The following is a 144,179-nucleotide window of genomic DNA, read 5'->3' as shown; positions in this document are numbered from 1 at the left end:
ACCAGATCTTAGTAATTTTTCACTAGAGTTTGTGCAAATTAAGGTGCAATTTGATAGTGATCTACAAATCCGAACCCGAACCGAACCCGATGGGTTCGGGTTTTTCCAGGTTCGGGTTTGGCAAAAATAATCGGGTTCGGGTTTGGTTTTTGCTAAACTCGTTTTGACCAACCCGATTGTCATCCCTACTAAACATGATAATTAATTATACAAGTTGCATGGATAGCTTAGTCACACGTAACATGATTTGTGTACAATGCTAAATTCATGTTCATAATATGAATATGTGATCAAAATAGGTGGATCGTTGGTCTTCTCGTAATAATAATTTAGGAATATGTTGTAGTTTTGATGATAACTCACCAATACCTGAAGTAGATTTGTTAAGTGTCAATTAGTAGCCTTCAAAGGATAAGCTCAGTTAGTCTATCCGTTGAAGGAGTAGCTTATATTAATAAGTTAGTAACACATTGTGTACACTATGATAGCTAAGGGGTTTGGGAGTTGTAGTGATTTCTAAGTCATGTTGACTACTGGAAAGATATACAAAATAAGTGGGTTAAGTGTAAATATAAAATGTCTTATAATTTTGTATAAGTGAATGAGTATCAACTGCTAAGGAAATATCTACAAGTGCTAAACTACAACCTTCAACGGATGACTCTACAAGTTTCAACGGATAACTCAATATGCGTTAAACGGATAAGCTAGTCAAGAGGTCTTCAACTGATATCAAATAAAGTTTCAACATACGTTGAAAAGAAAACTTCAACGGATGACACTAGTATATTGTCAACGGGTAACTCAATAAAGTTTCAACGGATAACATCAATGAAGCTTAAACGGATGATCAACAAGATAGCAGTTGATAGTGACTTAACAGAAGTTGACAGAGTCACATGAGGTTATAGTGCACAAACGGAATGTGACAACTTGATTACAAGTTTTAGAAGAAAATGAAACATTTCCATTTTCATGCAAAACAAAGACGTTCAAAGATGTTGCATCTAACTTAGATTGCATTGGACAAAGAAATGAAGAAACATGTGCTTGTACCTAACTGATAGGAATATTATTTTTGTCTTACTGCACATGTAAACTTGGTGAATATATAAATCAAGTGTAGCACGTATTTTAGAATGACGTATTTTTATTTTAATTATATCTTATATTCTAAAATTCAAATTAATAAAATGTATGATTCAGACAAACAATACAAAATAATAACTATTTTCTTGATAATTTCATAATTTGTATTTAACTGAAATCAGAAAGAAATTTGAGAGAGAAAAAATGATGAAGAAATTTATAATAAGATTTTACTGTATAAAGAAAATCTCGAAATCACAAAAATATAAGATATTTCTATATTTTTAAGTATAACATGGGTAGATATTATATATTATTAGGGTTAATTATCAAATAAGTCACTTACTGCATCCAAATATCAAGTGAGTCACTGATTACAAAACTGACTAAAATGAATCACTTATTTAAAAATTTGTATAAAAAATATCACTCTATTATTAGTCGAAATTCTTAAAAAAATTATATACTGAGTTTCACAAATTTTAATGAATGATATTACATCCAAATGAAAGGTTCAGAGTTCTACTATTTTAGATAATATTATTAGGTTTTTAAAATGTTATCAACTATTTATTTTTAATTTTTTGATTATTTTGTTTGATTTAAATAAAAATAAATAATAGATAAATTTTTAAAAATCTAAAAATATTATGTAAAATACTAGAACTTAGAGTCTTTCATTTGGATGTCATATCATTCATAAAAAATGTGCAAACCTCAATATATAATATTTTTAAGAATTCCGACTAAGGATATACTGATATTTTTTATACAAATTTTCAAATTAATGACTCACTTGATATATTTAGACGCAGTAGTTAGAGATGTTTAAAAAATCTGAAGCCCCAAATCCGATATGGAAAGAGCCCGAAAATCCCGATCCAGAAAAAGCCCGGCCCGGTTTGGCCCGGCTCGCGGGCCTTAAATGGGCCTCCTTTTGTATCGAAAATCCGGCCGGATCCGAAAAGCCCGGATGTAAAAAAATCTGGATAAAAGAACAGTTCGGCCAAAATAAAAGCCCGGATTTTTTGAAAAGCCCGATTAAAAAACTGATTTTTTATATGAAATTTGAAAATATACAATGTTTTTTATAATTTTTAAAGTATTATATTTTAATATTAGAATCAGTCAAGATATATATGATTATTTATATATTATATTAATGTAATTATTTATTTCGGTGTTTAACTACTCTATCTGATATATCAAGATATTATTATCTCCGGTATTTAAACTACTTATAATTCGAGTTATAAAATATTAAAATATTTTTTAATATATAAATAAAAAGCTCAAATAAAGCCGGGTTTGGCCCGATCCCGCCCGATCCGGCCCGCCCGCGGGTCTAAAACGAGCCTTATATTTTTTAGAAAGTCCGACCCAATTTTTAGAAAAGCCCAGTAAAAAAATCGAGTTTTTTAAAATCTGGATAAAACTCGATCTTTGTGCATCTGTAATCGTATGTGACCTACTTGGTGAGCTGCAGGGCATGGATCCGGTGGGCCTGACAACTAAGAATATTTCGAAAAGTCTTCTTTATATATTATTATATAAGTTTAAGTGTTTAAATTATTTCCAGATAATTGGGGACGGAGATATGTACTTCTATTATAGGTGAATTGAAAAGTATGTAGTTTAAAGCTAGTAATGAATAAAGTGGGGAAGGTTGGAGTGGTGAGAGTTGCAAAACTCTAAAACAGAAAAAGAGGGTTGAGGATAATTCAAAGTTAGGTGATTTGTGTCAGTTGGGCTCGGGTTCCGCACTCTCATCATCGATTCACCAACCATATTGTTACTGTCAGTTGCACGTGTGGTGAGATTATCCCATGTGTTTATTGTTAATTTCGCACTGCTCCGGATAACTTTGTTACTAATTTATATACGAGATTAATCGATTGAATCGGGACTAATATAGAATTTTGTAGAAGAGTGCTTGGAATGAAAATTGTTGAATAAAACTAGCACAAGCATTTGTTTAATTAGCAGTCTGTATCTTATGTTCAAAAATTATATATTTTAAATTTAATTACAGTTTGATGGTGTTAATTATTCACTTTTCGGCACGTACTCGTGTAAATTATAATTCCCTAATATTATTTTTAATTTTTTTTGAATAAAAATTTTATGTTTAAAATTTTATTCAATTCTTTTTTGAAAAAAACATTATGAAACTATATTCAATAGAAGTGCAAACAGTGCACGTATAGACGAAGGGAGTATTATTTTGCACATGAAATAATTTTTTTTAATTATTACGATTTTAATAACTAAACTATTATGTTACAGACATATGACATATGATCGTCCGTCAAAAAAATTTAACAAACATTAGTGAATTCATTTTTAAATTTTTATTATTGCACGTTAATGATTTAAATATTATTTTTTCATAAAATTACTCTTTTATATATATTGATATTTTATCAACAAAATTATTACTTAAAAATAATTTAACTAAATTAAAATTTTAGAATATCAACCAATTTCTTGATTTTTTTTATGTAAAATCATTATACATGATTTTTAAGTACACCTACTAGAAAAATAAGAGAAACTAATTATAAGATATATTTTTTTTGGCTAAGTTCGACAAACATAACTTAAAAAGTTTAATGAACATGCTGTTATAAAATAAATTCATATTTTTGATGGAATACAATTATTTGTTAAAAAATAATAATTTAATTATAAAAAAATATTTTTTATATAAAATAATAATAATCGAGAACATCAAGTTTTATTTGTTGCTTTGTTGTAACTTTAGAGGATTTTTTCCTCTGTACAATTTGGGTGGTTCACGTGAATATGAACCTTATATCATACATTGGTATTTGGATTAGTTATTAGAGTGCGTGGAAACTTATTGGGCTAAATCATATCCTTTATATTTGTTTAGATTTTTATATGATTCATGTTTCCATTACCCTACCCTTTATTAACATTCCAGATAATTATCATTCTAAACATTTATTTAAATTATATATCCATTTTTTGGGTATTTTTAATGATAAATGAAAAGAGGATATATATCATTATTCTCACATGTGAATTACATAAATAATCTAGTTACTATTGTACTCACCTTTTTTTTTGGGAAAAAAATGTCACTCATGCAAAAAGGTGAATAGCAACAAGTAAACATTGGGGACACAAATCTAAATGAAAAGAATATTTACAGCTATTAATAATTTAAGAAATATCCAAGAATCTCATGTTAGTTTTGATGTGTGATCAAATTTGAGAAAATTATTGTCCTAATTAAACAAAGAGATCATCTCCTAAAATTATAGTCTAATAATAATATTATTGGCACATCATTTGGCGCTAGAAGGAACCTTGATTTAACAAATCCAGCCAGAAAATGATTGTAGAAGAGATTGATCCGGGAACAGCCGGACCAACACAAGTGAAAGAATTGATGGTAGAACCTGCCGCTGATGCCTCCTAACTGCATATTTGTAATGCGAGTTTGCAGCACTTGCTTCTAGAGGTGGCCAACAGTGCGGGCCGTGCGGTCCGGGCCGGGTCGGAAGCGGGTTGGACCCGAAAATAACGAACACTGAACCGGCACGTTAATTAAACGAATCGGGCCGGGCCGGGCTTGAATCGACAGAAGCAAACTCGTACCCGACACTGAGCTCGTGAGCGAGCTGTGCGGGCCGATTATTCATCAAACTAGCTATCAATTGATTTAAGTACAGTCACTATTCATGAGAACCAAGATGAGAGAAAGAAATATATTGAAGTTGTAGTTGTCCACACTTCATAAATTGTAAAATATAGATACAAGTGGACAGTCTGTATTGCTTGCCTGAACTCGTAGTATTACTCATTTGGTTTTCATTGCCAAGTAAACCATACATAATCAATAAAATGTTTAAAATATTAACATATTTAATTGGGAATTGAGATTCAAGCCCGCACACCCGCGAGCCTGTGCGGGCTGTGCGGGTCTGTAACCACGTGCAACTCGTCCGGGTTTCGTGTGGACGGGTTAGTGCGGGCCGGTCCCGGTCCCGGTTCTCCAGTTTAATATTCGTAACCGGCTCGATTGATTTAACGAATTGTGCGGGTTTGAACCGGCCCGGTTCGGGCCGAATAATTACGGGTTTCGGTACGAACCGGTCCCGAATGTGCGGTTCAAACCCGCACATTTGGCCGGCTCTACTTGCTTCTGACTTCTGCTGTTGCTTCCTTCTGTAGATATATTCGATTCCACTTGCTTGATTATCTTTTATCTATGCTTCGGGTCATGAAGAAGAAACCAGTTTAAATCATTCTCAGATCTAGATAAAGTAAAGACACATGTGATATCACACCAGTGCTTGTTCTTTGAGTGACCATCATAACCTTTTGCATCATATATTATCGTTACATCATTTGCATTTAGGTTTGGATCATAGTGATCAGTGTAGTTACCTGTAATTATGGCACTACTAGTCCTGTCAAATTCTGAAATGACAAAGGAAATTTCCCTTCAAATTTATTGTTGTGCAAGTTTAGATAAAAGAGATTTCTTAGAGAACCCAAAGAAACAGGTATGACACCAGAAAGACTGTTTTTTTTTACGAAAGAAGATCATATTGAGTTGATTCACCTCATCAAACTAAGACAGAAGCATCAATAATACATATGAACATGGAGATGTGAGAGAGAGAGAGAGAAAGAGATAGAGAGATTATATAAATTGTTATGTTAAAGAAGATGAACATATCAGTACATTTGTGTTTTTATTTATAGCCATAGGTTGGTCTATTCTAACTTGCAGATTCTGTTACAAACTGTAAGGGACTGTTTGGTATGCTAAACTTATTTTGCTGCTGATTGAAGGCTTGTGGAATCTGTTGCCATATTCTTCATTAGCCCCCCTTGAAACAGACATACTTGAAGACTTCCCAGCATGAGTTATGACTGCAGTATTTGTTAGAAAATGGAAAGTTTGAGACATATTTTATATATGTTCTTAATATGATTTCCGGAAACTAACACTTGGAGGTTGTTCATTGACATGAGAACTTAAACTTTCATATTTGGATCTAAGATATTTTCTTAGTGGAATCCATGAATATATTGAGACAAAGTTGCTTGTTTGAAATGAGTTAAGGGGATTTTGTCCCACATTGGTATTTTAAAAGAAAGATATTGAGTTTATATAGCATCTTGTGTTAGTTTTGTTTACAACTACTAGCATAAGTGGAATGCTTGTGTGGCCTAGTGCTAGTGAAAACTCTTATATTTTTCTTTTCTATTACAAGTTTAATTATTTATATTGATTATTTAATTATTAATATAAAATATATTGAGTAAGGATTATTTTAATCATACTCTGAATATATTTTGTAATATTAATATTAATTAATCAGGATATAATATAAATAATAAGGAAAACCCATTTTGTTTACTTTTTCTGTTTTGTTACTTGGTGTACCACATCGAGTAAAATAGAAGAAGAGCAACTTGAGATGCCTATATATTGAGAGGTATACTTGAGATTAAAATGACACAAGTCTCGGTGCCTACCTCGCAAACATATATGAGTTGCATAGGTTTTTTGGGCAAACTGAGGTGCGAGTCGCCGTTGATCATTGCTGGTTCTGTGGCTAGATTGATTTGTTGTTGTTTTATCCGGGAAGCGATATTGCTGCATTCCATCACAGTTTAAGTGGGGGCAATAATCTCTTCAAGAACAATCAAGTCCTCTGGAAGGGTTTGGCGACTCAGCTGTTGTGTTCTTCTTATCAGAATTTGGAAAGCGATAAAAGATAAGTTTTCTTTACTTTCCTTGTCAATTACAGTCTTTATAGTTTGTTATTCCCTTCGTGTTTTATTTTGTTAGTTGGTTATTTGCCATGTTCTTGTTATTATATATATAACTGCCCATTGTTGCTGTGTAGTTAGAATTATTCCCAACAATCTTGAAGAGATTACAGTTATATATAGTTAATTAGCAAGATGGTTAACGAAACTGCTGATGTTCCTAAAATTGTTGAGACTGGTTTTGGTTCTGGTGGTACTACTACCATTGACTGGACCACGTACCGTTTTCCCCAGCCAATTGATTTATCGAGTATGCCTGATAAATTCGGTGGTGGAGTTTCTTTTTTTTCGTCGGCAGAAAAAGATGAAGCTATGGTTAATGGTTAAGGGTCTATTGTTAATGGTACAATATGATCCTCCTGGGTTGGATCAAGAGAAAGCTAAATCTGTTAAGGTTTATGCTTTATGGGCTGAGAAGGATGGGGTGGCTAGGGCAGCCAATTTTGGCATCCTTGGAGAACACCTTGTTCGATGTTTATTCATCAGATGCCTATACTGCTAAAGTCTTATGGAATAAGCTGGACCAAACCCATAATACTGATTCTCAAGGATTTGAGAAGTATTATGTGGCTAGGTTTCTTGATTTTAAGCTGGTGGATGGAAAATCCATGACTGAACAGGTTCATGAGTTTGAGATGTTAGTTCATGATTTCGGTGAGTCCGGTATGGTCTTGCTTGAGAAGTTTCGAGTGATGTCTGTGATTGAAAAGCTCCCTAAGTCTTGGGAAGAGTTTGCTCTCTCCCTGAAAAGACAGAAAGGAGAGATCACATGGACTAACTTGATGTTGGACATCTCAGTACAGGAGCAGCACAAGTCCAAATAGGGACATGTGTTGCATGTGGAACATGGGAGCTCGAAGGTGAATGTAGTGACTGTAGGACAGAAAAGAAAGGTAGTCACTAAGAAGGCTAACACTAAACCTGACAAGAACAAGGCTAAGAAACCAAAGGTGAACAAACCATATTGGTCTTGTGGACAGGTTGGTCATTGGAGTAAGGACTGTCCAAGTAAGAAAGTTAAGAAAGCTGGAGTGGTAGCTCAAGCAAATACTGTGCTTGGACTTGGAACCACGAGTAGGCCAGTAGCTAACATGGTCATTGGTGAGGTTTTTGCCTCTAGAACCGATGACTGGTATGTTACTTACCACCCTGTACTACTTTCCACTTATCTGTCACGTGAGTGGTTAATTGATACTGGAGCTAATGTACATATTTGTGCTGATATTAGCTTGTTTGTATCTTATTAACAGTCATGGAATGACAGTGACGATGGGGAATGCTAGTGCTGCACAAGTGCTTGGAATAGAAAACGTGGACCTGAAGTTTGCTTCTGGGCGGATTCTATCTCTCACTAGAGTGCATCATGTTCCCTCTATTCGCAGAAATATTATAAGTGGAAGTTGTTTAGTTAAGAACGACTTTGAACTTTCTTTGAAGTGTAATAAAGTAGTTATTACTCATACTGGTACATTCTTTGGCAAGAGTTACTTGTCTGATGGTTTGTTTTAATAAATGTTGAACCCGTTTTGGGTGGTTTTATTAATGATAGTGTTGCACCTTTTGTTAATTGTGTAGAATCATCTGATTTGTGGCACTTACGACTTGGTCATTTAAATCTTGGTGCTCTAAAGAATATGATGAATTTAGAGTTGATTCCAAAGTACGTCATTGATAAGAAATCTAAGTGTCAAGTGTGTGTAACTGCTAAACAAACAAGGAAACCTTTTCATAATGTTGTTAGGGATTCAGACTTGTTAGATTTAGTGCACTCAGACATAGGTGAATTTGGTGGTGTGTTGACTAAGGATCACTGTAGATATTTCATTATCTTTATAGGTGATTGTAGTAGATATTGTTATGTTTATTTACTTAAACATAAGTATGAAGCACTAGATAAATTCATTATGTATGTTTATCTACATTCACTATGAGTCACACATATGGATCTTATAATTTGCAGAAAAAGCAACGAGCAAGAATGACGAAAAGATAAACTTCGTAAAACTTATGAAACACCATTGTACGTACAATTCAATCAGGTCGTAATCGATGACATGAAGCGGATCTATACTCTGATACCATATTGAGTTGATTCACCTCATCAAACTAAGACAGAAGCATCAATAATACAGATGAACATGGAGATGTGAGAGAGAGATTATATAAATTGTTATGTTAAAGAAGATGAACATATCAGTACATTTGTGTTTTTATTTATAGCCATAGACTGGTCTATTCTAACTAACTTGCAGATTTTGTTACAAACTATAAGGAACTGTTTGGTATGCTAAACTTATTTTGCTGCTGATTGAAGGCTCCTGGAATCTGTTGCCATATTCCTCATTATATCACATATCATTCATGTAATAAATCACTCATACGGAGGTACATCACTTCAGGAGGGGCATTGTCCTCTGTAAAACTACGATCAGAAAGAAATATGGATTGCCTCGCTAAGCAATAAGCTACCCTATTTGCTGACCGTTTAACAAAATAGAATGCAACATTAGCAATTTCTTGCATTAGCTGCTTACAATCAGCAATAACCAAACCAAATGGAGAAGCAAGTGACAGTGAACTGCGGAGAGATTGCACCACTTTCATGCAATCTGTTTCCCGAAGAACTTTGTGCCACTGTTTCCAGAAGACTGTTTTACATGAACAAAAGTAAAAATCCGTTTGATGGCTTTGTCCCAAGTAAATCTATCTCCTTCATATTACCTGTATACACCCCCTCAACATCTCACAAATGATATGAGTATTTCAATTATTTAGTTATCAATGCAAGCAAAAATCACATTCAACCACAACTTGTGTTGGCTGTGAAATGGTTCTCTTCAAAAGGAAAAAAAAACTTAAAATAACTTCGCATTGACAAAGAAATTTTTGGTATATGAAGGCACATTTTGATTCTAGTAACAGATCAAAACTTACAAATATAACGAGATATAAAGATAGGGACATACTAAGTTGCATACATTTGATTATTCTTTGTTACATTGAGCGCACATACTCAAACAGCTTATTTTTAACAGGGTACACAAAAAAAGAAGACAACTCGTTGGGGGGGGGGGATGGAGGAGGAGACCCGCAGTCATTTGTGTTACTGCAGACACTGCAGAAATTTGTCTCTTGCTATATGTAGCTTCTTAATAGCAACACTAATGTCGATGCGCTCTCTTGGCGTTTCAACAGAACATAAAACCCCGATTTCCAATATTGAAGCCAAGCAAACTTCCAGCCTATAAGGTACGCTATTCCTGCTAGCTGATATATCTCCTAAGGAGCCATATTCCTCTTGTTGTAATATGATCCCAGGATCAACAATCTCCATCACTTTATAGGGAAGTGATTTCCTCACATAATCATGAAGATTATTCGCATGGTCCATCAATATGCTGCTACCAGTAGGTCTTAACCCTGAGAATAGTTCTAGTAAAACAATTCCGTAGCTGTACACATCTCCCTCAGCTGAAATCTTCCCACCTATTCCATACTCTGCATAAAAATATAGTCATTCTGGCAGCCATTAATAACTTTATATTCTATAAATAAATGTTCATAGCTTATAAACACTCATGATTTATTTGCATTGTAGAAGTACCTGTAATCTTGTTTCTCAAAATGAAGAAAAAGCAGTATTACAAGTATTAAAAGTTACCTGGGGGAACATATCCGACAGTTCCTCGAACACCGGTTGAACTCGTTTGGGCATGATTTATGTCAAATGTATTAGATAAGAAAAATCTGGCTAAACCAAAATCACCAACATGAGCAACAAAATCCTCATCAAGAAGGATATTACTTGGTTTTAGGTCACAGTGGATAATTTTTGTGGGACAGTGATGATGCAGGTAATCTACTGCCATTGCAACATCGATGGCAATATTTAGCCTCTGGAATAATGTCAAGTTTCTTTCATTACCTTGCTCAGATGTACTCGGGTGTAACCAGTTGTCCAGGCTCCCATTTCTCATGAACTCAAAAACCAATGCCTTGAAGTCGTTGCCCTTAAAATCAGTGCTAGAGCAAGCTGTAATGATCTTGATGAGATTTCGGTGGCGACTATTCCTCAACGTTTCGCATTCTGCCAAGAAATTCTTGTAGGCTCCGTGTACTGCAACATTAAGTACTTTCACTGCGACAATGTGTTGCAAGGATTCGACAACTCCTTTGTATACTGAGCCATATCTTCCCTCGCCTAGCAAATTGTTCAGAGAAAAATCATTTGTTGCTATCAGAATATCTTGATATGAAAGCCTAAGGTAATGATCTTCTTGGACAGCTAAGGTTCGGGCGTTCTTCTGCTTGGACTTCTTGATTCGGCAGAAAACAAAGGTAAAACATGCTAACAAAGTAGCAAGAGGTACGAGAACTATGAGTGGTACTATTCTCGATGGAAATTTCTTTCTCTTTGAGATGTTTTCACGACAATCAGGCAACTGCAATGCTTGAATGCCTCCACAAAGCTGAAAATTTCCAATGACTGAAAAAGAACTAACATTTGAGAACAGACCTTTCTTAGGCATCTCACCTCCTAGTTTATTGTGTGACAGATTTATATATCGAATCTGACGCAACTCTCCAAGAAAATGAGGAATATTCCCTGACATATTGTTATTTGAAAGATCTAAAAACGTAAGACTTTCTAAAGCTTTAAAGGTAGATGGAATCCTACCTTCGAAAAGGTTGCCTTCCATGTGGAGTTCCTCCAACATTACACAGTCACCCAAACTATCGGGTATTGCTCTGGTGAGTTTGTTGTCTGAAATACGTAGGTCAACAAGATGCGTTAAGTTTCCAATGCTGGAAGGTAGTGACCCTGTCAATAGGTTTTGATGCAAGAAAAGCCCAAGGCTGAGTGAAGAAAGTCCCATAACATTCTCAGGTATCGCGCCACTGAGGTGATTCCGGAAAAGGCTCAACCCTTGTAAAGATGAGATATTAAACAACGCGGCAGGAATGCTTCCATTAAGCATGTTACTATCCAAACTAAGAGTAAGTAATCCAGTAATGTTGTTTAGGCAATCTGGAAGCACTCCTGAAATTCTATTATCACGTAGAAACAGAGCTCCCAACTTTGCAAACTTACAAATGGATTTTGGAATACTTCCTGTAATCAAATTATGGTCCAATATAAGCTGTGTCATGTTCAAGAGTTGCCCAATTTCTTGGGGTATGCTTCCATATATGTGGTTTCCACCGAAGTCCAGTACATCTAATGTGGTTGAGAGATTAACAATAGAATTCGGGAGCTCCTCACTTAACTCATTCTCGTATAAACCCAATACCTGTAGATGGGTACAATTGACCAAAGAACCAAGGAAGCTCAAGCCACCAGGTGGCTGATTATGTCCAAGTATATTGTGGCCTAGGTTTAGCACTTGAAGACTCAAAAGAGTTCCAAAGTTCATTGGTAGAGGACCACTAATATTGTTATATGCTATTTCGAACTGTTCAAGTTTTGAAGCATTAGTTATGGATGGTGGAAAAGGCCCTGAGAATCTGTTCTGCGCAGCAAAGAATGTTTGAAGATTAGGAAGGGTGAAGCCAAAATTTGCAGGAAGCGTTCCTTCTAACTCATTTCGAGTGAGGCTAAGAAAAATGATAGAAGAGATGTTGTAAAGTGGCAGGGGAACCGTACCAGAAAAATTGTTTATTGACAGTTGGAGAAACTCTAAGTTTAGATGGTGAGAAACTTCCAAAGGTATGCTCCCTGTTAGATAGTTTGTATTTAAATCAAGGAGAAGAAGAGATGATATATTCCCAATTGACGATGGAATAGATCCGATGAAATGATTTTTCTTCACATCAAACACAGCAAGTTTAGACCAAGACATAAAATCAGTTGGCAATTTTCCACTCAGATTGTTCTTTTCTATACTGATAACTCTAATATCCGAACAATGACTTAAATTCATCGGAAATTCACCTTGAAAAGAATTGCTATCTAGGTGAAGATATTGTAGGCGAAATAGCTGACCAATTTGACCAGGGATTATGCCTCGAAAGTTGTTTGTATCAAGGCGAATTGCTCTAAGAAAGGAGAGGTTTCCAATATGAGGAGATAGAGTACCATCCAGTTGTTGAGATGAGAGGTTTAATGCTGTTACTCTCTGATGTCTACGACCGCAGGTAATGCCTTCCCAGGAACACAAGTGGACAGAATGGTTCCATGAGCTTAGAACATGTGGATCTCCTGTTATGGAAGCCTTGATGTAGAGCAAAGCTTGTTGGTCTGTGACATTACCTAACAATGTTGGACTGTTTCTACAATCTGCTAATGTTAATAGGAAGAGGATGATAAAACGAAAAATCATTGTGGTAAGTCTGATAAAATGGATACGATACAAAAGGAAGTAAAAGCAATTGTAGAGAGTGCATGGACAAATTAATAAGCTCCATACGTGTAAATACTCGAAGTCTTGATCACGTACCACTACATGCAAGTGCCTTTCTTCTCAATTCTTTCTAATCAACTGTGTAGGAATTTCTTTCCAGTTTCCCATGAGGCCCGGAAGTCATTGAATATCTCTCCTTGCTTGACTTGGGTGCCTAGTCATTGAATGGTACTGATGCGTAGACCTGCAGCAAATCAACTGTAAGCGTAGACATGTACATAGACAGTTGCAAATTTTTCTATCTTACATGTCAATCAGTTGGGACACCTTTTCCAGATCCCATTGGACACGCTGGGCTGTATCTCTCTAAGGTTTGTGATCAGCAACTTCTGGATCATGAACTTTAGACCTTAAACAGGACAGAGACTCACGGAGTTCTTATGGAAAGGTATAGGAAATGGTTAAAATTATATTTTAAAAAAATTAGGGGCTAAGAGCGTGATGGATTGCCTAACGTTAAAAAGTTTATCCTCTGTCAGTCTCATGTCATGGGTTCAATTCTCAGATTGAGCTAGAATGCTCCTCCTAATCCCCAGCTGTATATTGTCACAGGATATCTATTTTTTACTCAGGATTCTGGAGGACCTTACTGTGCATTGGTCAGTAATCATCAACGTGTTGTTCTTGTGCAGCTGACTCCTTTTTGATTCTTTTACAACATGCTAGTAAAGATATTGTAATTTCTAAAGATAGCCCCCGTCTCTTGGATAAATAAATATTTTCAGTAAGCTGTAGCTTCATTTTCTGTTGTTTATTACTCCTGTGTGAGCAGATGCAAGAATTTTCAGATTACGAGTTTCCTGGAAATTGATCAGTCAAGTCTACATGAGCAGTAAGTAGATTAAAATGATTGAGACACAGAAAGTGGCAGACAGAAGAGGGCACATCAAGAACAAGGAGGGTCTAGTTTAGCAGTATACACTGCCTTCATATTTCTTCTGGGGAAATAGTAGAACTGATCAATAGCAAAATCAGGGAGGTGCTAGGCAAAATTCAGCCCTGCTGATTTGTATGAATCAGCGTAATCATTTTGAGTCCCGGCTAGTCTTGAAAAGTCGGTGAGAATTTTGTTAAGTAACCGGTTCATCTAAAATCTTAAAGAACCAAATGAAGGGCATAATTAGATCTTATATTAATATTCTAACAAATTTCGAACGAAATATTATAATTCTTGAAAGCCATGGGACTCGCCTCGGATGAACTTGGAAATGTGTTTTCACTTTTCATTAATAAATATCTTTTAAAATTCTCGGTCAGCCACTGAAATTTTGTATAGAACACTGAATGCTTCCACCGTTCCACGAGGTCTGCCCTTCTGCTACAACCATCACAGAGAACTTTCTCACAGGAAAGATGATGCTACTCTTGAGGAGCTCAGACCTGCTGAAAAACCTTCGTGACACTAGATTTTATAAAAGGGTCTGGGTCGCAGATGACTAGTGCTTCAAACTTACCTCGTTTTTGCCTTTATTAATACGAGTAAGGTATAAGGTTTGTTAGTATTAAGTTACAAAAATAAAAAATTAGAAGTAGCATATCCACAATATTCTATCACTTCCAACATCTTAGTTCGCTAATTTAAGCAATGCAGGTTCTTAAATGTCAGTCATGGCTGTCTAAGTAGTTCTAACATCATACATACGCTAGTGTAGATTATTCCCACTTTATATTCACAAGCTTTTTGCAACTTCCCAGCCATCTATCTAATGTTTCTAATTTGAAATCCATGTGGTTTGTTGCTGGTTCTGCACAGACATACAAGTAATAAAAGCTCAATACGACAAAAAATAACCACTATTGACAGGGAGTACAGATACAGAATGACTTGGCCAGTTTTGGGAAATAGTAAGATAACAATGGTTTTATCCGGGGATCGTTTGAGTCATACAAGAATCATATTTACCAAGAAAGGGTTGCATGATTGAAAAGGTTTTACATTCACAATAGCTGAAGAATAACAACCGTTTAACAGAAAAATGACACAAGAAGTCTAGAGACTTGATGCTAATACGTACCAGTCTAAGTTCCAAACTTAAGTCAGAGGGGGAGACTCTGGCTCAGAACCACATACAGATGATAAAGATATGATATCCTCTTTTCCCATGGCTAAAAAGTTCAACGGCCCAGTAGACAGTCTTCTCATCTCCTTAAACTGCCCATTATGTCGTGCTGAATGTGAACGTGGTGTTTGCAGCTCTGGAGTTGCACATCCAACTGAGTTCCTGCGAGGTGCGGGGGTCATATATCCATTTCTAAAACTAGAACTTCTTCTTGGACTAGGCTTTGATCCATACATGGATTCTTTTTCTTTGAGTAGCAAGTCCCGGAGCTTTTTCTGGTCCTACAGTAACGACGGATACAATAATTAAGTGTCGTAAGAAAAATGAGATATAGATTCTCCGTGCAAAGATTAGAAAGAATTATAGTTATCTATGACTTGGGAACTTGCATTATTCTGTATTTATAGTTCTAAGAGAAATGAGTGGCCAGTGGCCACTATGTAAAAGGGAAAAAAGACAAAAGCACGAATTTAGAACCTTTTTGGACAATCTACAGAATGTTTATAAATTTATCCTTGAGGTTGATTATGCTTATTGCCATTTACTATCCGTTAAAGTTTCTGGAACTATACATATCGATATGCATAAATAAATTTACCCTGTATTGCTTCTTTGCCTCCTCTTTTTGTTGTCTCGTAATCTTGTAATCATTCAGTATAGCTACCAATCGCGCCTTCACAAAAAAATGGTTGGAAAATGTTATAAAAGTGGCAACATGAGTAAACTATGAGCTGCAGTCTTATTACACAAAACATACCCCATCGTAAAGAAATTGTTTTCTTCTCTCACTTTCCCATGCCAGAGTCTTTGTTATTAGACTATCAACAATTGCTGAAATTTATGCTAGTATATTAATTCCAACAAATATGCTCTCTCTCGTAATATATGACCTGATAGATAGAGCAATAATATAGGGTACCTGGAATCTTAGTAACTGTTATTCTAGCACGTTCTGCACGCTTAAGATTTATATGTGCACCCCTTCCAGCATTGTACCGGCTATGGTCCTGAAAAGTGTACATTGTAAATCAATTCAGAATTAAAGACCATCAATCTAACGCTTAAGATTGCTGTTTTTTAAGTCGATATCTGATTGTCAAATGTACATACTCACTGGATGAACACCATAGTTTAGACCATATACACACCCATAGAGAAATTTACTGACAAACAGTTGGGAAATTCACAGTTAGAGTCTCTGTCTCACGACACATGCTAAAGCTACATTGATTAGTCATTCTTGCTTACTAGGTTATAATTTTCAAGCCAATTTTCCTCTTCACATGTTGACAGCCATCGCTCTATCCTATCGATAATTTCTTTTCGGCTTAGTGCTTCATCCTTAGCTCTTTCTATTTGTCCTTCAATATTTTTCAAGAGTTCACAGGGATCCACAAGACCTGAAAAGCAGAATAAATTTTTGATGAATCACGTAGGAAGCTAAGGCAAAGTGGAAAAGAAGAGTGGTTTATGCTTCAATAAAATGTTACATACCAGAATCGATCATCACGATGGATTTGTCTGCAGCTGTTTTTGAATCAGGTTCAATATGTGTCTTGCAACAAATATCTTCTAGTTCTGATCTCTTCTTGATAACCAGTTCTTTCATCCTGCTTGCTTTCAAATTAGTAAGTCTCTCAACTTCTGCTGATGCCTGTCGAGGAAATTTCAGTAATACATGATCTATCCTCAGGCAGCATGAACCAGAAGGTTAAAGAGGTGGTACAAACCTGTTGAATTATCTCCATAGAAAGAAAATCCGGTTCTACAATTTCTGCTTCGGATGAAATTGAGATAATTCTGGTAAAATTACATTTTTCTTCTCTTATAGTTGTTGAGTCCATCAAATTCCAAAGTTCACATACTGCTGCAACTATATCTTTCAGCTACAATTTTAAGAAGTTCGTATTTTATTCCTGTTATGCAGCGTAAGGTATATTTATAGGAAACAAATTTCAAACTGCATGAGTCTGAAACACATCTAACCTTCTTAAATCGAACTTTTCTTTCTGTTTTCAACTTAAGGATAGCCTGCTCTAGACCTTCCAATGTACTATCACTGATGTTTTTTGACTGCTCTAAACTTGTCATATGCAAGCTTGGATGTACATCCCTCACTGTTCTGCTAAAATCTAGGTTAAGAACGCCACACAAGATATGCACCTCATTCACATGCTCCATAATCTTTTGGAGGCGGTCAGACTGGAAAAAGAGGTAGTGCAAACACTCAATCAATGAACAATGTGACAAGGATAAGAAAGTAGAATTACAATGGTCATGCTAACTATTCCAAATTAATACCTTCTTCAGCCCATTGTAAAATGTATCATTTACAGAGAAACCATCATACAAAATACAGTAACAACTAACAAAGAGATGTAGTTTATAGATGAAACAAATGAAAGAGATGTAGTAACAACTTTTCCGCACCTTTTCCTTTTGAAGTTCCCGAAGACATGTCTGGTATTCGTTGAGCTTTCTGAGTGAAACATCTTGTTCCTCCATATCTAATGTTAATCCAGAATTGACAAGATAACTATATCCTGAAATTTCAACAGTAATCCTGTCGATTTGTGCCCTCATGTCCGAGAATTGCTTCATCCTCTCCTCCTTCTTTAGTTTTAAATCTTCGACCACGGGTGTAAGTAACATAAGCTGATCTTTTAATGTTGTTGCATTCTTCTTCTGTGAATTTGATAGCAAGGTTTATTAAAAGGCACAGCAATGATTTACAATACTCTGGTTTTTGAATGAAGATACTCATATATTGCTTGCGTCCTATTCAAGCACTACTTTTCGTGACTCGAAACTAACCAATTCAACAGAAGTTCATACATCAGAAAAACAATGATCTCAAATTATAAAACTAGTAGATCTACTCTGTCATAAACAAGAACTTTAAAAGCATTGGGCTAAATCTGCAACTAAAATTCAGTGTCACAGAAAGCTATGTTTTTTACCAGTCGGCACTTTTATAACACTAATCAGGCACTTAATTGAATGATACTCGAAATAGTAGCCAGTGAGATAAATTTAATACACATGGCATGATAGGGAAACCGAGAAAACATCGACTACCCACAAGCTTACTAGACATTGTTACAAAGAAGAAAGCATCTTCCTGTAAAGAGGAAGGCGACTTTAATATGATACATAAGTTCAGAAAAGATGTCCATTTCATCTGATGTCATTGAGATTTTTGCAACCATAATGTTAACGATAACAAATCAGAGTATAAACTATATAAGGGTGAAATTAATATATATATCTGGAACTAAACATGGAGGTTCCTATTTCAGATTCGAGTTCTTTTTTGTACCGTTGCTTGGATATTAAGTTCTCCAAGAGCAGCCATAAGTGTAGCAAGTTCAGCTTCCTTGGTAGCAACCGATTGATGAAGTCGAGCCTTAGTATTTGCAGCCTCATCGACCTTTCTCCTGTAAACTTCTAGGCACTCTCTCTCCAAGTCCAGCAACATGCGATCTTTATCAGCCTCACTCTCACCGATGTCACACCATATTTGCTGCTCATCAGAAGAACAAAGTTGACCAAAAAAAATACAGCTTAATTGCAATATACTCTCTTCTGATCACTTAAAATCATGAGCACAACTATAAACACATACCAGCTTTGCATATTTTCATTAAAAGAAACAAATTTGTACATCAAGTTTCCATTTTTCTCTAAATAATTTTTCTAGCCAAGCAGTACCTTTAAGCAATTGTCAAAGTTCAGCTCAACTACATACACACCGACACACACATGACTCATATATGCAAACAAAATTCCTCTAAAACCCACTATTTTATCAAACACAAACAAATAAACACAGAAATGAAAGTCAGATACAATCATTTCCTACAAAAGGCACAGTCTGCATTAAACTCCAAAAAATCATTACAATTACACAGCTTAACAAAATCAAACTCTTAGCATCAAGATAAAATAAAAAATCAAATAAACATGATCCTACATAAATATAGTAATAAATTGAAAAGAAACATGCAGAAACAAGAACCATGTTAATATAAATAGAAATATAGAAAATAAATGAAAGAATATAAACATGAGACAGAGAGAGACAGAGAGAGACAGAAAGAGAGAGAGAGAGAGAGAGAGAGAGAGAGAGAGAGAGACAGACAGAGAGAGAGAGAGAGAGAGAGATTTCGACCTGAAGTTCCCTTAACAAAGTACTGTAGCTGCTGCTTGTACATACACCATAAGTATGCAACATTTCAACTGAACTACAACCCTGTTTTTTTAGTAGCACAAAATAGAAGCTTTACACAAGAGAACAAAGAAATGGAGGATGAAAGAAGAAGAAGAAAGAGAAAGTGGGAGGGTGGGTGGGTTTAGTGGGGTTTTGTATTTTTCAAGTCAAATGAAATGACAACACATCATATGTCACCAATTTCACACAGCCTTCGCCTTCCTTCGACTTCACCATATCTCAATATCTGATTATTCCTTGCACAGTTACCGTGCAAAGGGGCTATGAAAAATATATTTTAACGTAAAAATATTTTATAACAAACCTAATTTAAAGTTATGAAAAATACATTTTAACGTGAGAGTAATTGAAACATTAGCTCCTGTATTTTTATGAAGTGCATGACCATCGTTCCACATTGTATTAAATTATTTTATACTTATAATATGATTTTTTTAAAATGCACAACAATCATTCTTCGTATATTGAGTTTACGGGCTAAAATAGTACTCCCTCCATCTCAAAAAATATCTCATATTTTAATTTTTTACATTAATAAAGCGATTAACTATTAATTTACGTTTAATTTATAAGATCAAATATAATTATGAGTAATGTTGAATTCATATTTATGAGTATTTTAATATAATAAAATTTTTAAATTTAATATTAATACGAAATTAAAAATATTAATAATAAAAAATCTGCGGTGACAAAGATATTTAATACAAAAAACATAACATGCTTGAGTAGCAGGTTTAATGAACAACAATGTACATAAATAGCATGAAGTGTTCAGAGAGTGCAGAATATTTGTGTTTACTTTTTGGACACGCGCTGATCCGCGCGTGAAAGTGTGGAGGGAGTCCAGCGATGAAGCAGCTGGTGAGATGTCATGCAAAAATAGCTAAGTAAATGTGTAGTAGTTGTAGAATTATTTGAATTTTATATGGATTATGGGCTTACTTTGAGCATTATTTAATAGTAAATATATAAAACTAGAATTTATTTTTTGGCCAATTTATTAATTTTATTGGTATGATCGAATATTAATGATATAAAATTGATGAATGGCAAAAAATTATTACTCTCTCCATTATGTGCTTTCTTTGTATTTGTGTCAGTCAAATTGATTTAAATTTGACTGAAATTTATTAATAATTGACTGGTCAATCATTGTCAAATGGTTTATTGTACCTTAATTAGGCCCAAAATTTTTAGTTAAACTAAATTTCATTTGACAAATAAAATTACTGAGGCTTTTACATTTTCTTTTTCTTTTTAGAAACCTTGCAATTTGGTTATAATTTTTTCTCAGAATTTATACTTACACAAAAATGTGGTATAAATAGGTGGGTACACCGTTATTTATATTGGGAGCTAGGTTCTAATCATATGAATAATATTCCCGAAGACTTTATCTAAATATATGCATGCAGTATATATACCGGGAGTTAGGTCCCAATCGAATTAGACCCGAAAATACTGATATACGATATATGAGCACATTATGAAATAACACGAATAATTAGTATTTGTATTCGAAAATTTGGTACATGAATACAAAAGTATACGAACAAGAAAAAACACGAACACGAACACGGAAAAACACGAATATAATTAATGCGAAGTTTGAGTTTTCGGTATAATTATACGACACGAAACGAAAGTACAGGAAATAAATAATTAATTAATTACTCTCACACACATATATATACTCTAAATACCAAATGTGAATTACCAATTGTAAATAACATATATAAAAAGAAACGAGTAAGACCAAGTCGTTATTTCATGTTTTTAATTTCATTTGATGTTTAGTAATTTGTAGTTTGTTGTACTTGTAAGAACATTTTCACTTATTTTATGTAATTATATTCAAAACTTTGTTATATACGATTCAAGACTATTTAATTATATATTACTTTTTTTAATAATTAATTTTCTATGATTTTCTACTAATTGAATGGATAGACTTGATTTTCTACGATTTGATCTAAAATATGTGTGATTTGTCCAACATGATCGATTTAAGTTTAATCTCATTAAAAACCCTTACACTATAAAACACTTCTGGTCGAATGTAAACTTTCAAGTAACACCGAATTCCAAATTACATGAAATAATTTAAAATTCAGAAAAATAATTTACAATGAATTTATGCCCCGTTTCGAAAACTGAATTTCATTTGAAATTCTGGATTTGATTAAATAAGTTGTTTCGTAATTTGAATTTGAATTTGATTTGAAACCCAGAACATTCAAATATTACTATAAACATAAAAATTTGAAATGACAACTCATATTATGTCATTTGAAATCACTTATTTTAAATGAAATGCAAGTTTACAGACACAATTTACAATGCGTCTTGTGAGCAGCAGCAAAATAATATTTTTGAAGTAATCATGTGCACTTTGAAATGAAAAATGGGACTGCTATCATACTACATAAATGGGCTGGATAGTAAATTTGTAATGGGCCTTGGTTTGGGATCAGCTAGCACTGAGCCCTATCAATGACAACGACACTCAACTTGCCCATTTTTATTAAACCGATCATCTATGACCACCCTAGATGATAAGAATATTATTATATTCTCTGGATTTAATCTTTATATAATATATCCTTGTCAAAAAAAAATCTACTGTAATATCTTCTATTTTTTTAAGCATTAATGATATACCAAAATGTTACTTAATTTAAATAATAAACAGGAGAAAAGAAAGAGAATGCTTTTGTTTATGTCAACTTGTTTTTAAGGAGAGATGCATATTTAATTCATCGAAAAACAAAAAAACTAAGAGGGTATGATTTTGTAGATCTGTTGACCAATTATGTCAATTAACTAATATTATCATTAAGATGTACTTAAATAAATTATGTGGCCAAAACCTAAAAGAAGTGGACTCCACAAGTTTTTTTAATTAAGACCCAATTTTTGTCTTTTGATGTCATTTCAACATATAGCAAACACAGATACAGTATATATCAGAGAAATTAAGACTTTGTCCACTGCAGCACCAACCAATCACCTGAGCCATTTTAACATACACGCATAGTGTATGGAGTATACTATTATTTTGTATATATGTGTCTTTTTGGACAATAGTTTTCTATCTAGTTATATGGAAATTAGGATCATATCTTAACCGACCACCATTTTCGAACAATTTTAACTTCCAAATTGATTAAACCACCATTTCAATGCAGTCATGTGGTCTCATGTTTCATTGTATCGGACAACAATAACGAATTTAATTTTAAGTGTAGTGTTTATTATCCGAAATTGATTTTCAAAACTTTTGTCCAATGAAACTGTGATCCACAATCGGAGATTAATACATAGAAAATACTGCGAATAACAAAAAATAATAAAAAGGATATTAACGAGAAGTTAATATCCATTAACTTCAATGTAAATCATGCTTAATCATGCTTATACAATGAACTTCAATGTAAATATTGACAGTCTCCGTTAACAATCTTTAACTTTACATACTTGTTACTGAAGATGAAGTTTACAATATTATGTATTTTTAAAAAGTAATACAAACTAACTCTCACTTTACTAACCCTAAGAAGAAAGTATATATTCTCATTTCTAGATCCAGAGACTTGTAACAAACTTTTAGGCGGGAAGAGTTATTGCCAACTCAGCTTTTGTTACCTCAACCAAGAGCACTAGACTTGTTATTTAACATCCCCCTCAAGTTAGGATAGACAGAGTACTGGCAACTCCTAACTTGGACAAAAGAACACGCAGATGAACTGAAGCTAAAGCTCTAGTGAACAAATGTGCTGGTTGATCATGAGAAGCAATGTGATGAGTAGAAATCAAACTAGTCTTGAGTTTGTGACGCACAACATGACAATCGATTTCAATGTGTTTAGTGTGTTCATGAAATACGGGATTAGAAGCAATATATAAGGCATATTGGTTGTCACAAAATAACGGAACTGGAGTAACATCAGAGAGCTGCAGTTCAGATAGTAAGGACACCAGCCATGTAATTTCACACACAGTATCAGCCATACTGCGGTAATCAGCTTCAGCTGAAGATCGAGAGACGACATGTGGCTTCTTGCACTTCCAGGCAATGACTGTCCCTACAAACATAATGCAGAAACCTGTCAATGATTGACGAGTCAAATGACAGCAACCCCAATCAGCATCGCAGAAGGCAGAAAGAACTGGGTTAATTGATGCAGCATAGAACATGCCTTGAGTGGAAGTGGATTGTAAATATCTGATGAGCTTGAGGGCAGCATGCCAATGGATTGATTGAGGTAAATGCATATATTGAGCGAGAATATGAACAGAATAGGATAAATCAGGACGAGAAATGGTTAAGTAGATAAGTTTACCACCAATCTTCTATAAGCAGAGACATCTTGAAGGAGAGGGCTTTCAGAGTCATGCAGCAGTTCATGATGCTGCTCAATAGGAACAAGGGAATGCTGAGACTTGAGATGTGCAAACTTAAGAAGTAAATCAGTAGTGTACTTCTGCCGATTCATAAAAATACCGGCCTTATTCCGAGTTATTTGAAGACCCAGAAAGTAATGTAATGCACCAAGAGCTTTGATTTTGAAATGAGAACTCAAGAAATCAGTTATCTGAGCCATAAGAACAACATCACTACCAGTCATAACCATATCATCTACATAAACGAGTAGATAGACAACAGAAGATTCCTTAGAGTAAACAAACAGACTGGGATCTCCTATAGTTTGAACAAAGCCAAAAGAAATCAATGCAGAAGATAGAGCAATAAACCATTGCCTAGGAGCTTGCTTAAGCCCATACAATGATTTAAGTAACCTACACACTAACTTCTGACCTGGATATTTAAGTAGAACTGATTCAGGAATCTTATAACCAGGAGGACAAGCCATATACACTTCTTCATCTAATAGATCATGCAAGAAGGTATTTGTCACATCAAGTTGAGAGGTATCCCGGTTATTCATAGCTGCCAAAGCTAGCAATAATCTAAAAGATGTCATCTTTGCCACAGGGGCAAAGGTTTCAGAGTAATCCATATTGGCAATTTGTGTGAACCCCTTTACTACTAACATGGCTTTATACCTGTCAATTTTACCATCTGACAAATATTTGACTTTATAGAGCCATTTACATCCCAAAACCTTCCTAGAAGAAGGTAAGAGAACCACCTCTCATGTCTCATTTGCTTCCAAAGCAGCTAACTCTAAGCTCATAGCTTGGCACCATACAGAAATATCAATAGCTTCCTTATAGTGTTGAGGGTCAGAGATTTTATCAGCAATAGAGATATTTGAGATCAAATGAGCTGGTAAGCCAGTATAATCATTAAACTTAGCTGGAATTTTCTTGTGTCAATGAGGTCTAACCACAGGGAGCTCACATGAAGGTGTAGAAGTTCTCACAGACTCATCGGAGCCAGAAGTATCAGCTGAACTAGAAAAGTCAGTGTCTTGCACTGGTGTATCAAGATTGAAATTGGAAAGTACTGAGTTATCTCCAAAATCAGAATGCAAGGGATCATTATCAACAAAGACATATGACTCGATAAATAACAAATGTGGAGACTGAGCCTCTATAGTTTTAAAAGGAAATACAGTTTCAACAAACTTGACATCCCTGCTAATAACTACCTGTTTGGTAGTAAGATCAAGGACTTTGTAACCCTTTTTTGCATACGGGTAACCAAGAAATACACTTTTAAATGACCTAGCAGCAAACTTATCACCTGATTGTGGAATCACAGTTGCATAACGCAATGACCCAAACACTTTTAGCTGATCATAATCTGGTAGAGAGTTAAAGAGTACCTAATAAGGACTTTGATTATTCAGGACTGCAGTTGGTAATCTGTTAATCAGATATGCTGCTGTAAGCAGACAATCTCCCCAGAAAACTATAGGCAATCCAGCATGAAACCTAAGGGCTCTAGCACAATTTAGCAGATGTCTGTGCTTTCTCTCAACCAGGCCATTATGTTGAGGAGTGTACACACAAGTAGACTGATGAATAATGCCAGTATCTTTCAAAAACTGATTCACCTCCCGATTCATAAATTATGTACCATTATTTGTTCTTAGTACTTTGACTGTCTTAGCAAATTGATTTTGAATCAGTACTATAAATTCTTTCAGAATAGAAGGAACGGTTGTTTTATTTGGTAGAAGATACACCCAAGTAGATCTAGATTTGTCTTCCACTAATGTAAGAAAGTAATTACAATTTCCATGAGTTTTAAACCTATAGGGACCCCATAAATCTGCATGAACAACATCAAACAACTTTTAACTTGTAGAGGTACTAATAGGGAAACTCAATTTAGATTGTTTAGCATAATGACAACTATCACAAACACCTAATAGTTTGTCTGAACATACAATGGGTAACTGAAAAACTATACCAGTGGGTACATGGCCCAATCTAGCATGCCAAATATCCAAACTTGACTTAGTAGCTGAAGTAGAAGCAACTACAGTCTTCACAACAATGTTACTCTCTGTCTGATGATTCTTTAAAATGTCACTTGTCAGCATATACAGGCCATTCTCCTCTTTACCAAGTTCTAATGGTATCTTTCATGTATGGTCCTGTACATAACAAATATCAGCTTCAAATACTACTTGATATGAGATATCATGCACCGATTTTGAGATAGAAAGAAGATTATATGTAAATGAATGGAAACACAACATATTTGTTAGTGTAAGGTTGAGCACTAAGCTTAACATTCCTAAAGTGAGTAATGTCAGCAGTTGCTCCATTTGGTAACTGTAAAGTAGCAGTGGAGGGTTGAATTTCTTGAAGATAAGACATAAATGGTGTGATATAATCTGTAGCACCGGTATCTATAATCCAATGACACTGGTTTGTAGCCTGAATCACACTATAAACTTGAGGAATAAAGTGTCAGTTACCTGTCATTTGAACAGTATTCACTGAGTGATTAGAAGTCCAGCTTGGACCATCATTTAAGAGAACAGATGCAGTAGTGGATTGGTTTCCAGATAGAGATTGTTGCCGCATCTTGATCAACTGATGACACTGAGTATCTGATAGATTGAGAGGAGGAGAAGAAGTAGAATATTGGACTGCTGCACTGATAGATGTACCAATAGTGGTGGTATTTGCAGTTCTGACATCATCAGGAGGATGAACAACATTAGCAACAATTGAGTTTCTAGGAGTCAGATTTTTAGGCTTTGGCTTTGGTTTTCCAAATAACCTATGCCAACTGGGATAGCCATGAATGCAGTAACACTTCTCCTTAAGATGTCCACTCATGTGACAAAACTCACAGATAACTACTGCATCAGAACCTTTCTTGTTGGCCTGAAATCTTGCTTGTGGTTTAAAAGAATTATACTAAGCTTTCACAGACATAGCTATATTGTCATTAGTAACACTCACAGAATTATGAATGTTACTCTGATTCTCCTCTTGAAGAAGAATAGCATAACACTGATTTAGAGTTGGAAGAGGCTTCATAAGTAAGATCTGGCCTCGAATTGTAGTATATGTATCATTCAGTCCCCTGAGAAAATGTGTAAGTTGAACATTTTGCTCAATTTCAATCAGCTTTGCATTCACCTGACAAGTGCACTGAGCACAAATACATCTAGGTTTATTCACAACACTATCAAGTTCATCATTAATAGTGCGAAACCTTGTGAAATATCCAGAAAGTGACAGAGAACCTTGCTCCAGGTGAGATAATTCTTTTCTCAAATTAAAGAGCTTAGGCACATTACTCTGAGCATATCTTACTTCGAGATCTAGCCAAATATCTCGAGCAGTTGTGATATACACTATACTATTTCGTATATCCACAGAGACAAAATTCAAGAGTCATGAGGTCACCATATCATTACATCGCATCCCGTGCATCAAGAGAGGTGCATTTTGTGCAGGTTTAGAACAAGTTCCATCAACAAATCTATATTTTAGTTTTGAGGATAAAGCAATAGACATAGATCTACGCCACTGATTGTAGTTAGATTCAGTTAATATAACAGCAACAAGTTGCATTCCTGGATTATTCTAGATGGATGAAGATAGTATGGATGATTACAATCAAAGGTTGAGGAGGTTGAGGTGGATCCTATGATAGCTGTTGAGTATGATGCAACTGTAGACATGTTATACTAGATGTATGTGGACTTTGATCAAATAGATTGATTGCAATTAATGATTGAGATAGCAAAACTTGATAATTGCATATCAGATTATAGAGTGAACTTACGCAACGTAGATGTGATTAGCTAGACGTAAGCAGGAAAAGATTTTCATAACGAACTTACACGAAAGTTATGATTGGAGATCAGCATCGAGAGATTGAATGAGAGAGAGAGAGAGAGATGATGTTCTTCGATTCAACTGACAATCTCCATTAACAATCTTTAACTCTACATACTTGTTAGTGAAGATGAAGTTTACAATATTGTGTGTTTTTGAGAAGAATTTCTAGATCTATGCCAGCTCAGCTTCTTTACGAACAACACCTTGCAAAACAGGCCAATTTTCCGCTACATCCACACATCACACGCGGGCCGCACATAGGTGTTGGAGTAATACATAAGTAACATATTTGAACACTACATAAGTGTTTTACTATATAAACCTATGCATTCTCCTTTGCAAATTCAATGTGGGACGTTCATTCTTTTACACAAATTTCCACTATTAAGATACTAACTTTAGATGATCATATCTCATACATCTCTTAACCATTTTGAGTGATTCAAAGTGCATCGGAAAGCTCTATCGGAGGAGAATACATTTCAAGTGTCACTCGTTGCGCGCGCGTAAAGTTCGTCCACTTAAACTATGACTCAAATTAACTTGAAAATGTTGGACTAGTACCCACATTTTCCAATAGACAATATACTTGACGTGTTTTAATTCGCATGTACATATATATGAACGTAGACTCATATATTATTATTAGTAAAGTTAGTAATTATACGTATGTTATCATAAGGGCCATAAATATTTGGGAACGGAGAAAAGTTGGCAAAATTAGTAACTATACATATTATTTATAGGGAACGGTTTTCGGCACCAATTTAGAATACCTAATATTTTCTTTTAACTTTATTTGATTTTAATATTAATGAATGACTTAAGTTGGGTCTTTTTTGTGGGACTGCTTCTAGCGTATAAAACCAACTAAACACTAGAATTCAGAACCATAGTCCTCTTGAATTATGATTGATAAAATCCCTGAGCTCCCACCAATCAGAACTCATGCAAACATGAAAAACAATGGTTGTGAGGGGAAGACTATATTGTGCTAAAACTCATTCTAACACAATCTATGGAGGATCAAAATATCGCGTTCCACGTCAGTTATAATGTTTCTTCAATTCCAACTTGCAAATGTCACTGTCCTTGGCATGGTCTCCCATCTCTTGATCACCTTTATTTTTATATAACTAGTTGCCCCCATTCTACAATATTTACCTTCTACCTTCCTTCTAAATCTAAAGTGTACTTGTCGATCCATTGTCTCCCTCTGGCCTCCTCGATCCATCCATCATGCCGAGAAAGCTGAATGATGTTCGTGTGCCTTACTAGATCCGTCTCTACTAGTTTCTATGTGTCGCATTTTGCTAACCATATGTGTGCATATATTTTAACCTTGAACACATCATATATGGTTTGATACATTGCTGATTGATCGTATATTTTTCATACTATAGGTTATGTGGCCTAGATTGGTAGCTAGTAAAATCTTGAGGAAAACATTGGGTAGCAATAACTTTGTAGCCGACTTCCCAACAAGCAACTTGGAGGTTCATTCACTAAGATTTCCTAGTTTGAATATGGAAGATTCTGTAAATAATTCTAACTCCGTGTTCACGGATCATGGGGAGACAAACTACAAGTAAGAACTTTGGTTCATGCTTCTAGCTTTCCATAGCTTCTCTCTTTGCCTGCCTTTTTCGTTTTGTTGCATCATTATGAAATCTGTAAATTGTAGCTCATATATATATATGCTTGGGCTTGTTGGTTAAAATTTGCTTTTTCTCCAAAGGGTATTTGTCAGTACATGGAATGTGGGCGGAGTATCACCAACTGATGATTACGACATGGAGGATTTTCAAGATACACAGAATAATACTCCCTGTGACATCTATGTTTTCGGGTACACACACGATTCAATTTGATTTGTAACTTTTATTTATATATGAGTAATGTGATATTTATGTTCATGAATCACTTTAGGTTCCAAGAAGTAGTTCCCCTTAAAGCTGCAAACATACTTGGATCAGAGAAGAGTAAAATTTGCATGAAATGGAATTCCTTGATCAGGAAAACTCTAAACAAATACACTCAACAAGACTTTCGGTGTCTCATTAGTAAGCAAATGGTTGGGATATTAATATCAGTGTGGGTTCGAACTGATCTTCACTCATCTGTAAGAAGCCCAAGTGTTTCATGTGTAGGCTGTGGCATCATGGGATGTCTAGGAAATAAGGTATACTATTAATCTCTCTGTATATTGCACCAAATCTCTCTCTCTCTCTCTCTCTCTCCCCCTCTATCTCTCTCATCAACAATCTCTCTCTCTCTCTCATCAACAAGACTTTATGTACTTGCAGGGTTCAGTGTCAGTAAGATTTCGATTACATGAAACGAGCTTCTGCTTTGTGTGCAGCCATCTTGCTTCAGGGGGTAGATTTGGAGATGAGAAAATCAGAAACTCTAACGTAGCCGATATATTTTCACGTACAAGCTTTCCTATATGCCCCACCCTTGATTTGCCAAGGAAGATCCTAGACCACGAGTACGTAGCTTCATCCCATGCATTTTGCTGCTTAATCTTTAATTAACACTTCTTTAACTCTTCCTAACATTCAACACATATAGTAAAAACTTCGTTTTGTTATCTTAATTAGTGCCAAATGTAAAACTAAACAAACCTTAAGTCAAGAAAATAAGACAAATTTTGACATAACTAAATCATTAGACCTACCTACCTACTACCTAGCTCCATTGTGATCTTTTGTTGCAGAATAAGACTAGTCTAATAGTATTTATTCTCACCAGAGCATGACCTTAAACTTTATTAAACTAATTAGAATATATATTACTTTATTAATTATTTATGTTTTGTAACGGTGAAAGAAATCAAAACATTCGGAGGTGTGAAACTTCATAAATGACTCGTCCTTGTGGTATTAATTATGATGTTTAATTGTTGCAGCCGAGTAATAATACTCGGAGACTTGAATTACCGAATCTCCCTGACGGAGCATAACATTCGAGAACTAGTAGATAAAGGAGAATGGGACATCTTACTCCAAAATGACCAGGTACCTACTAGCCAAAATGTACTGAATTCATCATCGTAATTATCATTTTTTGGTGATGTTAACTTTGGCATCATTGTTTTATTGAGAATCATGAAGCTAAAGCAAGAGACAAGGGATGGTCAAGCATTTGAAGGTTGGCATGAAGGAGTAATCAACTTTGCTCCTACTTACAAGTATCATCTCAATTCTGATTCATATTATGGGACTGCTGAACATGGAAGAGAAGGCCAAAAGAAACGCGCTCCTGCATGGTAAACACATTTACGTGACCGGATAAATTAATTAGATGACTGTTTGGATCATGAAATTTTAACTCAGTTAACGAAAACGATAATGAGATTCGTTTCAAATTTCATTTAGCAGGGTTAAAATTCATGATTCAAACGCCATCTAAATAATTAAGTACTTATTGACAATTTGACATCACTGTTGTTTGGTAGGTGTGATCGGATAATGTGGCTTGGGGAGGGCATAAAGCAACTTTCATATACAAGAAATGAATCGAAGTTGTCAGATCACAGGGCAGTGAAGGCTGTTTTCACCATCCAAGTTAAGGTTTTGCAAACCGGCAAGGAATTTCAGGGTTTCTTCTCATCAGACGAAAGATTCGAACATATGAATATCCAGAGCCAAATAAATGCCACTTAATCCTGAATTCTAGTATCTCTTGACTCTTGAGGATGCAGTCATTGTTCTTATATTCAAGCGTCCAGTTTGTATCATATTAGTCCACACTCTTTCTTTTTGAGTATAATGTTTTTGAAATGGTGTGAAATTTTGGTAGTTTTAGAGTAGGTGAAGAGATCATCAGAAGGTTGCATTTGCATGCATGTTGTATTAAACTAATATGATGATAATATTTAAAGTTAATTATTTCTTATCTGATCCTTGTTTTTATTTTTGAATAAACAAATCTGACCATATAATCCCCGGCTCTTAATATTATATATTTGTTGTGTGGTTCATTTTAGTCCAACGGCTGCCTCTATGTATTGCCCAATCCTGTATTAAAATGTAAACCTTAATATTATATTTACAATATCAAAAAATATCTACACAAGAGTGTTGTATGATACTATATATAATCTTCCATAGACCATAGAGACTACTTAATTCTAATTTTATGTTATGTGGTTCTTCATTGAGACCACATAATAATAATGTACAGTTATTTATAATAATTATGTGCAAATTGTAACAAACATCAGGAAGCATTACAACAAATGTACAATACAAACTACCCTCATAACCATATAGATTGATCACATTAAATATTTGAATGACAAGGTATTATACAAATTTTATGATCTTCTAAACAAGGAAGAATTACCTCAACTTAAAATATATTTTATTCCATCATTATTATTGTTTTCTACTTGCTCCTAATCAAGATATTTACCACAATTATATACCATAAATTAATTCCGGACAATATGTACTTAAGTGAGTATATTATGAGTGGTGATCCAAATTTTAATTTTTTTTAATCATTTTAACTAGATTTTTTGATTTTTTTTAATACTTAAGCGTTAAAAATTAATATTTCAACTATTTAATCTCCAACTAGCCTTATAGGTGCACTTCACATTCTTTTAGTTGGAGCACTTTATAGAATATACAAATTTATACCTCAAAATTTTAGTAAAAAACTGCAAAATTTTGTTTCTGCTGAGACACGTGTCCCCGTTAACCCCTATATGAATTTGCCATCGACAATGTATACACACTTAAATGAAGCAATGGTGACATTATATATAACATACAACCAAATTGAGGTATCGAATGTGACTTGCAAACTGGCTTCTGCTTAGTTAACTCAATGAAACTATGTCTTTGAGGAGCACAGATCCTCCCAAGCATCTACATTTTGTCATTTCAAATGTGTCAATTTCATGATCAACTTGCTTACAATTGTCAATACACTAGCTAGGGACACAAAGATCACATTCAGTATGATCAAAGTGTTGTCAAGTGGATGATAAAATTATGAAATGAATGACCAGGACATGTTATGTGGAGTTATGGGCTTGTTTTGATCTTGAGCTGTAAAACTAATTGTGGAGAGAATGTTGGTTCTTCAAGATAAAGTAGACCCCAGTTTATGTGTCAATTGTCAAGATACCTCTTGGCAAAGTTTAAAAGTTTTATACTTTTAAATCTTCTCAATTTGTGGATATAAATCTTCTCAAGCTCAACTACATTACTTTTGCATTCCATCTAGAGCTAGTAGCTGAAAAGCAATTTGTCAAGAATATATGTCATGGTATGATAATTCATTATTTTACAATAAAATTTGGAAAAAATATTGAAATCGAGATAGGTATCGATCGAGGATATAGTCATGAATTAACAACTACCATTTGGTATTCATTATAAGAAGAAAAGAATTAGTGATGCATCATACACAGTGAAGAAAAATGTGTAACAGGCAAGAATGGGACGAGTATCTGACTAAAATGTAGTAAGAAAATATTCAATGTAGGATTTAACCAATAAAAACACAAAGAATGAGCATCTATAGTGTGGTTCAGTCTGACAGTTCTGGGCCTAGCTCCACTTTTTGGAGAGTACTCCATCTCTCATTATACTCAGTCCTTTTCAACTGATATTGATGCATTAAGCTCGGAGGAATGTAGGGTCAATGGGCTTAATCGAGCCTGAGTCGAAGACTATCATGCATGCCCTTGAGTTTGGATGGGAGTTTTAGCTCAATCAAGCCACAACATTTAACCTCAAAACTCAGCTTGACAAAACTTCAACAAGTTTAGGCTCGCCCAGTAACTTAATATTTTGTCGAAAATTTTGTGCACTGAACTCGAATAGTATAAACCGTTCATGAGACATTTATCTCACACGTTTCCTAAATGATCAAAAACTAAAGAAGAACTCATCTTCTTTCTCTTTTGATGACCTCCCTCACATATGTATAAGACTGAATCCATTCGATTTCTAAAAAGATCACTGATCCTTAACTTTTCGCGATACTAATGCTTAATAGTCATGTCAATATGTTATATCAGTAATCCCAGTCTGATTGTATATCTGTCATGACTACCTTATCTATAAATATGAACCAGACTCTTCCTTGTATCCGGTACACATATCACGTAAATTAGTAACTATTAATATCGTAAACTAAACTGTGTCATGATTGTCGGATGATTCTGTTTCTGTATACAGAATCACATACTGCCATATGTAGTATCTCTACTGTTCTGAAGAAATCCCAGTACATAAAAAGTTTAATGTCCTAGAAGTTTGTAACTGTATGAAATGTTCTACTTAGAGGTTAAAACCGATGAAAGAGGCTATATGTCGTAGGTGTGTGACAGAAGTTACCATTTTAGCTGAGATTACCTGAGTCCAAATGAACCGAAACTGCAACATCTCCGAGTTATGTAGATTTCTGTGTCATGCAGTAATGAACTAAAGATGCACACTATCAGTTCTGTTAGTTCATTGACAAGATACTGTGGTCGCGATATGAGGATAATAATTAAGGCTTCTAATAATTTGAGGATAACACCTTATAAGTATCTTCTTGAAGCTGTTGGTTCATCCAAATAATTCACTAATAATAGACATGCTAAATTACAAAATTGTGGTACCTAATAATCTTTGTAGTTTTGCTGATTGTTGGCTACAATGATTCAGAGAATCCAGTACCCTCGTTAACTCTCATATATTCGATTTCATCTGCTTGATTAATTTCTTTGACAAAATATCGCACTTACAAGAAACTACATGCATGAAGGCCAGGGTCCAACATGGATTGTTTCGAAAGCAGGATTAGACATATGTTTCTCCCCCTGATGTTTGTTACAATCTGCATATATTTGGTTCCGAGTAATGCAGAGCTAAAGAGGATCAAACATCCAGTAAAAGACGACGGGTCGCTTAGCTTTTTGGCCATAGGTGATTGGGGAAGAAAAGGGTGGTACAACCAGTCCGTAGTTGCTATGGAGGTCTATTTATTCCTCTTCTTTGATTACCTCCACACTTGTCTGATAAAATAAATGCATATCTCAACTTTTTCTTCTAAATGCAGATGGGAGAGGCAGGAGAAAAACTGAATATCGATTTTGTAATCTCGACTGGAGATAATTTTTATGACGATGGAATACTTGACGTTCATGATTCATTATTTCTCGAATCATTTACAAAAGTATACTATGCAAACAGCCTTCAGAAGCCATGGTACACTGGTATGTCAACATATATGTGTTGTGATAATGTATAATACATAGAGAAGCTGCTTTCTTATATGTTATTCTATGATGTTGATGCAGTTTTAGGGAATCATGATTATAGAGGTAATGTGGAAGCACAATTAAGCCCAGCTCTTAGAGAGATTGATAGCAGATGGATTTGCCATAGATCTTTTGTTGTTGATACAGGTATTTTATTTATGTCAATTTTAGACACTTTTGTTTCTGACAGATCCAGAGGACCCCTCGAAACAGTTTCTTTTTGGAAAACAAAACAGGGTAATAGCAACAAATCAGGAATTCCCCATAGCACGTTGTTGTGGGAATCTTGTGCATTGAATACGACTTACACATAAACGGATTTAAAAAATAAAACACACTTACAATCACGGAACAAATTTACTGATGCACTATTGTGGTTTACTATGTTCTACTAGAGGTGGCTGATTTCTTCATGATTGATACTACTCCATTCGTAAGGCACTATGTTGAGGACCCAAAAGAACACGTATACGATTGGCGGGGAGTAACACCTATAAATGTATATCTTGTTCATCTTCTTAAGGTACTAACCTCGGTTTAGATTCTACTAATTTATTTTCTTTGATGGTATACATGATATATTTTAAGACTTTTTTATGAAAGACAATGATGGCTAGAATTTTTGTTATTAACAAGGATTTGGAGTCTGCGTTGAGCAAGTCGACAGCAAAGTGGAAGTTCGTTATAGGGCACCATAGTATTAGAAGCACCGGGCATCACGGTGACACTGAAGAACTCATCTCCGACCTCCTTCCATTGCTAGAGGTATGTTCTTCATTTGGAGTAAACAAGTAATGCCCTTAACTATAAGTACAAATCACATGATATATACTATATTGCAGTAAAGGGTGTAAATATAATGAGTGATCCGCTAACTATTTGCAGGCATACAAAGTCGATTTCTACTTGAACGGGCATGATCATTGCATGGAACACATTCAATGCGCCAACAGGTATACATTTCTATGATACAGAAAAGCTAATTGTCTCTACTCGAATCAAGTTTCTAATAAAAGGGAATATCGCAGTCCAATCCAATTTTTCACAACGGGAGCTGGCTCAAAGGCATGGACGACAGATTACCAAAAACAACATTATCAATGCGACGTAAATTTCTATCATCGGGGTCAAGGGTTCTTGGCAGTGGAGCTAACGAGTAGTAATGCTAAGTTTGTGTTTTATGATGTTTTTGGTGAAGTCCAGCATCAATGGTCTACCTCTAAAGAGCCTCATTCTTCTATGTAATTACGTAACATTTGTATTCTTTTCTATCGCTCCCTGTGCATTTAAGTTCATATGCTTGTACTTGTAATTTTAATATGTATATATATTAGCTTAATACATAGAGGCATTTAACTGCTTCCCCTTCTTAGTTACACTGTACTATGAATGAGTACCAACTTCATATTATAGTTTGAGATTATGGCTCCTAAGTATGTAATCACCTAACTAGTTACTTGAAATACAAAGAGATTTTAATTAAAAAAACATGGTGGACATTGTAACTAAAGAATTTTTTCATATATTACCAAAGTCGTTTTAAAGTAAACACTCGTACTACTAAAAGGATTGAAGTTTAATAATTAATATAGGACGAGTAATTGTATATTACATAACAAAAGAACTCTACATCGTAACTTTAATATTTAAAAGTTCATATTGACCAAAAATATGAATTCCAGTACCTAGATATGCGATGGTTGCTCTGCTGCTCATAACGTGTAAATTCTAATATATTGCCGCTTTTTAGACTTGCTTCGGAAACTCATTGCAGTCGCATTGCTACCATTCTCACAAAACTGTTTCAGCTGGCTCATTAGCCACATTTTTAACCACATTTTGCTGTTCTTCACCCACGGGTTGTATACCATTAGTTTCATCAGCAGTTCCATTGCAATCCTTCCCATCCATTTTCCCACTTCCATTAATATCTGTAGCAGCACTCTTGTCACCATTAAGTTTTGCTGTGCTAGTCTCATTTTCTGCCAGAGTAGACAAACTTTCATTTGTTGATGGATGGTTCACTGCATCTCCAGACCCAGGAGGTAGGAAAACTCCAGTACCAGGGACTGGTAAGCGAGGCGGAGGATGCCTTGGCCCGCCGACAGTCCACCCAGCAGAGGTAGGTGGCAAAGCAACTGGGGGAGGAAAAGGCAGGACTGGTGTGACTGCAGTTGGCATAAATAATGGCTGAACACCATTTGAAGGAGGTATTGGCATACATATAGGGGGAGCAGGTAATACCCCAGCTGTTGAGACTGGTGCTTGATGTTTGGGGGACAAAGAGTTGTGTATGTGGTTTGAAGATCTATTATGTGGGGGAGCCCAGTGGGATTGTGTCATAGCTGAAGAATAGTGACCGCCGCTTGGTTTCTTTGGTTGGGACTTGGTCAAAGTAACAAGAATACGCTGTTTCTGCAGGGCAGGAAGTGCATGCCTTGCAAAATCAGAAGATCGACCTTGCATTACAAGCATGGATCTGCATTTCAGCAGTGTCAAACTTTAATGATAAGATATGCAAATGCTTACTACATTATATAGGGAGAAAGATGAAAGACAAATCAAGCTTAATATATTTTAAACAAAAAAACATAAATTAAGTCATAGCAGTGTTGCAATAGCAATCTATTTAAGACTTGCAAATTATTTATTTACCAAAATTTTTTAGAAATTTCAATTCCAGAACAAAATCAGCAGTCTGAAACTGTAATAATAAGATATGCGGAGACTCTTACCCCATTACATATAAAGAGAGTGTGGAAGGCCAAGTTTAATATATCTTAAATTTCCAAATTTATAGTCACAGCAGTGTTGCAATGACAATCTTTTTAAGACTTCAAAAAATTTACTTACCAAAAACTCGTAAGAAATTTAAAAAACAGAACAAAGTCACCACTGAGAGAGGGAGGGAGGCTGATCGTTGAATAGGAAAAAGAGGGAGGGAGGGGGAGGGAGGGAGGGAGAGGGAGGGAGGGAGGGAGGGAGGGAGGGAGGGAGGGAGGGAGGGAGAGAGAGAGAGAGTGGGAGGGAGGGAGGGAGAGAGAGAGAGAAGGGGGGGGGGAGATTACCCAGGTGTAAGAGAAAGATTAATGGAGCCCTTATAATTTCCAAGATGATCGGGCACAATTACTTTTCCAAAAGTCATGTCACATTCTGTCAAGAAAAGAACACAAACTGGCCTTCCAAAACGATGTGACCACAAATAAGGCTGCGAGAAATCACCCTAAGAAAATATGACAACCTAATTAGCATTGCTTATTACTCTATTTAATTAATTTTGCTAAAATCAAACTCTAACCTCATTGAAAAAATCAATTATGCAACAATCTGGTTGCACAGTAATGACTTGCAAGGCACTCAAACGTTCAATAACATCTTGCATCAAGCCAGGAATTGGTTCAATCCTCCTATCTGAAATTCCAAGTCTCAGTCAATATAATATATATACACACACACACACAGATATATATATGTAGTGCTAGATGTAACAAATTGGGTACCAAAATTTGGTCCTATATGACGTGGCATCGGTGACATGGCGATTTGGGATGATATTATTGGTGGGATTTGTGTAAATGCAGGGGGTCCACTATTATTAATTGATCTGTAGCCAATTAGTGCATGACATGTGGCATTTGGGATTCATTTTGGGTGCCAATTTGGTACCACTAGCATTATTCTAAATATATAATCTAGAAATCTATGAACAGTATATATAAAATTGCATGGTCATAAAACTAGTATAATTCATTGTCAATTTAACATAAATGATTTAGGATGAAGAACATACCTTTAAAGGTTCCTCCTGTGGCTCCATCTTCAAAAGTGGAATCTACAATGGGGACGCCCAACTGAATAATGTCTCTTCCATGCCCTCGCGAGGGTCTATGTGATGTTAAAAAAGTGGGTCCTGCTTCCAATCAAACAATTTTCAGAAGTCAAAACAAATCTTTTAAAACCGTGAAGGCAGCCATTACTTATTTCAACCTATACATAATTAATAAAATCACAGTGCCAAGCCAGGCGCATAGAGCACATAGAGAAAGCAAACAAATATAAGGGACAACTATGCCGTCAATCTGATCACAAGTTCAAACATAAGCAATATTGAATTTTAAATGAAGACGGCAAACAAAGCTAATTCCACATCTGCACTAATGAGTAATGACGCTTGCCATGTTTCAACGAAGTATAGATATGTTCTTCAACATTTCAACAATGCATTTTATTTAACATCACAAAATATAAATAAAGGTAAACAAGTAATGGGCTAATGGCTTGAATTAGACTGACCACAGAGTCAGAGCTATATTTCCTATTACATAGTTTAATATCATGGATTAAATAAGTGCTTCTGGTGGAAAAAGGATAACAGATGACACGAACTTCAAAAGGTTTCAATAATGCACGATAATAAATCTGTAAAAACTATGAGTTCAAAATTGTACTTAGCACGAGTGCAAGGGATTAGAAGTGCTGTACAAAGCTCATTGTCTGGCTCGCTGTGTGACTCTTCCTTATTTACATAACTATTATTGAGCAGTAAGATTAGATAATTATGCGGAGAGTCAGATATGTGCAATGGTAAAAATATAATCTTTTCAAAAAAAAATGACATGAAAATGAAGGTAAAACTCAACCTTGGATAATATCAGGCCAATTACTATAAGGAATATACGTAGTATTACTTAGCCATCCTACTAACAAAACCTAAACAGTGATCTACTGTTACTCTTAAACATTTTGGCACATCAATTTGACTATTATTGAATTTTTACTGTGGCTACAGCCTCGGAGCCTCCCCCAACTTAAGTAATCATCAGTTTGGTACGCCAAATAACGTCACTTTTCTATCATTGTGAATATGTCATGCATGTGTGTGTGTGAGTGTGTGTGTGTGTGTGTGAGAGAGAGAGAGAGAGATAGAGAGATTTTGGTACTTGTCACATCCAACATTCAAAAGACTTCCAAATAGGGGTGAGCAAAAAAAAGTCAAACCGACCAAACCGGGCCGGACCAAACCGCTTTTTACGGTTTTTTCGGCGGTTCGACTTGGTCTAGGTTTGATATGAATAAAAACCGTTATTTTACGGTTCGACCTGGTTTTCATCTCCAAACCGGACCGTTAAGGTCGAACCGGACTGTTTAAATATATATTAACATATTTATTATAATTATACACCATTTTTATGTATATATATATATTAATTACTTAAGTTTATTTATACTTTATATATATATATTTTATAATCAATATCTTCAAATTTGTATTTTACATGTGATATTTGTATACTAAATTTTAAAAAAATAATAAATTTTATATTTATGTATTTAGTTAGGCTTCAAACCGTTACCGGCCGGACCAGACCGTTAACTTGCGGTCTGGTCTGGTCCAAAATTTCAAACGGTCTGGTCCGGTCTGATATTCTGTAAAACTGTTATATATGGTCCGGTCCGGTTTGATCGTAAAAAACCGACCAAACCGACCGTTGCACAGCCCTAATTCCAAACACAACAAAATCAGAGATCACAAATATATCACAAATGCAAGAACAAATTGCTAGTTTAAATTTCATTTCACGACAGACTAAAAGAGCACATATAAAACTCGCCTTGAAAGAATCCTTTTCTCCCCGATGTTCTCAACTCATTTGCCAGTGAAACCATATTGGCAACTTCAGAGCTGTCTAAGAGCTCTTCATACAACTTCAATCCATCAACTGCATTAACCTAGAAAAAAACTGGTCCATTTTAGAGGTTATATAAAATAGTAGTGGAGAATATAGAAAATATCTGTGAAATTTCATATAAAGAGTGCTCTTTAAAATTCATTACCGACTTTCCATCTACTATCTCAGTACCAACAAAAGTTTTTGCACTAATTGAAAGATCCTTCCTCCCATGGGGAAATGGCGAGGTAGAGGAAGCTTTCTCCAGCTTCACCTCAGTAGACCCTAAAATATGAATGAGATAAATTTAGATCATATACATTAGTAAAAGATATTTTTCTACAGCAAGAGAAGGACGAATAAAATATTACAGGATTTACATTAACAACAATCACTTCATCCCTATATTGATTACAGTGTACAAAACATGTGTTACTTACGAACTCTAAATTTAAGCTAATGACTCTGGGAATCATAAACCAAACCAAATCAAACATATCCAGTAAATCCCGCTTGACGCAGGGGAATCACAAAGCATACAATAAATGAATAAAATTAATTAAAATCAGAGCAAAATGATTGCGCTACAGGGGGTTGGGGTGGTGTGTAGTTATTTAAGATGATTCCCAAGATAACATTATTGGGAATGATGCAATTGACCCCTAAAATATATAACAAAAAAAAAATTTAGAAAACTCCTGCAAGCACAAAAAATTAAGATTACCAACTATTACCAAAAATGTATGAATACAAACTGCCATCTTGCACACAAACTCTAATCACTTTAAACCTTATATTACATAATGTCCGGAGGTAAAGCGTAATGGCAGGGGCAGTTTCTGGGCAGTAAGAGATATACTGTAAGTATATTCTACCATTTCAAAATTATGAAGGCTACTTTCTAAAACTGTTATGGGGAATAAGAGCTAGCTAAACTCCTTTCTCGTGACAAAGAAAATGGTTTACATAACACTCCCTATATTAATTTTACCCTTACCATACAGTAAAACTCATGGCTTATAACTAATTCATTCCCCCTGACCTTAACTTTTCTTGGTCATACAGAATTTTCGAGAAGAAAATACTCATACTCCCCTTTCTTCCCACAACCAATAGTCCCCGAAATAAAGAGAAAACAGAAGTGCAAAGCAAGCATATAAGCAAAAAAGAAAAGGCAAACCTTTTGTTTCAGAGGGAATACCATGATTTACTCCCTCTCCTTCAGCAGATGGCTTTGCTTGTGAGTTTCCAGAATCCTGGCTACCATTTTCCACTTGAGATTTTATGCTCAAATCTGCTTCAACAACAAAAAGTTAAATTCAATACTAATATACTTACAATATAATTTAGTAGTGTAACACATCTCCATTAAACATTACAGCTAACAAATTGTGGAAATAGGTTATAAAAAGGACATATACTATGTTCCCTAAACTCTTCAGCACTATTGTTTCTAAGTTACTGCTACCATAATCAGTTTCAATTAATTTTCACAAATTATACAGAACTTTCACTGTATCACATATGTAATTGCAACAACAAATAAACACATATAATTCCACAAATTCCAAAAGTTAAACACAGATTTTACCATATCGCATATGCTAGCACAATTCTTGACACAAATTAAACTCATACAAATGATATACAAGCAACACTAAATACAAGAATTTCAATATATCCCATCCATAAATTATTGCAACATGCCACAAAATAAACATATACAAAAACTCTTAAGAAATCGTTCTATACCCTTATCATCTGTCTTCACAATGACACCCCCTAATTTACCTTCATCCGCCTTCACATAGTCCACATTCCCCTCTTGACCACTAACCTCAACTCCCCTATGTCCCCCCTGCCTATACCCTCCACCAAACCTCTTCCCACCCTTCTGCTCAAACCCCCGATACCCATACCCCCCACGATCACGATCCCTCAACCCCCGTTCCCTCCTCCAGGCAACCTGTTGCAACGAATGGACAACCTCCGAAACCGAGAAATACTGTTGCATATGCAAAACAGGGTACCAATTCACCCTCCTCTGCTGCAAACTCCCAATCACTCCATCATACTCCCCCGCCTCGCCAACACTCCTCAAATGACTACACATTGAGTCAATTATCGCATTGGCCGCAGCAAATTCACTACGTATCCATGAAATAAACCCATCACGCTCATCCGGGACCCACTGTCTCGGATGATGATGATACTGACCCATCATCTCAACCCCACCAGCCATTTTCTCCACATTACCTGTTGGCATTGCCATATAAATACAAAACACAGATACACACACACTTACCCTTAAACACCAAGATTTCAAGAATTCAAGAAATATAATAAAAGATACTAAATTCAACAACAATATCAAAATCTAAAACATGGGTATCAACTAAAATGATCCAAGAAACACAAAAAACATATAAAGATCAAAACTTTATGCAAATAGTACTAAAACTAGCTCATTTTCTTGAATTTTTGGATCTAAAAAGGTGAGATTTGGGGAATGTGAGGGTGAAATTGGGCAAAATGGGGTAAAATTGAGATGGGTATTTGAGTAATTGAGAATGTGTTGATGGGTTTTTAAGATAGATCTGAAGAGATGATGTGAAGAAAATGTGGAAGTGTTGTTAGGGTTTGAAGATCTAGGGTTTGAGTGGCTTAATGAGCACGCATATACATACGATTTTCTGTTATATGCCTTGTACTTTGCTAGTACAATACTCATCCATACATGTGTATACACTCATACTCATACTGTTCTGTTCTACATTTTTGTGGTCTTTTTCATTTTATAAAGTTGTTTTTTGAATAATGAAATATTAATATTTTATTTTGTTGACGGTGAAATTTCAACTCATGCTCGAACTACTACACCAACGCACAATATTAATATTACAATTTGCTATTAGGTAAATAAATAATTATTTGATACACTATTTATTGAGATTTTGAGATTATAAATTTTACTAGATAGAGTGTATATTCGATCGAAAATACAATTTGTTGTTATTATTTACGTTAGTAATGTAATTTCTTTTGTAAAACATCAATAAAGGTGTTAGAAGTAAAGATTCTTAATGTACTTTTGATGTTCGGATGTAAAGTAATGTTAGAATGTTTTTTATGCCTAAATTTTATTCGATTTTTGTTTAATTTATTCATTTAAACATATTCGCTCTTTTTCATTAATATTGGCCATTAATTAAAATATACTTATTTGGAAATAATATATATTTAGCTCTTAATTTGCTTTAATTAAAAATGACCAATAACTTTTTAGAAATAAAATAGGAAATGTGGTCAATATAAATAGACCGAGAGAGTATATTTTACTTGTGAATTTGTGATAGTAGTTATCTGTTGTAAAAAGAGATAAATTTGTATAAGAAATAATTGAGGTCTCAAAAATAGGAATTAAGGCAAAATTTGATTAGTAAATTTTTTTTATAAAATGATGGACTAAATTAATACGTGATCACAAATAATAAATGATAATTAATCATTTTTCTTAATAATTATTTTAGAACCAATTTTGATACAATTACATTACTTAATTTGTGTACCTGTGTTTGATTTGAAATAATTTCTTAATATACTCGCTAATTTCTTAAAACAAGCCCACCTGCATTCCTCGAAAGGCCCAACTGAGAGACCTTTTTTTAAATTTAAAACTTGTGTAAATATTATTTTATATATTTTCATTCGTGCATTTTGTTTTGACCTTTGCAGTTGATGGAAATACTTGTAAATTTATTTGTAGGCCCGCCTAGGATTTGGAACATGACTTTTACTACTCCCTCTGTCCCTTCCATTTGTTTACACTTTCTTTTTTTGATGTCTCTTCCAATTATTTATATTTCAAAACTTTCCAAAAATGGTAAGGTTTTTATAATTTTTAAAATAACTACATTCACTACTTCTCTCCACTATACCCACTTTATACATATAATATTAATCGGTCCCACTACTTTACTCACTTTTTTAACTTTCCTCCACTATTTTATCATTTTTCTTAAACTTCGCGCCCCATATCTTTTATTATAGCACAAGTACAATTGTACAAATACAATATTATAACGTAAAAAGTGATGGAAAACGTTTTATACGTATAAAATGTGTTCTGAATTAATATTTCATGCTCATAGAGTCATAGTCATCGGAAAAACCGTAAAAAAATTGACTGGTTGATTGTTATTTTTTTCAATTTTATTTGCGTGTTAACTTGGTACACATATATAGACCGTAATTGTTACTCCCAAACAATCAAAGCAAAATAATAGAAAAAATTGGTCAGGAGATTAAGTTGCAGTTTATATACTGATATTTTAATCACGCTACGGACTAATATAAATTAATTAATAATAATGAACTCCGGCGTTCATATAAATATCATGTTACCTCCAATAAATAGGTTGCGGAAATAGATAACAGTTACATAAATCTCATCAATAAATAGGTTGCGGAGATGGATACATTTACATGGCCTAGAAAAATTAAGACATTTTTACCGAGATTTTACCGAGTTGAACCGGTAGTGCTGGTGCAGGAGTAAACTAGTAATTGACTCAAACAGAACTCAAATTGCATAATTTAGTTGAGCTTGGAACAAGTTTAAGTTTTCTGAAAAGTGAGAAGCAGTTGAGTTGCTGTTGTTTGAATTTCTATATTGGTGTCGTTTGAATTTCTTTATGTTGGGGAGAAGGAGAGAATTAAGTGATGGAACCACCTACAGGCTACAGTATCATATTTGCTTAGGATTCTCCAGCTTGCCATTTGACTAAATGTTACAAAGAATATGACAAATCTGATCACGCATTAATAGTTTACCTTACCCAAATTTCTGGTGTTAATGTAAAACACAAACATGCTTCTATACTAAACCACACATGCTAATCCACTTGATTATTACTTATTACTGTTCATGTAAGTGATTGACTATTAATTTATTTCTAATTTATAAGATTAGACAATATTAAACATAGTCATGAGTGATTTTGTTGGATTGGTATTTATGAGTACTTTAATACAATGAAGTTTTTATATTTAATATTAATACAAAATTAAAGATATTAACAATCAAAAGTGTACATTGACAAACGTGTCCAACACAAATAAAAAACGTTTTTAGGGACGGATGAAGTATAAACTAAACTAAAAATCCACCTGAATCCTCCGAGGGGAGAAGAGGGTAGCATGATCCGGAAAGGGTAAGATGCACGGCGACCTTATTGAGAGTGAGGAGAGGTAAGCATTGCTCACACTGCTACAGAGAAAGGCCTTGGCTTCTGGCTTGTGACTATAAAATATAAATAATAATACGGGATTATGCTTATTATTTAAAACCACAAGGATGTGTTCATTACATATTTATCACTTGAACTAAAGCCCACATACATGCATCACAGCAAGAAACCTAAGATATGCAAAATATGCAAACCAATCTTTAACTAATGCCCCCTACCACCTCCCACAATCAATCTATGCAATCTTTTTCTCCTTTTCTCTATACACAAATTTATAATCAAACTGAAAGGAAATGGCAATAGTGATATGATCACTTGATGAAATGTAAGTTGTATTTTTTCAAGCAGAGTTTATCACATTCCTGTTTGATCGGTTCTTGTGGTGTCTTTTACCATGCCTACTGTGGCTTCCACCAAATCTTACTGGGTCGAATCCTCGAAGTCTCTCGGCTTCTCGGGGATCAATCACGCACTCGGAAGGAGGAACCTTGTATCGCATTTTATCGTAACAATAGGAGTACTGCATGTGTTTCTTTCTGAAATTTTGCATTTTAGTTCTGCTTTCATTTGTGACCCCGGTAGGTACAGAATTAGACGTCGGCACGATATCACATACTGAGGATAACTCGATGGGATCGACAGCACAACCGTGAAGCACAAAGTCCGAGAACTCGGCAATGTAAGGGGAATATTTATAATTGACCTTGTATTTACCTCCATTTGTAGCCCAATTAGATCCATCCCATATAGTACCATATAGGCTCATTGGCTTAGAAGGGAAGTCCCCACCCATCGCTTCTGTCTTCCTGACCTCTCTTATAGGAACATTGTCTATGTAAAAGCTGCAAAATAAGATAAAAACACACATAAACAAACAAGAAAATATCAGTGCTATACTATTATCATGAAACACAAATAAGAAAACTTTTGATCAATCAGTTCAAAAAAATAATTAGACAAGAGTAAAAACAACGGCAAGTGGAAGGGTATTGACAATTCATGATAAATGCAGAAGAATCTCTCATTCCACTTCTAATGCTGTTACAGATAAACATAGAGATATGGAAAATAATAACACTATGAACTGTAAAGTAAAATTATTTGGCTAATAAAAACTGAAAATAAAATTCCATTTGCGATACCTACAATCTATAATACTTTCATATGACGAATTCAAAGCTACATATTCAGGTTTAAAATTGAATCATGACGTTGTAAAAACATTTACAGTAAGTTCATATATCTAGAAAAAGAAGAAAAACATAAATATCATCTTTAAAGGCAGAGTAAAAATGTTCTTGCTGCAAAAAGTTGCTAACAAGGACAGCATGCTTAAAAGCTGAAACAGAACATCATACTAAAAATTGAAAAAACGGTAATGAACATTATTCAATTATTCCAGATGTGTTATAATAATAGCCCAACTGAACAAATAAGTGACTGGTACATAGAATAAATATAATCTTTGCAGGGACCAAGCAAGATAAATTAGTAAATTGAATTCAGCACACAAACACTCTGCAATGATGGTTTCAATTTGTGGAAATAATAGCCAAGAAAATAGTATTTTGAGAAGGTTTCACTTTCTTACATGATCTTATCATCACTCCACAAGATACTGTATTGATGGAAATCTTCTGATGGATCAAACCACAGACCATATCTCTCTTCTCTGCCTGCTCCTGTGCTTCCATTGCCATAAACATTGGTCTGAACTCTCCACTCTTTGCCCCTAATATTCCCAAGAAACTCGAAATCGATTTCATCATGGTTTTTCTCAAATATGTCTCCGTTCGACATCTACAATCATCAAAATTAATCCTTTTAATTAACCTCGAAGACTTCTTGAATTATTGTCATCAATCCAATAAATAAATTGCATGCACAAATTTGATTGAGTTAAATATCAATTTCTATAATTCACCTAGGTGTGAACATATGGATCAACAAAACATCAAAACTTAATTATACAAAAATATACACACACATTAAAAAAAATGTTCTATCATGAAGTTGTGTCAAGAGGTCTAGCAAAGAACATAACATACATAAGAACAAACATATAGCAAAAGTAAATAGTAAATTTTTTTAATCTACTTACATAAAATGCAACCACAACTCCAGCAGTGTAATCTGCAGGCAACTTAATTGAAGCACTAAAGAAACCATGGCTATAAAGATCATGTGATATAAATCCAGAACCTGCAAATGCATGAACCTCATCATAACCAACAAAATTAACAACCATTTTTAAATTTAAATACAAGAAATAAATTTAAAAAAAGACCTGTTCTTTCAGTAAGAGTGAGGTGGGCTGATTTTCCATCTTTAAGAATGACAAGATTATCATCACCAAAGATTTGTGCATACCCTTCTTCAAATGAAACAGTAGGGAGGTTTCTTAAAGACAAACCAGCAGCTAAAACAAAAACAGAGCATATTAGAAAGAAATTTATACACATATTCATCATTTGTAACTTGTAAACAATCTCTCAGTTTTTTATTTGGTTTTTGATAAAGAAAGAAAAGAACTCGGAAGAAATTCACAGAGAGAGAGAGAGAGAGAGAGATTTTATGGGGGTTTGGAACTTAAGAGAGGACTGAGCTGAGAAGTGTGTGATAAGCTGAGCTGTTTACAACTCTGACACTGTTTGGAAAAAATATTTGGAGTTGCTGATAATTAGGGTGGCAGTTTTATCCTTTTAAATTTAATTTAATGAAAATATTAATTAATTTATTTATTTTGTATTCGAATTTGTGTTTGATAGTCAAATCAGGTTGTGAGTCATGGCCAACAGTGTCACTGTAATGCAGTTGGATTATGTTGCAGTATTATCTCTATGCCATTAATCTCTTAATAATTAATCAAATTGCATTAGTGGTTACTGTTTAGTCAGGTAAGTTGTTCATTATTGAAAAATTAGACTCTTAATAAATGAATGAGCTATTTCCCAACCACTCCACTAATCCACTTTCATTGTTAATTTGTGAGTTAAGTAGCTAATTTGCTCATTTTGTGGGCTAATATTTGGACATGACAATTGTATGTGCAATGGCTGTTGCGGTTGTATACATTACTAGGAGATCTAAATATAATACGGTTAATAATTGATAAAATAATAATTTTATTAAAATAATAATTTTATTAAAATAATATTTTTCTCCGATTTCAACATAATGGATATATTGTATTTTTGCTCCTGATAAATTAATAAACTCGTTAAAGTAATATTTTTTTTTGTTTCCGACCCTATTACGTTAAAAAGATTTAACTGTATGACATACTGTAACGAAATTTATATAATTTTTTTAATTAATTATATACACATATATCTGAAGTCGAACTCCTAAATTTTCGCAAGCAATATAAGAGTTCAACCCCACTTATATGTAATAATCAATAAAAAAGTTTAATGATAAAACACGGTTTGCGTTGCTGAGGTTGTTACAACAATTTAGTCTTAAATTACGCAGCTATTGGGATTGTTTCAAGAATTCTTTTACAAAATATTTTCAGATGACACATGCCACCATAATTACGAACTTTAATTAGTGAACACTATATACGTAAATATGAATTTCATATTATTATTACAAAATAAATAATTTTGGATATATTTGTTAAAAGTTATAATATTTTCCTTTCTGATATACATGGGAGAATCTAGTTATGGTATGGGTGGACAAGTGCTCCTTTTAATTAAAATTTTTACATTTTTTTCATGAATTTCTTTAAAAAAATATAAAAATGTCTTAATAGAAATTAAAAAATTAGAAGAGACTGTCTTCTGAAATATACTTGACACTCAATAAATATTTTTAAATCCGCCCTGCCAGTACACTTGTACACGTACTGTATAAGAAGAGAAATATGGGAAGTGACGATAAGATCTGTCAATTCGTTCGTGTCCTATATTTTCGTATTTCGTGTACTTAAATGTCAAATATAAAATCGACATGTTTAGTGTTCGTATATATTCGTATTCCTTTCGTGTCGTTTCGTGTCGTGTATGTCTTGTTAATTAAATATTAGTATATATTAAATTTAATATTAATATAAATTAAAATATAAGATTTTTAGGTAAAATAATTATAAAATAAATGAAAAATATATATTTAGATCTCAATTCTATACAATATAATGAAATCAAATAATATTTTAAAAATAAATATGCATACATTTATTATAATTCTATATATTATATATATATATATATATATGCGTAAAAACCCGTGCAAGGCACGAGCTTGTATATATATATTTACATATTATCTCGAATAAACATGCATTTATATATAAATTATTTTTAAATACAATAAATAATTATTTCAACATTTTACAGGATTTTCTTACCTATTTTTATTTTCATACATACTATTGCAGGGATATTAGATAACTTAAGTGTTGAGGACTTAATTTTTATCGTAGAGTTCGATTTTAACTTATCTCGATAAAAAAATCAAAATTATATCATTATAACTAAAATATTTGAAATTTATTTACAAGGATGTGCATCAGGTCATTTCGGGGTCGGGAAGTACTATCCCCGCCCTGATCCCCGAACACACCTTTAATCCTAAACGCGAATTCTTTTCATTACCGATTCCCGTCGGAACGGGGATTCCCACATGATGCGGGGATAATAAAATAATAATTTGGTATTTTTAGTATATTTTTAAAATAAAAAACAGTCTACTAATTCGTAATATATAAAAACATTAATAATATCTTATAATCTTAATATCAAATCATATTGAAATTGATTTATAATGCAAATGAATGACAAGTTAAAAATATGTATTAAATTATAATGTAAAAAAAATGACCAATAAAAGTATTGATTAATTTAAAATTATTATATTTTTTAAATACTATTTTTATAAAAAATATATTTAATAATATATATATATATATATATAAATAGTCTACTAATTAGTAATATATAATAATAATGATAAGATCTTATAATTTTAATATCAAGTCATATTGAAATTGATTTATAATGCAAATAAATTACAAATTAAAAATATGTATTAAATTATAATGTAAAAAAATTGATCAATAAAAGTAGTGATTATTTTAAAATTATTACATTTTTTAAATACTACTTTATAAAAAATTATTTAATATATATATATATATATATATATATGAATATATGAATATGAGGTGAGTGAAGTTAATATGAGGTGGTGGCATTTTTTAAATTTTATTATAAAACTACAAAAATTAAATAAGAAGGAGGCACGTAAATAATATAAATCAACATTTTATTTACTCAAAAATTAAATTAATAAAAAAGAGAGGATGTGACTTATCTAATAAAAAATTTAAATAAACTCAAGAAGTTATGTAGCAAAATGGTAGTGATATGAAATTTTTGAGTAGAAAGTTTGGGATTCGATACTTATTTTTAACAAAAATTGCGTGAGAAATGACATTTTTAAAAATTTTAAACATAAAATGCAAAATTATAATTTTACTTCCATTAAAATGTTTCAATTTTCCTGTAGTCCTTTTTTAATATATCGGAGGAGATACAATTATACGGAAACTAAAAAACAGAGTTACATAAATAATATAAAGCAATATTTTATTTACTCAAAAGTTTAAATAATAGAAAAAAATTATGTTAGAAAGAGATGATGTGGTTTATCTAATAAGATTTGTAATTAAGACTCAATGTGATATGTAGCACAGTGGCAGTGACATGTAATTTGTGGTACTGACATGTAATTTGACGATAGATGGTAAGAGGTTCGAATCTTGGTGTAAACACAATTTCTTCTTAATTTTAGCTTAAACTATATAAGAGTGTCATTTGTGTAATTTTTGAAAACATAAGGGTAAATTCGTAATTTCAAAACCATTAAAAAGGCTCAATTTGCCATTAGTTTCCCTTTAATATATAGAAGGAGACTAGTTGGTAACCCATGCTCGAAATTAAAAATAACAGAATCACATTATTAATTGCATAAAACTGAAACTCATAATTCGTGCAAAATACAGATCTAAATATAATATATAAAATCCTGTTAAAATGTGTAGTTAAAAAAATCGAAGTTAAATGTAACTCTAAAATTTCACCCTATATAAAATGCTGTTAAAATATATAGTTAAAAAAATCGAAGTTAAATGTAACTCTAAAATTTCACCGTATAGTTCGAGTTATGCATGCATCTAATTATTTACTTATATAAATCTGACATGTTAACTTACTAATATGATTATTTTAAAGTAAACGGACGCTTGAATGTTGAACAACAAATAAAAATTGAAGGAAAATAAAATTTACAAATAATATAAGTTAATTTTTGTTAGTTGAGATTTTATTACTTAAAATTTTAAAAATAGTTATATAATTTTCTAGTAAGTACCAAGATTTAGGATCAAAACATGGTTTCCATATTAGTATAGATAGTTGATAACCCGTGCTAAACACAAGCCCGATATTAAAAATACCAAATTAATATTTGTAGAGATTTATTCATAATCCGTGCGAAACACAAATTAAAATTAATATATTAATATCAAATTATCAATATTAAATTGGTACTTGCAAAAAGTAGTTATGTGGTTGAATCGAATCAGTTATGAAATTTTTCACTATAATTCTAATTTTGCACTGTTTTACTTGATATAGAAATATAACATATTAGTCTTATTTTTGTAAAACGAATTGTATCTCTATCTTATGAACCAAATATATGTTATTTAGATAATTTAATATTAAATTATATAATTTGATAATTATCTTATAATTAGCCTTTTCAACATAGTTTATTTAATATTACTTAATTATCGATACAAAATAATTTACAAATTAAAAGTAAATAGATGTTAATAAACTTAATTTAATATTACTTAATATAATCTAAATACAGTCCATAAATTTGTTACTGTTAAAATATGTTTTTTAATTAAAAGTAAATAAACATTGTGATTGACAGTAACAAGTACAATCGTTAAATCAATAATTTTCAGTTTAAAAGTTAATAAATGTTACTAAAGTAATTTGCTATTACTTAATTATTTTTAAAATAATACTATAGAAAATAAAGTTTAACGAGAATAAAAGTCAATTCGTGTTAATAGTTTACTTTGTAGTTGATAGTTTTTTAAAATAAAAGTAAATATATGTTATTTTACTTAATTTAACATAACTTAAATATTTTTTAATATAATTTCTAAATAAATAAAGTTTACAGCGAATATAAGTCAATTCGTGTTAGTAGTTTACTTTGTAGTTTGTAGTTTTTCTAAAATTTAAAATAAATATAAGTTATTTTACTTAATTTAACATAACTTAATAATTTTTTAATATAATTTACAAATCATTTTTTTTTTATTTTATAAATTAAATAGACAATTGGATGAATACTAACTAAAAAGAAAATAAAATTTACAAAGAATAGAAGTCGATTTGTATTAAAAAACAAAATTTATTGAAAATAGAAGTCAACTTATGTCAGGTAAGTACCAAAATTTGGTACTTTATTACTTTGGTATTTTTAGCACCAAATTATACATGGTTTCGCTTATTAATAAAGAGTATAAATATAATTAAATTTAATTAAAATATTTATTTATGCCGTATACTTCATGTCGTGTCCTGTACTCGAGGGTTAAACACAAAATCGACACTAAATCTCGATCGTATACTTTCGTGTTCGTGTACTTTTGTGTCGTATACTAAAAATATATATACAAATATTAAATTTTCGTGACGTGTTCAAAATTATCGTGTCTAGTAATTATGAAATAAATACAAAATGGTTGACTTAGTGTACTACCAACTAATCATGAACAACAACCAATAAACCGTAATAAAAAAAAATACGTAGATAATAAAGCTTAAATCATCTTGGAGTGAAACTATGATTATATACGCAACTTTTGGGTTAGAAAGTGCCAAAGTGGGTACACTTTATAAACCATAATACTTTTGCAATACATTCGGTGGTATCAATTTTTATCGAGAAATGCTGTACATAATCATAATCTAGTTTATTTTACAGTTCAAGTGCATTAAGTTGGGTCTTAAAGACAATAAATTTCGTATTATTGGAAACAGGGACATAATTTATATATATATATATCCCGTTTTAAGTATGATAAACTGGGTATATAGGTATATTAATTTTTTTCGATTTTTTCGAGTTAGTTTCGGTTATCCTAGTTGCTGCGTAGCATAGCTAGCCGTTGTAAAAAATTTGACTAGAAAATAAGAAAACTATTGTTAAAAAAAGAAAGAGTTACGTCTAAATTGAAGCACCGGACTTGACTGCAAAATCTTAAACAACAGGCACAGACGGTCAGTCTTGGAAACATTAACCATCCCTATAAAAGCATTCACCTAAATTCTGTACTGTACCTTCCCTTCCTATTTAAAGCTGTGTTGCCTTCTCCGGTACTACTTTTATCTCGCTGTAAAACAGTAATTTCCACTATGTTGAAAAATAAGTAAAATCCGATTATGCGCGATTATTATCATAACTCCGTCTGATATTGCTGTTGCCGTCTGGTATTGCCGTTGCAGATAATTACAACAATTTTTTGCTGAAAAAATCTGGCAAAAAAATGTTTGATAAATTCTAAAAGATGCTGTTTGATAATCGCTTTTGGTCTAAAAGTTATTGTTACAAAAAGCATGCCTCTATACTTTTGGAAAAAGCTGTTTTCAGCAAGTAACTATTAGTTTCACCATCAAACCTTCTAAAAAATATTATTTTTATATATTATATCTCAAAATATGCATAAATTAAAAAAATTACCAAACATACATCTAATTTTGTTTGACAACACTTTTTCCCCACTATACAACAATTTTTTAATAGCACTCCTAAACGGAGCATAAATCGGTGATGTTAAGATGTTTGGATCACTGAATTTCAACACAAATAATAGACTAACAAATAATTTTGAAAATTCAAATTATACTTGAATCTCATTCTCGTTTCCGTTAATATGATACAGAAGGATTTTCCTTGTGAAGAATGGAGGAGTACCTCAGGTTCTGTGGGGAAGCAAGTACGTAGAACATGTACCAAAAGTATTTTGGTCCCCAGCCACTTTGGATTAGCCGAGGAATTTGTTCAGATATAGTGATATATACTAGTATCAATGGATAGGCATGCCACCATGGCACCTTCAATTTTTATCTTATTTTTTTAAAAATTATTAGCATTTGTTTTGAGAATAAAAAAAGGCTGTAAATGCAAGTTGATAGACTACAAAAGAGACTCGTGAAGCCTATACTAGTCTACGTATACAAGTCTCCGCCTCTCGGGTTCTAGAACAATACAAAATCATTTGGCATTTTCTCCTACGTATATCTGATTTTATTTTTATTTGTCCAAATTATATCTAAACATTTCTATACATAATCATGCAATTAAGTCATTTTAATTTTACACAGGAATATGTTATTTTAAGATCTTGTTTTTTTTTTATTTCCGGACCTAGTGAAAAGATCAAGGGCCTGTTTGGCCATCCCCTTATAAGGGGTTTATTAACTTATAAGTCGTAAATATTTATCGAAGAGGGTTTGTCGACCCAATTTATAAATCGAATTTAAAACTTATAAGTTAATACGTTCAATGTTGTGAATGACGTACTTTTTCTCAATTTATTTTAAATTTTCACTTTTTTATTAATTTTAGTTTTTTAAATGTTAAGTTAATGTAAAAGTCATGAATTAAGATAATAATATTTAAAAATTATTTATTTTAGTTCATTTAAGTTTAACAAAATTCTGACTTATAAGTAAAATTAACCAAACACTTACATAACTTATAAGTATTTATCTACTTATCACTTTTAAGTTGGTTATTAATTTTAAATCATATGTTTTTTAATTTAAAATTTTCAAACGGCCACCAAATTATCCACGCATTAATTTTTTTCAAGAATTGTTTATGTAATTCATGTGACAATTTTATCTTTTTATCACATATTTGCTATGAAAACTGAAAAACAAATCTAAAAATAATATTTTCCTTTGAATAATACAAAACTTTTTGCCTTTTTATTTACACTTGATCAACAAAATTCAATTATATTAATTCCGTTAAATATTACCCTCTTTTGAAAAACTATACCGGTTTAAAGAATAAAACGGCCAAGACAATATATTCTAATGTCGAGTTTTCGTCAAGGCTTCAACATCTACACACTACACTCCTAAGTCCTAAATGGATGCTTATTTTTTATATTTGGAATAGTTTAATTAACAACGCATTTATAAAACTACATATTAATAGTGTTCCAAAAATAAAAAATCGGCATTGTTCGGTGGAGGTACTTTTTAATGATTAATCGGATCGATTAATCGGAGAATTAATCAGAAATAATTTTATTAATTAAACAATAATATAATTCTATTTAAATTTCATTAACCTTTCATAAATTTTACAATAATAATATCATGTATCATTTTTTTTATTAATTTTCGTCATTTGACCGAACTGACCAATTTTTGACCCGAACTAACCGATTTTTGACCGAATCAGCCGATTTTTGACCGATTTTTTAAAAAAACGCACTTTAACCCGATTTTTAATTAATCGAAACAGGATCCGTCCAAATTCCGGTTAATCGATTAATCGGGCGATTTTTAGAACACACAATATATTGTGAAAAATAAATAAATTGTACTTGGTGGTCGTGATAATAAAAGGTGACAATTGACAAATGACAGAAGAGACAACACGGAATAAACCGTGCGATTCCACCTTACTTTTTACAAGTAGCCTATGCAACTTGAAAATACATCTACTTTTCCTTTAAAGTGTTGAAAACCTAAACCATACCATGACAAATTTTATTTGTTAGAACAAATTTCACTCAACTTAGCTCTTTCTGTGACGTGAATTGGTCGATTTTTAAAAATTATCAAAAAATTATTTAACTTTTTAAAAATTATTCGATCAATAATAAATTAGTACCTAAATCGACTAATTTGGATTTTAAAATTTATAATCATGACTCATATTGCTAAAATTAATCAAGCAAAATTCAAATATGTGCATATGCGGTATGCCTGGTCCCAACTTATTTGAACACTTTTAACTTTCATTAATTTCTATTATTATTACGGCTATCATTACTTGTATTTATAATTTTGTGTTTTTATTAGAAACAATGGAGATGAGACATGATTACAGTTATGTAGTGGCTGGCAGGTTGGCATTTTTTTCAGAGCTTTCCTCTTCTTTCTAATTTCTACAACTTGATTGATCAAGACATTCCATTTCATATCACTCCTTACAATTGTTTTTTCTGACTAATAATTATACCATTTCTAAAATTTGAAAACAATATATGGATAAATATACATCAATTGTCTTCTTCATGTCTGTTCTTGAAAGGCATGGTTAGACTTTTAAATACATTGCTTTCTTGAATTTTGTTCATTATTTGGTACAAATTCACTGGTATTTTCCCTGGCAACTCTATGTCAATCCATTCAAACTTAATAATTTCAGTAAATCTAGTTCAATTAATTGGTGATTGGATTTTATATTGAAAGATTGGTATAAAAATCATAGGTCAGTTTTTTTTAGAAAAAACAAACAAAGTTTCAGTTATAGAATTGGGAAAAGTTGCCCAGATACATTTTCATGTTATACCACTTTTGAAGCTCACAAAGCCCAATATCCAGGCCCAATGTTGAATAATGGGTTCAAACTTCAAAGCTTAGGTATAAACTATCCACAGTGCCTGTTCCACCACATGTCCACAATACATGTGTGCTGCAAATAAGTTTCTTTGCCCAGGACTTGTGATTTGTGATGAATAATGAAAGTAAAAAAAATACAGTGCACTACTGCATTGCTAGCCTAGTTACATATTTCAATTAAAAGAACTTTTTTCATGCATATATTCCAAGCTAATTTTTTCTAGTATGTTACACATACATATTTTAGTACCATAGACTATAAGTGTGGGGTTAGATCCACCTCATACATCTGCCGCAGATGGTTCAGCGCAAACGTTTGTTTTAGCATATTCTAGAATAATACTGTTGTACGTGAAAATATGGGGCCGCCATGCATTCACACAAAAACCCTATACTTTACAGAACTGTGGAAGAATATCACAGTATGCTATGCTAAAACATACGCTTGCCCTGGATCATCCCCAAATATAATTCCACAATGTTGACGCATACTTACCGTGTGCGGCAAGGCAAAACCACTAAAATCTTAATAATAAGTGTGTCAGCTGTCAGCATAACCAGGATTCACATAGAAAACAACTTAAAATCCAGCAGACATCAGCCCTTAAAGTATACTGGGGAGATAAAGGAGAAATGAGGATTCAGGACCTTAAATTGTGGAAGAGGCGAAGGCCCTAGCCAGTAGCCACTCATCAACAAATTTTCACCAAACAAATCTTTTATTGCTTGTTCCACACCGACTAAAAATCTAAAAACTCCCAACAGAACAACAATTTAGTTTTAAATTTCTAGATAAACAATATCCAACATCATGAAAACACAAAAATTAGGAAGAACTACAACACTAATCATGTCAGTGGACAGCTGTTACTAGAGAAGAAGCGAAAAGGTAATGATTATACCCACTGCTGCTTCGTGCTTTCCATCCTCTCCAATAGACCAGCAATGTCAGTTTGCATTCTCAATTTCATCTTATAATAATCACAATGTGAATCTTCCAGAGCCTTTAGGTTCTCCAGTCTTTTCCTCAGCCTTTCCTCAGTTTCCTGTAAACACAATGTAGCCAGCTTCTCCGCATATTCTTCTTCCAACTTCTCATTCTTCGTCCTAACCATCCTTTTGTATGCTTCTGCTTCTTTCCTTGCTTCATCAGCCTTATCCTGGAACATTCTTGCTTCTGCATCCTTTACCCGCACAACACTTTCTAAGCTGTCAAAGCCATCTTTTTTAGGCAACTTTACTGACCACTCATCTTCAATTACTTTGTTGCTAATCAGAGGTGCATTAATGTCGTTCTGATGCAGATTGTGTGGCAACAAGTCCTTTTTTGCAAATGAGCATCCCCCGTTGTAGAAAGGGGATTTGGGAAGAATAGAGTCAGATCTTGGCAGTGGAGCTAGATCTTTTTTCACGGCATTTTGAATGGACAATAAGTCCTTAGCTGGGATACTCGAAGAAGGAATATCTGACATACCTTCTGCATCTATTAATTCCGAAACAAATCAAATAAGAATAAATGGCTACATAATTGAGAATCAAGATATCTAAAACCTAAGAATGTACAAACCACAAAGGCATAGGTATGTAATCCATTTACAAATTCACGTTACACTGGTAATGAGCAATTAAAAGCAGTAATAGACTGAAACTGTATGCATTAAGATTCCTGAAAGATAATTTAAAGTAATGGTTTACATGTGAAAATTTAAGTGAGAATGTTTAGCCTATGTTACTCGGACACGGCTAGAAGTGTCCGACATGGACACGTGTCCGAGTATCGGACTCGGTAACTTTTAGAAAAATATACATATTTTTGCCTAAAATAAGTGTCTAAGTCCGAGTGTCCATGTCCGAGTGTCGAGTGTCCGACACGGGTACTCGAAGGTAAATTAAACACCTAAAAATGATTTTTTTATTATTCACAAGAAAATTCTGACATGAAAATCCAAGATCGCCTATTGCAGTGAGTAATAAGATGAACATAACCATTTCTTAAGTTGCACATGTAATATACACAAGGCTTTAAGACAGATATTTTACCCAAACCACTACTGCACGTTGCATTCGAGGTGGTGTACAGTTGTACTGGCGCCCTGATTCTAGGACTTAAAACAGCATAAGATCTTCAGATTCAACAGGAAGCATATATTACCGGTAATTTACAAACTATATTGTGATAGCAACCAGCGGAAACCAACAATCCACAAAATAAAAAGAACACTTACTTGAAAAGGAAAAACACCAAAAACATAAGAAATGAAAGAGAACGTGCCAAAATCATAGTGTTGGAATTTTTTGTTCAATTACTATTTACTAATGATGGTGCAACTATACTTGCAAAGAATTCTGATATTGCCTCAGATTATAAAAGTTTTGTTATTAAAAAATATAATAAAATTGACACCTAAAGAAGCAGTAAAACTTGTAAATACACTTACATGTGAAGAACTGAATGATGGAACTACAGGCATCTGAAGGAGATATTATCTTATTCTCGAGCTTAAATAGCATCTCCTCGACCTTCACAAGCAACTCCTTACCTTTAAAATCTTCACTTCCTTTAAAGATCTTCCTAACACATTCAAGCTCTTTGACTAAGGTTTCTAGACCCCATTGTTTGGCACATGAAGTGAAGACATCCTTAATAAACCCAAACATTTCAGAATTATGATCACAACCAAGACAGTGAAATTGCATCTCAGTAGTCCCAGGGCGACCTTTCAAGCTAGGACCAGGCTTTATGAGATTAATCCGAATACCACAGACTGCATGGCACCAATGGGAACATACATCACACCCTACCCAACTGCAAGTGTTACTGGCACAGTCAAATTTGAAACACACAGGGCACATGCACTCGCTGCAGAAACCCTTCTTTCCTGAGCAAATCTTGCATTCACAATCTTCAACTGGCAATACCCTCTTACAGTTCACATTTCGACATCTTTCTAGCATGAAAATTTCTACCAATTCTGTAGTAGAAAGGCGAAGTCTGCTGGATAAGAAGCTCTCGAGACCTGTCTTTAGAGAAACCAAAAGTTCAAGTTGGTTTTTGTTGGACTTTGAGAGAGTTTCTTTGCTGAAGTCAGATCTTCTTGCCAGCCTATTCTGAAGGCGTACCAGTTCATCTCTCTTATCAGAATTAGTGATTAGGTTCTTCAAGTATTCCTTGGTGGACTCGACTAGTTCAACAGGAAGTTCTTGAATTATCCGTGCCATGACAGGAATAGATTCCAATACTATTTCACGGAGAATCCTCTCAGGTCTGGAAAGCTTCGGCCCTCTCCCTGCATCTGAACTCTCTAAACCTCTTATCTGATCAGATCCCTGTCCTCTAGAATCACTTGATTGTGTATCCAACTGAGGCCTCGCAGGCAATTCCCATGGAAAAAATGACTGGTTGTCAGAGCTTGTTGTCCTATGAAGACCGTTTGTTGAATCCTTATTGACTGGATTATTACCTTGCACCAACTGCAAAACACTGCCACCATGATTGGCTAGTGCAACTCCATCCCCAACCGGCCTAAAGCGACTATGAACCGATCCATTTGTTCCCTCACCTGCATTCCATATATAGTCACAGTCTCTCCTATGACTACCAACTGAATTCTCATAATACTCAGTTGAGTTCCGAGTAAGCGAGCAACTAGCGTTGTGCGAAAACGGGTGGGAATACGAATACGACATTGAATTAGCACTAAAATCATTGGAGTATGTGGTTTGTGTATTATTCGAAGGTGCTAAAGATTGTACACTCCTACTAGGCATTGGACGAATAGGAGGCTCAACATTTTTCTCATTATCCGATGCAGCCAAAGACAGTGATGCATCAGACAAACCTAAAGACAGATTAAGAGTTTCTAGCTTAGGCTTTTTTTCTCTAATTTCCCTATCAATTTCATCATTCTCAATCTCTCTTTTCGAAGAACTCCCCCTAATCTCATTACTCAGTTGTAAAAAATCTCTCTCAACCCATCTTCCATTTCCTTGATTCTGATCCTCAGAAACAATTTCTTTACCTTTACTACTAACTTTCTCACCACAATTCATCGAAATCTCTTTATCAAGAAAACCCAACTTGGAATTATCACAAAGATAACTAAGAGTCAGTTCTTGAGAGCCAGAAGCCCCAATTTTCAAGGGTTTTAACTGAGACCCCTCAAAATCTTTATCTGATTTTCCAAGAAAATTAATACCCTTTTCAAAAAATCCAATCTTTTCATCTGGGCTTCCATTATTTTCACCAAAAACAAACTCATTCTTGCTACCACTTGAATTTTCTCTATCTTTCAACATAACTTACAGTAAAAAAAAATCAATTAAAAAACTTCAAGATTTCAAAAGGGCAAGATTAAAAAGTACCTGAGATGACAAAAGATACAAAAAAGATTCAAACTTGGTGAAATTCAAGCTGAACTGGTATGAATCTTGGTAACTAGTTCTTCTTCATGTGTTTTGTTGTGAAAAAAGTCAAAGAAAGAAAAAGAAAACCAAACAGGGGTTGGATGGTTCCTGGGGGATGATGTTGTCCAGGTCAAATGTTTGCATTTCCTGGTAATGTTGGTTCTAAAATATTGGTTTGACTTTTCTTTGAATTAATAATGCAACTTGCAATTATAAGAGAGAGAGAGAGAAACGTATGGTTTGACTTTGACTTACCTACAGAACTTCGTAGCAATGTACAAATAGTACAGCAGACAGCAGTATTGAAATACAATTTTCATTTATGATCTCTGTTCTAAAAATATCTGAAATCAATTAAAATTAATTATTATTGTAATATATAAGTACACAGTTATGTTTAAATCGGATAAAAACTATGTTTCAATAAATTGTTTAGTTAATTAAGATTCGACATTTGGATCTCTATTTTAAACTTAGGTAAAAATTACCTAATTGGTTAGTTAATTAAAAATCGACATTTGGATCTTTGTTATAAATATAGGTTCAAATTAAAAAAATATGTTGAAAACAAATTAAAAATTAGAAATGTCAACTTTGAATAAGAATGAAAAAAATGAAAAATATTATTAATCTATATACAATTTCTATTTTTCTTACTTTTTCCTCTCAAATTCAAGTTATATAAATGAATATTTAGATAGAATATTAGTTTAAGATACCTGGTCATCAATAGTCATTCGAGTCACAAGTTAAATACCATGAAGTTAGAATTAAATTTTTTAAAATATTTATATAACATGAATTTAATCTCCACTAAATGATGTTTCAAAAACAAAAACTCAAACAGCCGCTTTATTTGGTAAAACTTTTGAGGTTAAGGACCTGAGGCTGGCACTAGAGGAAACAAGTCTCTGGGTACAAATTATTGTCAAATACAAATTATTTTCAAGAGATTTATTAGAGGCCCATCATAACCTCAATATCATTGCCCAAGTACCTTTTTTAAAAATCCATTTATTTCAAATGGGCTTTATCTAGTCTGACCAGAAAAAAATAATAAATCAAACATGCTTCTTTTTTTCTTTTACTGTTTTCACATGGAAAGAATCCTGTCAACATCCTAAATTAGCAAAAAGTCATAAAAAAACATCTAAAATGTATATTACTCAACCCACTTTTATATTGAACTAAATATAAAATTAATATAGAGGGACCACATGGGTAACCTTTACGCTGTGTTCCAGAAACTTTTTTTGGAGAGAAAAGAAAAGAAATGTAAAAAATATATTTCTTCAGCTTGTCCTGAACAAATTTTATGAAAGAAAGGAAAAGAAAACTACAGATTTGAGAAGAAGTTTTCTTTATTTTTGTCTCCAAAATATTCTTCCCACTTTTGGAAAGATTGGGAGAGAAAGAAAAATTGGTTATTTTCTATTCTTTTCTTTTCTACCCTAGATTCGGGAACACAGCCTTAAAGTTGCTTAATATTGAAACAAAATTTTAATAAATGTTGTCAAGAATGACATGGATGTAAGAGAAAATAAAAAAATAATATATTTAATAATTTGTTATGGTTTGACAATTTTATTAGGAAACTCTATTAAAGATGCTCTAAGATCAGTTAAAGCAAACAAACAATAATAAAGCTATAAAGGATTAAAGGTGATGCTACAGGGGAGCAGATAAAGGCCACTCAACTTCCACTTGCCAAAAATAGTTGCTAACTGGTCCATTTATAGACTGTAGTTCTGCAAAAGCTATTAGACAAAAATACCGCTTGCAAAAAACATAGAATAGAACAAAGTACAGTGTCTATATCAGTTTGAATGTAAAGCAGATGCTATAATCCCACACATGCACTATCAAACCAACTGTAACCAAAAGAGCTCACCAGTAAATGAAGCCAGCCTACTGGATACCATTATACTGTTCTGCTACTAAAAGCATCTCCAATAATGAGTTGTCAAATTAATTGACAACTTTATCAAATCATCATATATATTAATATTTTATTTTTACTCAATTTTATATCAAATTGGCAACATTCTACTCCAATAATTAGCAATCTTTAATTGTTGCCTATGTGGTCCCTTAAATTAAATTGTAAATGACTCATAAACTAAAAACGACATTATTAAAATAAACTTTTTGCATTTGTATATGTATTTTAACCATTATAGGAAGTTGTCAAGTTTTGGCAATTTTGGTAGGCAACCTCTTGACAACCATACAACTCCAATAGATTGACAATCAAGAATGTCATGCCGCATAAGATTCGGCAACCCCTTGAAAATATCTGTTGGAGATGCTCTAAGAAGAAGGGTGGATGCACACTCAGTCCACGAAGGGGGCAATTTTTTTTTTTACCAAAAGAGTATATTATTATATTATCATAAGTATTACATTAAAATAAAGATTTTTGCTCTTTCAAGTCTCGAAAGTGATAGTACGAACAGTTTTTTTTCCGGATACAAAGTTAGACAATCAATGAGATATTCATATTGCATTTTATTGCAAAGCTTGTTTTTAACTAAACTCGTGGCTGAGACAAACTGAGACAAGCAGAGAGGAAGTGTTGTGAATAATTGTTTCTTTCTTACTTCTACTAGTTTATTGGGCTTTATATAGACCACGTTTTAGATATATTTCTAAAATCTAGTCGAATGAATTATAAACTCAAGTTGGAGGGGCCATTTTATACAATATAAAACATTTATATACATCACACTCAATACTACTACCAGGCTGCTGAAAAAATGGGGGGACCAAGGCCACCCCGGTCTTACAGTGGGTCCGCCCCTGCTAAGAAGTCGATGTTACTTTCCCGGTGCGGTACATGAGTGCGTGAGCATATAAATTTCCACAATTATCATTTCATTGAAAAAAAGGAAATTAAAGCCCAAGTCAGTGTTGTAATATCAGTCAAATTATAGCCCAGAAATTTTATAGATTCTTGCATCTTATACAACACTGGAATAGTTCATATTGTAAACAACATCATGAAAAGTAAAATACTAAAGTTCACACCCAATTTGAAACTTTTTCTAGGTGTTACTGTACAAAGAAAATATTAAATCTAGAGAAATTAATGTATTGCAACTAAGAAAAAGCAAAAATACCCAAAGAAGTTAAAGATGATTTAGAGTTTCAAGGTAAGATCAGGTTGAGAAAATTCTGGTTGAGGTGGTGGAGGCTGTGGAGCCATGGTCATAAAGTTGGAATTTTGTCCCAACTCAAAACCAGACAAAACATGAGCATTGCCTCTCTGTTCAATTTGTCGAAAGCTGCCTGGCCAAAACATTTCAGCTTCATCTTCCTCCACAAACACTGGCAATCCACAGTATCCTTGGTCAAATTTTGCTCCATGAAAAGGAGGCCTAACTGGTGGAACAACTCCGTGATGCACTGAGGCATGAGCTTCGATTCCTAAAGACCTAAATGCAGAGCCATGTAGTGGAAGAGAAGCCAAGCTTGCGTACCTATCTGATAATATTCCCATACGCATTGCCCTTTTTGCCAACGTCCTCTCTCTTTTGTGTGCATTTTGATGTCCACCTAGAGCTTGCGAGCTGTAAAATTTCCGCCTGCAATAATTGCAAGAAAAAACTCTAGGCATTGTGCCTGGAGGCATATGGGGAGCATTTTCCTCGATATTATGATCATGCATTTGGTCATCATCTGTTGTCTCCGTAGTTGAGTAATTGAAGCCTAGAGTTAAGTCAAGAGTAGCGAATCCTGGATTTTGAAACTGCATAGGATTTGTGAGGCAGGAAGAAGTTGGGGTGCTGTAATTGGATCCCTGTGATTTGTCATAGATGGAAACGTTGGAGGCTACCTGGCTGGTGACTTCAGAGTCATCTTCAGATTCAAAAGTTTTATATGGAGGCTGCATCATGGCCAGAGCAGTGATGTGAAATGGTCCGAGCCTAGTCCAGGTTAGAAAACCAGAAGGGATTATTTACACTGATGTGGTAAAGTTTCAATTTTTTTGCTCACTTCAAGCAGAACTCTTTGCCTGCAATAATTTGATCCAGATTATTTAACGCAGGGAGCTTAGTATGTAACATATAAAATACGTAACAGCCTACTCAGAGCAGTGATAAATATACACCTTTTAACTTATACAATGGACACCATGAAGCTAATAAAAGAGAAGCACACATAGTCATAAAAACTATCAAGTGGTTAATGTTGTAACCAGAAACCATTACTCTACCATTCCAACATGTTTGTTGAACTAAAGTGGGGATAAGGTATAGTCAGATCAGAGCATCTAACGGGCGTCCTTAACTTGCGTTCAAAATCAAAAGAGACTACTGCTGGAATACATGTGCCAAATTAGCCTTTATCTTACTGAATAAGATCTGAAACTATGTAACAATAAACGACGAGCAACATATTCAGGTGGATCAATTTCATTTTACTAATAGTTGAAGTGAGAATTATAGACTTCTACATGGTTCAGCCAGGTCAAGGAAGAGAAAACCTATAATTACAGGCAATAAAAATTCCAGGGGTTCCTATTGGGACTTCTCTTGGATGAATCTTCGATAGATAATTCCCGGAGAATTTGATTTTACCAGGTGTTTAATTCAAATTCTCACTCTGACTGCCCCTATAAGCAGATATTACTACAAATTAAAGATCCAGTCCTAGATTTATGCAGTTACAATTGTGACCAGGCATGTAAAATTTAAGTACATCTATCATGTAAACAAAAAGATATGACCTGTGGATTTTTATGATTCATCTAGCAACTTGCAAATCTGCTCTCTGTTTTTAAGCAACAGACATCATAATTTTTTAGAGTTTCACTAAAGGTGGTCTAATTTACATAGCTGCTACTGCATGTATTGCAGAAGTTTAAAACACAGATCAAGGCATCAATATCATCACTACCATATTCAATTCTATAATTAAGCTAAAAACAAATCTTGTGTCGATATTTCTCATCAATTTCAAGACCTCAGAAGATTTAAAAAAAATTGAATACTTTGAAGCAAACATAATAATACCAACCAAAAGAAGTAAGAGACTGAAACACAAGAAGCAGCAATTACTATTAAAATCATTCAAGAAATTTGTACACAAATATATCTAAAGTAGATATTTCTGAAGGCAACAAAGTGAAAGATAGTAAATCATCATAGAGACATACCTAAAAATGTCTAGAACTTCTTGGCAGGAGCTAGTAGGATTCAGTTATTATAGGATGAGAATGGTAATCTGAAGACAGGACTGAGTGTTAGTATTATAGGTGTTTACTAAATTTGGTGAAGAAATAAAATGGAAACTGATGGGAGATAAGATTGAGAAAGAGAAATATTAGTGGAGGCTGTTGTGTGTGAAGTCAGAATAAAAGCTGATGAGACATTTAAGCAATGAAAGTACTGTTGTTGTTTTTGAGTTCTTCAACTACTTCTATTATTTCATTTATCATCAACCAAAAGCATCTTATTATTGAGCAAAAAAGTTAAGTAAAATGAGAAACTGTAGTCTGTTGTCTGTTCCTCTTATCTATTATCCTTTGGTGAAAGGTACAGTTAAGTATCCTAATTTACAGTGAATATATGTGTCGGTTAGAGGACTTAATCCATAAGTAAGAATTCGATCACTAAAAACAGTTCCGTAGAAACTCTTTAGTGATCATGCTACGGAGTCTTGTGCACCGGATACAACACGGATTACGGATTAGTATGTCTGTTTCACATAGGAACATATGAATATCTGTCCATGTAATTACCCCCATCTGTTTTTTTGTGAGATGGAAGCCCATACCTTAGCCATTGCATCTGAAATTTTTGTGTCTGTAAAATGAGATGCAAAGCAGAGGGGGGACAGTGTAGCCCATGATATGATGTATTCATTTGTTCACCACCATGCAATAAGTAAGGCATTAGGGCATCCAGACAAAGGCAATGGACCACACTCACTTTAGAATTGACCCCACAAGTAACTTTCCACAATATTTTCCTAGATTGAGTTGATTATTAAAACTACAACTCAAACTACTCATCAACTTCATGAAAATTATGTAATTGACATGTGTGGTCAGACATACCATTATTTTAAATAATATAATTTGGCACTATCTTTTTATTGTTGATAAACAGAACCTAAAAACTATGCTACATTCATTATTTCACCATACAAAATCTCATCAGGTCGACTTTAGATTTCATTCAAGAGCCGAGTACTTTTAATTATCATTTGAGAAGCTTAAGTGGAGTCTTGTCAGTTGAAAAGAGCTTTTGTCTTGGTTATAAATACTGGGAACAATTCCATCATCAGTGGGTAACTGTGTTTAGGTCCCCTTCTCATAAAGTTAAAAGAACCAGGGATGTTTCAGTAAAAGACCTATATATTCACAGTGGCTTATTGATTTTTACTGTCCATTAAAAACCTGTAAAAAAATTATAACTCTAAATGCCTTGAGGGGTGATGTTCAGTCACAGAAATTTAAATGCTCAAACACCCCGTGTCTTCGTTCAAACTAAGATAATCAGCCTATTAAACTCTATGCTTTAAAGTAATATTTTTCGTGTAATCAACAATCTCAATATCAAAAAGTACCGATTATCCTGGATCAATGTTAAAACCTTGTGCTTTATTGAAATTTGAAAGTTCGAGTTACAATTATTTCAGTTGTTGCAGTCAAAAGGCTATTACGCGTCTACGTGTAATGTCCGTCTATATCTGAATCCCCATATTCTACTTCCGAGTTAGATATACTTGATACAATTAACTCGATTGCATTAGAATTTATACCTTTTCTCGTGAATGTACAAGTTGTGAAAGTGAAAAATGTCCCGCTCCAAGCCACAACAGAGTAGAAATGTATCTTTATCATGCTTAACTTTTTTCTTTTATGCATCTGACATGATGGCTTTGCCTTTCTAAAGCATGGACTACCACTATAATTCTATTCTCTTTTATCTTTCCAGCATGATACATTATTGATCTTTTTAATGGACATGATTCTAGCTTTTCTTCTTAAGAATCCATCTTCATAACTTAATTGATCGCGACATTTCCATGAGTTGAGCTGTTTCCATAATCACAGTGGACGGCAAAGATAGAGACTGTCGTGATTGATGCATGGACTCGTGAACTCGACTCGTACAAAGTTTATTCCTCTGTTGTAGATTATAATCTGCATTTCTAATCTTTACACAAGTTTTGCTTTCTTAGCTTTTGAAGTATGCTAAACTAACTTGTTCAGCTCATATTAAACTGATCGGTCTCTGAGAATCTATACTATACTATTTTAAGCACAACATTCTCTATTTGGTTGTTAGTCGGTTGTTCAGTATGGCTGTTTGGAACGGCAAATAACAATTGTCAGATCTAAAACCAGATTATAGATGAACACTTAAGCATTAAGTACATATAAAAAGCTAATATTTACACTGGAGTTGCCTAGGATTCTCCCAAGTGATTTGGTTCAATATAAATTTCTCACCCCTTGTCCACCTCCCTACTTCTTATTTGATCATCCTGCTATATGCAGAAATTAGCTAAATTCGATATCGTCTTATACTGCTGAAGTGGTAGTTTCACAGACTATGTTCCTCAAATCATATAGATGGTGATTTATGTTGTTTTGTGTTTGTCAATGAAATTAAGGAAACAAACTTAAGCAACACTATTTTAACGATAAGCGGTAATTAAGGAATGTTTAAGAAAACACAGTGATACAATAATAAGAAGTAGAAATAGTACAGAAACATACAACTATGCAAGTATGTCTCTTTGTGAAGAAATACTGCGCATCACCGTTGTCTATTCACATCAGTGCATAACCGTTCTCTATTGACGTTTTTCTTGCAGTGTGCTATAGATAATCCAACTCGAAACACACTTCCCGGAGCTCCATTTATATTGTGACGCCCTCAATCTCGGGTTAGGAAATAAGGACCCACGCACCTTTAATCTAATAATTAAATAAGCATAAACTCTGATTAACTACTAACATGATCAAACAGGATAAAGTATGAGACAAGATTATAACTACCAACCATAAAATATAACTTATAACCCCAAAATAATATTAATTAAACATAATTGATTCCGGCTTGGAACCGACAGATAACCCATTGTATCTTTACAACCTTTTGGCTAAGTGCTTTCTCACTCAAAAACACCACTACCTGCTCTGGCAACCGGAAGCCCTCAACACGGTAGGGACCACCAGGTACGCTCTTACGAGCAGTGCGCCTAAACCTGACCATCTTCTTGCTTAACTACCATGGTTAGATTAAAACAAAACATATGAGTATAATACTCAGCAAGTAACTATAAAGCAATTCTGCGATATAAAATCCACAATATACTTTTTAATCTCAGGGCATTCTACTTTATTTGTTCTAGGTGGCAGATTTTCATTTTTCGGGTTATGAAGGAAAAATGCGGGGCTTTCAAGGGACAAGGCTCGAAGCAGGGTGAAAGCCGATATTTATCACAAATCATTAAAGGATCAAAACAGATCTTTCAGAAAGGAAAGCAACAATATTTCACTATATGGAACCAATTATATGATCAACATAATAAAATCAGGGTTCACGAGCTTAAACTTCACAATATCACAATCAACTCTTTTCAAAGCAATATAAACCATTTTCATTTTTTTTTAAGAATCAATTACTGGGTAGGAAGTTTAAATTCCTTTTTAAAATCAATATAGAACCCTTGATTGGACCACTTTATCTTTTCATTTCATTATAATACGGGTGATCAGCCCGTACCGACCTCCATCCGGTCTTTAAGCTACCATACGATATAATTTCAGCCTTAAACTGGACTAGCCCTGCTAGCCTCTTACAATGACTGTACTAGTCCCACTAGCCTCTTACGTCCAATCCAATCTATCAGGAATTCGTTTGGAAAACCTTGAGTTGGAAAAAGTAGGTTTTCTAAATTCATTTTATCATTACCAAGAATATGGAATCATTTGGACTCTTTCAAGTCGAAACTCATTCTTAGATTCAATTTCAAGAATTCAAAGTTAAGGAAATGAATCAAGGATAAACAAGATGAAATTCTAGGGGTTTTGAATCAATGATAACAAGGTACTTAAGTTAAAAGAATCAGACTGTTCCAAGGATCAATAGGGGATATGGTGATCAAAGAATTTGGCATCATTACAAGGGGTTCGTAAAGGTAATTATAGGGTTTATAACAATTCATGGCATAACAAATAAGTTGAACAGAAAAGATAGGTTACCAAAGGGTTGAATCAATAAGCTTATCAGTAACAGTTTTACAAGATCAAAGACAGGGTATCTCAAATCAATAACAGGGTTCTTCATTTTAACAGTTCAATACTCTACATGGTATGAACAACATTCTCTCTATAACCATTTACACAAGTAATTAGAGTTACTTGCCTGAATTCGCTTTCCTGTTTCACAAAGGTTGAACAACTGCCACCTAGTATACCTTTCCCTTTCCTATCCTGAATGCCCTCACGTTCTGAATCTACAATCAAAACCAAAACCTTAATCAGTTTCTCAACTCTCGTTCTCGGAACGTTCACTCAATACGATAACTCGATTATACTTCTGACTCGAACTATACAAGTATAGCTTATATACACACATACACATAGCACATAACACATTCTTTTCTCATAGCCTTTATATCTCTATATATATACTCGATCACCAACTTATACTCGCTAAATCTTGACTATTCTCCAAATCAAACATTTATAACTCATATGAACACACAATTTCATTCATAGCAAATTACTTACGACCATAGCTATCACTTATAGCTTTTAAAATCAATCAACTCAATTTTCCTTTTTCTTTTATCTTTAATTCGAACCAAAACAACAATCCAACAAGCAAAATCAAAGATTTTCACATATAAACACTCAATCATTCTTTCAATTACCAAAAATCAAGTTTTGACCTTTATTCCCTATGGCCTATCCGGCCTTAACACTTATCACAATCAATAATCAAACATGCAAAACCCTTATTTGACATGCATCAAGTATATCATCCCAAACTAGTTTAATTTCATTCTTACAACTCATTTAAATTCATAATTTAAACGTAATCATGGATGATCACTCAATTTAACACTTAATTCAACTTAATCGAGTAGAAACATTCGAAATTTCCAAGAATCACAACATGCATGCATCAATTTGGACTATAACTCATTCTAATTACTCTACAATTTATAAAACAACCATCAATAGATCATTTGCACCAACAAATCAACATGATTTTCCAAAAAAAAACAAGAACCGTTCGGCCTCTTCTAAGAATCCTCACATGCAAACTAAATTTCAAACTTTTGCATCTTTAATCACAATAATCTCTTAATATTAAGCTAGATTAACATTTATAATCAACAAGAATCAACTCATTAACTTGTAAACTACAAAACCATTCGGCCTTTCAAAAGAAATCACATGCAAACACAAAATAATTGATTAAATACTAGAGCTCAGTGTTTAATATCATTGCTCAACACCGGTTCACTGGAGTTCATCACCGGTGGTGCCCCCATTCGGGGGTTTCCAACCTTCAACCACCGATTTTCTCAAGTGATTACACACATGCAAGCACTCATCTTCACTTTAAATCATTCAAGAACCAAAACTCTTTTGTTTTCATGAAAACCGAATTCAAAATCACCAAATCCAACTTTGGTTTTTCTCAAAAACTTGAAGATAGTGACATGCATGTATGTATATAGGTAGATTTCACAAAATCTCACACAATCATGGTTTTATAACCGAAAAAGAGTGAAGAACAAGTGAGAGATTGAAGAGAGAGTGTACCGAGAGTGAGAGAGAGAGAAATCCCGAGAGGGATGAAGAAATGAGAGAAAAAGAAAGAGAAGAGAGAAGCTCGGGTAAAAAGAAAGAAAATAGGAGGTGGGTGAGATTATATACTACCAAGGGAGGGGTAGTATGGTAATTAGGTATCTCATTTCTGATTCACTTTTTATTCTTAAAAGAAAACGAATTTGATTTGCAAATGTCTCTCTCGGAAAAGATGAATTTGATATGAATGATAATTTTAAAACGTGAATCTCGAAATTAGCTTTCCAACCATTACTCATAATAAGATTTTGAGCGTACGGTTGATTTTATATGATTTTTACAAGTTTGTGCTAATAATAACACTTTATCACATAAAAAACAATTTAAAATGCAACGATCACCAAATAAATCCGTCCATCATTTTTAGAAAGTCTACATGATTATTACGAAGATAACTGAACAAATCTCATACCTTTATCTTACTCAAATAATTTTATAAAAATATGCGACGGCTAAATAAACCTTGTTTAAATCAAATAATTTCCTTAAATCCATAAAATATCAACAAATCACGTAATCATGCATACAGACAAACAAGCACTCATACGAACACATCACAACTCATGTATGATCAAAGAAATTGTCCTTCTTTAATATTATTCCTTTTTACGCGTACGGGGTCACGTTCAACCTGACGGCCCGACGCTCAGCGTTTCAATTATGCTTCTCAATATCTTTATCGACCGACATGTCACTCGGACACAATACTTCATTTAAACATTCATTTCACACAATCATACATATTTCACATTTTATATACTTTAAATCCTTATTAGGATGGGTTCCGTTCAACCTGACGGCCCGACAACACAGCTTAACTCCTAAGCTGACTCTTTAAATTGGAACGCTTTTACTTACGCTCCTAGATTCTAATATACAGTAACGACAATTAACCATCACTTAATCACATAATCATAATCACTTCACGTAAATCATATTTTATTGACTTAATTACATCGCAAACTTCTCGGTCGTCACATATATATATCGCATCATCTTCCTCGATGGTTACTTGCTCGATGAAGAATCTGAATCCACCGAAAGAAACAAACTGATGTAGTCATCATTACATATTATAGTGAATTTAAAAAGAAACAGAAAACTCACTAAGCATTTGTTGCTTAATAAAAAACACAGGAGAATAAAATAATAATCAGACTAAGATGACATTTTAGCAAGAGCTCTTTGTGTTGCAGGTGTGAGGAGGAGAGGTTGATAATAATGCACCTGTTAGTTATGGAATTTTCTGCGCAGCAAAGCAATGTCAAGCGCTATCTTGTCAAAGACTTTTTCAACAAATCCAAAGAATGCATATCTCCAAGACTTGATAAAATGCAAAGAACTGCAGAATCCCAAAAATCCAACCAAGAGACCAGGTCCTAGTCCAGCATAAAACCACACGCGCTCATCATCCGAATCAGAATTAGTTTCACTATCATTATGTGATTCCCAATCACTGGCGCATGGCTTCAGGATGGCTTGTCCGCAAAGCTGGTTGTTTCCAGCATAAATGGATGGACCGTCAAGGGTCTGAAGCTGGTTTCCCGCGGGTATTCTTCCTGATAAATTATTGAAGGAGAGGTTCAACTGGCTTAAAAAGTTCAAATCTGATATACTTTGTGGAATAAGACCATAAAGTTCATTTCTCGAAAGATCAAGAAGTTCCAGATTTTCTAGTTTTCCAATCCTGTCAGGAATCCTTCCAGCTAGATGATTACCTGCTAAATTCAAATGAGTTAAACTTCGGAGATCCATCAACTCCTCTGGAATCTCTCCACTGATGTTGTTGCACGATAGATCAATTGAAACCACAAACCTCAGCGTAGATGTGTAATTCTGTTCATTTCCCTTTGCATCATCAACTATCATTTGACTTTCATCCAAACTATAGGTAGAAAAAACTCTAGACACAAATATTTCATCTAAACTGCCATAATTTAAAATCATGGAACTGAAATTGCCGAAACAAGGAGGAATGTTTCCTGTTAATTTGTTTCGTGCCAAGTTTAGAACTTGAAGTGACGAGTGGTGACAAAGCTGTGTGGGAATATTCCCATACTAGGATGTTAGATTCCAGATAATTGCAGGAAATTCACCGGATAAACGGTTATTTGAGAGTGATAATGTATGCAAATGATGTGAACCTGATGAAATCAATGACAACTGTTCCCCTCTAATGGAAGCTATTTACTTTTACAGTTTACTTTCAGTTTTTACCTTCATGTAAAATAATGAATCACTGCAATAAGCAGTTGGATTGTACTTGCAGTTACTGGCCAGACTTGTACATGGTCCACCAGTGCTGTAAGGGCGTTATAGTATTTTGTCAAGCTGTAGGTGGTCCCCAATGTTGAGTATGCATTGTTTCTTTGGTTAATGCAGAGTTGCTCTCATTCTCTCACTTGTGTTATCTCTCACAGTTAACTTTATGCTTGTAAAAGTCTTTATGGTATCAGAGCTAGCATAGGTAACTGAGTTATTGAGAGATTGTGATTGTGAGTGTCTTAAAAGGTAGTCTGTGAATCATTCAAAAGTGTCAAACAGTTGTTAAAATGTATATAGTCTCAGTCTTATAAGTTTCAAGATCTACTCATGGCTACAAGTAAGTTGTCGTTCACGGACCCGCAAAACCCACTGTTTTTACACCCATCAGATGGACCAACTTCCGTTATTGTGTCGAAACTGCAAGGTCCAAGAGATTATAGAGCATGGAGAATATCTTTTGAAATACAGTTGTCAGCCAAAAAAAAATTGGTTTTGTTGATGGGTCAGTGTCAAGAAGCACAACGGATCCTGTAGAGGCAACACAATGGGACACCTGCAACAACATGGTGATCTCATGGATCCACAATAATATCTCAGACAATATAAAGGCCTCTGTTCTCTTTATAAACACGGCGAGTGACATATGGAGGCAACTCGAAAAGAGGTTCTCATTGACAAATGGGTCAAGGAAATACAAACTGAACAAAGATCTGTTTGGACTTAAACAAAATGGAATGAAGGTGAATGAGTACTATACGTGCCTCAGTGGATTGTGGGAAGAAATCGACTCAATGAACATGTTGCCCACTATAACGACAAACACACCAGAAATAACAAAACTATTGGCAGCCATTGAAATAATGAAAGAGGAGTCTAAATTGTTCCAGTTCTTGAATGGACTAGACGAGATCTATGGAGCTCAACGAAGCCAGCTGCTTATGATGTGTCCATTACCATCAGTTGAAATAGCTTGCTCTGCAGTACAACAAGATGAGTCGCAAAAGGAAGTCTTGATGCAGGGGATTATGGGAGACAATGATGTGCTTGCAATGTACAGCAAAGGAAGTGTGAACAAAATACCATTATGTGCGAAGTGTTCAAGGAGAGGACACACCATCGACAAATGCTGGGAAACAACTGGTTACCCACAATGGCACTACAAATACAAGTCGGGACAGAAACAAATGTCTAACAAGTGGGCTGTAAATAAAAGATTTAATGCACCTAAAATGGCGAATAATGCTCACGGGAGTGTCGATGAAAATGGGGGGAATTACCATGACAGCTCAACAACTGGACCAACTACTGAGATTAATACCCCAATCGGAGAGTTCAGGTACACATGGAGGTGAGACAGATGAAGAGCTAGACTGTGGTTTCTCTGGGATGGTGTACAACAACAAAGACAACGGAAAAGAATCAAAAGAATGGATCATCGACTCAGGTGCGTCGGATCACATGACGGCATCCTTAAAGAACTTGGAGAATGTTAAAGTGGCTCCAGCAACATTCACCATCACTCTGCCAACAGGAGCAACAACAATCATCACCCATGTGGGAGATGTGACATTGTCAAATGGTCTGCAACTCAAGAATGTATTGCACGTCCCACAATTCAATCATAACTTATTATATATTCACAAATTGGCAAGGGATAGCAGATGCAATGTCATTTTTCATCCTGAGAAATGTGTAATAATGGACTCTGTAAACGGAAATGTAGTTGGTATAGGAAAGATGAGGCAAGGTCTATACTATTTGCAATATGAAGATCATGAATCTAGTGGACTATCCCTGACAGCAAATAAATTGCATGAAAAGTCTAGTATTGAAGAAAAAGAGGTCAAGAAGGGGTCTGAATTTGCCTTGTGGCATCAAAGGTTGGGACACGCACCAATATCCAAGATGGAGCGCATCAGTCAAGTCAAACCATACCTGAATCAGCACAAAACCCAGGTATGCATTACTTGTCCAATGGCTAGAATGACTAGACTTGCATTTCCTGTTTTTTTTTTGACAAATGCAGAAAACTTTCATTAACTTCAATATAATACAGTCGGGACAAACCCCCAACTGTCGATACAACCAGGTGGTAAAACAAATATCATACTAAAAACAATTAGATGATTTGTTTCCTGATCGTTTAACACATAGAATTTAAAAATTCTTGAAATTAAAAACAAAATCAAATACATCCCGAGCAATCCAAATTGTACCAACATCTCTGAAAATAGCAACATCGCAATTGACCATATCACATAAAAACCATTGTTAGCCCAATGTTCAAAAACACCAATCACTGAGATTGGAGAAACGACACCACAGCTATCTACTTGCCGGACACCGGCTATAAACATGCCGAAAACACCCCAGCTATCTACATGCCGGATACCAGCTATAGACATGCTGAAAGTGTAAACACGTGAAAGATGAACAATCTTTGGTTGTGAAAGGTGAGCTCTTGCAATAATCAACACCGCTCCAGATTCGACGCAGGCTTTGTAGATCACCAAGAATATCAATAAACTCGTTCTCAACCGATTCAACACGAAATAAACCTAACCATAATTAAACAAAAACATAACAAAGCACTCCAAAAGGAGAGACAAAACACACACTCCAAAAGGAGAGACACACAAACACCCAAAAAATTAGGTTTTATTGAAGGGAAATTAATAAGGACAAAAGAGAATGAAGGGTTGGGGCTTTCCACCGGAGAAAACCCGTGGAAGCCCCTTGATTTACTTGAAAATAAACAAACCCTAGGAGAGGAGAGGAGAGGAGGGAGGCGGCTAGGTTTTTTCTTAATTCTAAATGATACGTTCGACTTGCATTTCCTGTTAGTAACTCACACGCAAGTAAAACATTTGATCTAGTGCACACTGATATTTGGGGCCCGTATAAAGTTGCTACTAGAAAGAAATTTAGGTACTTTCTTACATTGGTGGACGACTGGAGCAGAATGACCTGGGTATACTTAATTGAAAAAAGGTCTGACTACTTGGGCACAATGATAAAGTTTGAAGAGCATGTGGGAACTCAGTTCGAAGGGAAATTAAAGGTCATACGATCGGATAACGCACTGGAGTTTGCGGACAGGGCATGTAAAGAACACTTTGACGAGAAAGGAATTGTACACCAATTGTCGTGTCCATACACTCCGCAGCAACAAGAGCAGAGCGTAAGCACAAACATGTGCTAGAAGTTGCAAGAGCTTTACGGTTCCAATTTGGATTGTCTTTGGCGTTTTGGGGGACTGTGTCTTGACGGCAGTTCATATCATTAACAAGCTGCCTAATGCTGCAATAAGGTTCGAAGTCCCATATGAAAAGCTAACAGGTGAAAAGGTCGATTATGACAAGTTGAGAACATTTGGATGTTTGGTGTTGGCCTACAATACCACACTTATAGAGGATAAATTCGCATCAAGGAGCATCCCTGGAGTATTTGTTGGATATCCTACTACCACCAAGGGATACAGGATTCTTAACATTGAACCGATGCAATCCTTCATCTCGAGAGACGTGGTCTTTCATGAGACGGTGTTCCCCTTGAACAAACATTTGGATAAAAACTATGTGCAGCCTGTGCCCATAAAAATGCCGTCTGGGAGTTATTTATATGAAGAAGAAATGGAACAAGAAGCGGAAACTGAGGCACACATGACTGAAAGGGGAGATCAGAACGATGAGGCTGGTCACTTGATACTTGATGTGCCAACAGATGAGGGCAATGAAGTGCCAAATGATGAAACTGAACAGCAAGTCATGAGGAGGTCAGCAAGAGAATCAAGACAACCAACTTGGATGAAAGATTTTGTCACACCCACTTCAAATGTGGCGATAAATGCAACTGCAGTAGCCACACAGTTTATCAGTCCAAACTTTGGTTATTTTTTGGCAAAAATTGAGCCACAAATCGACCCAATAACGTTCAACCAGGCTGTCAAGTCTTCGCAGTGGGTCGATGCCATGAACGCTGAGTTGAATGCACTTGAGGCAAATGGCACTTGAGAGGTAACCACATTACCCTCCAACAGAAAATCCATCGGGTGCAAGTGGATCTACAAGACCAAGTTTAGATCTGACGGTTCAATCGACAAATACAAGGCACGCTTGGTTATTTTGGGCTATAAACAAAAGTATGGAATCGACTATGTCGAAACATTCGCGCCTGTCGCTAAGATGGCTACGGTTCGAGCATTGTTAGCAGTAGCAGCCATAAAAGAGTGGCATGTGGACCAAATGGACGTGTCCAATGCGTTCCTAAATGGGGAATTAGAGGAGGAAGTATACATGACCATGCCGAAAGGTTATACAGAATATGGAAGCAGGATCACACAAGGAATGTTGACAACTGGAATGGAAAATGCACAACACTTGGTTTGCAGGTTAAGGAAAGCTCTATATGGATTGCGCCAAGCATCAAGGCAGTGGCATCACAAGCTCTCAGTCACCTTGATTTCCATTGGATTCAAACACTCAAAGGCAAATTACAGTCTTTACACTAAGGTGACTGGGAATGTTATAACTCTGGTCTTAATCTACGTGGATGACTTGCTGGTGTCTGGGAATTGCAAAGATGCCATCAGTGATCTCAAAACTGTGTTGTCAAGCCATTTTCACATGAAGGACTTGGGTGCTGTGAGCTACTTCCTTGGACTTGAAATTGACAGAAGTAATGCAGGGTTCTTCGTATCTCAAAAGAAATACACCTTGGACCTAATTAAGGAGTTTGGGATGATATCGGCCACACCATTGAAGCTGCCCATGGACACGCATGTGCACCTTGCTGCAGATAAAGGAGATGTCCTGGGTGATCCACAGCCATACCAGAAATTACTTGGAAAGTTAATTTACTTGACCATAACCAGGCCCGACTTAAGTTTTCCGGTTCACACACTAGCCCAATTCATGCACAGGCCAACAAACGTGCACATGCAAGCAGCAAAAAGGATCTTAAGGTACCTGTTGAGCAACCCGGCACAAGGGATTCTTTTGGAATCCACATCAGCAGCCCAACTCACTACTTACTGTGACAGTGACTGAGCAAGCTGCCCTACCACCAGGAAGTCCACTTCGGGGTATTGTGCACTCTTGGGTTCCTCGCCAATCTCATGGAAGACAAAGAAGCATCCAATTGTGTCTAGATCCACGGCAGAAGCGGAATATCGTGCAATGGCATTAACATGCTGTCAAGTGACATGGCTCTCATCATTTCTCAAAGATATATGGACCTGCAGAATTTACCTCCAACAATAATCAAGAGTGACAATCAAGCGGCTCTCTCCATAGCCGCCAATCCTGTCCTACACGAGCGCACCAAACACATCGAAATAGACTGTCACTTCATACGTGACAAGATACTGGAAAGCGAAGTCACCACAGTGCATGTTCCATCACAATCTCAGCTGGCGGACATCCTAACTAAACCACTTCCTGTCAAGCAACATAATTATCTCCTTCGCAAGATTGGAGCCTCGGTCGTCACCTCCACTCCACTTGAGGGGGAGTAATGGAAGCTATTTACTTTTACAGTTTACTTTCAGTTTTTACCTTCATGTAAACAGTTGGATTGTACTTGCAGTTACTGGCCAGACTTGTACATGGTCCACCAGTGTTGTAAGGGCGTTATAGTATTTTGTCAAGCTGTAGGTTGTTAGGCTAGAGGTTGGTAGCCACGATAAAAGGACACATGGGTGTAGAATGTGGTCCTCAATGTTGAGTATGCATTGTTTCTTTTGTTAATGTAGAGTTGCTATGATTCTCTCACTTGTGTTATCTCTCACGGTTAACTTTATGCTTGTAAAAGTCTTTACCCACTAATGTCGTTATAAGATGGAAATCTTTGAGCTGAAATGGAGGTACCCAATTTGAACTAACATTCAAAACTAAGTTGGACTTTGAAGAAATAAACAAAGATGTCAACCTTGTGAGTTTAACAAAGTGATGCTCTGATAAAAAACCCTCCCATAAATTAGAAAAAAGATCCAGATGTTCTAGATTTGATAATTCTCCTATACATCTAGGAATGCTTCCACTCAGTTGATTACCAGCGACAAGAAACCATTTTAACTTTGACATTTGGCAAAATGATTCCGGGAGACCACCCCCTAATCGATTATCAGAAACATCAAGGGTTGTAAGTTCCACAAGATTTCCTATCTCAGGTGGTAGTGAACCATTTAATTTATTTCCTTGAACATGAAGTGCAGAAAGTGATGTCAAATTTCCAAGTATTCTAAGAAAGAAAGCTTAGATAACCATCCCATGCTATCAATGCGTAAGGAATAAAAATTATCAAGCCCTGGACTTAGATCAAGGTACTGCAATCTTGACAGGTTTCCTAATTGATGAGGAACTAAACCTTTAAAGGTGGAGGAGAGGTTAAGATATGTTAGATACTTGAAGGAACCGAAAATTTACAGAAGAAAATGTCTCTGCGCAAGTCGGTTCCAGAGCCAGTAGTCCTATCTCTTTCAGGTTAGTGGATCCGGCTATTTGATTCTCATTCCCATTAACACTCCACACTTTCGTAAATGGTGATAAACAATCTCAGTGCATGGACAAACTTGGATAAAATAGTATGGCCTCAACCTGTTGTTCATTATAATAATGCAAAGATCAATACCTATTCTAATTTCAAAAATCAGATTATTACAGTTTCAATTTCTAGAAAGATCAAGAGAATTCACTTTCTTCCATATACATATCCTTTCAGGACTTTTCCTTGGTTTAATGCCTAAATTCAAATGTGCTAACCTACTTGGATGAACCAGCTCTGCTGGTATCTCTCTAGTAATTTTATTCTTAGATAAGATAAATGGAAAAAAAAAACTTAAACTATAATCTAGTTCTGTATTTTAGCTCAAATCGCATTTGAAATAGAATATGCATCATCTCTTTCATGTTTTGAATACTATAATTAATTAAAGGTTCTTACTTTTACTTAAAATCAGCTATTTCTTCCCAATCAAAAATCCAACTGACTGCTAAGTCGAGCGCACAACAGCTCAATGGAAAGTGTCTCTTCTCATAATTATAGTGGATGGCAAAGATAGAGACTATTGTGAACTTGTGATTGATGGACTCGTAAACTCAGAGTTGTATAAAATTTCAGAGTTGGAAGTTGGCGAAACTAACTTATAAGCTGAAACTAATTTAAGTAGTCTATATGATACTATTACTTAAAACAAACACATGGGGTCATTTGTCTATAAGTGAATGAATCAGAATGAGCCTATATTTGAACACTAGGGCATTAAGTACAAATAAAAAGCTAGTACTAATTTGAACACTGGAGTTGCACAAGACTCTCTTCGATGATTCATTCAGTACAGTACATCATTACTTCCCTACTTCTTGAATTCCTGCAACATGCTGCTATGCAGAAATTAACTAAATCTGATATCCCTCTGTTTTACATGAACTGGTATTTCCATAGACTACTTTCCTCATATTTAATAGATTGTGATTTCTTTTTTTATATTTGTGACTGAAATCAAGGAAATAATATCAAGAAAGCCAACTTTTACGAAGATAGGTCATAACAAAGTATGCATGAGAAATCATAAAGATACAACCATAACAAGTAGAAACGATACAGAAACGTACAAGTATGACTCTTCATCAACATATGCAATATAAAGCTTTATGACATCCTCTTCCTTTACCTGTCTGATAAAGAACCTGAATCCACCGAAAGATATATCCAGATATCAGTTGTTAACACACAGTATAATGATTTTAGAAATTAAAGAACTCACTGAACAATTGCTGCTTAAAAATAATTAAGATTATAAAAGGGGAAGAAATAATTACAATAATAAGATGATATTGCTGTAAGAATTACTCTGTGTGTGCATGTCTGAAAGGAAGAGAGGTTAATAATGGTGCACCTGTTAGTTATGGAACTTTCTGCGCAACAAAGCAACTGTAAGTGCTACCTTGTCAAACATTCCTTCGACAAACTGAAAGTATAAATATCTCCAAGAGTTGATGAAATGCAAAGAAGCACAGAATCCCATAAATCCAACCAGGAGACCAGGTCCTATGCCAGCGCATAACCACCTGCGCTCGCTATCTGAATCAGTATCAGAAACATAGTCAGCTTCGTTCTTGCCATAGTCAGTATGTGATTCTGTGTCACAAGGCTTCAGTACAGGTTGTCCACAGAGCTGATTGTTGCCAACATAGATAGAGAAATCATTGAGGGTCTGGAGTTGGTTTCCGGTTGGAATTCTCCCTAATAAGGCATTGAAAGAAAGGTTCAAGCGGCTTAAAAAATTTAAACCTGATAAACTTTGTGGAATAGGACCATTAAGTTCATTTCTAGAGAGATCAAGCGATTCCAGTGATTTCAAATCCCCGATCCTGTCAGGGATCCTTCCAGAGAGATAATTACCCGCTAAGTTTATATTTAGTAGACCATGAAGATTTATCAACTCCTCTGGAATCTTTCCATTGATGTAGTTGTTTGATAGATCAATGGAAAATAGATATTGGAGTGTGGAGGTGTATTTTAGCTCGTATCCTTTCACATCGTTTATTATCATTCTAACTTGTGCCCAACTGAGGTTCTGATAATAGTCATCACTACTGATACCACTTTTGATGGCACTAAAATTGCCAAAACAAGGAGGAATGCCTCCCGTGATTTTGTTTTGTGCAAGATTTAAAACTTGAATTTGCGAGTGGTCACAAAGCTGCGGGGGAATTTCACCATAAAAATTGTTGGAGCGGAGAAACAAGTATCTGAGATTGGGTAATTGCTCTCCAGTCCAAGTGGGAAGAGTATCTCTTAATTTATTTTCCCCCACATCAAGTGCGGCTAACTCTGTCAAATATTGGAAGGACTTGGGGAGTGTCCCATGAAACTTGTTATTGTACAAGTTTAAATAAGTGACACTTCTCAGAGAACCCAAAGAAACAGGAATACCACCAGAAAGATTGTTATTCATCACATCAAGATTTATCAAGTCCTTCAAATTACCTAAGCAATGGGGCAGGAAATTCACTGGACAAGCGATTATTTGAGAGTATTAATTCAAACAAGCCTTTTGGAACTTCGGAAATTAATGATAGTTGTTCCACATTGATTTCATTTTTAGATAAATCAATACTGGAGGCCTGAGATAGAAGACTCACAAACCAATCAGCTGGGATGGTGTCTGATATGCTCGTATTCCTCATTATCATTTTCAAAATTTGCCTCTGTGTTAGGAGCCAGCGGGGAAATTTAGGCCCCACTTTCAAAGACTCCATAGATAAATATTTAAGCTGAAACGGAGGATACCATCTAGAACTAACATTCAAAACTAAGTTAGACCTTGAAGAAATTTCCAACCAAGTCAGGCTCGTGAGGTTAATAAAATGATAAAATGATACTCTGATACAAAACCCTTCCATGAGTTAGAAAGAAGACCTAATGCATGTAGATTTGATAGTTCTCCGTTGCATTTAGGAATGGTTCCACTCAGTTGATTTTCGTTGACAAACAACGATTGTAACTTTGAGAGCTTGCAAAATGCTTCCGGTAGAAAACCCCTTAATTCATTGAAGCTTATATAGAAATCCGTAAGTTTTGTGAGATTTCCTATTTCTGGTGGAATCGAGCCATATAATTTATTGGATGAAAGATCAAGAGTAGAAAGTACTGTCAAATTTCCAACAGATTTAGTGATCAAACCTTGAAAATTATTTCCTGAAAGATCAAGATTAGTAAGAGATGTCAAAGCCCCTATAGAATCTGGGATCAAACCCTGGAAATCATTCCCAGAAAGATCAAGTTCCAGAAGTGCAGTTAATCTTCCAATAGAGCTGGGAATTGTGCCAGTAAAAAGGTTAAACTTAAGCTTAAGATGTACAAGACCACTACTGTTAAGAACCCATGCAGGAAATGAAGAGGTTAAGCTGTTGGCACCAAGATCAAGTGAAATAAGAGATGTTAAATTCATAAAAAGGGGACAGTCAACAATATTGTTGGATAGCTCACTTCTCCCAAGTGCAAGTACTGAAATTGAATTAGGAAGCATGTTAATGGCCCGAAACTGATCGGTGGCCTTGGAAAGATTGACATAGGCGAGATCCAAGTGTTTCAAATGAGAGAGCCTAGATAACCATCCCATGTCATCAATCCTTAATCCCAGATTTCCTATATGATGAGGAACTAAGCCTTCGAAATTGGAGTAAGCGAGGTTGAGATATGCTAGATCCTTAAATGACCCAAAAAACTATCACCTCTTAGCGAGCAATTTAGAAGGTCAAGTTTAGTGACATGGCTGGTACTGTTGTTGCAAGCAACTCCATGCCATGCACAACAATTTCCAACCCATGATGATAAATAATTAAACTCATCAGAGAGACTTCTCTTAAACTGAAGCAAAATCTTGTTTCTCACTCTCCACGCAACTTCTACCGAAATAGCCTTCAACTAAGCTCCCACACCCAAACTCTAATCCAGCTAGAATAGCTAATACATAGAGAAGTGTAGCCAGACCCAGATTTTGTTGCTTTATCATGGTATGAGTTTATATTTTATGCTGATCAGATTGCAAAATACTACAAGAACACCTATGATATATGACATAAAATATATATCCATCACAATTCACAAGCTACCATCAGATGAATTTCCTATGCCTATATCTTTCAGTGGTCAATTTACTTGACTTTTCTTATGGTTTACTTTGGATTATTTTTTCTTATACAAATTTCTTGTAAGGCCTAGTTTTCTAATCGAATACTTTCTCCAAGGTCATCACTTCTGTGAATCTGAGGAAAGACAGCTTTACGCTCATCTTATCATCGTTGATGATTCAGTATAGGCGGTCTACCAACAGGTAGTTGCTGTCACTACAAGAAAGTAAGTCTAGATTCAACTACATAAATTTAACTGGCATAAATTCTCCCGATTTCGGTTGTTGCATTTGGCACGGCTAAATACAACCGTCCGCGGTTGAATTTAGTAATAAATATGACCGGATTTTTTATGCGGTTGAATTTGATTCCATCAAAAAATGGAGGGAATTTTCCCGCCAACTGAATTATTTAAAACTCCTAAGCCTTATCAAAATGACGGGATATTTTTCCGCTCTTTTTGTTTGAATTTGATGTAATTACAAAAAATGATTTTAATCGAAATCGGTTGAAACAATTAAAATGACTGTAAGCGGTTGTATTTAGTAAACGAAAAAACACAAAAACTTAAAAATCTAAATAATATTATATATAATAAAAAAAAATATATTTATATACAAATATAATATTCATCACATGTACAAATATTTATGGTGGCGAAAAAATATACATTATGGAAGAATTTTAATTTTTTGTGTTTGATAATATTATAAAATTTAAATATATGTTTAATATATTTGAAAAATTACAAAAGAAGTTACAAAAGTTCCACATCTATGTGCTTCATCCACTATAATTTTTAAGAAAATCGAAACATCGATACGAGACTTAACACAAGTAAGATGTACTAGTTATTATCACTAATATATCGATTGACATCTCTACGGTTGGATCGTTAAAAAATATTTTTAAAAAAGTCGAAACATCAATTCAGGAATATACACTAGGTAGCTATACTAGTCAAATTGAAGCTTAACTGTTAAAATGACTGATCAAATACAATTATTGGGATATGAAACTTTGGTTATACCAGTAATATATATATTAAACAATTAAATCATACAAATGTTACAATGGTTAAAAACAAAAGTTATATGCAAAAATTCAAGAATTTTTAATCACTAAACATTGATTACTTCTAACAAAATCAAATTTAGAGGTTCAGATCCAAAGCCCAAAATGTTCCTCCTGTATGTAATAAATATTAAACGATCCAACCGTACAAATGTTAAAATATGAAAAGAATTTATGATAAAATCAACCAAAAATATGTTTTTAAATTTTAACTAAAAAAGTGAGCTTTTAAAATAAATTAAAATTTTACAACATTTTTAAGAAAACGATTAAATAATTATAATACTTATGTCCTAAAATTAAAAATAAATAAATTTCTTAACATAAATTATAAGAAATTAAATAAATTAACACTCCTAAATTTAACCAAATGCAGTACAATCTAATGACAAGTCAACAATCCATGTGAACAACATCAAACGCACCAAATTAAACCACCAAAATAATGATCCAGCGGATATAATTATACATCAAAACAAAAAAATACTACTATAAAACACCCACCCACCCCACTTCACTTGTTTGACTCACGCAACAGCAACCTCCTTTTTTCACCCAGCAACCCCCCGCCCCTCCCATATGTACGACTAGGCCTAAAAAATTCGGTCGTATTTAGCTTAGTACCATCTGTTATAGGGAGAATTTCGTATAACAATGTTGTGGAGGTTAATGGGCGGAACAAAGATCAAGGATGGTGTTTGAGGGCGGAGGAAGGTTGTTTGGTGGTGGCTGAGCTTGTATGTGGACTCCTTAAGAAAGAATAGGGTTTGTTATTCTCTGTCAAGTGTCGACTCATGTCCCATACAAGTGCCTACGTACCCTATTTATAGGGATCAAGCCTCACGTAGTTCTTGGGGAACAAGTCACGTAGGCTAGGGTTAGGACTCTTCAGCCCGTGCAGCCCAAGCCCATGATAGAGTCAGGCCTTCAGCCAATTTAGTCACGTAAATCTCAACCGGCTCCACACGCTTCCTACAATCTCGCGGCATCTCCGCAATCCTTCCCGTGATTGTAGGAACAACCCGTGTCGACCCCGGAATCTATGAGCAACTCAGTCATCTATGAGTCACTTTCCATGTTGCACACAAAGTCTTTCGATGCGGCCCGGCCTGGTCACCTCGGCCCGCACCGCCTTCAAATAATAAATATAATGTTACCTCTGTTTCTATAAGATGTGGGCTCATGAGCTCAGCCCGCGTGTGGGCAGCTAAGCCCACCTCGCATGAAGGCACTTGAGCCCACCTCGCGTGGGCACAACCGAGCTCAGCTCGCATATGAGAGCCCAAATGACAAATGTGAGCTCACCTTACATGTGTGAGTCCAGCTCGCATGTCCTCACTTGAGCCCAGCTCTCATGTCATGAACCCAGCTCGCATGTGAACCCAGCTCGCATGTTACGAGCCCAGCTCGCATGTTTGAGCCCAGCTCTCATGTCATGAGCCCAGCTCGCATGTGCTGGCCCAAGTCATATAAATCCATGGTTCTAGCCCACACACGAGAGTCCAGCTATTTAGTGCACCCACAGGGACCTGTTTAGGGCCCATGGCTGAAAGCGGGCATAACAACTACCCCCCAAAATTCCTGGTCGCATCTTGAGGCTAGGTATTTTCTAATCTTTTTATGGTCTCGCAAGTGTGAGCCCACCAGGCCGCACCAAGCCGCCTCGCGTGTCTCGCCTCGCATGCCTTTCATCTTTGCATTCATTTTGACAGCCGTTGGACAGCTGGCGTGGGGATTCGTGTCGTCTTATGAGATGGCGACACGTGTCGCCTCCTCCTTTCTCTCTCCTATCTCCTATAAATATGTGAGATTTCAATTCATTTCTCACATTTCCAAAAACACTTCCTGTATTGCTGCTCAATTTGCTCAAGGATCTACCACGGCGAAGATTATCATTTCAACAAGAACCGTCTACCGGCGGCGATATTCTCCGGGACCAGATTCATCAGGATCTTCATACACCTCTCCCACAGGTACTCTTCGATTCGAGCCCGTTTTTTATTCATGCTTTATTCACGCACACCATGCGAGCACACACCACCTGTTCGATACGAGTTCACACACAACCACAACGCGCGATGCGAGCCCTTTCGCTCGTTTAGATACTTAGGTGCGATCCCGTGTGAGATGTGAGGACACTTAGGTGCGATCCCATACTTGTTTTTTGTTTTCTTTTTAGGGCCACACACTAATTTTCACCATCTTTTACAGATGTCGAGTGCGTCTTCAGCCCGCTCCTATGGATCATCTCGCTCTTCCTCGAGCCCGGCTCGCACCTCTGCTAGCCCGGCTTGCTCTTCAGCTACTCCATCTCCATTAAACCAATACCCTCCTGAGCAGCGAGGCTCCAAGGACTTCCAACGCGAGCTGACCTCTCTTTCTGGTCGTCTTAGCCAACCTATCTCTCCCGGCTCAGCTATCACCCCTCAAGGGGCTTTGAACATTGCCAGAGTTGAGAACTCGATGCGAGCAGCTGGATCCGACTCGCTTGATATTCACCTCGACCCGAACCCTGAGGATTTTACCAGGGAGAAGAATATATATGATTGGAGGAATAGGCCCGTGGACCTCTCTCATATTCCAGCCTCCCTTGGGGTAGAAGAGCTGCTAAACCGCGAGCCTGCTCCCTTGGATAAAGACCGAGCCGAGGAGATTTTAAGAGAAATGGCTGAAGAGAGGGCTGCCCGTCTGAGGCAAGCAGCAGCTAACCACCTCGACCCCATTCACCTTGACTCAGAATCAACTGACAGCGACCTGGGGAGTGCATACTATGACACCAGGAAGAAAGGAAAAGAGCCCGTAGCTGCTGAATATCCCATCCTGGGACTCGAGGGCGAAGAGGACGGCTCGCATTGGTCCTATGACTCTCCTCAGAGCGAGGAGGTGGCAGATGTTACAAGTCAGTACAAGATTTGTAACTATAATTATGCCCCCGCGGCCTCTCCTGAGCCTTATGTGCCTCCTGCCCAGCCCGAGCTCGAGGGTGAGATTGTTTTCAAAAGGCAGATCATTCCTGATGGGGAGGAGAGCTCAACTGCAAATGAGGAGGTTAAGGTGCTCGCTTACCGCGACCTGCCGACCTCGCTGACTCAGAAACATCTGGCCGAGCACATTGAGCAGTTTCAGCTCGAGGGCCATATTGTCTTGCCCCTACCTCATATGAGATGCTATAGATTCAATCACTTGGAGAATGGAGGCAGGGTGCCTCGCATGGCCTTGTCCACTTTCCTATTAAGGCTGGGAATCTCCTCTCCTCTTCATCCCTTCATCAAAGATGTTTGCGAGTACTTCCAGCTCGCACCCCTTCAGATCAATCCAAACGGATACCGGGCCGTCCTCGCATTGTACATCATGTACCACAAATGCGGGTACCCTTCTCTAACCGCGAGGCAGCTGGGTTACTTCCTCCATTTGAAGCATTCTCCTAATGACTTTGGGTATTTCTACTTCTCTGTCTGGCCGTGCTTCAACAAGAAGAACCTCATCCACAACGGGCCGAGCAACTCAGGGAAGTGGAAGAGCCCTTACTTCTATATCCACGAGGTGCCTCGAGTCCAAACTCATTTCTATTATAATCCATGTAAGTTTTTTCCTGCCCGCTCACGTCTCTTCTACCATAGCTCTTTCCTTTTAACAAGAATTTCTTTTATCTCCAGCCACCCCGCCTCGCACTGTCCTTGTGGGACAGGAAAAGATAAACGCGGACGGTCTTCTAAACCTTCCTAAGGCGGACCGGGACATCCGAAAACTCATAATGACCTCCAATCTGGTCGCATGTGGGTTTTTGAAGGAATGAGTGAGGCTGACTCCTCAGAAGAAATCTAGGAAGAGATCCAGAAAGGGTAAGAATATCGGGCCCGCACGTCCGGGCCTGGCTGCTCGCATGCGTGAGCTCGTGTGCTCGCGTGCTCACTTTTCCTGCATGCATCTCGCTTCGCATCGCACTTTAATTCTCCGTATTTTTCACCTGCTCGCATTACTTCTTTCCTTTACATCTTGCTGTGACTAATCTATTGCTTTGTTGTTTTCTTTTTCAGAGATGGCCATCTCCCCTATCCCCTTCATGGAAGAGGCTGAGCAGGCTGCGGCCTCGGGCCCAGTTCAGCCCGCAGCTGCGAGCACAAGGGCTCGCTCTCAGGCCAATCCTCCGGCCCGCATGACTACTCTCTCCGAGCATCTCAAGGATTCAGGGCCCTCTCCTCGACTAAAGAGGCATAGAGGTAAAGAAGGAAAAACTGGCGAGCCTGAGCCAAAGAAAGCTGCTCCCTCTGATGCTCCTCTTCCCTCTTCTTCTTCAGCCAATATGGTTGCGACCACATTCGGCCGGCTCGCTCAAGGTCACATCAGCGAGCAGGATTTAAAGGATTGGTCTTCTTCTGCTCTCGAGGTTAACCAGGATGCACTCTCCCGAGCCGCGGCCGAAGTATACTATCGTCAGTTATCTAAGGCTCGAGAGATGCGAGCCCTCAGCCAGACCAACACAAAGCTCGAGGCTAAAGTCAAGTCCCTTCAGAGTAAGGTCGCTGAGCACGGGCAAGAGAAAGTTACGCTGAGGAACAACTATAATCAGAAGATAGTTAACCTGAACGCTGCTCACGACAAGGCCCTAAGGGAGCAGAAGGAGGCTAATGACCTGGCTGCTGAGGCATGTAAGAAGGAGAAGGATGTCCTCGAGGAGAGGGTGCTTGAGCTGGAGGGATCAGTCTCTGCCCTGACCGAGGGCCGTGAGGCCGCCCTCGCTGATGCTAGGAACTTGGGGGCCAGGAATTTTATGAAAGTCTTTATGAAGAAGGTTCCTGACTTCGATTGGGCGGCTCTGGGTGCGAGCACAGCGAGGCATGCTGACAAGTTGAAGCTGGAGATGGAGAGGGATGCCCAAATTGCTGAGGAGGCTCGGCTCGCGGCCGAGAAGGCCCAGGTCGCTGGTGAAAATCGCGAGGGAGCAGAGGCTGATAACCCTTAATGTAATTTTGATTAGAACTAGACTTTTGACTGGGTAAGCGGGCACCCCTCTCGCCTTGCGCTTGTATTTGAAATATTCTGCCTCGGGGCATAACTTATTTAACTTTTGTTTGTATAAAATATCTAAGTTTTTTGTACCCGCGTATGTCTTTACGGTGCTAGCTGGTTTTTTTTTTTTTTTGTTTTCTTACCATGCTTCTACTGACCAAAAGTAATCATAACTCTGGCCGCTTATGGCGAGCGTTACCCCTTCACTGCGAGCCCAATTTATTCAGCTTGTGTCATTTATTCAATCAAACAACTATTGAAAGAGAATGCCAAGGGGAACAAGCCCGCATCAACTCGCAGGTGTTGTAGGTGTGCTCGCACTAGGAGCTCGCATGTGTCTTCTCCTCGCATCATGCGACTTTGAGTATGTTTGATGGAGGGCTGGGACCCCTGGGTCGCATTTATGGTTTTGAGGGCCAGGGTATGAGCTCGCATCGCAGGCCTATATCTCTATCCACATCTTTTATCTACTATGTGTTCGTATTTGTCTAAGCGGGCCGTGGCCCGGCTCGTTTCATGTTCTTGGCATCAAGCGGGTCGGGGCCCAGCTTGATTTAACATGTTAATAAAACAACTGTTCTGTCCTCGTATGGGTTCTCAAGGATGGGGTCCCCTGCTGGGTATTTAATCTATTAACAGAAGTTAAAATATCAAGTGCACAAATAGAGATCAATCGTTTATTCATAGATAATGGGAAGTGAAAGGAATACATGCTGGTGGTCTCAGGGAGGCACCTATATGGCACTACCCCCCGAGACTTAGGAATATTTGAAGATAATACTAAGTCTGAAAAGAATAATATTACTGATAATACTTGCGAAGGTGTTCCGCGTTCCAGGCTCTTGGGATCAACTTGTCTTGCATATCATTGAGGTGGTAGGTTCCCTCCCAGAGCACCGATTTTATCTTGTAAGGGCCTTCCCAATTCGCTCCCAAGACTCCGTGACTCACCACCCTGGTATTTGGCATGACCCAGCGCAGAACCAAATCTCCCACCTTGAAAGTTCGGGCTCGAACCTTACCGGTTGTAATGCCTAGCTGTCCTCTGCTGATATGCCGCAATCCTGATCTGAGCCTCTTCTCGAGTTTCTTCGATCATATCCAAATAGAGCCGATGATTGACCTTGTTTGCCTCTGAGTCATAGTTGTCCCTTCGAAAAGATCCTGCTCCCACTTCAACGGGCACCATAGCTTCACACCCATACACCAGAGAGAAGGGGGTCTCTCCAGTTGTGGTTCGGGGTGTAGTGTTGTAAGACCATAGGACCTGGGCGAGTTCTTCTGGCCATGCTCCTTTCTTCTCTTCAAGCTTTGCCTTTAAGATATGCTTAATGATTTTATTAACAGCCTTTGTCTGCCCGTTACTCTGGGGGTGGCAGACTGCGCTAAAGCTCTTCTGAATCCCCAGCTGCTCACAAAACTCTCGCATTTCCTTGCTATCAAATTGTTTCCCATTGTCAGATATCAGCTTGTAAGGGATGCCATAGCGACATACAATAGCCCTGTATACAAACTCCCTGAGCTTCCTCGCTGTGATAGTGGCTAGGGGCTCGGCCTCTGCCCACTTAGTGAAATAGTCTACCGCAACTACCGCATACTTGACGCCTCCCCTGGCCTTCGGGAGTTCCCCAATCAGATCAATTCCCCACATGGAGAAGGGCCAGGGGCTCATGAGGGATATGAGAGAGGCCACGGGGTTGTTGTAATAATTGGCATATCGCTGACACTTATCACAAGCTCGGGAGAATTCAAAGGCGTCTTTTTTCAGCGTTGGCCAGTAGTAGCCTTGACGGAGGATTTTCTGAGCTAGAGAGCTACCCCCGAGTGATTGCCACAAATGCCCTCGTGTACTTCCCTTAGGATGTAGTTGCATTCCTCCCCATGTATGCATTTGAGAAGAGGAACACTGAACCCTCTTCTGTATAGAATCTCGTCGTATATCACATAGCGGGCTGCTTTGTATTTTATCCTCCTTGCCTCGTTCTTTTCGTCCGGAAGTGAACCTTCTCTTATGTATGCTAGAATAGATGTCATCCACGTGGGGCCGAGCTCATTACTGAGGCTGTCCACCTCGTGCTCGGGCACACTAGGTTGCCTCTGTATATCAAGGGGCACGGTCCCTAGCAAAGTGCTCTCGCGGCGTGAGCCGAGCTTAACTAGCTCGTCCGCGCCTTCATTCTGCCCACGCGGGATTAGTTCCAGCCTCACCTCGTTGAATCTTGCGATTATCCTCTGTGCGCACTTCAGGTAAAGCTCTGTTCTCGGCCCCTTAGCTTGATACCCCCCATTTATCTGATAGACCACAATCATGGAGTCACTAAACACATTCAAATTCTCGACCTTCATTTCCAAAGCTAGCTTGAGACCGTTGATCAGGGCCTCATACTCAGCATCATTGTTGGTTGCATGAAGGGCCAGATGGGTCGCACATCTGATCTTGTGAGCCTCTGGGCTGATTAGCTCGATTCCAGCTCCTGCTCCATCACCGTTAGAGGCACCGTCCACATATAGGCTCCACCATGGGGCACTATTTTGTCTCTCCAGTCCAACTTCTTCTGTGCTAGGTATAACAACAAGGGCTCCCGGCTCCACTTCTTGATGTGGGGGAAATTCTAGCACAAAATCGGCCAGGGCTTGGCCTTTGATCGCAGTCCTTGGCTTATAATCCACCTCGAATTGGCCGAGCTCAACCGTCCACTTCAACATTCGACCAGAAGACTCTGGTCTATGCATCAATTGTCTGAGGGGGTAGGAGGTTCGCACTTCTATCTTATGTGCCTGAAAATAGGGCCTGAGTTTTCGGGAGGCCAGAATCAGAGCATACGCTAGCTTTTCGAGGCTTGTGTATCGAGTCTCGGCATCGGCTAGCCTTTTACTCACATAATATACCGGGAGCTGGACACCATCCTCCTCTCGGACTAATCTGCACTTATTGCAAAGTCGGAGACGGCCAAGTATAGGATCAAAGTTTCTCCTGCCTTTGGGTTGGACAACATTGGAGGGCTACTGAGATGCTTCTTTATGTTCTGAAAGGCTTCCTCACATTCTTCGGTCCACTTAAAGTTCCTCCCCACTCCTTTGATTGCTTTGAAGAACTCTTGGCATTTATCGGAGGATTTTGAGACGAAGCGGTTTAAGGCAGCCACTCGTCCCGTTAAGCTTTGAACATCCTTCACCCGTCGAGGGGATCTCATCTCGAGTAGGGCTTGTATCTTGGCTGGGTTGGCCTCAATGCCTCTATGGTTGACAATAAATCCCAAAAACTTCCCCGATTCAACCCCAAACACACATTTTTGGGGGTTGAGCTTCATTCTGTACTCCCTTAGGATCTGGAACATTTCTGCCAGGTGGCGGACATGATCCCTCGCTTCTTTCGATTTCACCAGCATGTCGTCTACATAGGCCTCCATAGTCTTCCCCGATTGATGTTTGAACATCTTATTCACCAGCCTGTGATAGGTTGCCCCCGCATTAAGGAGCCCGAAGGGCATCCCGATGTAACAGTAAAGGCCCCGATCAGTAATAAAGGAGGTGTGCTCCTGATCTGGCCCATACATGGGGATTTGGTTATATCCCGAATAAGCATCCATAAAACTAAGCAGCGCGTGCCCAGCCGTGGAATCAACCAGCTGGTCGATTCGGGGTAGAGGAAAGCTGTCCTTCGGGCAAGCTTTGTTCAGGTCGGTGAAGTCTACACATGTCCTCCACTTGCCATTGGGCTTCTTGACAAGCACGGGGTTGGCCAGCCACACGGGGTAGAAGGCTTCTCTCACAAGTCCTGCCTCCATTAATCTATCCACTTCTTCTCTGAGGGCCCTCTCTCCACTAATCGGCCGTCTCTTTTGCCTAACCCCCTTCTTTTTCGGGTCCAAGTTGAGCCGGTGGCACATGACATTTGGGTCAATCCCTATCATATCGGAGTGTGACCATGCAAAGACATCCAAATTCTCCCTTAGGAAGCGGGCTAGATCCTCTCTCAAGTCAGGACTTAGGTTAGAGCCTATTCTGAGTACCTTGGAGGGATCATTTGGGTCTACCAAGATCGGGATTGTGTCCTCTGCGGCCCCGGCCCTCTCGATCATTGGGGGCATTCTCGGGTCTAAATCTGCTCGAGCCTTGCTAGTTTTTTCCATTTCCGTGATTGCCAAACCTTCCGCATCCTTGAGCTCGGTCTGGTGAGCTTGGGTCGGGTTTATCAAGCGTTCAGAGGTTGCAGTTACAGTTCGAGTGATTCCGTCGGGTGGGTCCATAGTGATTGTTGTTTCTTTATGTGCCCACTTCCCTCTCCTAAGTCTTGCAGTGATTTATTCTGGGCTCTCTTCTTCATCACTTGCTTCCTCTACAATCCCCTCTTGTATCAACATGATGGGCTGAGATGCTTCCATTAGTAAGGCCCCTGGGCGTGGTTCCACATGAATTCCCATGTGCTCGAAGTAGTTCTCGGGCAACTCAATTGAAATCAAATTACAAGTCTCGTGGCCCTCAGGACGTATTCTTTTCCTGCCCTCTGCCTCTCCCATGGGGACGTCGCACTCACCTGCTTCAGCTATCTCCCTTGAGGCATTTCTTGACTCGGCCGCTTTGAGTGCCTGGTTATAGCAGACCCTGGATTCGTATTGACAGCTCTTCAAGATGCCTACCCCCGTGGGGGTTGGGAATTTTATCGTCATATGATGGATCGAGGTCACCATCCTCATCGCCCTCATAAGGGGTCTGCCCACTATAACATTGTAGGCACAAGGCTGGTCTACAACTGTAAACATAGCGATCTGGGTGGCCACATGAGGCTCCTCTCCTATGGTCACCGGGAGCCGAATTGTCCCTTTCACTCCGATCGAGTCTCCCGTGAACCCGTACAGGTGCCCACCTGTTGAGGTTAATTCTCTATCCAATAATCCCAGTTTTTTGTAGGCATCATAAGTCAAAACATCAGCCGAGCTCCCGGTGTCCACCATTGCTCGGTGAACATTCACCGTCCCAATCTTCATTTTTATGACTAGGGCATCGGTATGAGGGTAATGCACCCATTTTGCATCGTTCTCTTTAAACACGATATCATCGACCTCCCTTTCAAAGAGCTCCGGGGGCCTTTGGCTTAGATGATTGACGTTGGTGAGCGGCTTGTCCTTTGCTTCCTGGGCATATCTGTCCATCGCCTTCCGGCTGTCTCCACCAATGTGAGACCCGCCTAGAATAAAATGAATACTACCAGCCCGAGGGACCCTTTCTTTATCTTCTGGGGGTGGAGGAGGGACGGTATGATAATCCGTCCTGTGTCTTCGAACCTCCTTGACAACCCACTCCGTAAGCTTCCCTTGTCTAATCAAAGTCTCGATCTCATCCTTTAGTTGTCTACAATCAGCTATATCGTGTCCGGTGGCCTCATGGTATGCACAATACTTCGAAGTGTCTCTTTTATTGTAGTCTGTGAGAGGAGTTGCCTTCCTGAATACCCCCTTCCCCACATATGTAGCATATATGTGGTCGATAGAAGCTACCAGAGGGGTGTGTGTCTGCCATTTGCTTGTATAAGGCCTTCCCGAATCTTTAGTGGTCTCTTTTCCACGGGCAGACTTTTTTGGGCTCGAACTACGCCGATACGTCTTCCTCCTTTCGTCAGGGCTTGAGGATCGGTCCCTCTTGTCTCGATAGCTTTCGCTAATTTTCAGCTCTCTCATCGATTTCTCTACCCTCTTGAAGGGTTTGGCTTGTTCATAGAACTCGGCCAAGGTCCTCGGCTCACTCGCTTGGAGGCTCTTCCAAAATTTCGATCCTTCTTTCAGCCCTGCTATCAAGAAATTTTTGATGGTCTCCTCACTGGCTCCTCTCACCTTGGGGACCTCGGCGTTGAACCGCGAAAGTATTCTGCCAAGGGCTCCCCCTCCCTTTGCTTAATGTTGGCTAACGTGGCCACATGAGGCGAATAGTGGAGGGTCGACTGAAATTGTCTGACGAACAAGTCCTCCAATTTCCTCCACGTTCTTATGCTAGTCGGTCCCAACTTGGAGAACCATTGTTGGGCACTACCTCTGAGTGATGCCGCGAAGAGTCTGCAACGGGTCATCTCCGGCACCTGATAGACTTCCATCTCAGTGTTAAATTGAATAAGGTACTCCGCCGGGTCGGCTTCACCGTTGAATAGAAGGTCGGGGTTGTGCCTAAACACCCGAGGTAGGGGGGATGATCGGATAGCAGCCGTAAACGGAGAGGGGGCAGCCGAGGCAGGGGGCCCTCTCTTCTCTTGCTCCATCTCATCTAAGATCCTTCTCAGGTCCCTTACTCTAACAACTTCTCCTTCTCTGTCACCACTTGCATTACTCGAATGGTGTGAGCCCTGAGGTCGTTCGCGGCGTCCCCCTCCTCCAGCTCGGTCCTGCGACTCCTCTTCATGATTGTCTCTGTGTCTATGTCGCTCCTCCCTCCTGGGTGAGGTGTGTTGACATCTTTCCGGAGGGGTCGTTGCCCGTTCCCTTTTCGAGCCTCTTTTATCCACGGGCTCTTTCTCTTCTCTCTCCTTCTTACAATTCTCCAATTTGAGCCTGAGGTCATGCTCGCTTAGTTTTCTACCCACTCGGTCTAGCACGCTAGTTGACCTTGCCTCAGATGAAGTTGGCTTCGGCCCCGATCTCGTAGAGATCTGGCTGCCCCGCTCATCATGGCCTCGGGGTATATCTTTCTTTTCACGTGATGTTTCTTTCTTCTGTTTCGTCTCGGTTGCCACGCCATCAAAATCGTGGATCAGCTTCTTCTGAGGGCCTTTTCCCTTCCAGCTACGCTGTGAGACCTTGAGGCGGCGCGCCTTACGCTTGGCGTTCCGGACCGAGCTTCTTTCTACCTTTGACATTCGGGCGTTGATCTGATTCATCTGATCGGCCAGCCCTTCGAGATACGTCATCACAGCCTGCCCGTCCACGGTTGCAATTGGTGGAGGTGGCGCCTGATTCTCTGGGGGCGTGTGTTCGAAAGTAGGGTCCTTCTTGCCTCCGCTCCCTGGTGTCGTCGCTTGCTTGCTTTCTTTGGTCATCTTTCTCCCTAAGATGAACCTCCTACCCCCTCCTTCTAGCGCCAAATGTTATAGGGAGAATTTTGTATAACAATGTTGTGGAGGTTAATGGGCGGAACAAAGATCAAGGATGGTGTTTGAGGACGGAGGAAGGTTGTTTGGTGGTGGCTGAGCTTGTATGTGGACTCCTTAAGAAAGAATAGGGTTTGTTATTCTCTGTCAAGTGTCGACTCATGTCCCATACAAGTGCCTACGTACCCTATTTATAGGGATCAAGACTCACGTAGTTCTTGGGGAACAAGTCACGTAGGCTAGGGTTAGGACTCTTCAGCCTGTGCAGCCCAAGCCCATGATAGAGTCAGGCCTTCAGCCAATTTAGTCACGTAAATCTCAACCGGCTCCACACGCTTCCTACAATCTCGCGGCATCTCCGCAATCCTTCCCGTGATTGTAGGAACAACCCGTGTCGACCCCGAAATCTACGAGCAACTCAGTCATCTATGAGTCACTTTCCATGTTGCACACAAAGTCTTTCGATGCGGCCCGACCTGGTCACCTCGGCCCGCACCGCCTTCAAATAATAAATATAATGTTACCTCTGTTTCTATAAGATGTGGGCTCATGAGCTCAGCCCGCGTGTGGGCAGCTAAGCCCACCTCGCATGAAGGCACTTGAGCCCACCTCGCGTGGGCACAACCGAGCTCAGCTCGCATATGAGAGCCCAAATGACAAATGTGAGTTCACCTTACATGTGTGAGTCCAGCTCGCATGTCCTCACTTGAGCCCAGCTCTCATGTCATGAACCCAGCTCGCATGTGAACCCAACTCGCATGTTACGAGCCCAGCTCGCATGTTTGAGCCCAGCTCTCATGTCATGAGCCCAGCTCGCATGTGCTGGCCCAAGTCATATAAATCCATGGTTCTAGCCCACACACGAGAGTCCAGCTATTTAGTGCACCCACAGGGACCTGTTTAGGGCCCATGGCCGAAAGCGGGCATAACACCATCGATGGCGGTCGTATTTAGTTAAATATGACCTGTTTTGAACCGATTATATTTAGCCATTTTTTTGTAGTGTGTAAATTGTTCCTGATGACATTGCTCCTTTAATGTTTGGAGGAACAAACACGAATTATCAAACTATAATTGATTGATTTTACATATGTTATTTTAGAGATGGTTCCATTTTGTGTCAATACAAATCTAAGCTCAACTCACAGGGACTTAAACTGTGCAGGCTTGTGGAAAGATGATGATAAGCTTTAAATGAAATACTTGCTTGAAAAAAATATAAGCTGGTGTTATACCCAAAATTTGGCATTGAATTGACTCGGGTCAAATGCGGACTAATTACGGTCAAACTCGGTATTGCATTGAAGAAGGTGAGGACGCGTCCAGGAACACAGGACGCGCCTAACATTGAGGAGATGTTTTGTGGAGGATGGTCTGATAGTAAGGAAGCTTGGGAGCACATGATTAGGGTAGAACGCGCCTAAGCGTTGTGGACGCGTCCATCATGGTGAAAGTATCTGGCAAATGTGGTTTTTGGCAATGTAAGCTGGAGGACCCGCCTGCAATGGTTTTGGATGCGCCCTGTCGTTGTGGAGGGCAGTAAAAAGAAAATATTGGGGAGACTGTACAGGCGTCATGGAAGTGTGGACGCGCCCAATGGTTTAGGACGCGTCCTGTGTATGGTCAGTACATTCCCATAAGGATCATTCAGGAAGAAGCATGCTTGGAAGGGAGCATGGAGATTATTTTTACTAACATATTTGTTGTAGGTACTCTTTGAAGAATTATCTTCTTGAGACGGTCAAGGAGGGGGATGTCCGTGAAAAAGCTTGAAGGCCTCCAGGGGTATGCCTGATGATTGAAAACCTCTTTCTGTATTTAACGGGTATCTTCGTTGGGGATGTGGGGTTAACTTTGGTGTGTGATTTGGGAGCTCTGTTCTTGTATTCAATGGGGGTCCTCGTTGGAGAACTTTGGAGTCGTCCTGCAATTTGCACCAAGAGCTTGGGATCACCTGTCCTCTTATCTGGTGGGTTATCCTCATTTGGGGGACAGGGACGCGTCCGACACTTGGGGTGAACCGTGGCTATACCTGCGTCTGTAAATCAAGGGAGATAGATGTAGCGGAGTGTTATCCTTGCGCAGAGAGATGCACTATCCGTGAAGTCCTGCGATTATGGTTGGACATTCCTAAAGCTAGCGGAAGATGGATTCTGGATGGGCTTCTATCGGGCCTAGGAATAAGAAGTATAAGCCCATTAGATTTCTTGTTCCCCAAAAACTATGTCAGTCTTGATCCCTATATAAATGGTACGTAGGCTCATTGAGAGAGGTAAGAAGTTGAGAGCTGAAAAAGGAGCCACCACTTACTCTGATCAATCTCAGCCTAAGACAACCACAAACCACCACACACCACTTGATTTTTCGGCGAAGAACCACCGTCATAAATCTTAATTCCGGCGAGAAACCTCAATCTTTGTTGTTACCAGATTCTTCCATCTTCCCGGTGCATGGAGTCCCATTAGACAGCGGCTCCATACCAAATGACATCTTGTCTTTATTCCGAAAAATATGGGGGAATTGGCACTTGGATTGAGCAGTAGCTAGTGCCTAGTTGAGTTGATAGGTAGTCACATCAATTTTCATCCCTTGGCGTCTTACTCTGCTGATTTTCCTGAAATATTGTATGAAATGATAGCGATTTTATTGGATAGGAAACAAGCTAGAACAGCTATAAAATGATAACAAATGAAGAGACAGCAAAATTGGTTCTCAGATGGAGTAGTTTTTATCTCTGTTTTACATTCTTTCTCAATCATTCTAATTTGTAACTTAAAGTCTTAAACTACTACTTATTTTGGCAGAAAACAATGGCAGTCGTATATGATTTCGATTAGTAAGGATTCGTGCTTATCTCTTCATTAGAGATTTCATTTCAGCGGCGTGGAATAGTACCTATGAATTGTAGAAAACATTAATGAAGATCCCGCTCAGACTTCTCCATATGGTGAGAACAAGTGCTTAGATATGCGACTACTAAAGTGAAACAAAATATTCATATATGTGCTTAAAATTTCCAAGTTGATCCTTGTAGGAACCAATATGACCAGTGTGGTGTTGAGTTTGACATAACGAAAGAAGCAGGTTTTGCAGATACTAAGAGATCATGAAACCATTAATAACAAGCACTATGCCTACACATTTAACAAGTTTTGCAAATAGGAAATACAAGAAAAAGAACAGATATGTCCTACTTAGTTGAGTTTCTTACTGAGATTTCTGCAGTCCAAATGAATCTAGCATGAAGCAATTCATCAGAACAGACAGATGACATATACCTCACTCTTATCACCAACCTAGATTTTAGTACATGGTGCTTCTCACCAAAAATTGTCACGAACGGAATCACGTATTATGACAATAAGTATACATCTCGTGTTTTACTTAATTATATAGTATTTTTTGATTAAATAGTACATTATGATGAATGCAGACTTAAAAAATAATCAACATTACCCTGACGCTTAGATTACCTACACACTGACAATAAAATTACGGAGTACCACGTAATTATTCGATGACTCGTACTTTTATGTTCATTGATTCGATTAGTGATTTTATTTTTGTTTTTAATTTTCGGTGTTCAGTATATATAGATTTTTATTTTGAATCGACCTTAGTATTACAGAACAGCTGCAGTTGTCTAAAGAATTTGAAGTTTGAAAGTCGAAGCTAAAACTCATTTAATATAACATAGTGTGCTTCAATATACAAATACCATGTGATCAGAGCTTAAAATATACTCCCTCAGTCTCTTCCAATTGTTTATATTTATGGAAAAGTGTCCGGCACGCATTTTAAGGTGCATAAAAAGTATAGTTATGTAACTTATTTTTACAATTTTCTTTTTCTGAATAAAAGTTGAATGTTTTAATTTTTATTCAGAAAAACAAAATTGTAAAAAAAATTACAGAACTATATTTTATATGTACCTTAAAATGCGTGTCGGACACTCTCTAAAAAATGTAACCAATTGAAAGGGACGAGGGAGTACATAATTTCACAACTTTTATGAGACGTGAGGAAGAAGACTTGCTCACAGGCAGAACATGCAGATACCAAAATATCACATCCTTAATTTCAAAAATATTAAAAAAAAATAAAAAAAAATGTTCTGTAGCAATCATGAAATAATTAGAAAATGACATTAGTAGAGTGGTGCCAAAATACCGAAAAATTAGAATAAAGGGGGGTGTTGGGGACATATAAATAGGAATATAAGTAGTGCAAATGGATGGACCAGGCTGCTGTTAGCTACAAATGAACGATTCTATACGCAATGCATGTAGTTGTTGGATAAGAGTTTGTTGTGTTTGGTCTGAGCAATCCAGTGTTTCTGCGCCATCTGTTTCTTGTTCTCTTGTGCCTCGCTGTGCTCCAAATCTTAGCTACTATTTTTGGATCACCATGCTCTTATATTCGCTCAATATCCTCTATTTTCAAAAGTTGTTTCAATATTTTTAACGAGAGGTTCTTTGAAATATACGGGAATTTAACAAATATATCAATTTTTGGATATTTATTTGTAACTCTATTATTTAATTAAAATCTTGCAAAAATAACATCTTTTTAAACATACAAATAATTAAATTATAAAAATACCATTTTCATCTTCCCATTCTATTTTAAACTTCTCTGTCCTCTCTTTCTCACTATCCTCTCCCTGTCTCTCTCCTTCCTCCTATCCCCGCACAAATCATATATGTCTCCCATTTTCTAACAAAGCAGTTGAATCCACACACTCGAGGATGACCAGATCAAACCAACCGGAGAAACACACAAACGTCGACGAACCTCTGGCCGGAAAGCGTCAGCACCGGCCGAGCATCCGATTCAACGAGATCGGCGGCTATGTATCTTCCGATTCGAATCGAAAAGTCATCGATAAGAATCAAAATAGTGAAAAACAAATCAAAAAAAAGGACTCTAAGAATGCGAAAAATTTGGAGATTAATGAAATTGAAACTCTAGGTGTAGGTGGAGAGAAAGAGGGGAGATTGGAGATTGTGAAGTCGAAAAAGAGTTTAGTTGCGAATACGAAGCGAATTGGGTCTAATTAGAAAAAAGAGTTTATTTTGTTATGATTTGTTGATTTTAGGGTTATTTTTAGTTGATTTCATGGTTACTTTTGTGGTATTAGTATTGGCCCCGCCAGGGCATTTATTTTTAGCCATTTGCAACCACCCGGACAACTTAATTTGCAAATAAATGTAATTTTTAACAAATTTTTTCAAATTTGCATTTGTAGTTGCATATATGGTTACTATCAGTTGCAGATAGGTTTGCAAATGCAACCTCCGTATTTTTGCAAATATTTTTTGAAGGATAATATTTTTGCAATTTATTTTAAAAAATGACAGTATTTTCACAAAAAGTTTGTAAAATTTGGGTATTTATGAGAAAAGCCCAATATACCTTTTCTTTTTCTTTTTTTAAAGTTTTTTTTTTTGTAAAAATATGACTTTTTAAGTTTTTATTTGTAAAATTATAGTTTTTTAATTTTTTTTTTCAAAACTATGACTTTGCATTCACAAATAATTTAGTCATTTTTTAGAAAATGTAAAATAAAAATTGCACATGTGATTAATTTTGATTGTAAACCGTGTTTTTGATATTTTTATTAAAAATAATAAAATAATAAATAAATTTAGAGAAAGTAGTGTTTTTGATAATTTCTCATTTAAGTTGCTGTGGCATTACATCTTTGCTATGTAACTAAAGCAAATAACCATCTTAAGCTATAAATATGTGCAAAACAAATTAATAACAAAGTGCCTCACAAGAACATGGTGAATTGTGAACTTTGTTCATTGAAATACTTATTTAGCCCCCCGGATTTGCAAATCCAGCAACGGTGTTTTTAGGCGGATGATGGCAAAAAATATCACATTTTTTGAATTTAGTGATCAAAATACCAAATTTGAGAAATGTGATCAAAAATACAAAAAAAATCATATTTTTGAAATTAGTGACCAAAATACCAAATTTGAGAAATGTGGTAAAAAATACAGACGAAATACTCTTTCTCAAATTGAGTATTTGAAATACGTTTTTTCAGATTGAGTATATGCCCGATTACCCTTTTGTATTTCAACCAATTTTTTTTATTTTTTTAAAGTTAAAATACGCTTTATGAGATTGGATATATGAAATACGCTTTCTGAGATTGGGTGTATGCCCGAATACCAATTCTTAGACTGGATATTTCAACTATTTTTTTTTTGATTTTTTTTACAAAAAAAATAAGATTTTTTTTTGAAATACCCAATCTGAGAATGTGTATTTGATTGGTAAAAATGGTATTAAAAAATAGGTATTTTTGTCACTTAGTCCCAAAAAAATGTTATTTTTGTCATTATTTCTTTTTATCCTAACCAAGTGTGAGCAAGGGTGTGTTTTTGATATATTTTTTTTGCAGAAGGGGTGTTCAGTGTTCTTGATTTCGAAAGTAAGAAAATGCAGCAAGAATTGCAAAAAAATAGCAATATGGCCTTCCCAAATCCCAACTGTCACATGATAATTTGAACTAAAACAAATCAAATATAGGATGCTATTTTTGGCTTTTGTGCTCATTGAGCAAAGTCTCTAAATGTTCAAATTCAACTCCTACACTTCACAATTAGGGGAGTAATACTAACAACGCATTCTACGACTTTTATAAATAAATATTCGACAAACCAATAATTTTATTAAATAAATAATTTTTTATGATCACAACATAATAAAAAATAATATATTTTTAAATTTAATAAATAAATAATCTCATTAAATAAATAAAATTATCTAATCCTGAGTACATTCATTTATCAAGATTTTACGGTATTCATAAATCGAGCATTGATCCTCCCTACAAATATTTGAACAACCAAAGCCACCTCTCTGACACCACATTATTTTTCATATATAATTTTATTTTAAATTAATAATACAAGAAAAAGAAAGACATTACATGAAATAATATCAAAAATAAATATTCCTCCAACTGAATATTTATCGAATACAGACTAAAATTCTTTTAAAAATTTTACTGATCGAGTAAGCTACCGATTTACAAAAAATTACCGATTTCCGGATCACAAGACCTAATTTAATCAATCAAACAAATCAGGGCCCACACGCATGTGCCAACTGTACTCCCCTTCTTCCATCACACTCACCTATACATACACCTATACATACAAAATCTCCCCTCTCTCCATCTCTCCCAATTCTCTCTCTCCCTCCATTCTCTCCCCATTCCATCACCACCCCTTTATCTCCCTTCCCAAATAACCCCACCCCACCTCCTCAAACCCACATTTCTCATCACTCAAAACCCCCAAAAAAACACACACTAAAATGAAGTACCCAATACTCAGGCTCCGTATACTCCTCTTTCTAACCTCAATTCTCGCCTACCCATCTCGCTCTGACGACGCTTCAGTCATGCAAGACTTGAAAAAATCGCTTGACTCGCCTGACTCACTGAGTTGGACTGACTCGGACCCATGTAAATGGACTCACATTCAATGCTCAAGCGATAATCGGGTGACCCGGATCCAAATTGGGAACCAGAATCTAAAAGGGTCACTGCCTATGTCTTTGAAAAACCTTACTTCTTTACAAGTGCTCGAGTTATACAAGAATCAACTTACTGGGTCATTACCGAGTTTATCTGGGCTAAGTTCACTTCAAACTCTGTTACTTCATACCAATCAATTTACCTTTATGCCCCTTGATTTTTTTGATGGTATGAGTTCCTTACAAGATGTTTATATAGGTTATAATGCTTTTAATTCTTGGCAATTACCTGATAGTTTAAAAAGTGTTGGTACTCTTCAGAAATTCTCAGCTACTAGTTGTAATATTACTGGAAAATTTCCTGATTTTTTCGAGACTGATACGTTTCCTGGATTGACTGTTTTAGACCTCGCGTTTAATTCGTTAGAAGGGGAATTGCCTAGTAGTTTTTCGGGGTCTTCGATACAGACATTGTGGTTAAATGGACAAAATAGTGATGCTAAGTTGAGTGGTAGTATTGCTGTTTTGCAAAATATGACTGAATTGACTGAGGTTTGGTTGCATTCGAATTCGTTTAGTGGACCTATTCCGGATCTTTCGGGGTTAGGACATTTGCAGAATTTGAGTTTGAGGGATAATAGTTTGACTGGGATTGTGCCTGTTTCGGTTGTTGAGTTGCCTTCGCTTGTGATGGTGAATTTGACGAATAATATGTTACAAGGGCCAACGCCGAAGTTTAAGGATTCTGTGGAAGTGGATATGGTTAAACAGAGAAATAGTTTTTGTTTGGATGATCCGGGTGTTTCGTGTGATTCTCGTGTCAATGTATTGCTTGCTGTTGCGGAATCTGTTGGTTATCCGAGTTACTTTGCGGAGAATTGGAAAGGAAATGATCCTTGTACACCGTGGTTGGGTCTTACGTGTGATGGTGGGAATATTACGGTTATTAATTTTCAGAAAATGGGTCTTGCAGGTACTATTTCTCCGAACTTTTCTTCTATTCCGTCATTGCAAAGGTTGATTCTTGCAAATAATAATCTTACTGGTGTTATCCCGGACGAGCTCACAAGTTTGGTTAATCTAAAAGAATTAGATGTTTCAAACAATCTGCTTCATGGTAAAATTCCGTCATTTAGGAGTAATGTGATGGTCAAACTTAGCGGTAATGTGGATATAGGAAAGGATAGTGGTCCTGCTACGACACCAACAACTCCTACTGGCAAAACTCCCGGTTCATCCCCTGGTTCCACAGCAGAGGCTCCTCAACGTGGTGAGAACAAATCTTCAACGGGGGTTGTTGTTGGTTCTGTTGTTGGTGGTGTTTGTGCGTTTGTTGTTGCAGGGTTCCTGGTTGTTTGTCTCTACAGAGCTAAGCGCAAGCGTTCTGGTATAGAACAACATCCTGGTACGACAGTGATTCATCCACGCCACTCTGGATCAGACCAAGATGCAGTGAAGATCACAGTTACTGGTTCCAGTGTTAATGGAGGGTCTACTAGCGAAACTCTGAGTCTCGGAAGTAGTGGACGTAGAGATATGCATATTGTTGAGGCTGGAAACATGGTAATTTCCATCCAAGTCCTAAGGAATGTGACTAACAACTTTAGCCAAGATAATATATTGGGAAAAGGTGGTTTTGGAACTGTTTACAGTGGTGAATTACATGATGGAACTAAGATTGCAGTCAAGAGGATGGAATCAGGGGTGATGAGTGAGAAGGGTTTGGATGAGTTCAAGTCTGAGATTGCTGTTCTTACTAAGGTTCGACACCGAAATTTGGTTGTGCTTATAGGATATTGCCTCGATGGAAATGAGAGATTACTTGTTTATGAATATATGCCTCAAGGAACTCTCAGCAGGTATCTGTTTAGCTGGGAGGAGGAAGGTTTGAAACCTCTTGAATGGACAAAAAGGCTAACCATTGCATTGGACGTTGCTAGAGGCGTTGAGTATCTACATGGTTTGGCCCAACAGAGTTTTATTCACAGGGATCTTAAGCCTTCCAACATTCTTCTGGGAGATGATATGCGAGCTAAAGTTGCAGACTTTGGACTTGTCCGTCTTGCTCCAGATGGAAAAGCTTCGCTTGTAACCAGATTGGCCGGGACTTTTGGTTATTTGGCACCAGAATATGCAGGTGATCCCATCTATATTTTTGTGCCTTATGATTTTATTTTCATATTGATTTTCCTTGTTGTACATAAGGAATATTTTTTACCTTAATTGTCCTTATTCATGATTGTGCAAATATAGACTTTTGGTAGGTTCAAAAGTACTCCGTAATTCGTTTAGGTTCGTTTAGGTATGAAATATGGCCTTGTTTTTAAATTTATTGCTCATATCCTTACTGTTCATTTTAGCATGCAATGAGTGGTAGATTAATTAGTTATCTCTTCTAACTGGAACCATTTGATTGATAGTGACGGGCCGAGTAACTACGAAGATTGATGTCTTTAGCTTTGGAGTGATTCTCATGGAGCTGATCACTGGACGAAGAGCGCTAGACGAAACCCAACAGGAGGATAGTGTGCACCTTGTTCCATGGTTCCGCAGAATGCAACTCAACAAAGAGACATTCCGAAAGGCTATCGACCCAACAATTGATCTTGATGAGGAGGCCCTTGTAAGTATTAGCACAATAGCTGAATTGGCTGGTCATTGCTGTGCAAGGGAACCCCACCAAAGGCCCGATATGAATCATGCAGTTAATGTTCTTTCATCTCTGGCTGAGCTCTGGAAGCCGTCAGAGCCTGATCCTGATGACATATACGGAATCGATCTAGATATTACGCTGCCACAGGCAGTTAAGAAGTGGCAGGCACTTGAGGGAATGAGTGGCATGGATTATTCTTCCTCTGGTATTGGAAGTAGTGATAATACTCAAACAAGCATACCCACTAGGCCGTCAGGGTTTGCAGATTCTTTCACTTCATCAGATGGACGTTGAGGCAGAGAGAGTTATTGAAGGTCTGGAAAGTAGGGTTCTTATTGATGTTTATTAGAGGTTTGTTATGTTCATTCTTTCTGTTTCTCCCTTGCTTGTTGCTTTTGCAAGTTTATTTTAAAAATTCCTATACTTTTCTTGGCGGTTCTTTATTGTATTTCTAGTAGTATCCAACTCCCCATGCCCATTGTGGAGTTTGAAATGCAAATAGGGAACTCTTTCTCGTAATTTCTGTTTTCTTAGTGAGGATCCTTTTTGTTACTATCTGGTAGCTTCCATGCATGTATTCAGTTTAAGGCTGGAATAGTACATCATCTTGCCTATTAGCTTGTGTATAACTCTTAAGTTTATGTTTGTTGCTCTTCCAGATTAATTATCTTTTTCTTGACATGTTATTGCTAGATATGTATTATATTACCTTGCAACCCAAGGCTCTCTAGTCTTGTTGTTGCTGTCTCTTTTTATTTTAAATTCAAAAGTTCAGTAAGAGATGTCAAGTCACCAGTTTAGTTTGTTTGTTATCCTATTAAACTGTAGTAGATTTAAGCAGTAGGAATATTAGTCAAGTTTAAGTTAATAGAAGGTGAAGTCAACAAATATTAGCCGTGCAGTTCACTACTAATTATCATACTGGCACCACATGTTGTGGATACACTGGTTGACAAGGCAAAAGGTATCATCCCCACTATAAATTATACTTTCAGTAGAGAATATTGCGCATCAGGAGGCATGTTTACGACATAGATTAAGACACTTATGGCTACAGCAGCCACACTCTTAGTTATGTTTACTTAATACATATCTACTCAGTTTAGTCAAATGATTAAATAACATGCTATATATAATATTCCATGGCGGTGGTTATATGTTTATCATCACAGTGTTTCTTTGTTCTGTTGTGAAGATGAGTATGCATATTATATATATATATACTTGTTTTCATGTGGTCTCTACTCCAGCTGGGTGGATACATCATGCATTTGCAACAATGACTACTAAAATCACCTCATTATTTATATCTAACATGCTTACAACTATATGATTTTCACAGATTTGGTGCCGGTAATCATGGTCCTCGGTGCTTGACTTATTTGATTAAACTGCAATTTTCTATTTTTTTCTCCCCCATTTTATATTCTCAATGCTGGACTCAGATCAAACTTCTAGTATTCCACCGCTCCTTCCACCTTTTATATTCTTGTTTCTTTTATCACCAATCTGGATGCCGCGGCGGTGATGCCAATTTATTTATGTTTAGAAGATCACATTGGGGCCTGTGACTTGGGATCATTTAGTTTCTCTTGGTGTGTATATTGCTTAAATTTTAAGACGCACCCATTTCATGCATTTACTAATGACCTATACTATCGGCTGCACCCATTCATGCATTTACTAATGACCTATACTATCGGCTAGGCACATAGCGATAACTTATAGCAACTTTGTCTCTTCCCCTGGATTAGGCAACCTTGTTGAAGCTCTGATGATGTGCATCCAATGATCCAAGTTGGACCTCGTGTTAGAATACATGTTTATAATTCGTATAATGAAATTAGTGGAAATTCTAATTACCAACTCCAACTCTCACACTAGTCTTGCACTTGCACACCTAACATGCTTTACACGACTGACTAATTTCATGCCTTTTGAAGCTTAGAAATCGCAGGTATTTGGAAGCTTCTTTGTTAAGTCGTTTTGCTACAACTAGCTTTTGTTAATATTTCAAACAAAATCAAATACTTGATTAGCTATTAGTACCTACTCAGTCTAAAGTCTGAATTATAATATACTATACACGAACAAGCCTAATATACTTTATTAACGTAATTCACGGCGAGTATCATCGGTGCAGGGAATAACCGAGACACTGATGAATTATGATGATTAGGTTGAGAAATGAATCTGATTGTTTTCATTTTGTTTCTTGGTAGCTTTGGATACCGATGAGGCCCGCAATTCACATGGCCACATCTTTAATCAATTACTGGTAATCAAACTTTTTTGTTTTGTTTCGGTTGCACTTTTGATATTCGATAGACTGTGAATCGAGGTGTTGGCTCGGCACAAATCAGAATCAGCTCGCCGAAAAATCGTTTGACTCGGCTCAAACCGGGCCGGTTCACAAACCGTTAAACAAAACGAGGCGAATTGAGGTAGGGTTTTTAAGAACCGAGACGGACTCGGCACGGCTTGCCAAGACTTGCCAGCCCCGACCGGTCCAGCAGGCATATCTACTCGTTTCAGGGTCATTTGCATGTTATCAACGTACACACGTCGATGTACAGAGAGACAGTAGCCTTGACATAAATAAAAAATTGTTGTTTAAAATTTAATATAAAAAAAGAAAATTTTAAAAATAAATCATGATAATATACTTTATATTTATCTTGAAATGTGTGCGAAACATTGAAAAATCAGTATAAAATTGGATTGGACGGAGAGAGTACAATATTTCAAGTATTCATTTTTTTACTTAATAAAATTTATAAGGGTACCCACACTCTTTTATTTTAAGAAAATTCGTAAAATTTTAATTATATATCCTAATCCGCACTATTATACTTAATCGCGTAAAAAGTTTACAATTAATTGTATTCGAATTATAATATTATTTAGTTAAAAACATGAATACGAAAACAAATTTATTTTTTTCCCGAAAAGTGAACAAATTTATTATATTAATATTTGATAAAAATATTAAAAAGAAAATAAATTAATTATGTAAGTATTAACTCCCCAAACCTGAGTAAAACGCGTAAAGTAGAGGTGGCAAAATATGGATATGGATTGTTTTGGATGGTTAAATATGGACGTGGATTGGTTTTTGATCCAAATCCATATTCAGTCTATTTTTAATTGAATAATAGCATAAAAACCCGTGCAAGGCACGGGTTTTTTCTAGAATTTTATCTGTTATAATTTTAATCTTTTCTTATAATAATTAGATAATATATTGTAAATGACACACATGCAGTACGTGTGCCCGCACACACGTAAATTCAACTTAATTTATTAAATAATAGTTGGAATTTAATTGAATACATATAATTTAATCTTTCAATATCCTTTTAAAGTTCATCAATATCAAATTAGAGCACAAAGATATGAAAATTTTATTTATTTAATATAGAATGTGTAAAACCGTTGTTAAAATTTTGTTAAATATATATTTCATAATTTTGAACTATCCTTCTAAGGTTCATCAATATTAAATTTGGTTATGCAAAAAGGAAACATTATTAATTTAATATAATTTTATTAATAATACCAATTTAAAATTATTTTATCTATTTGATCTACACAAGTATAACTATTGTTCAACATATGTGTAGAACTTAAGTTATATATTTGTTAAACACTTGTCTTAAATTGTTTAAAAAATAAATTATAAAATGTAATAAATATATTTTCGTTATAAATTATGTGTATTCAATATAATTTTAACTATTTTTTTTAATAAACGATATTGAACCAAAGTTATATATGAGTTGAGAGGTGGGTTTACACGTTAAGACTGTTTGTACTGAATCTCATCTTGTATATATAATATTGCACATATGGATGACCTTGGATAAAATCTTGATATTAGACTATTTTCTCATATAATGTATAAGGATATATTTGTAAATATATAAAATATGATAGAATTTACAAATACACCCTTAAAATTTTACATGTAATATTCTTCGATATCGGGATTGTCACGTGAGGATGACTCAGACCCATCTTTCTCCTCACGTACATGTGTATGTATGTATGTATGTATGTATGTATGTTTATTTGTATGTATGTTTATTTGTATGTATGTTGTGTGTGTATGTTGCATGTGTATGTTATGTGTGTGTATTATGTAATCATATCAAATTTGGTGACGACTAATTTCAAAGTTTGAGTATTTTTTAAAAACCGAGTTAAGTCCGAAAAACAATAACCTATCACCGATCAAGTTAGTAAGTTTGATATCTATTAGTTATTAACTTGATTTTACAAAAAAGAGTCTCAAACACATCAATCCTTATCTATATAGCATTTACAAAAATTTGTCGTATTTGTAAGATGCTTTTATCGAGATCGTAATTTTGAACCTATAAAACTGGATAATGACGATTACTTTATGCTGGATCACATTGTCAAATTTCGAGTATCTTTTAAAAAATAAGTGAAGTACTAATTTTGAATTCGAAATAAGGTGAAGTTTAATGGCTCTTTATACCCGTGAATGTTTATTTATTTTTAAATATTTTTTAAAAATATAATACTATGTATATTTTAATTATGTATTCATTAACACATTTATTATTACTTAAAACTTATAATTTTTTAATAAAAAGTTATTGTATTTTTATCAAATATAAAGAGTTTATGATCAAAAAATTGAATTTTATGTCTCACTAACTTTTAAGAGTAATTGGACATTTTACGAATAACAAAATGTCTCAAAATTTTGAGGTAACAATAAGTCTCGATCACACGTACTTATATTATATGCATGGTTAAAGACTAATGTGAATAAGTGGCAGAGTGGTAGGTTGATTGCTATTGTAACTTGAAAACCTTGGTTCGATTCCCTTTAATAACAAGTTTTATACAATTTATGAAAAGAGAGGTAAATTAGACATTTTATAAAGAATAAAATGTCGCATGATTTTTGAGATAATAAAATGTCTCATCAATATTACCCCATGTTGGGCTATTATTAATATGAATAAGTGGCAGAGTGGTAGGTTGATTGCTATTGTAACTTGAAAATCTTGGTTCGATTCCCTTTAATAACAAGTTTATACAATTTATGAAAAGAGAGGTAAATTAGACATTTTATAATGATTTTTGAGATAATAAAATGTCTCATCAATATTGCCCCATGTTGAGCTATTATTAATATATATATATATATATATATAAATAATAGATAGATAATAGATAGTTTTGGATGGGTTTGGATCATTGTGATTTTGGATCTAAATATGGATATATATATATATTTTTACCAAAATGTGCTTCTGTTCCGAATGTGAGGGCTGTGCGCTGTGGCTTAGGCCAATAATAGTGGGTAAGTGAGAAATTTGATGCAGTGACCCTACAAATTAAACCAAATGGTCCCAGTGCTTTCTACGATCTAAAATATGTACCATATCTAAAATATACAAGTAATTATTTTACGTAGTTATAAAAAACTAAAAGAAAGTATATATTATAAACTAAATAAATATAATTTTACAAATAAACTTAGATTATATAATATTTAAAATTAGTAAAATGTAAGTATAATTAACAGTACGTGTTCCTCCTAATAGGCTAATACTCCATCTTTTTTTTTATATGTCGTTTGATTTTCTTGCATACAATAATTCTAAATCCTTTGACCGCATAGATAAAATAATAGTTTTTAAAATTTTCTTTTTCTAAATTAAAGTTTTAGTTATATATTTTTATTCAAAACTATACGGTCAAAGCACTCAGAAGTGTGTGCACAAAAGTCAAACGTTATATAATAAAAAATAGACAAAATAATATATAAGAAAACAATTCAGAATTAGAAATGGTAAATTAAACTTTTACATTTATAAGTATAGATTCATAACATGTACTATAAATATACATAAATAGACAAAACACCTACAAGCTGATTTGAAGAACTCGGCAGATGACTAATACGAGGCAGAATGGATGCTCAGCCTCATATATATATATTCCAGAGCAGGTGTGTCTCAGACAAATCTAAGAAGGAGACCCAAATATGGATCCAAATATGATTCTCATTCTTTCGGTCCATATTTGTGGAGGAATGTGTGATAAAAATTTAACCAAATTCATATTCACAAATGGGATTTTGTTTCGATCCAAATCCAAAAATTTAACTAAATTGTAGTCGAATTATAATATTATTTAGTTAAATACATGAATACGAAAACAAATTTATTTTTTTCCCCCAAAGTGAACAAATTTATAATATACATTGAAACAATCAGTATAAAATTGGATTGGAAGGAAAGAGTATAATATTTCAAGTATTAATTTTTTTTAGTTAATAAAATTTATAAGGTACCCGCACTCTTTTATTCTAAGAAAATTCGTAAAATTTTAATTATATATCATAATCCGCGCTATTATACTTAATCGCGTAAACAAATTTATTTTTTTTCCCGAAAAGTGAACAAATTTATTGTATAAATATTGATAAAAATATTATAAAGAAAATAAATTAAATATGTAAATATTAACTCCCAAACCCGACTAAAACACACCTGTAAAGTGTAAACAAGTTGATCAAAAATTAATTCGCTCCGGCCCGGCACGGCTCACCTAGCTTGACGTATTGGTTACGGGTTTCACCCTGGCCAATCTGGCCCTCCAGCGAAGCTGCACGGCTAGTCTGGCCCGCTCGTTCCGTCATGTCTGTGATGTTTTGGCTCCATATACCCGCAGCACTTTCGATTTTGTGCTAGTTTGTGATTGAATTAGTTTTGCTTAGACCTCACAAAATGTGTCTCGAACCGAAATTTATAAAACCGAGATTTGATCCGAGATCCGAATCATACAATCCGATAATTATCCGAAAACCGAATATACCCGAATCAAAAATTTAACTGAAAATGATCTGAAATACAATATCCGATTATAATTTGGAACCGATTAAAACCGAATAATATATTACCTGAACCGAATATGACCCGAAATAAAAAAAAATTATACTCTAAACAATTTTTTATGTTTATGATAACATACTTATTTAATAATATTCTTTTGTAAAAGTACATTATATTACATTAAAAATACTAAATTAAATAAAAAAGATATTTTTTAAATCTCAAAAACTGAAAAAATAAATAAATTGTGATCAGAAAATATCCAAACCGAATTTAATCCGAACAAAATTTTTTCCGATCTTAATCCGAATTTTATCCGATTATAATTCGAATTAGACCCGAACCGGATCACATCAGATTCGATTTGAATGGTCTTCAAATATATCATAAACCGAAAGTAGATCCGATCCGAAATTGATCCGATCTGAAACCGAACCGATTATCCAAATTACCAGGTCTTTTTGCTCAATGTTTCGAAAAGATTAAAATTACGGAGAAATAAAAAGATCTCAATTTTCTTTGGAAACTGTAACATGCAGGCGAACCTGGTATCACGCAAGCGAAATCTATAGTTCCATCCAGAGGCGGATCTCTAAGAGGTAAGGGTCATCCGATTATCTTAAATTTTTAATTTAATTTAATATGAATATTTTAATTATATTAAAAAAAAATTAATTTAATTTAATATGAATATTTAAATTATATTAAAAAAATTAATTTAGTTTAATATGAATATTTAAATTATATAAAAATTAAAAATAACCCCTCTTAATTTTTGTAAAAAAAGATTGCCCATACTTAAAGTTCTTTTATTGGGGCAAAATTTTTTTAAGGGAAAATTATATTTTTTTTATTTAAAAAATAATTATGAGTTACAAATGAAAATAGAAGTTGGGAATAATATGGCAAAAAATCTATAATATATTATAATAGCTGGAATAGAGATAATTTGGTTCAACGGTTTGATTCAACGATAATTCCCTAATTTTGATTATTACAAAAATAGATAAATAGTGTTATATATCTAATAAACTACTAAATTATTAAACTACTACTAAATATAGTATACTTATCCTACTAAACTACGAATACAACTTATCCTATTATTAGAGCAACTCCAATAGTTCCTTACTTCTTTCCTAAAAAACAATATTATTAAATAGGCTACTTGTAACTTCAGATAGAAATTTGTCTTTTCACTCCAACAATTCTCCTCAAATTTATCTTTATTTATTTTTTAAACTATATTTTGAACATAGATAGGGTGCACACGTTATCTATAACTACACATTACTACACACTACTATTATATATGGCTTCTCTTGCATGTTTTTCAACCCATTCAAATATTTTAGTTACATTTTTTTTTCAAAATAATATAAAATGTTGAATCTCTCTTTTTGTAAGGTATAAAATATTGAATTTTAACTATATAAAAGGTTATGTATTTTTTATCACGAAAACTTTTTTATATCACCGAGGCCGTACATAGAATTCTATCTACTGTTACTAATTAATATCAACGATGCAGTAGATTGAATTCAATCTACTGTGTAAATAATGCAACTTAATATCAAAGAAGCAGTAGATTGAATTCAATCTACTGTTTAAATAATGGAGTAAGAAAAATCATATTGATATAAAAATAAGAAAAGATGTATATACTAATAAAAAATTAAGAAAGGAGATGAGAGACTCCTAAAATTGAGGAGAAAATAGTGACTCCTAAAAATTTGAGAATAACTTAGGAGCTTCTTGGAGTTAATTTTCAATATATTCTCTCTAAATTTTGACTTATGAGGTGATTTATGAGCCTTTTGGAGTTGCTCTTAAAAGATATAAATAATAGTGTTATATATCTGCTAAACTACTAGAAATAATATATTTATTCTACTAAATTACAACCACGTGTTATTTTATTATTTTTATTATAAATTTATAATAATTATATATTCATATAAATATTTTAAAAATATAATATAACTTGATAAATAAAAATTTAAAATATTAATGAAAACCCGTGCATCGCACGGGGTTTATGCTAGTAATAATAAATATTAAACGATCAATTTTAGTTAAACCACTTTAACACCATTAGTATTGACATGTCAAACTCGAGCAAAACATGTCATATACTCGACTCAAACTCATTAAAAAGCAAAATTCCAACCCCATTATATTTGAAACTGAATCTGCCGCTGGTTACGTCCATAGCTGATCAATGCATCTTAGAAATAGGAATAGGCACCCACACTCACATTCACACACACGGACAAAATTCTGAGAAGGTTCGTTCTAGCATGAGCTAAGAGCAACCGAGCAAGATATATTATTAGATTCCAGAAAATTATCATTTGAGCCAGGAGAATAAATGTTCTGTAATAAGTGATTCTAGAGCTATAAGCATCACATGTCATGTTGTATATGGCTTGCAATGTTATGCAAATTCATTACGGAATTGTAAATGTATTTGCGCATTCATCACGGGGATTCTCATTTCAATAAAACATATTTGCGTACTATGTATAAGAGTAAAAACTCGATTTGAAAAAATGAAAATAAATAAAAATATAAGATAACTATGTATGTATATTCGTCTACAAGATATCGTAACTCATAAATCATTTTCCCTTGGGATATATATATATATATATATAATCCAAGAGTAAATTTTAGGGATTGATATGTTTAGATCTGGACTGTTCGTTGTTGTGGGCGGATGACGTCTGACTCAAATAAATTTCATATACGTGTAATCGTCTTAGAATGTACCAAAGACGTACTGACGTCCTATTATAATTATTCGTTGTTAATAGCTGTCATTATTACTTATATAGGTTTATACGTCGTATGCTCCTCCTTAGTGGACCGTAGGGTTAGCATGTACCCGGATCCGGATGAATCCGGCTCCTAACTTGAGTTGGCTCATCTTAGAGCCGGGTTGTACTCTAGTTGGGAGTTTAACTTAATCCTTAATCCAGGAATGTGCCGTGTCCCGACTCACTTGGATTTGGTCCAGCATAGTGCATGGTTGAATCGTATCGGGATACTTATACCCTATTAGGCTATCACTAATTAATAAAAATAGATTTTAATGACTCTGATTATTTTGAAAACGTCTTATAATTTAAAACAAAAGTAGCTTCCCTGCTTACAAATCTCAAGAACAAAAGCAAATTAATAAAATAATAAAAGTAAATAAATCAGTACTAAGATATTAAAATATGATATTTAATAAACATTAAGATAAATATTATATAATAATAAATTCTATTAATTAGAAAAAAATTTATAATCGCAAATTCCTAACAAAAAAGTCAGGTACTTGATCGAGTGCCTGTAACATTTAAAACCCCAATATCAATTGCAAATATACAATTATAAACATTGGATCTAAATATCAGCGATTGAAGCCCATTCAATAGGTTTGCTACAATTAATTGAAGGTTTGAGTTTGTTCTGATATCACACTCTACCAATGATATCTTTTGTGAGTTAAATAGTCGATAATGAATATAAACTGATAACTAATTATTTAGAAACAGATTCATAAATCATTTCTGAAATTCTAGTAATTATTTGAAATAAATTTACTTTAATAGAAGAATTCTCTCGATTTCCAATTATCAGAGAAGATTATTATTATCAAGCCGTGCAAGTCAAAAGCCTATATATATAGTAACGAAATTGACGATAACAGTTTATAAAACTATAATGAAAATAAAATAAGAACTATATAATAACATAAAAGTCTATAAAATATTTGTAAATGTTAATGTATTGAAAAATTAATCTATACTATTATATTAAAAACGAAACATTAAAAATTTGGTTGTTGGTGGTTGGTAGTCATTGATTACTCAATCCAAAGTCGTCAGATCAAATCGATAAGAACCGTTAGATTTATTTTTAAAAATTAGTATTATTTAAGAGGTATAAGGTTCGAATTCTCGCAGCAGCATATTAAAATTATAAAAAAATAGTATTCTTTAAGAGCTATAAGATTCGAATCATGCCAGTAACATATTAAAATTAAATTTTATAATATATAATAATAAAAATATTTGTGCATCGTACGGGTTATATATTAATATAATTTAAATATAAATGTAACGTAAACTTGTCGTTTCGTCTAATAATTTTTTTTAATTAATTAGACTTTCTAAGTGAGTACCTGTCCGGAATGAGCCCACATGAGTTAATGCCTTAATCACCTGACTCTGGTCTAATATGACAACAAGAGCTAGGCTCGATAATTCATGATTCCAAAAATTCGGTAGTTATGGGTTAAAGACTTATTGTCCATTTGGTAAATTTTAAAATAAGTAACTTATGATTTAAAATAATTAAGTGCGAAATAAGTGATAAGTTGATAAATACTTATAAATTCTATAACTGTTTGGATAAATTTATTTATAAGTCAGAAGTTTTTTTACTTAAATAAATTAAAACAAATAATTATTAAATATAATTATCTTAGTTCATGAATCTTAAATTAGAAAATATTTAAAAATTTATATTTTAAAATCAAAACTTTAGAAAAAAGTGAAAAAATGAAAATAAGTTGGAAAAAAGTACTACCTCTGTCCCTCTCATTTGTTTACACTTTCCTTTTTTGGATGTCTCATCCAATTATTTACATTTCAAAACTTTCCAAAAATAATAAGGTTTTTATAATTTTTAAAATAACTACATCCACTACTTCTCTCCACTATACCCACTTTATACATATAATATTAATCGGTCCCACTACTTTACTCACTTTTTTAACTTTCCTCCACTATTTTATCATTTTTCTTAAACTCCGCGCCCCACCCAAATGTAAACAATTGGGAGGGACAGAGAGAGTACTGCCAACTTTCAACTTATCAGCTTATAAGTTGTAAATTCAGCTTATAAGTTGGGTCGATAAGCTGTTACGAGTTTATAAGCCATAAGTGACTTATAAGTATATTGCCAAACAGACCCTTAATGACCTTAATCCTTACATCATCACTGATGTCATTCTATTAAACAGCCAAATGTAGTTAGTTAGTTTTTCAGTTTTATTTTTCTTTGTATATAAGCCAAAATAATGAATTGAGCTGTGTGTGTTTTTCTCTTAGTTCTGGGTTTTCATTATATTTGAACCTCTTAACTCCTATTCCCTCTGATTTTTTTATTTGTACAAATTTCAATGTGCTTTGACCGGATACTTAGAATTATCATTTATAAATTTTTAGTTTTTAAACAAAAGTAAACAATTTATATTTTAATTATAAAAAAAATAATTTAAAAATATATTTTTAAGCTATATTTTTAAGTAGCCGGTCAAAACACATTAAAATGTGTATAAAATGAAAGCTACAAATAAAAAAACAACAAATTAGTAGATTAGTGATTCTCGTTGAAGTTTGAAGAAAACAACAGCAGCTCTGTGTTTTTTGAAACAAAAACTTTCATTCAAGGAAAAAAAACAACACAATTCTCAGAATGTAAGAAACCTATGTATACAGTCAATTCTTATTCTGAAATGTAAGAGGTACTGCTCAAAACCTATGTATCTTGAACATCAATTTCTTGATCTTTAGAAAGCCACTAAAATGTCAAAAAAATTCATTGATTAAGTTGTCATATCATAAAGTAAAACAGGTTAATTTTTGATTTTTCGTTTGTCATGGAGGATCAATTGTATCTGTACACACATTTGTTTGCTACTCTATTTAGCTGTCCGGATGTTCATCATCAATGATTTCAAGTCGTCTTTAACTATCTTTAAATTTTTGAATAACAGACAAATTCACACGTATATATTCTGAAATTCGAAAACCTTGCATTTGCATTGTTCCTGAGTATTAATTTCTAACTTTGACTAACTTTTTTTTTTAATTTCCATGCACCATGGTATAGTAAGAATCGAGTGAAGCGAGGGAATTGAATATGCATGTGAACTTAGGTTTAAATCATTTTTTGGCACCTATAAAAAACCCCTACTTAAAGTAATCTCGTGTAAAATTTCAAAAGCCCATTTTTTGATCGAATAATGAAACATCTACGCATATCATTAAGTTATTAATTATGTTTAGTATGAGAATATATTGGGGGTGGTAGAGAGCCCAACTTCAGTTATCTGCGGCTAAATTCTGATATTATGTTAAATAATTAGTTCATTTAAAATTTCTAGAATTGTATAATTAAATTTATGATCCCCAACCTCCAAAATTTCAACAATTAGCTAGCTGTGTCAATTGCACGGCGTCTGAACAATGCAAAAGTAACATTCCAGCTTGGTAATTAATTATCTAGGGTACAATGCAACTAGAAGCTTGACCAGTTGCAATTCAAAGTCTACATTTTCTGCATGTATATATGTATATATCGTACACTTTATCAATACTCAGTCCGTTACTAAAAATCCTTCTCTTTGTATTTCACAGTTTGCCAATGTATACTTTTGATTGTTAATATTAGTATTAAATATAATTTTTTTTTTGTTTTAAACTACTCATAAATACGATTCCAACAAAATCACTCACGACTATATTTAATCTTATATATTAAACATAAATTAGTAGTCAATCGCTTAGCATGAACAATACAGAAAGTCAAAATGGGAAAAATAATCTGGGACTATAAGAATAGTATAAACAACAACGAATACAGGAGTATCCAAAAATTTCAAAGTCTGAAAATTGAAATGGAGACAACATGTTCAAAAGTCCATATATACAGGTCGCATGTATTAATTATGAATTTCAACCTTGCTCCCAAAGTGTTGAATTGACGATAGCAACATGCAGATATAAACGTACGTCCAGTTTTTAGGGTTAGAGCTAACGGGCAAAATTTTTTAAAGAAAAAACTCATAATTTGAAATTAGTTTAAGCAAAAAAATGAAAATTTTAAAAATTTAAGTTAATATTTATTTAAATAAATTTAGAAATAAAAATCTGTGACTTTAACATATTTTTTCCTTACTTTAACATGTTTTTTCCTTACTTAATTTTTAACTTTATTACATGAACAAACAATTTTTTTATAAACATTAAAAATAATTTAAACTTCATAATTTTAAGTTCAGAAAAGCAAGCTTTTAGTTATTCCCTCTATCCAATTTTTATTCATAAAAAAAATTAAAAAAAAATTATAAAATTATATTCTATATTACATAACATAAATGGGTTGAGACTTGAGTTCACAATATTTATATAGTATATATCCGGCACGTGTAAACGCTACATATATATCAAGTAATTAGTTATTTGTCTTATTTTTACTGTCATCTTCAAATAAAATTTTACATATAATGTACTTTATTCAATTATATAAGATGACATAAAAATTAAATATAAAAATAGTATTATTTCCTAAATATGGATTAATGACACTAAAATTACTACTTAGAGCAGTGTTGTAAAATTTGGGAATCGGACAATATTGATAGAGCTACCGATTTAAAATCATTAATCGGTTGGTTAATCAAATCAAAAATAGAATGTATTATAAATTATATTATTATGATTATATTTGTTATTTATTAACAAATATATATTTATTATATTATAATTTCTCTAGTTATTCATATTTATATGAACATGGTATTTTAATTTTAATAAATAATTATATATATTCAGATAAAGAAAAAACTGCTATAATTACTCAAATTTCAAAAATTAAATCACTTGGGTGCCTTGTAAAAAATTAATCCGAAATTAATTATCATTTAAATCGTAGATTTTTTAAACACTGCATGGGAGGCAGATGCATCAGATAATGAAGTCACTAAAAAATGGGACTATGACTGAGGGAATGATTTTTTTAATTCAATAAGAATCTTTTCTTTTGAAATAATATAGAACAAGAATCGTAATTCCATTTAGTTTATATTACAAACGTATAAATTAATTATTTCTACACTACACGTGGAAAACAGGTAACTGTAGGCAGGACTGGACATTCAATTCAGTATGGCCAACTCACTTGCGTGCAAATATCGATCTTGACTTGGGACATTGACTACGTTACCAAGAATCAAAAAATGAATATAGACTATGTTGTTAATTTGTTTGATAGTATAATTAATACTTCTACAGCTACTACGTTGTCACTAGATTGGATCTATTTCGGATCCGTTACATTTTTGGATTATGATATAACTCGAGATTATTCGGATCAGATCGGATGTGATTCGGTTCGGGTCTAATTCGGATAAAAAAAATAGATGAAATTTGGATAAAAATCGGACAAAATTCGGTTCGGATTAAATACGGTTCGGATATTTCGGATCTTAACTTATTTATTTTTTCATGTTTTGAGACTTAAAAAAATATTTTTTTATTAAATGTAGTACTTTTAATATAATATAATGTACTTTTACATTAATTTATAATTAAATAATTAAATTATCACGAATATAAGATACATTTAAGTATGAAGTTTGCTTATTTCGGATCATATTCAGTTCAAATATTATATGAATCGGTTTTGTTCGGTTCAAATTTATAATCGGATCTAGTATTTCTGATTATTTTCGGTTAAATTTTCGGTTCGGGTAATTTTCGGATCGGTTTAATTTGATTTTCGGGTAACTTTCGGATCGGTTTATTATATAATTCGGATCTCGGATCGGATCTCAGATCTATAGATTTCGGTTCGGTTCTTCAGATACAGACTCATTTTGCCAGGTCTAGGCCAGGGACCAAGAAATAGAAATGTTTTGCTGCATCTGCATCTGGAATCGCCGGTCAGATGCAGCAGCACACCATATCGATCAATAACCTGTTTATATAATCTAAAGACTAAACTGATCATATTGTTCTTAATTATCCTGGCAAATCAGTCGATTCCAGAAATCTAGTGAATACAAACATGTGGTATATGTAATTTCATGGAAGTTTTCCTTAAAAAAATCGATGGAAGTTTTATTTTACGAGAGGTATAATTATAGAACATGCATATAAAAATATATGGTCCATTTGAGAAACTGAATTTCTATTGAAATTCTGGATTTGATCAAATAATCTTTTTGACAATTTGGATTTGGATTTTATTTGAAATCCAGGACATTGACATTGAAATATTAGTATAAATACGAGAATTTGAAATTACAACTCAAATGCTGTCATTTGAAATCACTCATTTGAAATGAAATGCAAGTTTACAAAGGCTAATGCCTTGTTTGGAAACAAGCATTTCATTTGAAATGATGGATTTCAAATGACATTATTTGAATTATCATTTCAAATTCTCATATTTATACTAAAATTTGAATTTATTTAATTTTAAATAAAATCCAAATCCAAATCCTTTTACTTATCCAAACATGTTATTTGATCAAATTTAGAATTTCAAATGAAATTGAAGTTATCAAACAAGCACTTAAGTTATTTGAAAGTAGAACTGTAAATAATATTTTGTGATTGCTGATCATATTGTCCGGGGTAGGGCTGTCAATGGATCAGATATCCGATCCGATCCGAGAGTCAATGGAGCGGATATGAATCACTTAAAATAAAATCCGATCCGAAAAAATCCGATCCGATAAAAATCCGATCCGATATACATAGGATATGGATTTAATAAGATCCGATCCGTAAATAATCCGATCTGAATATATAAATATATATATATATATATATATATATATAATTACATTGTTAAATTAAGCTATTCTGAAAATATTTTATAATTTTAGCTAAATTAAGCAAATATGAAGTTACATTGTTAAATTAAGCTAATCTGGAAAATTCATTTATTATTATTACATTCAATTCCGTTGTTCCTCATTCTGGACAAGAATAACTTTTATGTTTACGGTGAGAAGTCCGTCTATGTACGTTTCATTATTAACACTATACGAAAAGTCTCTCAATGGCTTGTTTCGGTTGGATCATGAAATGTATAACTCTGTTCATTTTCTATTTGTTTGCAAGTCTCTAATTTGCTTGTTTCATGTTAAGACTGAACAATGGAAAGCACGAATTGTATTCCAGTGATACCACTCTTTATATATTCGTTGAAGTGTCTGTAATATTTTTTATGCTACTGCAATATTTCTAAGTTTGTAGAAAGGATTACAAAATTGTAATATGTGAACTGATGTATTTTTTTATTAAACTTTGCATTTTGGTTTTGCGAATCGTTATTATTATTGATTTCAACATATTATAAATTTAGCTCTTTTCTATATATAACGGAGTGGAGCTCCGATCCGAAAATCCGAAAATCCTACGGATTAGGATATGGATCATGCTCTAAAAATCCGGCTATGATCCGATCCGAATCCGAATCCGGTAAAAATAAATGGATTAGGATATGGATCAAGGGCGATCCGATCCATTGACAGCCCTAGTCCGGGGCCTAGCTAAGTTACCTGGTGGAGTTAGTTCCATTCCCTCAACTTTTAAATGTCTTCTTATTTATATTATATAAAATTTAATTTTTTATATTTGACCTCAAAAATTAATAATTTTCCGCCCATTTAACTGTTTTGACTTCACTAAATTTTATTCTTGACCCATTTAATTATATAATTTTTAAAATGTACATAAATTTATCTTTTATGTTTGATAAAAGAAGTTAAATATATCGGATAAAAGATAAATAGATAATGATAATTTTTTTAAATATATATTGAAAATTGCATTTGAAGATATTGTTAATAAAACAATTATGTAAAGTTTCCCAACCATGAAAAATTGTGGTACAATTGTTTTGAGCCTTCTGATCAAATTTTATGGCATGTAATTATTTTTAAAAAATTAAAAAGTATAAGATCCTCAAATCTTCTTTTGACATCTTCACTTAAGATAATATTAAAGCTCAGTTTAAACAATGAACTCGGATTCGAGTTCTTCCACCTATTTATTTAATTAAAATTGGTATTGATATTGGTTGTATTTATTGTTTTCAATAGTAGCGCAGTGAATCGTACCAATGAGTGAGAGTCTTATTGAATATAAGATGATGTTAGGGTATTTTTCCAACTACATGAAATTTTAGTATGATCAATTACTTAGTAGTTATATTTGTTTTACTTTCAACATCCAAATTTAATTATACTTTAATTTACTAGCAGAATTATCCCCTTTTTCACATTAAGGTCTTCTTTAAAGAATAAATTTTCTTGAATTATAATTATATTCATTACACTTAAACCAGACTAAACTAATGATCCATTCGTGGACCTGTTTATAAGTTACTTATAGGTTATATATTCGTAAGTATTTGTCTAGAACTGTTTTGCGATCCAATTTTTATGTAAAATTTACAACTTATAAACTGATAATTTCAAAATTAGTAACAACCTAATTTTCCTCAACTTATTTTAATTGTTCGCCTTTTTATTAACTTTATTTTAAAATATATGTTTTTAAATGTTAAATTAATTTAAAAGTCATGAAGTAAGATAATCATATTTAAACATTACTTATTTAAATTCATTTAAATTAAAAAAACTCTAATTTATAAATAATATTATCTAAACACTTATATAATTTACAAATATTCATTTATTTATAATTTATTGATTAATATTAAATTATAAATTATCGATTTTAAAAAAAATTCAAAAACATATATATCAACAATTCGGCTCGGCATGGGTCTGACGAGGTACGACATGGGTCGTGGAAGGGTCACCTGCCCTCGTCAAAAAAATAAAAATTGTTATAATAATGATTGTCAAATCTTACTAAGGAAGACTCGCGATACTTACTAAAGAAGGCTCACACAACTTCCCAGAGAAGAAACTTAGCAAGAAAGAATTTTGATTAAAATCTTATCTTATCTTTTCGTAGCACATGCAATCCTATCTTATCTTTTCGTAATACGTGTTATCTTATCATATCTTTCTGTAAGCATAAATAGGACCTTCAGTTATTGAAATCAGATACACTGAAAAACATATTGAACAACAATTCTCTCTCTTCAATTTCTACTCTCTCTATGTGTATTTATTAAGTCATACATTATCCAGTAATTCGAGATTTACAACACGTTATTTACAATACGTTATCAGCACGAGTCTTTGCCAACTGAAACTTTATTCTTGAAAGAGCTACGACTTATTCTGACCCACGAATCTCTGCCAACTGAAACTTTATTCTCGAAAGAGCTCTGACTTATTCTGACCCACGAGTCTCTATCAACTAAAACTATTTCATAAAAGAGGTACGATTTCTTTTACTCATTTTATTCTAATTATGATTACATATTTATTTATGTTACTGATTGAGATCTATAAAAATGGCTCTGCCGTCAAGTAATACTACTATAAAGATGGCGCTGCCGTCAAGTAATAATCAAAAGTTTTCTGGCCTGCTATGCCGTCGTAACTTTTGCATAAAGTTATTATTTCAACTTGCATGTTTAAATATTATGTGACATATTAAATCTTAATTAAAATCTATTCAGAATGGCGAATCTTGCAAAATTAGAGTTTGTTGCTTTGGATATTTCGGGGAATAATTGTTTGTCATAGGTACTTGATGCGGAATTATACCTTAGTGCTAATGGTCTAAAATATACTATTGACCCTGAAAAAATCCCAATTGTTGAACAAAATGTAAAAATAATTATCTTTCTTAGGCATCACATCCACGAAGATCTAAAATCTGAATACCTCACTATCAAAAATCCACTCACCCTTTGGAATAATCTCAAGGATAGATTTAATCACCAGAAACTTGTTCACTTGCCATCTTCCCGATATGACTGGATTAATTTGAGGTTACAGGATTTCAAATCTGTATCTGAATATAATTCTGCTCTTTTCAAGATAAGCTCAAAATTAATTTTATGTGATGAAAATATTATTGATGCTGAAATGATTGAAAAAACCCTCTCAACTTTTCACCCCAACACTGTGATCCTGGCTCAACAATATAGGGAGCTGAATTTTCAGAAATATGGCGAGCTGATATCTCTCCTTCTTGTGGCTGAAAAGAATAATGAGTTGCTACTGAAAAATCATCAGATACGTCCCATAGGCTCTGCCCAGTTACCTGAAGTACATAACACGTCATTCCTGAAGAATGAACGTGGGAAAGGGTATAGAGGAGAACGAGGTTATGGACGAAACCGTGGACGTGGAAATTTCCGTGGTCGGTTTCGCAATCAATATCATTCTGGACACCTGAAGTGGCAACGTGATAGTTACAACTCTGGCCACCAGAAATGGCAACGTGAAGTGCCAAATAAAAGAAAGACACCCCAAGAAGGAGGGAACCGAGGCATCTGTCATAGGTGCGGATCTGAGGGGCACCAACAACGTACTTGTCGCACACCCAAACATCTTGTTGACCCCTACGAGTCATCCAAAAGGAATAATGGAAAGAAAGTAGAAACCAACTTGGCTAATTATAATCTAGTTAATGAACCAATCAATAAGGTCTCAAATGAAATAGACACTGGTGCTAATCTTTATTATGGTTTAGACGACTAGATTTCATATGTATTGTCTTGCTTTACTTATTTTCTTTGTGTTTTACTTATTTTCATTATCTACTCATTTTATGTACTTGTTTCATGTTGTTGTTCTATGTACTCGGTGTGTTTTTAATAAATATGTTTTTCATTTATATATGTATAAAGATGAAATATATATGCATTATTGACTGCACAACTACACACACTATTTTACAGAGTCAAAAATACTTCTCATAGTTGACTAAAACCGACTCACATGTCTGGACGTTATCGGGTACATCAAATGTAATAAAAGGTTTTGGGAAAACTAGTTTTCTTCTACCAAATAAGACACACATACACAGACAAGAGGCTCTATACTCTAGCAAGTCAACTAGAAACCTACTGAGTTTTAAAGATATCCGTCTTAATGGGTTTCACGTTGAAACTACTAATGAGAATGAAAAAGAATACCTTCTCATCACCTCAAACATCGTTGACAATAAAGGTTCTAAGAAAAATTTAACTCGGTTTTTTCAGGATTATATATTACGAGTATATGAGTTTTTGAATCTCATAGTGTCAACATCCCCAAAGTCATAGACCCAAAACTACTTTCCCTTTGGCACGAAAGACTCGGTCATCCAGGAGTATCTATGATGCGTCGTATCGTTGAAAATTCTGTGGGACATCCTCTTAAAACTCAAAAGATAATATCCCAAGATGAACTTCATTGTTCAGCATATTTTTTAGGAAAATTGATCATCCGACCATCCCAAGTTAAGCTTCGAACCGAGTCCCCGAAATTCTTAGAACGAATTTAAGGTGACGTTTGTGGTCCTATTCATCCATCTTCCGGCCCATTTAGGTACTTTATGGTTTTAATTGATGCGTCAACTCGATGGTCTCATGTATGTCTACTTACAACCCGAAATACAACCTTTGCCAAATTACTTGCCCAAATAATTAAACTCCGAGCTCAATTTCCTGACCATACCATTTAATCAATCCGACTAGATAATGCTGCTGAATTTACATCTGCAACTTTTAATGATTGTTGTATGTCAGTAGAAATCTCGGTCGAACATCCGGTAGCTCATGTACATACACAAAATGGTTTAGCAGAATCCTTAATTAAAAGACTTCAACTTATTGCCCGTCCCTTACTCCTAAGAGCAAAGTTACCTATATCTGTTTGGGGTCATGCAATACTTCATGCTGCAAATATAATTAGAATAAGGCCTTCTTCTTACCACAAACAATCCCCTCGAGAATTAGTTCTTGGTCAAGTACCTAATATATCTCATTTAAAAGTATTTGGTTGTGCTGTGTATGTTCCTGTATCACCACCACAAAGAACTAAAATGGGACCTCAAAGAAGAATTCGTATATATGTTGGTTTTGATTCTCCGTCTATTATAAGGTATCTGGAACCATTAACTGGTGATACTTTTACTGCTCGCTATGCTGATTGTCATTTTGATGAATCCATGTTCCCTAAATTAGAGAGAGATAATGATTTGCATAAATTAAATTCTGAAATATCATGGAATGCATCAGGATTAAATTCTATTGATTCACGTACTAATCAATGTGAATCTGAAGTTCAAAGAATTATTCATATGCAAAATATTGCTAATCAAATGTCGGATGCTTTTAGTGACTCTAGACATACTATAAGGTCACATATACTTGTTGTTAATGCTCCGGCACAAGTTGAAATCCCTACTAAGAAATCAATTCCTGAAGAATTGATTGGTGATTCAAAGCCACGCCAGAAGCGTGGTAGACCTATTGGTGCAAAAGATATTGTACCACGAAAACGGAAATTAATTGGAATTGCCCCAGAAGTGGCAAAAGTTTCAGAAAATACCCCAGAAGTGGTATTGCCTCCTGAAGACGTTCAAGCCCCTAAAGTGGATGTAACAAAACTCCCAGACGTGGGATTACCTCTAGAAGAGAATGTTGTCCTAGAAGTGGCACATGCCCCAGAAGTGGCAAATGCTTCCACAGAAGGAAAGGTACCTGAAAACTATGAGATCTCAATGAATTATATCTATAACGCAAAATTACTGGGTCGTGAGAGTATTGAGGTTGATGATGTATATGTTTTTTTCCGTGGCATATGATATTATTATGAACTCCGATCCTGAACCACAAAGTGTGGAAGAGTGTCGACACCGAGATGATTGGCCAAAATGAAAAATTGCGATTCAAGAAGAATTGCAATCCTTGTGCAAGAGAAATGTATTTGGACCTACAGTCCAAACACCAGCTGATGTAGTCCCCGTCGGGAATAGATGGGTATTTGTACAAAAATGAAATGAGAAAAATAAAATTGTGAGATATAAATCCCGGCTTGTAGCCCGGGGATTCTCTCAAAGACCTGGTTTTGATTACCAGAAAACATACTCTCCTGTGATGGATGGAGTTACTTTTCATTTTCTAAAGGGTATGGCTTGTATAGAAAAACTGGAAACACGTTTGATGGACTTTGTGACAATATACCTATATGGATCACTTGATAATGATATTTATATGAAAATTCATGAAGGATTAAATATTGAGGACACTAAGCCTCGACATTTATATTCAGTTAAATTACAACGATCATTGTATGGTTTGAAACAATCTAGTCGTATGTGGTACAACAAGCTTAGTGAAAACTTATTGAATGATGGATATGTTAATAATCAAGTGTGTCCTTGCATTTTCATTAAACGATCATCAACTGGTTTTGTTATTATTGCTGTATGTGGATGATTTGAATATTATCGATACTACTGAAGATATTACTAATGCTGCTAACTATTTAAAAAATGAGTTTGAAATGAAAGATCTTGGAAGGACAAGATTTTGTTTAGGTATACAGGTGGAACACTTATCTTCAGGAATATATGTTCATCAATTAAACTACACTGAAAAGATTCTTGATCGGTTCCACATGGACAAAGCTCATCCACTAACCACACCAATGGTTGTTCGATCACTCGAGGTTGAAAAGGATCCTTTTCGTCCTAGAAAATAAGATGAAGAGGCTCTTGGACCTGAAGTTCCATATCTCAGTGCAATTGGCGCTCTCATGTATCTTTCAAACAATACACGACCTGATATTGCATTTGCAGTGAACTTGTTGGCAAGATTTAGTTCTGACCCTACTAAAAGGCATTGGGATGGAATCAAACATATATTTAGATATCTTCGAGGGACAATCGATCTTGGACTATTATTCCCAAACAATTCAAGATCACGGCTAGTTGGATATACAGATGCAGGATACATGTCAGATCCTCACTTTGGGCGATCACAAATAGGTTACCTATTTACATATTGTGATACTGCTATCTCTTGGAAGTCTACAAAATATACTATGGCTGCAACTTCATCAAACCACGCAGAGTTACCAGCAATTCATGAAGCAAGCAGAGAATGTACTTGGCTAAGGTCGGTCATTCAACATATTCGAGAATCATGTGGATTATCAAGTATTTCAGACAGTCCTATAGTTTTATTCGAGGATAACTCGGCCTGCATCAAACAACTTAAGGAAGGATATATTAAAGGGGATCGAACAAAACACATATTGCCAAAATTCTTCCACACTCATAAACTTCAAGAAAATGGTGATATTGATGTCCAACAAGTTCGCTCATGCGATAATCTGGCGGATATACTTACAAAGTCACTACCTACATCAACATTTGAGAAACTGAGAAATAATATGGGTATGCGGAGGTTAAAAGTTTGCTACATCAAAATGTCAAAATGTGAGACATTTTATTCAGGGGGAGGCTGTAATCTTTTCCCTTCGTCAAGGTTTTTATCCCACTGGATTTTTCCTTGCAAGATTTTAACGAGGCAGTCAATCTTTGCAATAACTCACATTTGACAATCAAGGGGGAGTGTTATAATAATGATTGTCAAATCTTACTAAGGAAGACTCGCGATACTTACTAAAGAAGACTCGCACAACTTCTCAGGGAAGAAACTTAGTAAGGAAGAATTTTGATTAAAATCATATCTTATCTTTTCGTAGCACGTGCAATCCAATCTTATCTTTTCGTAATACGTGTAATCTTATCCTATCTTTCTCTAAGTATAAATAAGACCTTCAGTTATTGAAATCAGATACACTGAAAAATATATTGAACAACAATTCTCTCTCTTCAATTTATACTCTCTCTATGTGTATTTATTTAGTCATACATTATCCAGTAATTCGAGATTTACAACACGTTATTTAAAATAAAAATATTATTTTAAAAAAACGCAGCATGTTTGTGTAATTGTGTATATGCAAAATGTGTAATATAATTGTGATTTTAAAGATAAAGTTCAACACGTTCGTAGACAAGCAAATATGATAGCTCATAATTTAGTTAAATTACCATGTTTGTTTGGAAATGTGAACTATTATGATATTTCTCCTTCATGTGTGGTGGAATCGTAATTTAGTTAAACTACCATGTTTGTTAGGAAATGTGAAGTATTATGATATTCTTCCTTCGTGTGTGGTGGAATCGATTGTATCTGAAGATTTGAGTTAATGAAATCGAGTTTTAGTTTAAAAACAAATACTCGATTCCAATGATTATTTTTCGATTAATCATGTGTAAGGAATGTGACCGATTCGTTCTTTAAATTCGATTAATTTTTATGTATTTTTCTTTATATGTAGATTACTATTAAATTATTATATATAATATAGAATTTCAATCAAATTTAAATTATTATATATTATATAATATGATAGATGTATACATTAACTTATAAATTACTACTAAAATAGGAATATTAAATTTAAATATAATTTAAAATATAAAATGTATCCAATTTTTTTCCAATTAATTCTTCGAATTAATTTCCGATTTATAATTAATTTTAAATCGATAATTTGACCGATATCTTCCGATTTTTTTTATAACATTGAATATAACTATCAATTATTAAATAGACACAATGGATGACCTACCTAATAACCAACAGAATAAAATGCAAGATATTGGTTGAAGTGATAGTCGCAAGTCACTTATTTTTTTGGCTGAATATCCAATCCACTCAACCGTATTAACAGAAAAAATCATTCTCAATCGATTCGTATATTATGGATAACCATAAATTGCGGGTGATCGTGGATGCAATTTTAGATAATCGTTACCTTGCGGTTTGATTGTGAATTCATTATTTTAAAAATCGCGAAAATCTAACTGCAATCGCATATTATATAAATTAATATTTTTAATTTGTTTTTGAAATATACATATAAATAAAATTACTCAATTATTAAAACTTTTACTTGGACCAATATATTTACATGTTATTGCGTGAGCCCGTAGGGTTTACCCAGTGCACACCCGAATGGTAGCGGCTGCGGGTTACCTACGTTAAAAAAAATCAAAACTTTTTGCATCAATTTTTATATTTTAGGATTTTTTTTGGAATATGTCACTGTACAGTCTAATTTATTTATCATTTAAGTTTATTGAATTTTTAAGTTTGTTGATTTTTTTTTGTAAAATCTTATAATTTTGTATATGTAATATTTATTAAAATTAGTTTTTTTTTACAATTTGAGCGGTTGAAAAGCAAAAGCAACCGCAACCAATTACAAATAAATGGGTAAATTTGGTTGATTTTTATATATCAACAATCTAATTACGGATAAAAATATTAAAAGATTATAAATTATGATTTGATTTGATTTTCACCGTCCTAGTGAAAATCACACCATGTACGCCTTTATTTTCCTTCATAAATCCCCTCGGGCAAGTTGCATTAGTAACTTTATTGAAATAACCAACAATGCAACACCTACTGCGCCGTGAATACAATAATGAGGTGTCACAGGTACTACCCCACATTCTCTTGTACATCTCCTACTTCCATATAGATATATATAGTTTTATTGAGTATTGATCAGTATTGTAAATTTAGTTCTACAATTTGAAAAATTACTTCTATAAATCATCATTAAATCTAAAGTTATTCCTGTATATATACTGTAGTACTTAATGAGAGGATTATAATAATATTTTCATTCATTAAAATCGATGTTTAAAAATTGTGATATTGAAGAAATAAGACGACGAAGTGGGCAATTTTTTTCTGAGGGTTTAGGAAGAGGAGTTGTGCTAAAAATGCCAAATTGAGTATCAAAATTTGATCACAAATAATGTAAAATTGGTGATTTGATAATTTGATAGAGTATTATGGGTGTAATTTATCTAAACGTATGGAGTCACTATTATTAATTGAATTGCATTCAATCAAATCACAATATATAACATTTGAATTTTTGATATCAATTTGATACTTCTAGAATTATTCTTAGAAGAGAATGCTTTTACTAATAGTGTCCATATTTCAGAACATTTCATTAATGAAAATATTTACCTTATTATAACTTTAGAAATCAGTAACAATAATTAGGTGTTATATTGATTTTACTTTTAATATTCAGATTTAATTGTAACTTTTTACTAATGTCGTAGGTTTTCTTATATTGTCTAAAAATAAATGGACAACCACATTGATATGGATAGAAAATACATCCTAAAGACACATTAAATGTCACATTAGTTACACATGGGCTTCTTGTCTGAAGTCTAGTATAGACCTGTCTGGTCTGAAGTCGTAGCAGACTCAGGACGACCCATATAGAAAAGGCCCACCAGCGGAGGTCGTCAAGGTCTACGAACATAATCTGTTCACGGACTAGGCCCAATACGATTGGAAGAGCAGAGATATGGGTCCAAAACGGACTCAAAGTCCTACACAGAAGGTTCTGAAGTTCATTCCCTTAAAGGACTCCTAATCGCAATCTAAGTTGGAGACTTGTCCCCCAACTCCCCCAACACAAGTCTAACCCTAGACTCACCTCTATATAAAGGGCACTACCCTTCAACCTATAACTATATTTTTGGCTTGATTTTCTACTACACTGAGATACGTAGGCATCTTGTAAGGATCGATAGTGCGAAACGCGAGAGAAGCCATCAAAGCTCGAAGCTCACAAATCCTAGCATTAAATACTAACACACTTTAGTTTTTATTCCACAACATTTGACACCGTATGTGGGAACACTACAACAACCATGGTGAACACACAGAGCAGAAAGAATAGTGGAACAGACACTCCTGTCCCGTTTGTATGAACCTTCAACCCGTTGGGTATGAGTACTCGACGATCGTGATCACTAACCCCCCTTACGAGATGCCTCAATACCCTGAGACTGGAGGAAATGGACACTCTAGTCAGAACGAAGCACAAAGGCGGGCACCCCAATACATACGTGGCTTGGCTCCCATCCCAGAGGACCGAGAGTTCTTTGGACCCTATTCTGATAACTCTAAATCATCGAAAAATGAGGTTGCTTCAAGTATGAGGTGTCGATGCCTAATACTAACCAACGTCCCAAGAGCACCCAAGGGATGATTTCCCAAGATGTCCACGAGAGGATCAAGGCTCACGAAGCTAAGATCCAAAGGCTGAAGCACGGCCTGGAGGCGCACTTACCCCCAAGACCTCCACTTGGTACGAGGCAAAGAGATCTTACCCCGATCATAGACCTGGATGGTCCAATACCGAGAAGGGTTGTTGCCCCAAGGGCTGATCCAAGTGATCTTATGCCCTTAAAAGACCCTGATGATCAAAACCCACCATTCACTGACTAGATAATGAACGCCTGCATCTCAAGGAAGTTCAAGATGCCCACCAAAAAGCATACGATGGTACGGGCGACCCTGCTAATCATGTAAGGACGTTCTCTAACACCTTGTTGCTACAACCCGTGAACGATGCTATTAAGTGTCAGGCCTTTTCTCAAACCCTATGGGGTATGGCTCGAAGGTAGTACAGCCGTCTGCCCCCAAACTCTATTGGATCCTTTAAGGACATGAGCCAAGATTTTATCAAGCAATTTATTAGTGGCAGAGTACACGAGAAGAGTTCGGCTTCCCTTATGGGCATAGTCCAAAGAGTAAAGGAGTCCCTGAGAGACTACCTGAACCGATTTACCAAGGAGGCTTTGAAGGTCCCCGATCTTGACGATAAGGTAGCTATGATAGTCCTACAGCAAGGGACTAGAGACGAGTTCTTTAAGATGTCCCTGTCTAAGTGCCCACCCAAAAGCATGTTGCAGCTCCAGGATAGGTCCGGAAAGTATATCAAGGTGGATAAAAGTATGAAGAAGACAGCTGTGAGTAATGAGCCTGCTGGAAACAAGAAGCGGAAGACGGATCAGGAGTACGATGCCAAGGACAAGTATCCTCGAATTGGCAAAAGCTCTGGCTCTTCCTTTTCTAAGAAGAATCAGCAACCAAGGTTCACTGAATATGCGAGTTTGAATGCTCCAAGGAGCCAAATCCTTATGGAAATTGAGAAGGACAAAGAGTTCAAATGGCTGAAGCCATTAAGGGGAGACCCCGAGAAAAGAGACAAGAGTCGATACTACAGGTACCACAAAGATGTTGGTCATGATACTGATAACTGTAGACAACTCAAGGATGAGATTAAGTATTTGATTCGAAGGGGAAAATTCGGACGTTTCACCAAGGGTGAAGAGGCTGGAGGCCAGAAAAGAGACCATGACCGAAGAGATGACGATCGAAGGGGTAATGACAGAGATCGCCACCCACAACCCCGAGGGCCAGTAATCAATATAATATTAGGAGGTCCTACAAAAGTTTATGCGAGAGAGGTGATGAGCATAGTTGGAGAACCATCTAAGCGTTCTAAGTCAGAGATGGCGCTTGAATTTGGTGACCAAGGCCATGAAGGTTTGAAATTTCTGTTAGTGTGTGCCCTAGAGACAACACTATTATGTTTATGTTATGAAACATTTGGATTATTAAATATGATTCTATAGATTATTCTTTAGTAATTTATTATATCTTTATTTTCTGCGATAAAATGTTAGATTAATAAATATTCTTGGAATATGATATATAAATCTATATCTCTAAGTACGTGACTTAGAAATGAGATTATGAGAATAGTATTATATTCCTAAAGGTCCCTAGTCAAGTATTATGGTTAAGGGACGATAATAAATACGTTGAAAATAGTATGTTTCTTGACTGATGATCACATCTCATTGAACATAGGTATGGTGATACTATAGTCAAAACACGGGCACATGTATTAAATACATGGTGCCGGATTGACCCGTTATGAGATACTATATGTTTAATGTGTCGTAAGCTAATCTCACATTGATAATGATGTATTGGTCCTTAGAACTGAAATCATTATATTTCTATACGAGAATTAATATACTTTGATACTATTGAAAATTATCCTTGACCAGGTAATTATAAAAGTAGACATTGGGTATATTATGAATCATATGAGAAATATGAATGGTCTAGATAGGATTTAGCCCTCCTATATTAAAGGAGTGATATTATTGGCCTCTTGATTGAGTAAGACTATAAAGTGCATGACCGTGCTCAAATACTGATTTGTTTAATATTTTACTCATTGATCAAGGAGAGAAGGATTAAACATTTGCAGAGGATGACACAATGCATGCCTCGAGTTTGATCTATAATATATGGCTAAAGAGATTATATTACGTTGTACATCATTCACGAAAGGTCTAATTTAATCACCAATTATTATTATTACTTGGGGAGCAATGATGTATTACTAAATGCCTCTCATTGTTTATAATTTTATTATTAGAAAATAAAATTATTGCCAACGTAATAATAACCTAAATGGCCACACAAAAAGAATGTTTAAAATGGAGTGTTATTTAAATTATAAATTTAAATATTTTATTGTTGTTAATTCAAATTTAATTATTAAATTAATTAAGTGAGACTTGATTAATTGTATATATATTAGAATTCGAATTTAATAATAATATAACCCAAAATCAGAATGGGTCCTTTTAGAAGCCCATTATGATTAGGGTTAGACCCGAATCTTCTCTCTCCCCTATATATACATTAAGATGTATATTTTTAGGGTAAGAATTTTCATCACGTTTTTGGGAAAAATCCTAGCAGCTCTACATCTTAGAGAGGCTAGAGAGAAAAAGAGAGAGGAAAAGACAACCAAATCGGCTAGTACCGGCTCCGGTGATCGTTGGACGATCGGACGTTCGTGTGGATACCTTTGGAGAGAAGATCTTCGAAAAAAGGGCTACTGTGTTGGTTCATCAAGATCAGAACGCCCATTACAGTTAGAAGGAAAGCTTTATTAAGGTAAACATCTATTCTCCATAATTATCCGTTCATTATACATAGATCTTGCGGTAGGGATTCGAAATTTTGTTTTTCCGTTGCGTTTTATTGCTCAAATCGCTAACAATGGCATCAGAGCTATGTGTATAATGGGATGATTTGGTTACATGTTTGACAGTTTTTTAATATATTAAGCATGAATTAGATCTGCCATGTATGTATGTTGATACCGTTTATGTTTGAGATTTTATATTCATGTTGTTATGTTGATTAATGATCAAACTTTTATATAGAGTTTTCTGTATATTCATATGATGTTTATGTTATGATACTAGCACGTAATATATTGCCATGACTGATCAGTATGCGATTTGTATATTATTCTTGATGTTTGGTTTAAAGATAGTGATCTAAACTGTTGGACAGATGGTGTATTGACATGATCTGTTCTACAGGGAATGATTAGTATGTATATGATACATACTTCTGAAACTGCATATGATGTAGTAGGGGTAGAGACTGGTTCAGATATGATCTGTAGTTCTGAAATTGAGATTTCTATACTAGACCGGTCTTCCGTTAATGCACAAAACTGATTATCCGTTGATGGATTTATCCGTTGATGGATTTATCCGTTGATATATTTATCCGTTGAAGTATAATATGCATTATCCGTTGAAACTGCATATAAAAGAACAATGATGTGTTTGCTTGGACAACAGCTGATATGCCTGGAATTGATCCGAACCTCATAACTCATGAGCTGAACATCGATCCAACTCGGAAGCCTGTAAAGCAAAAGAAGAGAACTTATGCCCCTGATAGGCTGGAAGCCAATTAACAGGAGGTCGGGAAGCTCCTAGAAGCTGGATTCATTGAGGAAGTGCAGTTCCATAAGTAGTTGGCCAACCCTGTAATGGTTTAGAAGGCCAATGGGAAGTGGAGGATTTGCATTGATTTTACTGATTTGAATGATACTTGTCCCAAGGACTGCCACCCCTACCAAGGATTGATACCCTGATCGACGCCACTGCTGGACACGAGATGCTAAGTTTCATGGATGGCTTTAATGGTTACAATCAGATTAAAATGCATAAGGATAACGCCCCCAAGGTATCTTTCATAATGACTTTGGTGTCTTTTGTTATCTTGTTATGGATTTTGGACTTAATAATGCAGTGGCTACTTACCAAAGGTTGATATCTAGTGATATCTGAACAAACTGTGAGTGCAATCCTCATAAAGGAATAGTAGAAACTCCAGAAGCCTGTATACTATATAAGCATGGTGCTCCACGGTGAAGAGTTGAATTACTCTATCACATAGAAGTTTGCACTTACCCTCGTTACGGCCTGGAGGAAGTTGAGGCCATATTTTCAGGCTCACAAGATCGAAGTCCTGACGGACCAACCCCTGAGAAACATCCTTCATAGCCCAAAGGCTAGTGGAAGGCTCATCAAGTGGACAATTGAATTAAGAGAATTTGACATCAAGTACAAGTCTCGAACGACCATTAAGGCACAGCCGCACAGGCCTTAGCAGACTTCTTGGTCAAATGCACCATTAATGACCAAGAAGTCTGGGGGCAAGAGATTGTAACTCCAGAAGGATAAGAGAAAGATAAGGATAAAGAAACGACTCTGAAAGAGTATTGGGTTCTCCATTTTGACTGAGCGTCCAAAATAAAATTTAGTGGTGCAGATCTAGTCTTGCAAAGCCTCAACCGGTTCATGATTGAGTATGCTTTGAAGTTAGACTTCCCAACCACGAACAACGAAGCAGAATACGAAGTATTAATAGCCGGCTTAGGCTTGGTTAAAGTCGTGAGGGCCAAAAATCTGAAGGTCTGTGGAGACTCAAGACTTGTAGTTGCTCAAGTCAATGGAGAGTTTGAGGCCAAATATGATACTATGGGCAAGTACTTAAGAGTTGTGAATGGAATACTGACCAGTTTGATGAATGCTACGCAAAGCATGTTCCAAGAGAGGAGAACACTATGGCTGATGCCCTATCCCCGTTCGCCTCGTCTGAAATCGAGAACTATCCAAGAAGTATCTACTTCCAGGTCCTGAAGACCCCAACTATACATGTCATAAATCTTATAGCACCAATTGGTGTGGCAAGTTATTGGATAGACCTGATCAAAACCCACCTAGAGATCAGGTGGCTCCCCGACGATGCCCAGGAGGCACGTAAGCTATCGGTGAGAGCATTGAAATATTAATTGATTGAAGGCCTTCTCTACAAAAGGTCCTTTGTTATACCATACCTGAAGTGCTTGAGACCCCTTGAAGCAGATGAGGCACTTAAAGAAGCCCATGAAGGGATTTGTGGGAAACACTTGGGGGTAGGGCCCTCGCTCACAAGATAACTCGATTGGGGTTCCACTGGCCAACTATGCTAGCTGATGCAAAGGCTTATGCGAAAAAATGTGACAGGTGCCAGAGGCACGCTCTGATAGTATGACAGCCCCCAGAGATGCTTATATCTATTTGCAAACCCATCCATATCGCAATGTGGGGAATGAATATACTTGGACCATTTCATGTAGCATCGGGACAGAGGAAGTTCATTGTGGTAACCATAAACTACTTCACAAAGTGGATTGAGGCTAAGGCTAGCCAAGATAACCACCAAGTAAATTGCCCAGTTCTTCAGGGAGAATGTTATATGTCGATATCGGATCCTACACATCCTTGTCACGGATAATGGGCGACAATTTGATAATGCAAAATTCAGAGAGTGCTGCGATGATAACAGCATAGAGGTTTGCTTCACCTCGGTTGCTCACCCACAAGCAAATGGGCAGGCGGAAGTTGCTAACAGAATGATCCTTGATGGACTTAAGAAAAGGGTTGAACGCTCAAGGAACACTTAGGCAGATGAGTCACTGCCTATAATATGGGCATATCGTACCACCTGCAAAGTGACTACTGAAGTTACCCCGTTTATGCTGGCTTATGGAGCCGAGGCCGTGGTGCCCCTCGAGATAACTCATGGATCCCCTGTGATTGAAGCTTATGAGCCAGAGACCAACGAAGAAGGCATGTGGCTCATTCTCGATCTCATTGATGAGGTCAGAGATGAGGCCAACGCCCACAATACAGAGAATCAATGAAGAGCCTCCCTCTATTACAATAGAAGGGTTAAAGAAAGGTTCTTTCAGCAAGGAGATTTGGTTCTAAGGAAGATTGAGGCATCGGGAGTCAGGGAGAGAGGAAAGTTAGCCCCTAACTGGGAAGGGCCTTATAATGTCAGAAAGACATTAGGACGATGATCCTACAAGTTGGAGACCCTGAACGATGACGAAGTGCCCCGCACTTGGCACGCTTCAAACCTAATGGTTTATTATGTTTATAAAATTTGTGATGTGTTCCTAGTACTTAGTATAAAGTTTATAAATAAGGTTGACAAAATAATCTTATGTAAGGGTTGAACCCGTTTCTCAGAGATATTATCTATTTATGCAAGTTTATTTCTATCATCTTGTCTACCAATTTATTTAAGTACGTGCATCTAAAGAATGCAAGTCTCGAAGGACCAAAATGCCGAAAATAAAAGACAAGTATGAAACAAAAACAAACAGAATACATAGATAGAGATCCCGAAGGATCATAAGTCAAATCCTGAAGGACCAATAAGATACAAGCCGATATAATTCGAATTAACAAAGTCTGAAAATATAGCCACATGTGGCAATCAAAGCCATGCAAGGTCATAACAGTCACTCGTCAGAAGAACCCTCCTCTTCCTCACCATTCCCCGCTCCTTAGCCTTCTTCCTCATCTTCCTCATCTGAACTAGCCTCGGAGGGGGAGTTGCTGCTCCCTGCAACCGGCTCCCTGATCTTCCCATAAAGGGTTGCTTTGGAGCTGAGACTGCCCGAAGGGGCCTTGCCTTTTGAACCGAAACCCCCGTGGCTGGAACTGGATTGAGACTGTATGCGGGGTGTCTCGGGAATAGACCCGGAAGCCTGCCCGAATGGGGCCATGACAGGAAACTCCCAGGGGCATGAGAGGAGGCTCGGGTCGACCACGTCCAGATACATGCCATGAACATCTCTGACTCTTCTCTTCCAACCCAAAGCCAATTTAACAGGGCACATCTCATCGTCGTGCTCATCCATCATCTTAGTAAATGATGAAGATCTATGGTATGAGTCCACGAGCTCTCTCCACTCCTTCTTCCTTTTCTCCTCCACTTTAGAGCACTTCCTCTCCAAGGCAGCAATCTTGCCCTCCGTCTCATGAGCTTTGGACTCCCACTCATCCGAAGAGACCTTCATTTTGTTCATTGAGGTCTGCAGCACTGTATAGTCACTTCTCATCTTTATGCTCTGAGTGGAGGACGCAACGAAGTAAACATTGGCCTGACAAGGAGAACATGGAAAAAAGTTATAAAGAGTTTAAGTCAGAAGGGCTGAGTCCCCAAGCACGCGGTCTAAGCTGACCAGCCTTGGACGACCAACATAAAACAAGGCCCTTTGGCCGAGCAGAGCCCCCTAAAGGGCTGATTC

General features: G+C 35.4%; 13 protein-coding genes and 1 pseudogene across 16 annotated transcripts; 5 read left to right on the top strand and 9 right to left on the bottom strand.

Moving 5' to 3' along the window:
* Window positions 1-9,869: 9,869 nt before the first annotated feature.
* Window positions 9,870-13,226, bottom strand: LOC141679014 (LRR receptor-like serine/threonine-protein kinase EFR). Its single transcript, XM_074485494.1, has 2 exons — window positions 10,568-13,226; window positions 9,870-10,404 (listed from the first exon to the last, which is right to left on the bottom strand). The coding sequence occupies exons 1-2, from the start codon at window positions 13,224-13,226 to the stop codon at window positions 10,010-10,012; spliced, it is 3,054 nt and encodes a 1,017-aa protein (XP_074341595.1). The 3' UTR covers window positions 9,870-10,009.
* Window positions 13,227-13,353: 127 nt separating this feature from the next.
* On the bottom strand, window positions 13,354-19,712 carry LOC141679022 (65-kDa microtubule-associated protein 6-like). Of its 3 annotated transcripts, none has more exons than XM_074485516.1 (12): window positions 19,539-19,712; window positions 18,687-18,890; window positions 17,798-18,052; window positions 17,354-17,569; window positions 17,098-17,253; window positions 16,862-17,021; window positions 16,616-16,767; window positions 16,287-16,374; window positions 16,125-16,198; window positions 15,966-16,040; window positions 15,323-15,648; window positions 13,354-13,491 (listed from the first exon to the last, which is right to left on the bottom strand). In XM_074485516.1, exons 1-11 carry the CDS (start codon window positions 19,599-19,601, stop codon window positions 15,340-15,342), a joined length of 1,752 nt encoding a protein of 583 aa, XP_074341617.1. In that variant the 5' UTR covers window positions 19,602-19,712; the 3' UTR covers window positions 13,354-13,491; window positions 15,323-15,339. The 3 variants fall into 3 exon arrangements, with proteins under 3 accessions (XP_074341617.1, XP_074341611.1, XP_074341602.1); XM_074485510.1 differs by lacking the exon at window positions 13,354-13,491 and adding an exon at window positions 13,568-15,052; XM_074485501.1 differs by lacking the exon at window positions 13,354-13,491 and having other exon boundaries at window positions 15,129-15,648; window positions 19,539-19,711.
* Window positions 19,713-26,945: 7,233 nt separating this feature from the next.
* LOC141717780 (uncharacterized) lies at window positions 26,946-27,608 on the bottom strand. Its single transcript, XM_074519982.1, has 2 exons — window positions 27,452-27,608; window positions 26,946-27,355 (listed from the first exon to the last, which is right to left on the bottom strand). Exons 1-2 carry the CDS (start codon window positions 27,606-27,608, stop codon window positions 26,946-26,948), a joined length of 567 nt encoding a protein of 188 aa, XP_074376083.1.
* A 1,447-nt stretch (window positions 27,609-29,055) lies between these two features.
* LOC141724439 (type IV inositol polyphosphate 5-phosphatase 9-like) lies at window positions 29,056-31,717 on the top strand. Its single transcript, XM_074526599.1, has 8 exons — window positions 29,056-29,138; window positions 29,282-29,466; window positions 29,617-29,727; window positions 29,808-30,060; window positions 30,185-30,369; window positions 30,790-30,898; window positions 30,995-31,149; window positions 31,339-31,717. Exons 1-8 carry the CDS (start codon window positions 29,118-29,120, stop codon window positions 31,544-31,546), a joined length of 1,227 nt encoding a protein of 408 aa, XP_074382700.1. The 5' UTR covers window positions 29,056-29,117; the 3' UTR covers window positions 31,547-31,717.
* Window positions 31,718-34,548: 2,831 nt separating this feature from the next.
* On the top strand, window positions 34,549-36,511 carry LOC141679006 (purple acid phosphatase 8-like). Its single transcript, XM_074485483.1, has 7 exons — window positions 34,549-34,863; window positions 34,947-35,103; window positions 35,188-35,295; window positions 35,544-35,671; window positions 35,785-35,913; window positions 36,034-36,101; window positions 36,177-36,511. Exons 1-7 carry the CDS (start codon window positions 34,666-34,668, stop codon window positions 36,391-36,393), a joined length of 1,005 nt encoding a protein of 334 aa, XP_074341584.1. The 5' UTR covers window positions 34,549-34,665; the 3' UTR covers window positions 36,394-36,511.
* Window positions 36,512-36,706: 195 nt separating this feature from the next.
* On the bottom strand, window positions 36,707-43,579 carry LOC141678991 (RNA demethylase ALKBH10B). Of its 2 annotated transcripts, none has more exons than XM_074485473.1 (8): window positions 42,570-43,579; window positions 42,019-42,111; window positions 40,984-41,102; window positions 40,761-40,878; window positions 38,939-39,058; window positions 38,447-38,559; window positions 38,217-38,371; window positions 36,707-37,627 (listed from the first exon to the last, which is right to left on the bottom strand). In XM_074485473.1, exons 1-8 carry the CDS (start codon window positions 43,087-43,089, stop codon window positions 36,940-36,942), a joined length of 1,926 nt encoding a protein of 641 aa, XP_074341574.1. In that variant the 5' UTR covers window positions 43,090-43,579; the 3' UTR covers window positions 36,707-36,939. The 2 variants fall into 2 exon arrangements, with proteins under 2 accessions (XP_074341574.1, XP_074341566.1); XM_074485465.1 differs by having other exon boundaries at window positions 41,998-42,111; window positions 42,570-43,578.
* Window positions 43,580-46,129: 2,550 nt separating this feature from the next.
* LOC141678979 (putative xyloglucan endotransglucosylase/hydrolase protein 28) lies at window positions 46,130-48,724 on the bottom strand. Its single transcript, XM_074485454.1, has 4 exons — window positions 48,354-48,724; window positions 48,168-48,268; window positions 47,658-47,866; window positions 46,130-46,908 (listed from the first exon to the last, which is right to left on the bottom strand). Exons 1-4 carry the CDS (start codon window positions 48,535-48,537, stop codon window positions 46,407-46,409), a joined length of 996 nt encoding a protein of 331 aa, XP_074341555.1. The 5' UTR covers window positions 48,538-48,724; the 3' UTR covers window positions 46,130-46,406.
* A 9,723-nt stretch (window positions 48,725-58,447) lies between these two features.
* LOC141678970 (protein OBERON 3) lies at window positions 58,448-62,318 on the bottom strand. Its single transcript, XM_074485445.1, has 2 exons — window positions 60,186-62,318; window positions 58,448-59,230 (listed from the first exon to the last, which is right to left on the bottom strand). The coding sequence occupies exons 1-2, from the start codon at window positions 62,041-62,043 to the stop codon at window positions 58,644-58,646; spliced, it is 2,445 nt and encodes an 814-aa protein (XP_074341546.1). The 5' UTR covers window positions 62,044-62,318; the 3' UTR covers window positions 58,448-58,643.
* Window positions 62,319-65,061: 2,743 nt separating this feature from the next.
* Window positions 65,062-67,569, bottom strand: LOC141678965 (zinc finger protein 4-like). The gene is made up of 2 exons (XM_074485436.1): window positions 67,310-67,569; window positions 65,062-66,166 (listed from the first exon to the last, which is right to left on the bottom strand). The coding sequence occupies exon 2, from the start codon at window positions 66,044-66,046 to the stop codon at window positions 65,291-65,293; it is 756 nt and encodes a 251-aa protein (XP_074341537.1). The 5' UTR covers window positions 66,047-66,166; window positions 67,310-67,569; the 3' UTR covers window positions 65,062-65,290.
* A 6,655-nt stretch (window positions 67,570-74,224) lies between these two features.
* Window positions 74,225-74,941, bottom strand: LOC141717773 (uncharacterized). Its single transcript, XM_074519974.1, has one exon. It carries the CDS (start codon window positions 74,939-74,941, stop codon window positions 74,225-74,227), a length of 717 nt encoding a protein of 238 aa, XP_074376075.1.
* Window positions 74,942-75,822: 881 nt separating this feature from the next.
* On the top strand, window positions 75,823-76,611 carry LOC141717763 (uncharacterized). Its single transcript, XM_074519962.1, has one exon. It carries the CDS (start codon window positions 75,823-75,825, stop codon window positions 76,609-76,611), a length of 789 nt encoding a protein of 262 aa, XP_074376063.1.
* Window positions 76,612-82,590: 5,979 nt separating this feature from the next.
* LOC141717741 (uncharacterized) lies at window positions 82,591-88,674 on the bottom strand (annotated as a pseudogene).
* A 17,564-nt stretch (window positions 88,675-106,238) lies between these two features.
* LOC141678960 (receptor protein kinase TMK1-like) lies at window positions 106,239-109,825 on the top strand. The gene is made up of 2 exons (XM_074485425.1): window positions 106,239-108,692; window positions 108,976-109,825. Exons 1-2 carry the CDS (start codon window positions 106,394-106,396, stop codon window positions 109,500-109,502), a joined length of 2,826 nt encoding a protein of 941 aa, XP_074341526.1. The 5' UTR covers window positions 106,239-106,393; the 3' UTR covers window positions 109,503-109,825.
* Window positions 109,826-128,891: 19,066 nt separating this feature from the next.
* Window positions 128,892-129,509, top strand: LOC141717730 (uncharacterized). The gene has a single exon (XM_074519921.1). It carries the CDS (start codon window positions 128,892-128,894, stop codon window positions 129,507-129,509), a length of 618 nt encoding a protein of 205 aa, XP_074376022.1.
* The last annotated feature ends 14,670 nt before the right edge of the window (window positions 129,510-144,179 follow it).

Source organism: Apium graveolens, chromosome 1 (genome assembly GCF_009905375.1).
Source record: "Apium graveolens cultivar Ventura chromosome 1, ASM990537v1, whole genome shotgun sequence".
Taxonomy (NCBI): domain Eukaryota; kingdom Viridiplantae; phylum Streptophyta; class Magnoliopsida; order Apiales; family Apiaceae; genus Apium; species Apium graveolens.
Note: the sequence above shows the minus strand (reverse complement) of the source record. Positions and strands in the feature narration are given on the sequence as shown.

Coding starts and splice junctions, on each gene's coding strand:
- LOC141678991 (XM_074485465.1), bottom strand. CDS start 43,089: ATGGCAATGCCAACAGGTAATGTGGAGAAAATGGCTGGTGGGGTTGAG. Junction 40,879..40,983: donor AGATAGTAGATGGAAAGTCG/GTAATGAATTTT, acceptor GTTTTTTTCTAG/GTTAATGCAGTTGATGGATT. Junction 39,059..40,760: donor GAGAAAAGGATTCTTTCAAG/GCGAGTTTTATA, acceptor GATTGGAAGCAG/GACCCACTTTTTTAACATCA.
- LOC141717730 (XM_074519921.1), top strand. CDS start 128,892: ATGATTGAAAAAACCCTCTCAACTTTTCACCCCAACACTGTGATCCTG.
- LOC141679014 (XM_074485494.1), bottom strand. CDS start 13,226: ATGATTTTTCGTTTTATCATCCTCTTCCTATTAACATTAGCAGATTGT. Junction 10,405..10,567: donor TGTCGGATATGTTCCCCCAG/GTAACTTTTAAT, acceptor ATTTTTATGCAG/AGTATGGAATAGGTGGGAAG.
- LOC141717763 (XM_074519962.1), top strand. CDS start 75,823: ATGGTGATCTCATGGATCCACAATAATATCTCAGACAATATAAAGGCC.
- LOC141678970 (XM_074485445.1), bottom strand. CDS start 62,043: ATGTTGAAAGATAGAGAAAATTCAAGTGGTAGCAAGAATGAGTTTGTT. Junction 59,231..60,185: donor CATCATTCAGTTCTTCACAT/GTAAGTGTATTT, acceptor CGGAATTAATAG/ATGCAGAAGGTATGTCAGAT.
- LOC141717780 (XM_074519982.1), bottom strand. CDS start 27,608: ATGCAACTTGTTGCTGTTATATTAACTGAATCTAACTACAATCAGTGG. Junction 27,356..27,451: donor CTTGATGCACGGGATGCGAT/GTAATGATATGG, acceptor ATATTTGGCTAG/ATCTCGAAGTAAGATATGCT.
- LOC141679006 (XM_074485483.1), top strand. CDS start 34,666: ATGGATTGTTTCGAAAGCAGGATTAGACATATGTTTCTCCCCCTGATG. Junction 35,672..35,784: donor ATCTTGTTCATCTTCTTAAG/GTACTAACCTCG, acceptor GTTATTAACAAG/GATTTGGAGTCTGCGTTGAG. Junction 36,102..36,176: donor CACATTCAATGCGCCAACAG/GTATACATTTCT, acceptor GGAATATCGCAG/TCCAATCCAATTTTTCACAA.
- LOC141717773 (XM_074519974.1), bottom strand. CDS start 74,941: ATGATTTTAAATTATGGCAGTTTAGATGAAATATTTGTGTCTAGAGTT.
- LOC141678979 (XM_074485454.1), bottom strand. CDS start 48,537: ATGATGAATATGTGTATAAATTTCTTTCTAATATGCTCTGTTTTTGTT. Junction 48,269..48,353: donor CACTCTTACTGAAAGAACAG/GTCTTTTTTTAA, acceptor ATGCATTTGCAG/GTTCTGGATTTATATCACAT. Junction 47,867..48,167: donor GAGTTGTGGTTGCATTTTAT/GTAAGTAGATTA, acceptor TGATGATTGTAG/ATGTCGAACGGAGACATATT.
- LOC141679022 (XM_074485516.1), bottom strand. CDS start 19,601: ATGTTGCATACTTATGGTGTATGTACAAGCAGCAGCTACAGTACTTTG. Junction 16,199..16,286: donor AACAGTTACTAAGATTCCAG/GTACCCTATATT, acceptor CATAAATTTCAG/CAATTGTTGATAGTCTAATA. Junction 16,041..16,124: donor AACAATTTCTTTACGATGGG/GTATGTTTTGTG, acceptor TTTTTTGTGAAG/GCGCGATTGGTAGCTATACT.
- LOC141678960 (XM_074485425.1), top strand. CDS start 106,394: ATGAAGTACCCAATACTCAGGCTCCGTATACTCCTCTTTCTAACCTCA. Junction 108,693..108,975: donor TTTGGCACCAGAATATGCAG/GTGATCCCATCT, acceptor TTTGATTGATAG/TGACGGGCCGAGTAACTACG.
- LOC141678965 (XM_074485436.1), bottom strand. CDS start 66,046: ATGATGCAGCCTCCATATAAAACTTTTGAATCTGAAGATGACTCTGAA.
- LOC141724439 (XM_074526599.1), top strand. CDS start 29,118: ATGCCGAGAAAGCTGAATGAT. Junction 29,467..29,616: donor CATGGGGAGACAAACTACAA/GTAAGAACTTTG, acceptor TTTTCTCCAAAG/GGTATTTGTCAGTACATGGA. Junction 31,150..31,338: donor AAGAAACGCGCTCCTGCATG/GTAAACACATTT, acceptor GTTGTTTGGTAG/GTGTGATCGGATAATGTGGC.